This window comes from Gopherus flavomarginatus, chromosome 4, assembly GCF_025201925.1.
Source record: "Gopherus flavomarginatus isolate rGopFla2 chromosome 4, rGopFla2.mat.asm, whole genome shotgun sequence".
NCBI lineage: Eukaryota > Metazoa > Chordata > Testudines > Testudinidae > Gopherus > Gopherus flavomarginatus.
In genome coordinates this window covers 159,289,237-159,433,415 of record NC_066620.1, presented here as the reverse complement: position 1 = coordinate 159,433,415, position 144,179 = coordinate 159,289,237, and the positions used below count along the sequence as shown (strand labels likewise).

Here is a 144,179-nt window from a genome sequence, read left to right as displayed (position 1 = left end):
GTCTTAATATTTTCCCATTAACACTAAGGCCCATCATTTGTCTTATCCTGGGTTATACCATTCTTGGTACTTGGAGCTAGTCTCATCCAGTGAGGAGGCAGCCTCCCCTTGCCTGGCTGACTACTATGTTGTGATAGACTCATAGACTTTAAGGTCAGAAGGGACCATCATAAACTTCTAGTCCAGCAGTTCTCAACCTGTGGGTTGTGACCACAAAGTGCATTGGGATCCTGTTTTAATGGGGTTGCCAGGGCTGGCGTTAGACTTGCTGGGGCCCAGGGCCAAAGCCTGAGCCCCACCATCTGGGGCTGAAGCCAAAGTCTAAGGGGAAGAGCCCCTCCACCTGGGGCTGAAGTCCTTGAGCTTCAGCTTTGCCCCGCCACCACTGCCCCAGGTGGTGGGGCTTGGGCTTTGGCACTCTGCCCAGGGTGGCAGGGCTTACGCAGGCTCAGGCTTTGGTCCCCTCCTCCTGGGATCATGTAATAATTTTTGTTATCAGAAGGGGGTCACGGTGCAATGAAGTTTGAGAACCCTTGATCTAGTCTGACCTCCTGCACATTGCAGGCCACAGAACCTCACCCACCCACCTCTGTAATAGACCCCTAATCTCTGGCTGAGTTACTGAAGTCCTCAGATCATGATTTAAAGACTTCAGATTACAGAGAATTTCAGATGGAGCTGAATGTTGCAGCACAAATTATCAGCATGGTTTTATAGCTGCAGAAATACATAAATTCATAACCACAGTCTGTATATATATCTCATAATGACAATCAAGTTCAGAATATTACAAGTTCTTATAGAAGGCCTTACTAGACTTACTTTTATACACAATAACATTGCACAACCGGTTGATTCAATTACTTACTCTTGGGGGTTCAACCCCCCTGTTCTCCCCTGAGGGTGTCTGCCCCCTGATTGTAATAGAAGTTCATTCTGTTAAATGCAAAAGTACATTTTCTTCTATAAATGACTACTTGATAAGAAAAACACGAGCGTTTGAGATTTACAGACATTAAAAGGACTTTAGTGGAAATGAGAGTAATCTAATGAGTACTGGAGCAGGTAGAAATATCATAACATTTAACGTGTGTATACAAATGGTGCATTTAATAAGCTTGAATCCAAAGGGCAAATTTACTACTACTTGTATTACACCTGCCACTGTACATATGAAACATCAATATTTAAAAATTTATTCACTTGCGTATAGATCATTTAAAAAATTATTTAAATTGGCATTAGAATACTTTTATATTTAACCTTATAGACTGACCGACATTAAAAAGTCAGCATTTACCAACAACATTGCAGCATCTGAGATTCCACAGTTATTTTCCTTGTTTAAATACAGAGCACTACTGCATTATCTCAGATATTACAGTGAAATACCTATTGGCAAATGTTGACATCAATGGTACCCACTGTATTTGAATCAATGTGTTATATAATGATCCCTAGCCAAAAACATACTCTTAGAGATGACTAGGGAGTAAGATATTTATATCTGCAGATGAGTATATGAAAAATGAATACAACCTTAAAATATTTGAAATATCAGAAAATTTATTGCTAATGGCATATCCATGCGGCCATTCATTTTCTTCATGAGCAGCATTTGTGTTTAGTCAGACTATGGAAAATATATTAAGATGTGTGTATCTTTCATGGATTTTCTTTTATTTTTCTTGCATAAGAGTCAAGTGGAATCTTTCCTCCTTATAATGCAAAATTATTCAGCGAAATAACACCTCTTGCAGAAGTTTAGGAAGCTAGCATCTTTGCACTTTTGGCCTGTTCAGCAGAAGAATGAATATTCTTTCCCTGTAAAAAGCCAAAAGTAGTAAAAATTTAATTATAAACTTTGTTTCAAACCCGGTATTCCCAACCCCAAATGTTCAAAAATCATGAGTCAGGCTCACCAAAAATCATGAGAGTGGCTGTATCATCATGAGATTATGTAAAAAACAATAGATTTTGTGTTCTTTTTATTTACCTTCTGCTTTTTTTAGCCTTTAGGGTTCACTGGGCTCACATTTTGAAGCTTTTTCCACAGCCATGAGGACTAGAAACTTAACTTTTCATTAAGAATGAAGGCTGAAATCATCACATAGCCACGTGACTCCAGGAGCTGGGGCTTTAAGGAAAACAATAATTATCATGAGACTCATGACAAAATCATGAGAGTTGGCAACACAGCAAACCCCATAGAATGAATACTACAGATTAATTAATTAAACTGAAAAACTTGGCGTATGCAAGCTACTTTTGAATTTTCTAAATTCAAAAGTTACAACACAAGGTTGTGACTATAAGTGAAGTATATAAATGATTGTTTGGCTGCCCATACAGATACCTTATTTGGAATATTAGTAGCACACAGTAGCATGGTTTAGATGAGCAGCCATTCATAACACTGCAAATGTTATTTCTTATGTAGGGATTCTCATGTCTTCCTTAACAGTGAATAGACATTGTCTTATTGTTAAACTTTGTACTGTAGTAAATGTGGTTGTTTGAAATAATCAGACAAAACAATGCCTATTGTGAATGATGGTGCTTTATTTTTTTTATTACCCTCACAGTAACTTCAGAGCTGATGTATTTAAACTATTTTTTACAATTACCTTCCTAATGATAAAAACTCTTGTGTTGTATTTTACTCTAGGGCATTCTTGGCTCAGGCTTTGCATTAAAAGTACAAGAACAGCATCGTCAGAAACATTTTGAGAAAAGAAGGAATCCAGCTGCCAGTTTAATTCAGGTAAATATCAAAGCAGTGAGAAGATAAAAATAGATTTCTAAGTGCTTGTTAGGTAAATTTTACCTCCTGTATTATGCAAAGTTCTGTAGAAATATTGTTTAATTGCCACAAGTTGAACATTTTGTTAAAATGAACAGTGTTCAATAAACACCGTGTGTTTATATAATGTTATAGTCCACTTTTCAGTGCATGGTTCATGCATTGTTGAATTTCAGATTAATATCCATGCCAAAATGGCCATGCAAGGATGCAAATTATGTGCAGTCCGGCTTGACATTTGATTATATAAATGACTTGGAAAAACAGATTTGATCACTAAAGGACAGGATTAAGAGATAGCACAGCACTCTGGCCCAGATTCAATTACTTTTCACTACTAGAGAGTTCACAGTGCTCAGATGAGTAATACATTCCTTTAGAATTTAGAGTTTTTTGTCCAGAGAATTGCTTTCGATATCACCCAATCTAGGAGCTGGAAATATGGAACTGATTAGTTCAGTGTCTTGAAATGCTGAGCATCTTTTCACCTATTGTATTGAGGTGATGGTTCATATCAATGTTTTAAAAGAGATAAAAGTAAATGAAAATGTTTAGTATATTTGATCATTTAAACTGTAATTTTGTACAATGATTTTAACTTTCTATCATAGTGGATTGAAATGCTTGCTGATGACTCTCATACCACAGGTCTCTAGCTCTAAACGTACGAAAAAAGAAAGAACAAAATCAGTTTCCTACTGAACTTTATTGTATTTGATATACTGGACAGAAATGCAGATATCATCTTCCTTTACTTGTTTTGGAAATCAACTCTTTTAAATGTGTACCATATATTGTCTCTTTTCTTACTGGTGTGGTAAGTGAAAACAAAGAACTTGAGCAGTTCATATAACATTGTTTCACTAAGCTCAAGAAGATGACAAAGGTATCTTTGGAATGTTCAGCAGTTAATAAATTATTAATTGAGAGCATGAATAAGTACTTTGTCGCTCCTTTTGCACATACTGTAGGATGAGTGAAACTCTCCAAAATATATACACTCTGATTGCATTCTTTGATGAGATTACAAGTTTGGTAGATCAAGGTAACTGCATAGATGTATACTTAGACTCTCGTAAGGCATCTGACTTACTACCGCTGTGTCAGGGCCAGGTCATGGACGGACAGCCTAGTGGCTGGAGCCAGAGTCAGACATCAGGAACTGGAGTCAGGAGGGATCAATCTAAGGTTAGGAGCTGGGGTCAGCATCAGGAGTGGAGGCTAAGTCCGGAACCAGGTCAGAAGGAAGAGACAAAGCCAAGTCAGAAACCAGATATCAGAGACAGGAGGTAAAACCAAGATCAGGAACCAGAGATCAGAACCAGAAGGTGCGCGCCTACCCAGAAACCTGATATCAGAGCCAGAAGGAAAAGCCAAGGACAGGAATCAAGGAGCAGAAGCAGGATGAGGAAGCAGGGTCTGTAGCAGCAGCTGGCTGGGGTTCCACATCATTGCACAGACAAACTTACTGAATCCTCCCCAGAAGATGTTAATTAGTATGTCTAGACCAATCAGGAATCGGGAATCTCCTTCCAATCATACCCTCTGTGGGAGGATGTCCTGTGATGTGTGTGTGTCCGTGAGGCTCATGACCTGCTGAGTGTTTTCACTACCAGAGCTGTTAACGTGGTGGCAAGGAGGTGGTTGCTGTCCAGGGAGTTTGCAAGCCTAGGTTGTAGTCCTGCTGCTCTTAAAATCACCTTCCTGCTCAAGAGAAAATCTGTGGCATCACCTGCCAAGGCTTTTTTGGAGTTGCCTTTGTGGAAAGTCTCTATAAGGTTGGGATCTTGTACATGGTGGGCTGGTTCCCAGGACTGCTCCTTGGGGCCATACTCCTCCCAGTCCACAAGGAACTCTGCTTGATCCTGGAATCCAGTATGGTCTGGACTAGGTGTTCTTCATGGCACTGGACATGGATGGGTAGCAGAGGTGGTTGTATTCGGCCCAGAAATGGGCCATTCAGGGAATGGCTTCAAAAGAGAGATTGGAAAACAGGGTATATTTTGAGTGACCTCTAAAGACAGAGTTTAACAGTGGCAGAGCTAATTAGTTGGCAGATCTGAAATGGTCCAACGTATCTGTGATCTAGTTTATGGGGTGGTCTGGTGTGGAGATGTTTGATTGTGAGCCAAACCTTCTGGCTTACCTTGAATTCCAGGTCATGCTATCTCCAGTGATCCACATGTTGCTTGTAGGCACCTGCCATGAGGTCCACTCACCGCCTCCTCCTGACCACTATGGGGATTAGTTCCTTTCAGATGGTGCACTCTCCTCTGGCAGCCTGTCCACCTGTCTCTGCAATGCCAGGTGCTCCTTTGTGACTTGGCCCTCCAGTCAGGTCACTATGCATGTTTCTCCCTTCCAGTGTATCACAGTCTTTCGGGGCAAACTGTCCCAGGCAGTCCACTCTCCACTGCCTGGTCTGTGCCACTTCCCCAGTGGCTGATAGGGGAACCTGGGCTTCATAGTCATAACTTCAGATGCACTAAGAGTTTGGTTAGGGGATATTATGTCAATACAGACCTCCAGGGGCAGCATGTCCTATGGTGTGTGTGCGCTCTTGAGTTGACTTTTGTTTTTCCCGGTGGGAGCTCCACCCCAGCTTCTTCCCAAGGCCACGCTCGGCCTCTTCCCCCGAGGCCCTGCCCCACCCTGCCTCTTCCCTTGCTTGCTTTGCCCACTCCCCTAGTGCCTCCTGACCACTCCTCTCCGCCCCCCAGCACCCCCCATGCACCACTCACTCCTCTCTGCGCCAAAATGCCACCTGCCTGCTTCTCACTTCTCTCCACACCCAAGGCCCTCCTACCCACCACTTATTCCTCTCTGCCTCTTCCCCCGAGCACCTCCCACTTGCTTCTCTCTGCCTCCTTCCCCAAGGCTCCCCCCACAACTCCCCCATCCCATGTCACTCGCTTCTCTCTGCCCCCTCCGCTGAGACCCCCCTGCCCACCGCTCTCTCCTTTCTGCCCCCTCCTGCCTGAAGGGTGAGTGATGGGGGAGGGGTGGAGAAAAGTGAGCAGTGCGGGCCGTGGGGCAAGAGGCAGAGTGGGGCTGGAAGAGGCACAACATGGGTGGGGCACAGTCCATGGGTGCTGAGCACCCCCTGTTTTTTTTCCTGTGGGCGGTTGAGCCTCAGAGCACACACAAAGTCAGTGCCTATGTGTGTGGGTGCCTGTGACTCACAACCTGCCAAGTATTTCTGCTGCCAGAGCTGTTAGCTGGTGGCACAGAGAAAGTTGCTGCCCAGGGAGCCTGCAGGCTCAGGTTCTGGACCTGCTGCTCCTAACACAACAATATTCTAATTAAAAGATTAGCATTATATGATAACAATAAGGGACCCATTAAATGGATTAGGAACTGGCTAACTGACGGATCTCAAAAAGTAGTTGTCAGTGGAGAATAATGCTGAATGCAGATGTTTCTAGAGTGGTTCCACAGGGATCAGCACTAGGCCTGACACTATTCAACATTTTCATCAATGATCTAGACGTAAATATAAAATTACATCAGATAAGATTGGTGATGACACAAAGATTGGCAGAGTGGTAAATATCGATGAGGAAGGGGAAATCATGTAGCGTAGTCTGGACTTTTTTGGTAAAATGGGCCTATTCAAACAAAACGTGTTTTAATGCAGCCAAATGCAAATATTCGTTTATGAAGAATAAATGCAGGCCATACGTGTAGAATGGGGACTGTATCCTGGACAGCAGTGACTCTGAAAAGGACTTAGTGAACAAGTAACCCAGTGTGATGCTATGGCAGAAAGGGATAATGTGATCTTTGGATTTTACCTCTGTATACAGTAATGGTAAGAATGGTACTGGAATAATGCATCCAGTTCTGGTGTCCACATTTTAACAAAGATACTGATAAATTGCAGAGAGTGAGGAAAAGAGTCACAAAAATTATTCAAGCACTAGAGATAATGCTTTACAGTAAGAGACTCTATGTTTAGTTTATCAAAAAGAAGACTGAGATGTGACTTGATTGCAGCATATAAGTCAGGGGTGCTGGAATGGGGGAGGTTTCAGGGGTCCAGGGTCCTCCCACTTCTTATGAACCGTGACTTCTGGGACCTCCGTGCGAGAATTGCAGCCTTAATAATAAGGTATTCAAAAGATATTTATTTTTTCACACACTCAGTAGCAATAAAAAATGCACATTTGCAACTGAATAGCTGCAAAACCTGTTGTTACTTTCAAGAGCCCTGATTTTTCAAGTGTGATGGCATTGGAATTAGCGTAGAGCAATGCAGCATTCAGATCCTCCACTGTCATGTCCCTATGTAGTAATTTCCACATATGCAAAGCAAGTGCAAAATGCTACCAAATGAGAACGGTAGCATGTTATACCTATTTTGCATTCTCTTCACACAGACGTAAATCTCTAGAAGGGATGCAGAACAGTGGAGAATCAGGCTTAATATTTCTATTCTTTCACTCCAGTTGGTAGTAAATATGTCTAGGCAAAGGGCATTGAAAGGACCATATAGACCAGGGGTCGGCAACCTTTCAGAAGTGGTGTGCCGAGTTTTCATTTATTCACTCTAATTTAAGGTTCTGTGTGCCAGTAATACATTTTAACATTTTCAGAAGGTCTCTTTCTATAAGTCTATAATATATAACTAAACTATTGTTGTATATAAAGTAAATAAGGTTTTTTAAATGTTTAAGAAGCTTCATTTAAAATTAAATTAAAATGCAGAGGCCCCCGGACCAGTGTTCAGGACCTGGGCAGTGTGAGTGCCACTGAAAATCAGCTTGCGTGCTGCCTTCGGCACCTGTGCCATAGGTTGCCTACCCTTGATATAGACATAGATTCTAAGCTGGTGTAAATTGGTGTCTCTCCACTGATGTCGGTGGAGACTGGGTCCATATTAGTATGGCATGGCAGTATATATTGGAAATGATGGAACAATATACAGGAAACCTTTTAACCTAACTGGCTAGATCCTCAGCTGGTGTAAGTTGGTGAAGCCAATGTAGCTACAATTTAACTACATCACCTTACACCAGCTGAAGATCTCGCTCCCCATTTTTGTCCAATTATACATCTAAGAGTTGAAAATACTTTTGTTACTGTGTATTTGCTTTCCACCCTCCAAATTATTTGTTTCATAGCTTTAAATAGTCAAAAATGCTTGAACCAAGGAGAATATTCTACCTTTCCTCTAATTTTTTTCCAAACTATATTATGACTAGAGCTGAGTGAATATTTTTCAGTGAAAAGTCAAACAAAACTATTTGCACATTTGGATTGAATTGGGCAAATAGTTTCAGCAGAATGAAAAATGAAAAAAATTGGAAAAAGTCTCAATGGTTCATTTTGATGTTTTCAAAATAGAACATTTTGACTTAATTTTGAAACACGGTTTCATTTCTGAATGTTGCTAGGTTTGTTTAAAAAACATTTTAAAGGGTAAAAAACCACCCAAAATAAAACATTCCCCTCACCCTCCAAAAAATATCAGGTTGAATGAGTTTTTGTTTGTTTGTTTTTTGGCTTTTGGTTTTGGTGAGAAAAACTGAAACAACTACATGAATTTTTGAACCTGAAACAATTTTTTTTCTCATTTTTCAGTTTGGCCCCAAACCAAAAAAAATTTATTTGCTCAGCTCTAATTCTTATGCCCTTCTTACTTCAATCTGCAACTTTGTGTAAGTTTCTCCTATGGGATTTTTACAAATAAATCACTGCACTGCTTACTACGCACTTTCTATTTACTAGTTGTATTGTGATATTTACCCAGAGATTATTAGCCATATTTTACCATGTCCTGATTAGCAATTTTTGCTAGATTTTGTTGGTATTAATGTTTATTTAGACAGCCTAACAGGTAATGTTCTTGGTTTGAACAAAGTCCAGACTTTCCATAAACAATATGGTGGCATTTTCATTTCACATATTGTTGGTTCCTTTGTGCTTTTCTATTGTTTCCTCATACCAGGCTTCTTGGCGGTTTTATTCCACTGATTCCAGCCGAACAAACCTGGCAGCCACCTGGCGATATTATGAAAGTATTCTTCCACCCCTCAGGCATGTATCAGTGCTATGAATGATAAAAAAAGCCATGACTTGTATTGGTTTACTAATCTGCTTTTCAATTTTGTTTCATCCCCTGCTCCCTCTTGCCTTGTTTTTCTTTTTATCATATATCCTGCACGTAGTGTGTATGGCGTAGTTATGCGGCTGATGAGAAATCGGTTTCCATTGCTACCTGGAAGCCTCATTTGAAGGCCTTGCATACCTGCAGCCCTACAAAGTAGGTACAAATATGGCAGCTGGTGCTGTTCTTGATGTCTGTTCAAGCTTATAGAAAATTAGTATTTCTGTTTGGTTTGTCTTTCTCTCTCTCTCTCTCTCTCTCTAATTCCTTTCATTAAGGTCTCAACTAACAAATCTGGCAAGTATTTTAGAGACTCCAAACATAGTGGGGATAAATAGAATCCATTTCCATTTAGTTATGAAATATTACTATGCTAAAGTATTCTAAGCATTTTCTCACGAACTCTCATCTGTAAAGGTTAATATTTTACTAGTTTCTATGCACCGTGCCAGCTATGTTTGACTGTAATCAATATACACATTAATAATCATAGCCTCCATTTCCAAGTCACACTAATTCATCCTACTTACTATAGTAAAGACGTGTTAATATTTATAGGGATCATACCTATTGGTTTCCACAGAACATGCTTTCTTCATAACTCAGCGTATGGTGCTTACTGATTGAAGAACAAACAGCTACCCTGGATCTTGGAATTTGGGATTATGTACCAGCTCCGCAACTGGTGGAAATCAGGTTAGCTCCACTTAAGTCAATGGAGCTGTGCCACACCAGCTGCGGATTGGGTCCATCAAGTTTTTGAAACCAGAATCAGATATATTTGGAAGCTCATATAATCATTTATCCGCTGCAAACATTGCCTGTTTCTCTAATTACATTGCTTTATACATAAACTACATTTCTCTGAGTAGAAATTTAAATTTCAGTTTGTTATCCATATTAATCTTTGAAATCAGCATGTTTACTTCTCCAGTGGCAGATCCTCTGTAGGGGAGCACAGGCAATACAATTAATGTAGTGACTGCTCTTTATTCCCATAGGTAGTATTATTCTACATTGCACTATGAGGCCTTAGAAACATCTGTGCTTCCAAAGTGGCAAAGAACTTTATGACATTCCACCTCTTGGGAATGTAGCTTTTAGTTATAACTTCAGATACACTAAGAGTTTAGTTAGGGGATATTATGTCCTTGGATATACACACATGTAATCAATATAATAAAATCATATACTATACCTCTAATGTAAGAATCTGGCCAACAGAGAGTACACTGATGTCACAACTTGGATGAAAATTCTCAATGCTGTGGCAGAAATTCACCTTTTAAGAGGAATGGTCCAAGATTGTTCAGTAGTTCTGAAAAATTTAACACAAGGCAATATGCCACTGCCCCAAATGTGGGGCATATACTTTGGAATGGAGGGTACTAAGTACAGCTTGAAAGGAACACAGTGATAGCCTTGCATGAAAGGTGCAACAGATGCCCTAAGTATTATTGGTGTTGTTATTATGGCCAGTGCAAGAGACCATCTGTTCATCTCAAACTAGTGTGATGAACACCCACGCAACAGTAAAAAGAAGATTATGTGCCAGATAAATTTAGCCAAAAAGGGTTGGCTGACTACAGAAAGCTGATCTGTGAATTTCAAAGAGTTGTGAAGAACTGAGCCATAAGTGATGCATTACCACAAGTATTCATCCTGAATACTTCAAACTAAAAGTAGCTTTCAGATTAAAAGTTATCACCGATTTCACAAATATTGATTGTAATAAATATGAAATATTCTTTGAGACAAATAGATATTCAGGTATAGGGCAATTTTTGCATAGATGAATTAATATGAAGCTATATAAATAAGCTATATCCTATCTGAAATAGTCTTGAATACAATTATAGCCCAAGAAAAATAAAGCATAATAATCATGATTTTAAATAAATCCATTGCTGTAATCAGTCAAACATGTTTCATTACTGCAGATAACTTTATCAAATAAAAAGTCTACAGCTTTCTGTTATATACGTGTCACCAATGCATTTTGCCTAAGTAAGTGCTTTGCCAACTCAGTCTGCGGTGGTATGTATTAAGCACGTTATGCATGTATTAAGGTGACTGAGAAGTTTATTTTTCAGAAATATGGTAGTTCTGAATGTTGCTTGAATGTTTTGTGCTTGCACTATAACATGTGAATTTCACATTAATTTAATTAACACATCCATTTACAATTTAGCATTTATCTAACACCATCTATAACTGAGTATTAACAATTACTATCTGCATAACAAATTTGTTTTTTCTTCCCATACCCTGACACCTGAAGGAAAGAACAAGGGGAAACTTCTAACAGGTTTGTGGTTTCCCTATTTATTATATATTTTTAAATTTCCAAATTTTATAATGGGGTTTTGAATGTCTTTTATACAGTTGGTTCAAAATATGTTGGCTAAAGTTGTAATAGTCAAAAATCATTTCTGTAAACTTTTATTACTATTGTCTGAAATCTCATTTTTGTCCTACATTAGCAGCCTAATTTAGCAGAAATTTGCCTTCTTGTCTCTGTTTTTCCACGGGAAAATCTAGGGCACTACTAATCTTCATAGCCACAGGGCACACCCCTATTCTGAGGAAAGATCTCAGCTCCAGTTACTACAGAATAATGACTTAAGCATTTTCTCCAGTTCAGAGTCTGTGGGCCAGATTCTGCCATAAGATAGATGGGCACAACTCCCATTGATTTTGGTGGAGCTTGTAGCTTCGTCTTTGAATCTGGCCTTCTAATTTCAGGGAATCCATCATCATTCTAACACCAAGGAGGGATCTTCCCTGGCTCAGTTGTACGTCAGTCAGCAGACACAACCTGTAAATACTGGTCTTCCCCTTACTGACAGCACAGATCCAAAGAGCAGAGTCAGAAAAGAGCCAAGTGGCTGGAAGAGTAATTACACCAGTGGTTCTCAACCTACGGCCCAATCAGCACAGAGCTGCAGCCCATGTGATATCCTCAGGGCCATAGAGGTAGTTTTGGATGCAGCCCACATAACACATTGCGGGCCCCATATGCGGCCCACAATGGTAAATAAGTTGAGAACCACTGAACTACACCATCCCAAAAACTAGAAATAGGGTGTTCAGGATTCAATTCTCCAGTACAAAAGTGACCAAGGAAGGAATGGTGGAGCTTACCACCTGCATGACACCTAAAAACATTTTTTTTAAAGAAATAAAATATAGTCCAGAGCCAAACCAGCCCACAAGTGCAGCTGCACATGGGACATATTACAGTCCTGTAATACTTACGGGCTGTGGAGCCACATTTGAGGAGTTTGGACATCCCAACAGTCTAAAACATGAAAGTTAGGTGAACTTTGTTTACAAGGGCTTGGCATCTCTCTAGTAGCCCTGCAGCTTGCCACTTTTCTTTCTCGCTTTTGAAGCTACAGAATTCTGATTCTTCTCTTGATGTGCATGTAACTCCTATTAACATTACACACATACCTCTTGAGGTTACTAGATCCATTCTAAGATATCTATTACATCCACTTTATTTAGTCTGTCTTTCACACATAACCAGCCTGATATTGTCAAATTTGTGTCTTTTCATATATAAATATATTCCCTCATTGAGTCCGCTTACAATTTACTCTTTTTACACTGAACAGTATAACATGTCATCAGAACTTTACAAACACTATTCATACTTCCTTTTTATTTTAACAACACTGTTCAAAAACTGATTTCAGATTTTACAAAAAGATGTTAGTAGGTGTGGTTAGTCATTACTTATCCCCTTACATTGTTTTCTCAAAAATAATGATTTAGACAAAAGAGAAGGGAATTATTCCTACCTTGACAGGTGAGCATTTATACACACATTTCCCTTTACCATAAATAGAAGTTACACATGTAAATCCCTGAACATCAAGATGATAGTGTATCCTTTGATTTAGATAATGGTTCATATTTTTAAAGTAGTCTAGGGGATTTAACCATATATCTTCAATGACTTTTCATTGATTTAATACTAATGGAAGATGTGTGGCCATATCCCTTTGAAAATCTCAACCAATATTTTCTGTTATTGCTGTATATTGAGTAGGTATCAAAATGCACTTTTTTGCCTGGTATTAAAAGACTTTGCAACAGCTTACATATAATAGTATGTTAAAATTGAATTTTCCTAAAGAAAAAGAAATACAATTGAAAAGTTTTAAAAATTATCAATCATTTTTAATTTTTAACTGATATCTTTGACTTTAGTATAAATACTGCTGACCATTTAGTGCCTTTTTAAGTGAAGTTAAGTATTGTGTTGTCATCACTGGTTGTCAATAGTTCTTACAGTGTTGTATGGCTGTATGTTTACATCAGTTAAAATATATGTAATGAATGTAGTCTTTTGCATTAAATATGTAAATGCAGTGTTCTGCAATGCACTTTCTAGAGTTAACTATCCTCTAGTCTTTAACTTATTTTTTCTATGATGCTGAGTGACTTGCATGTGATGCTGTGTGAACTAAATAAATGATGTCTTTCTTTATATTAAAATGTGTTTGTATTTGCACTGCATTGGATTGCTTTGTGAACATGCTCTTTCTTCTTAATTCTGTTTTAATAAAACAAACAAGAAATGTTAATCTGTTTATCTGAAAATTATTTTAATTTCTTATTTATAAAAATAAATTTTGGACATATGATGACATTTTTCATTCATTAACTCCTGTTTGGACCTAGAACCTTTCAGTGTGTGGCTAAGTTGTCACTTTGTGTTTGGAGGATAGAACTGAGCCTTTGAGCTATACATGAATATTAATTTTGCCAAGGAAATGCCCAACAGTTTATATTTAGTATTTCTAAATATTATATAGAAGTGCTGTTTAGTTTTTTCTCTTTTATAAAATTAGACTATATATTTCTAGTATTTTCTGTAAAATAAATTATTCTGTAAATCAGTGTTAGAATTCTGCAAGCCATTTTCAATCTGAATTCCTATACATTGCATTCATATATATATTTAAAAATTTATTCATCATGAGTGAAATTCACCCATGCAGAGAACTAGCACAAGGTCAGTGCAGAACATTTCACATAAGCCCTATATTCAGACCTTACAGGAGCCTCAAGTTGTGCATAGGCCTTCTAATAATTCTCTCTGCAGGAAAGTAAATTTCACTCAAGTAGTGTAGGTTTTTATTATTCTTTTAAATAGAAGTACTAAATAGTGGGCCTGATCCTGCATCTATTACTCTAGCAATACTTTCCATTACAGTCCATGGGAGTTTTGCCTGCATAGGAGTTCAAAGAAAGACCTATTATTACTACTCATTTTGATTGGTTCTTTCAAATGCATTATATTTTGGAATCTCTATATACAATATTGTAATTTGTTTCTCATAGCAGATTTAAAATTAAATGATTACCTTGTTTATTATCTTTGCCTCCACCATTGTGAAAAAAGAATTGTCAGTGATCTGGAACCTGTCTTGGCTTAAATGGAAAACCTAACTCCTTTCCTAGTAGTGGAATGCTTAGTAATACAATCCTCTATTTCCCCTCACTCCTAGTAAGCTTTGTAGTAATAAACAGAAGCTCTTCAGGATGTACAGCTCTCGGAAACATAGGTATCCAGCATCCTATCTATTCACATGATATTTGAGAATGCCACTAACATCAGGTGCATGATCAGTTTACTTCCCCTTCTTAGTGCTTTACAATTTCTTACTTCTCCTAGGGTCCTTTCTTGATTTGTTTTAAGTGCTTGTAATTTTCCCTGTTGCTTGTTGCCTGCAGTGCTGTATTAATACAATGGCAATGAAGTGTTGTATATTATAGTATAGTGTGTCAGCACCTCAAAATTCATGCAATTGACAACTGCAGAGTGCAGCACACATTGGCTTTTCTAAGCCTGAGTACCCTCTTCCGCCTGAGACTTGAACTTTTGGAATGTTTGATCCTATAAAGAGCTAAAACAATTCTTCGATATTTGGGATAACTACATTTTCCTAAATCCAAGAGGATTACTGCAACAGTGGAGGCTGTGTTCCTATGTCAAATAAACGTTAAATAGTGGGGAATACTAAGGTATCACACACTAGGCTATTTCAATAACTTAAATTTACGGTTGCTATTGAGAAGAATTCCCTTGGAGACAGTGCCTGAATCAGTGCATTATCTACAGTGTAGGGGACTGCATGCTAAAACAATGGTTTGCTTCAACTGGACTCTGTTGACCTTTTTATCTCTTGCCAAACATGGTAATTTCTAGCTTATGAATCTCAGGGGAGAATCCTCTGCTCTATGCCAAAAACTTGCTGCATCTAATTTTTCTAAGTTTTTTTTAATGATTTCGAAAAGTCATTATAGTCTCAGACTGAAATTATAAAATGAGCAAAAATATAGTTTCTATTTGTCCAGAGACTAATTTGAAATAAATGCACTATTTTTCAACACCATTCACAAAAATCTTCAAATATATTCTTTTAAAATTCCATTACTGCATTGAAATCTAAACTAAAATTACTTCTTGGAATTCTTGCCTACGCTCATAGCAGGTACATGGTATAACATTACCATTCTTGAGTTCACACTTCTACCATGAGGCTGGTGGAGAAGTCTTACATCTTAAACTTCTAGGGCTGGGTTATCAAATATATGTGTGTGACTCAGGTTGGTTTCAAAAGGAGTTATGTGCACCCAGTTGGAGTAATCAGGCTCATAAAGTCATTTGGTCCATTAGAGAATATTGTTCACTACCCCTCCAGAGAAGCCACAGTGACCCCTAGTGTCTCGTCTCCCCCCCAGCAGTTCCTTCATAAGTGAAGGATAGAAAATAAAGAATTTGGGAAAAATTAAAGGGAGTACAGCCCTATGCAAGAGAACAATTCATGTGTATGTTGAGTAGCAGGGTCAGGCACTAAGTGGGTGAGATGTTATAACTAATGCCTTTGGAGTACAAAAATTAAAGAGAAGTAATTTTCTTTTTTCCAAAGGTTCCAGTTATAACTAATCCACTCTTAGGGCAGGTCTACATTACCCCTTAAGGGCTTGTCTTCACTATGGGGGTAAGTTGACCTAAATTACGCTATTCCAGCTACATGAATAACATAGCTGGAGTCGACTTCGCTTAGGTTGACTTAACCCGGTGTCTTCACTGTGCTGAGTCGATGGCAGACACTCTCATGTCGACTTACCTTAACCTTCTCAGGGAGCTGGAGTACCGGAGTTGACTGGAGAGCGCTCTGCTATCAATTTAGCGGGTCTTGACAAGGCTTGCTAAATCAACACCCTCTGCATTGATTGCAGCGGCGTCAATCTCCCCGTCGTGAAGAATGGCCCTGAGTCAATCTAACTTATGTCATGCAAAGGTGTGAAAAAGCCCTTTCCCCCGAGCAATGCAAGTTTTGCGCTGTCCACACCAGCACTATATCGGCTGGAGATGCTTTCCTGCCAACATAGCTTATGCTTCTCGCTGAGGTGCCGTCAGCATAGCACATCTTCACAGACACGATACCATGGTGAAGATGCATCAGTGCAGCTGCGCCGATGTAGTGCTGTACTGTAGACTTGCCCTCCAAGACTTTAAAGCTCCAGCACTGTAGCTATAGAAATATACAGAATTCTGCAACAGGCAGAAAAAGAACACAGTAGGTCCAGGAAGACATAAAAGATTGAACAGATAAAATATAAGCAACAAAGAACAGCGTCATCCCCCAAAAAAGAACAAAATTGCTATAGGGTAGGGGATAGTGGGGCTCATTCAGGTTCTGGACACTTGGGCCCTGATTCAGAAGACCATGCCTCTTCAGGAAAGCACTAAACCATTTGCTTCCCTGAATCAGTGCCTTAACGCTTTTGCCATCTGGGTCAGCATTCAGGTTACAAGAACCCTTGCATGGAGGCTAAGAGGACCCTCAAGCACTATTCCCAGAAAACTGACAGTCCACAGCAATGCGTGAGCACATGCCACAGTCTACCCCATACAGTTTCATGATGTCATGTTTGTCTCTACTGAACATCAACAGGATGGCTTTCACTCAAGGCACTACATCCATGACACCTTTTAAAAAAATGAGAGAAAAGAGATTTGTATTAGTACAAATGAGTTGATTTAGCAGCAGTAATATGTACTCTTCATCTAATTTTTTTTGCTTGCATTTACTGGGGTAATATAATATAGTCCTTATCGATCCTTGTTATGGCTACCTTATCAATTTTCCAAGCATTTAAATTAATGTAGGACAAAGTGACATGTCCATAAAGTTTTTGCTTCATAGGATTTCTCTAGAAAATAATCATTTGATTTTCTTGCTTGAGTAATAATTATTATTTTTTTTACCTCTGGGTACAGCAAATACAGTATGTGGGGAGCACATGTACAGAGATAGTACCTATAATAAGAAATACATTTGCATTATGTAATTCATGCACGCAAGTGTGAATACATTGTAGTCTGGCTATTAAACGACTGCCTCCTAGATTACATTCTCATGACAGTTTATAAACAAAAGTTACTGAGAGTTGAACGGAGCCTTGAACTGTAACTGTTACTGTAAAACAAACCTTAGAACTTGCTTTTCTTTCAGATTATAGGTTCTGAGGGTCTTTTGTATTCAATACACTACAGGATTTAGTGTTCCAGGTGTGATTAATATTTTGCAATGGAAAGAGATGACATTTCCAGTATCATCCCATGTTTGTTTCAAAAATTGCTTACTTTGGGCAGGGGGAGAAAGGGATTAGATTGAGAAATTTCAGAAACAAGTATTCTTTAAAGGGATATAACATGCCATATTTGTCTAATGAAGATCTTTCTACTGATGTTTTATAGCATTCTTGAAACTGACTTCATTATAAGCTGCTTAGCATGTGCTTTGCTTGCCGCCTACTGCCTCTCAGCCAGTCTCAGCTGTATGAGACATAGTACGATGCATGGACATAGATTGTCTGATTATCTGAAAATTTCATAACCTCAGAAGCTCATGTGATTCCATTTCATATAGTTACATATGAGAACCCTGTCTTTTCAGAATATAGTTTGTTAAGCAGGTAGACATTGAACAGTACATTTTAATATTTCTTTTTAGTTGCAAAATACATTTCTGTTCAAAACACTTCTTTTTAGTGTCTTACAGTAAAATACAGGGACCACGAGGGAAGACGAACAGGCTGCATCTCAGTGTAATGAACAACAAGCAGATAGTCTTTGCCATGACCCCCAAAAAGGTTTATTGCCACTGGAGCACCATGTCCCTTTTGCTAGAGTCAATAAATTCACACGAGGCTCTCCTATGAGTGGCCAGTCATGGATTCGCAGGGTCTGGTCTATGCCTCAGCCTTTAACTGGTTTCCTTAGGAATATCCCATTAGTGTGCTCGACTCCAAGGATCCCTACTGTTCCACAGGAACAGGCCAGTGGCCTCCACAACTCCAAAACTAGGCCTTCAAGCCCCACCACTCCCTGTCTCTCGATGGCTGCCTGCAGCAATCCAGCCAAGCCAGACTCCTGCAAGATACTTTCCCCCTGCTTCAGTGCACAGTGCTCTTCAGTAAATATCTGCAGCAGCACCAGGCAGACTTTTCAAAATAAAGTAACAATTTATTAGTGACCTGGAATACAGAGGCTGAAAGTATTTGGGTTATCCTAAGAGAGGCAGATTTAGGACAGGTTTCACACTGGGGGGAGACAAGGTTTTGCCATGCCCTATTTCCTCCTATCTCCTCTTCCCCCTTCCCTTTGTCTCTAAGTCCCCAGTGAGCTTCCCTGTGTGTGTGAACCCTGCTTTTCTTAACATAAACACCTGACACCTTTGTGTCTTTGTTCTTCAGACACAGCCATGCTGTGTTCACACGTTCAGCTACTTCTGCAGCTAGGAGTTAATCTTTGGTTGTTGAGATTTCCTTGCCTCAAGAGGCTCTTCCATTCATCTAGGTTGAGTCCAGCCCAGTTCCTAATGGCGCATTCCTAGTACCCCAGACAGCTACACGGCCCAAACACCTCATACCTCCTGCTCAATTCCAGGAAAAGCAATTTAACCCCTTTATATCCAGTAGGTAACAATAGAAAGACAGATGGGGACACACACGTTGTTCATAAAAAATATTACAGAAAATTCCCACATTTGTGATATAGTCACAATACAATTGTGTCTGTCAACCCTATCCCTTGCAAGAATAGGATCATTGTGCAGGAAAACTCTCCCCTTGTATAGATTATTGAACTTAATCACGTATATACAACACATCTTCATGCCTCCAAACTGCATACTCAGGTTCAAAGTGGATTACTCCTTTCCGTTTCCTATTTGTGTCCCATATGTAAAATAGTGACAATGAATAGTTCAAATTATAAATAAATAAAGATGGAAAAGTGTTACATGAAAAGAAGCCAGAGTGATCAAATCATGTATATTACATAGCACATACAAACATGAACAAAGCTGGATTGTACATTTTGTAAATTAGAAGTTCCCAAAATCTTACCCATGGGTAAGTAGAAGGGAAAAGTCACAAGTGCATGAAGAAAAACATTCTTCCTGTAGCTCTCCCAATGTACAGGCCACCTTAGATCAAGCGATCACAATCACTAGCATAGCCAGGCTATTGCAGCTGACTAGTCCTAAAGTACCATCTGCTAGTGGCTGTTCCAGCTGATCAGTTCCCAGCTCAAAGACAGGAAATTACTTTATTAAACATACAGTATAATATCACATTTTTGTGAATCAGCCATCACATCAATAACATTTCTGTGGGAAGGGTTGTTCATTTTGGTTTTTGTCTTGTCCAAATGAATGCTGTAACAAAGACTGTTAAATTTATGTGATCATTAATAATGTGTATGAAATGTTGGAAAATGTCATGTCTTGAAAACGCATGAACATAACAATAACATTAATCTTGCTTGTTTAAAAAACAAAAACTACATGGCATGCAGAAATAATAGAACAATTTGTCTTGTTTATCTGTAGAAATGATCAGAAATGCACTGAGCTGGGCTGTCTTACATGGAAATATATTTATAATCATCTAAAATTTAAGTCCTAACCTTAAATGTATGTCTATAAGGTTAAACCATTATTACTGGATTACATTTTCTTAGATTTACTATACACTCTCACTGCAGTCACTTTACACTATCAATGATAATGTCTCTACAGAATTATACTATTTTCAAATGAATGTTATCCCAATGAATGAATATATTCCATGAAACACTGGTTAAAAATCTACATTGTGCTATCTTTAGTTTAGTTGCTGGAAATAAATATATTTATATGTCTAGGCGTTACAAAGGAAATTGGAATGAATTAAATATAAAATAATATATTTTTCTCTCTTTCACAGCCAGAAGTTAAGTTTTAAAGAGCGGGTACGAATGGCTAGCCCAAGAGGGCAGAGTATTAAGAACAGGCAGGCATCAGTTGGAGATCGACGGTCACCAGGTACTGACGTTACTGCAGAGAGCAGCCCAACCAAAGTGCAAAAGAGCTGGAGCTTCAATGACCGAACTCGTTTCAGACCTTCACTGCGTCTGAAGAGTTCTCAGCCAAAACCAGTGGCTGATGGTAAGATATTTTTCATGTGTATTTTCCATTATACCTTTTCCCCATGTCCCCTTTACCACAAACCGTCCAGACTTCCAGGACCATCCATTCTCCACAGTTCTAGGAAACCGCGCAGATACTCAAATTTGGAGAGGGGGTACTGGAAAGCTGGCTTCCCAAATAGGTTAGAGTTCAAGCTGTAGTGATTTTTCTGTGGTGTACTGTTTGGTGGCAGTGCTAGTGGTGAGCTTTGTGTCTCTGAGCAGAGGAGGGAGATGTACTATTATATGCGTTACCTTTTCATTTTCTTATTTTTGTGGTTTTATCTTAGGCAAATTATGCATAGATCAACCTTAACAGATAATAAATAAACAAGATCTTGATTTTGTGTAAGGACATTTTGAAGTGTCAGAATTTCCCACAGAATGGAGATTCCAAGTTTCGTCCACATTGGCTCCTGTTTTAGGGAAGGTATAGGAAAGTCATAGGACCTGAGGTTCTCCTTCAACCAGCTAAGCACTTTCACAAAGATACTATTTTTTCACTAATATAACCCTCACTTCATCAAAGATCTTCTTCTATGATGACGCATCAATATGGACCGAGTGGCCCCTCTAGTCCAGGAGAACCAAGGATGCGGAGACCAGATGCGATGCTAGAGGACTAATATAGCAAGGGAGCCTAGTGACAGCCAAGAATAGGGAGAGCCAAGCAACTTGTAGTCTGTCAAAATTCAACTTGAAATATAATCAATTTCAAAAAGTGAGTTAAAAGTAGTTTTTGGTATTACAGTTGCCTGAGTGTTCCCTGGCAATTTTAAATTTCTATAATCACATTTTCCTATTTTATAAAGATTTGACTTCCCCCTGAAAGGCCCACATGCAAACAATAGGATAGGGGAATACAAGGGAAGCAGCAAAATTGACTGTACACAAACTGCAAAAAGGAAACCAATTGTCAAAAATAGAGACGTCGCTAATCTCTTTTCATGACACTAATCGTGTATGCATCGTCTAATAATTGTGGGTAATAAAAATGATCAGACAAAAGTGTGATTTAGCTATCTGCATCCCTTTAAGAGCACATACACAGAACTGAAATACACCATAGACCACAACTAAGAGCCTCCTACTCAACAGACCTCTTCAGGAAAAGCCTCAGTAAATAATCAAGGTTAGCAACATTCCCTGCATGGCTGAAAACAAAACAAGCAGACCATCTGACGATCAGCAGTCCAGAGACTAGAGTCCTTCTCTGAGAATCCTCAGATGTACAAATCCTGAGATTTTGAGTTTGGTGGTTGAGTACCCCTCCCTGGCTGATCTCAATGGCTATGATAGAACAATGGAACAGAAAGTGGTCAGTAAGATACAAACCAGAAAGCTCTTTATAGGTAAAAAAAATCAGTACCATGAACTGCATCTAGACTTAAACTGACAACCAATGCAGTTTGCTGAGCACAGTTGTAATATTCCTTTTAATTTTTACCACTCCTATCTTTCATTCTCTAGCCACATCACATTGAGGGATTAATTTCCTTTTTACCAGTTCCCCATGCTTATTGAACAAACTCTGCAAACATTGCCATATATTTTCCCCTAGACATACTGTAACTTATAGTCTTGAAGCCTCATCAAAATAAGTAGGAACTTCCCGTGCAGTTTTTGTTTTAGGGAAAAGATGCCATGAATTGTATCTGCAGGAATCTCTACTGATAAAAACTAAATATAGTTTATAATTCTTCACAATACACTTAAATACTTTCCAGTTCCTCAGAGTAACCACAGACTGTATGCATGTCAGCAATTTCCAGCTGCACATCCACCATTATGTACAACAGCCAATAGATATGTCCATTTCTCTTCTGCAGCAGAAGGAGCAACAGCTGTGACTCCAGCTTTTTGGTAAAGTTTCCACTGTAGGACTCAGTCCAGCAACCTCTGGGATCAGTGTCATCAAACTGATGTCCAGCTTGCTTACTACTTATAGGCAACACTTAGCAACCTCACACAGTACATTCTTCAGCCTCACTTTTATCCCTCAGATAAGCCCTACCAACCTTGGTGGGTTCAAAATTTTTCCTCCTTTGCTATGGATTCCACAGTTATTAAATGCTGTCTCCAAGTGAATGTTCAACAGACTGTGCATAAACTACATGTTTAGCTTAGAGCATTTTTTCTTCTTACTGAATGGAACGACAGCATTTTATTTGTTGTAGTAATTTATTCTTCCCTCCCAGGTGTCAGGTCACTACCTCTGTTTCCTTCCTTATGATGATCTTCCACTGGCTATTTGGCTGGGTGATTTTGGTACTTTGGCTCTCCAACCAAAGCAAAAACCCTCCCTTTCTGGGATAAAGAAACGTTCATATACAGAACACCACACATATTTGACCCTCCTTGAGCCATGCCTTTTGCCACCTATTAGTGTAGGACAGGGGTCCCTAACGTGGTGCCCGCGGGCACCATGGCGCCCGCTGGGGTGTCTAAATGCACCCACGTACTGGCCGGTGGACGAGCACCTGCTGAAATGCCACCGACAAGCTGCGTCATCCAGAGGCGTCACTGCTGAAATGCTGCCAATTTTCTGCGGATGGATGACACTGTTTGTTGATGGCATTTCGGCAGCAATGCCTATTGACGTTGCCACTTGGTGGAATTTTGGCAGATGCTCATCCACCGCCACGGTCCTCCGTGGCTTTTCATCTGGTGCCCGCCAGAGAAAAAAGGTTGAGGACCACTGGTGTAGGAGCTCAGTGGTCCATTTCTTGTATCAGGGTTCATCTCTTCTGATGCAAGGCAGATATCAATGATTGACTGACCTCCCCAAGGCTAAGGAATTTCTTCACCCTTCCAGAACCAAACAACTCAATAGTCCTTTCCTACCTTGCTCTTCCATCCTTAACTCAAGGGAGTGAAAAGGTCTTCCTCCCATGTTTTCTTGCAAGCTCTAGCCTGGCATCCCTAGCTAAAGGCAGGTGCTAACAACAGGCCTCCAGCCCACTGCAATGCTGCATTGCTTCAGGCCTTTCCTTCACTTACTTTCCCACACATTTGAATCTTCATCCCCTTAGTGCAGGATTCACTAACAGTCTCTAATTCTACTGAAAATCTTATCCCTCATAGGAATGAGAAGCTCTGTTCTCTCCTGCCCCATCAGGCCTTGATCAACTTACCCTTTCCTATGTGTCCTGTCTCTTCACAGAACCTTTCCCCAGACTCTCCGGGGCTGCTTCCCCAGCTCTCCTGGTGGAAAGCCCTACTCCAGGCCTTGCTGTGTCTTTGGTTTCTGAGGAACAGGATTTATTCCTAAATAGTCTAATAATCACCCTTTCGCCCATTCTGAGATGAAATTAGGAACAGGTATTCCACCATTTTATTCCACCATTTTTGAGACTTTGCAGGAGATATTTAGCATTCTCTGTAACCTAAAGACGTTGCGCAGTTTATTGAATAAAACATCAAAGTGTTCAACACTTGAGAAATTACAGACATATTTCATTTGATTAATTGAAAAGGCCTCCCCAAGGAAACAGTTGATTTCTGTTCTTATCTCTAAACTTAACGGCAGAAAGTTATAAACTCACATGAACTCTCTGCCCTTCCATTCCCCTGAGAGTACTTACATTGAATCCTCAGGGCGAGTAGATTATAAAAATCATGGAAAGAATGCAAATGTATGCTTCATCCCCCATATACTTAGTTATTACCATATAATTTATGTATTGTAAAAATAACAGCTTTTTCTTTCAATAACACACATCTTGCCCTCATCTAGAGTTCATTTGATCTGGGGCAGGTCCTTAGTTTAGTTGTTTTTAAGAGCTCATTAGTTAGCAATTACTGGTTAAGAATTAACCCGTTTGGTGTCTTTAGTCTCCTTACTGGATTTGTATGATCTAATACCTTGGGATAAAAAGCTGTAGTGCTGTTTGCAATATGTTAATTGATGTCAGTCAATAGGGTAATATTTCTGTGATTGTTTAAACCAATAACATATCTCCTCTAATTTTCATATAGTTTACACTGTAATTTATTAATGAGATCTTATAAAACATAATCCACCATTCTAATTTGAACTCTATGAGCCAGATCTTCTTCTGCTGTTAATCAGCATAGCTCCATTAGTTTTGATAGAGTTATTTCAATTTACATCAACTGATGGTCTGGCCCTGATTGTGCAAATTTTACTCATATAGATGAGTATTCAATGACTTCAAAGGAACTGTTTAGCAGTATGAATAAGGGTTGCACAATTGGGCTCTGAGAGGGAGAGAGAGAGAGAGAGAATGCAGTGTGGTGTGGTACAAAGGTTTTACCTAAATGAATTTCACATGACCTCACACTCATGAATGGTGAAACCATGAACTGAGTGCCGATTAAGCCATTATACCATATTGCACAGCATGTATTCTGCATATGCCAAATATATTGCTATTTTAGCAATGCTTTAGAGTTTTAAAAAATGTTTTTGTTACTGTCCTTCATAACCTTCTGTGTTTAAAGCCAAGTACCCTTATTACCATTACCCAGCAACTGAAGTCTCTGCTTTTTTAATAAAAAGGGAGAGGGAGCCAAGCCCAGGACGAAGTTGGCCCTAATGGGGTGAGTGCTTGCAGGGGTGAAGTCATTGCTACTGCTAACCCTGACCAAAACTGGGCATTTGGGCTGAAGACTCTCCAGTGGTGACCTCACCTCCAAGGACAAGGGGTTTGGAATTTCAGAGCTCACACCAACAGAGCGGTTTTGTGGGCAGAGTGCAACAAATGATGCAGTCAAAAATGCATGATATTTCCCCCATAGCTCTTCACTTTATCACATAGCCTGCACTTCCTTACATGGCTCTACCTTAACGTGTGCTGTTTACATAGGTATGGGGTATGTTTGTATGTATAGCTATATCGATACAAATCAGTTAGATATAGATTTTTTAAATTTTAGAATTTTAAAAGTTAAAAAGAATCAAAACAAAATAATCCATCTTTCTTATTCTCCTTTTATGGCAAGTTAATAACAGATCAGTTAGTGATTCACTATTATGATGTGATCAGCAATTTTAATGGTAGAATTATAGTGTATATAATTAACTGTTTTTAGAAAAAATTCTGATTCTCCTATCATCACTCAACGTGGAGAAACTCCTTTTTAATTAAGTATCGAGAGCCATTCCATGAAATATTGCCAGTATTTCTACAGGGCATTTTTTGGAAGTTTAATGACAACTAAAAGCTAACGGATAATTATTAGATAGGAATCTTTATGTAATGTTTATTATACATGCAGAATTTTAGATTTTAGGATCTTGCATGAATTATTTGATAGCCAATAAAAACAAGGCTTTTTATCTTAAAGAAATATTGTCTAAGCCCCTCCCCTCAAAGGGAGTTAGGCATTTATGAGGAGGTACCTCCCTCTACAAGGATTCACAGCTGTGAACTGTCAGCTGGAGTTAAGCACTGAAGCCAGGACAGTCCTTTCTCACAAAAACTGGCAATGGCCCTCTTTTACCCAATAGGCCAGTGGCTAGCACACTCAGCAAGGATATGGGAGACCTAGGTTCAAATTCCCACTCTGCATGATGTGGAGCACAGACTTCAACCCAGTTCTCCCAACTGTCAGATGAGTGCCCTAACCACTGGGCTAGGGGCTTTTCTGGGATGAGTCTCCCTCAGCCTCCTCTGTTGAAGGTTCCACTTTGTATAAAATACTGAAATGTTCATTGGAGTAGGGACTTGAAATCAGCTCTCACACATTCCAGGTAAGTGCCCTAACCACTAGATAATGGAGTCAAAAACTCTCTTTCCTGCTTGCGCTCTCTCTTCCTCAGTACGCCTGTGAATTAAGCCCCACAGGTGAGACAGGTGGGCAGTGTCCAATCTGAGGCCACCACTGGGGTTTAGGCATGAGCTGGGCATCAGGACTGAGGCTGCTTTGAGCACGTCCTCCAGCAGAAATGTTGGCACCTACGGGACTTGATCAGCAGAAACTAAGGCATCTAGGGAATTTAGGGTTACAGGGTTTGTCTGTAGGGTTAGGTGGCAACTGAGCAGAGAGTTTGATTTTCTAAACATTTGGATGTAGTTGCCTAAGGTGGCACCTAAATCCTTTTGTGGAGCTAGCCCTAAGAGTTAAGCATGTAAGGGGAAAATAATCTCATGCATATGTTTATGTATACAGACCACCTTAGAACGTACAAATGAATTCAGCAATATTGTAAAACTTTTGAAAGTAAAATTCACCATAGTGTCATATAACAATGAGAGAATCACAGAAAAAGTCGTTCTTCTAACACTGAAAAAAGAATGTTATTAGAATAAGGAAAACAGTTATGTTATTCCTGAAACATTATTTGTTTTTCTATCTGTCTAGCAGTGCAACTTTTGCCTAGAACCTTCCCCAGACCCAATACTGCTTCACGCCTGCTTCACGTTTGAGAAATAAAACAATAGCCACATCCTTGCACTCACACGCGTGCACACAGACGCACGTTTTAATTAAGTTTAAAATATTAAACCATATTTTTGCAATGTAATGTCTCTATTAAATATTTATTACCTCCATAATATATAGTCAAAAGCCTGGTTTAAACTGATAGGAAAGAGTTTCAATAATTTGTGTACATATTTGGAACACATACTATGTTGTACAGTTGTGTGTGTGTTTGTTTGATCTGAGTATACAATACCTAGAGTACTCTAACATAGTATCTAAGTGCAACATTGTGTAGTATTTGTCCTGATGCTTTCAGAAACAAGATCAGACTTTATTGTTCATATTATTTTAGAGGTTCAGAGCTAGGCAGGCTGAGTTTCTAGACTTTGATCAATACTGGAATATTGTTGCTAGCACCTGGCTGTTCCCAGGAAACAAATGAAAGGGAAAAGGATAAAAGCTTTTCATTTCTCTTAAACAGACAGATATGCTTTGGTTGTCACTAACATTGTTAGTATAGTGCTGTGAGGAAGATCAGAGCAGTGTCAGTTTTACTGTAGCCAAAGTACATTGCTAAACAACAGAAAACACATATGGCCTTTGGAAAATATAAATCAAAACCAAGGCATAACTTGTGCACCAAACCATATGACATACAGTTATGAACGCGTACATTTTTATTTGCACTTTCTGGGGTTTCACATCATAATTTTATCCCATATATCTATGCATAATCATAAATGTCAGTGAAATTCATAAATGTGAATGCATACATGCCCATAAAATTCCACTGGAAAGTTAATCAGAGCATAAACTTTTATTTCATCAGGAATGCAAATTGGAAAAAATTCCAAGTTCTTCTTAATGCATGCTTACCAAACTTTTTTGGACACAGCAGCAAAATGAGGACAGACATATGCATAGGATTACAATTTTGTTAAACTTTAACACAGGGAGGGGCTCCACCTGCTCATATATATATTCTCCTATACCAGGCATTTAATTGGTTCCAGTGTGGGGGTTCCTTACCAGGGAACCCATTAACAGGCTCAGGGTTACAGGACTTGTTACCATATAATCTGTAACTAGCATCAGGTTTATAGTGCTACTTAACATATAACTCATAACACAGGGTGGCTCTCCTCAGCTTACACTCCAAACTCAGCTCTCTCTGAGTCCTAGCACCCTCTTTCCCCTACCCCCGCAAGGGGGACAGAGGGTGCAGCATGGTGGGGCATCAGTCCACAAGGGCTACAATATTTGACCTCTGCCCATGAAGGCCACAAGGACTCACCATGTCACATGAGCCCAAGGCTCATCACCAAAATCCCTGGTCTTTTACCTCAGGGAACCATTCATTTTATTCTCTTAACTGCACTGGAAACCAGCCGCAAGTTCTGACAAATAAACACCACCACCCGAATACCTTAGTTAGGTACCAAGCGTGTTCCTACTCAAACCACTGTGGGTTGAAGGTGCTGTGAGGAAGGCAAAAAACTCCCTGGTCCTTTGCCAATTGGCCCATGGGGGAAGAAATCCCTTCCTGACACTGTAAATAGGTGATTGGTTAGACCTGCAGGATCTATCAGGCCAGGTTCCCATTCCTAGTTCAGGTGGGAAAGGTGGGCAGCTGGAACAGAGCTGAAAGAGGCTTCACAAGGGCCCTGCACTGGCTAAATCCTAGGAGCTGGGAATGCTGGCCAATCAGTACCCTTCTCCCCCAACTGGCAATGGCTGCCAGCTCCTCCCCTGGGAGTCTCTACCTATTGTCCATTGGCAAAAATCTCCCTCCCTTGCTACTGTGGCTGTTTCCCTTCACCAACAGCCCCATCAATTTCTCCCACCCCTTGATGTGGGTGGGTGGCATTTCCAAGTCTCTAAGTATTATAAAGAAATATGCACATTTCTTGTATATATCAAAAAAGGTTTGTAGCTTTTCCTCAGCAGCGTCATTGACATATTGTATTGAGCTCCTACCATACTGAGGGAAACTCATGCTAATGGAAATATTAGAAAGAAAGAAAGAAAGAAAGAAAGCAATTTATTAAGAAAAGTGCCTCTTTTTTGTGTTGGCTTAAATTTGCAAGAACTTTTTGTTGTGTATCTATAAATATATTTTGAAGATATTTGTGTCTGTGAACTGCCTGGAGAATTTCATAGATTGCATGAGTCTCATTCAACACCAGCTTTATGCAGATTTTTCTTTGCAATGTTCCAGTAAAGGAGCTCTTTCATTAATTAAGCTACACTTAGAACAAGAGCCAAGAATTTTATCATAGAGGCCACCATTTAGAAATGCACTTTATTTTAAACTGCAGAAGTCAGAATCTCCTCTTTCACTGGTTTTATACAGCTGTAATTTTATTGATTTCAACAGGGTTACTCCTGATTTACACCAGTGTAAGTGAGAAGAATCAGATTTTTAGTGAAAATACCACTAGAATAAAGGGAGACTCATTTAGTATGATATTTAGGGATAAGGCAGGAAATTCCAGAAATGGGGAAAGTTATTGGAAAGACTAAATCAGGAACAGAAATGTGAAACACCTGGAAAGTTCAGCATTAAGTACGGTTTTCAGTTATTATTTTAATTATTAGTAGCTTTGGTGAATTTAAAATAATATAGCAGGATAATTACATAGTTTATTAAAATTAATTAATAATTTTGGCAGGCATCCAAGCTTGCATTAGGGAGGGGATGGGGCATAAATATTTTATGCATAAAATAAGCAAATTTCTTCTACATCGTAAGACTAGCTAGTACAGAGAGCTCCCTCAGCTCCCACTATGGCAGGCAAAAGGCAATTCTTAAGTGGCTTAGAGGCAGAAGGCTTATGTGGGCCAACTGAAGTGGTATGTATTTCATCCTATATCTTTCTTCTGTTAAACACAGTTTTTACCTGAAGTGGAGTATTTGGTCATTCAGCTGTCCTCACACAGAATAAATGTGCTCTTTGGAAGAGGGAGCAAATCCTTTATTTTTCTGTTAAATGCTATGTACATTTACGGTGCTATATACATAATAACTAATAATTCATCATTATAATATGTGTCTTGTATCTATATTGTGGTTCTGCCATGGTTTCTATTACCCTGTTGCTTCTTCCTAAAACAGAGAACATGATGTGATATACTCAGATGCCACGCAGACCTGCATTATAAATGTATTGGTATTACAGTATCTATTTGGACTATAGAGAACAATCCTGCACTAGCAGGGAGATCGACTGATGATCTCATAGGTCTCAGGCTTTTTTCTCTTTCTCATTACTAAAATTCTGTTTTCCTCTCTGCTTTTAGGTTTAGACTAGACAGCAGAACTTGGTTCCCTTAATGTAGTTTTATTTCCCAATATAGACAGCATGAGAGGAAAGCTACCTAAATGTACAGGGGTATTGTCTTGAAATGCTTGTTATTTAGCTTGTAAATGTATCCTGTAGCTGACACCACTCTTGGAACAGACGATGTTTGTGATGAGAGAGGATGCCAATGTGATGTATCAGTAGAAGATCTCACGCCAGCACTTAAAACCATCATTAGAGCTATCAGGTGGGTGAAGAATACTCAGTGAAGAAATATTGGAGAGCTCTGTTATTGGCTATTGAAATTATTGTATGGCTATGTTTTTACATCACTAGTAAACATGCTAGTATAATTCTCTCCCCACTGCTATTCAGCAATATGCCTACTAGAGGCTGATATATTTCCACAGCTCTAAGTTATCCTCTTTTCAACATTTCAAAAACATATTCTACAATATGGGTTTTATTTGAATGGGAAGAGAAAGAGAAAAGTGAAGCTTGATTTACAATATATGTTCTGTAATTCAAAATACACTCAACATACAGATGTAGCTTTATTGAATGTATGTCACCAGGTCTGGAAAAGTTATAATATTTCTCACTTTGCAGTGCTGTAGCTGTGCTGGTCCCAGAATATGAGAGAGTCAAGGGAGGATGACATAATATATTTCGTTGGACCAACTTCTGTTGGTGAGAGAGACAAGGTTTCGAGTTAACAGAAAAGAAGAGCTCTGTGTAGCTGGAAAGCTTGTTTCTTCCACCAAGAGAAGTTGGTCCAGTAAAATATATTACCTGATCTACCTTGTGTCTCTAATATTTCTCACTGTCAAATTGACATTGTGTATTGAATTTGCTTACTCCCAAATCTTTCTGCAATAGCATATTTTTTATGGTATAAGTTTATTCTGGTGAGTTCAGAACAGTTATAGTCCTGCAGCTAAGCAGAGCCTTGTTGATGACAATTCATTGATCTAGTTATGACTCCAACAGTTTTAAACTAATCTCAAGTTCTGTCTCCTTTATCAAAGTGGCAAGCTGCACAAAATTACTTAAAGAGAAATATATTCATGTAATGGTGAGTTTGGGAAGAAAAAAAGAAAAGAAACTGACCTAAATACCAGTGGCCACATTTTGATATCATGCTCACACATTACTTCTCAGGTAGTCCCATTCATTTCAGTAACAGTATCATAATATAACCCATGTTAACTAAGTGTGGGCCTTTTGCCCCCTGGAGTAGCTGGACCATGTGTGAGATTTATAGTCTTCAAACTAATAGGCCTGTCCTTTCACTCAAGCTGTAGAGACTCACACATTTAGATCCAGAAATTCAGTCACTGCAGATTCCCCAGCTATGGGTACTGTTACAGTCGCACAGAACTTCATACTTCCTTTACCAAATCAATTTTTATAGACAAGCACTGCCACTGAAAGATGAATTATTGGGGGAAATGCTATCATGAACTGACTGCAGTGTTTCTGAACAATGCACAGAGCTTATAATTTGCTATGAAACATTCTTCATTCTTGAATGAGTGCTCCCACAGCTCTCATCTTGTGCATCTCCATGGCAGAATCTATCACTTTAGAGAAGAACATACCTCTGGCAGCAGGGGAGAGCCATTGCTGTGTTTCAAAAGGCTATCCTCAGAAAGACAAAGTCACACCTCAAGTTTGTGCCTAAACTGCTGTAAAATGACAAAAAAAAATAAATTTGTTTTAAAATCCTCTGGAAGTTTTGAAATGAGAGAGGTAGTGCTAGTGCGCTGCAGAGGCAGTGGCTACTGCATCTCTGGAGGCGGAAAGAACTAATATGTTCTTCAGTGAAAGGGCCTTAGCCAGCACCCATTGCTCACAGGTCTGACTGCTTCCAAGTAGCAAGGGAGACTGAAGACTCACACACTGGATCTGTTCAGTAACAGTTCAAGCAAATCGGGCTCTTCAAAGTCATATACTTGAACTTTTTGGCTATAAGGGACACCGCTTTCTCTGCCCCACCTCTCCCAAGCTCCTGTGCCAGGCCAGTTGAGGGAGGGAGTTACATGGGAAGACAGGGAAAGTTCTCCATAATGGTTGTATGTGTTTGAGGAGAAGTGTTCAGGCAATAGTGAATTAAGAAAAATGGTGCCATGTGGCTCAGTCAGGGCCAAAATGAAGGAAGCAGCGTCCTGATTCCCCAGAGGATCATGCTCTCACCACGGAGCTCCCAGTCAGCACGAAGCAGTTCATAATCCACACCAAGCACCGGCAGAGCAAGAGCAGTACACATATAACTAATATTTCAACCTGTGCATGGTATACTAGGCCCCTCTGTGGTGGCAGGATGGGTAGTATTATCAGAACCAGTCCTGGATCCCTGGACAGCAATTAGCCGTTAGTATCCTGCACTGAGAGACCTGCAGGCTCGACAGAAAGCACTGCAGTTTTTAACTGTGGCCATTAACTCACATTTACCAAGCATGTAAAAGTCAAAAGGAGAAACTAATAAAAAACTTTACCATATAGTACAACATATCTGACTGTTTCCTGACAGTGAGAGCAACTAGGCTGCATAATATTGTCCCAATGGAAATGGTGGGATTCCTCCATTTCCTAGGACTTATAAAATCAGCGCTAAGAAATATGCAGTAGAGAATAACTGTGCAGTATGGCAATGAAGTAAGCTAGCTGACCCAGGAGGTCTTTTCTATTTCTAACTGCTGTATGTTTTTATACATACATTTTCATTTGGTGTTAATATGAAATCCAAATAACGTAGCTAAACGTCATACAAAAAATAACAGAACATTTATAGGCATTTGATTAAGATACTTACAAACTGCAAACAAAACAGTACACAGACCCTGTTGATGTGAATACAGTAGCCATTCTCGAGTGTATTTCTCACCATTCGCTTTCATGCTGAAAAATATTTTTTTGTGGACAATATCTTGTTTGTTTGCCATTGATAAAAGGCCGATGTGATTTCTTAAATGGCCCAGTGTGGTGTTGACAGTCATTTGGTCCACGATCTATCCAGTAAGCTACATCATCAGTACTGAAATCAACCGACATACCAGGATCTTTTCTCCTATTATTTACAGCATGAGCAGGTTCAGTCTCTGACACATCCACACCTTCTAGAACAATGTCTGTTTTACCACCAGGAGTAGAATGATTAGTTACAGTCTCTGATTTCCTCGCATTATTTCGATGTGCGTTAGTAGGAGGCCCCCCTGGTTTAGATGGGGATAAGTAACAAAAAAAGAGAACAGAAAAACAGGGCAAGAGTGTGTACTGGAGTGTAAGGAAGTCTAACAAAGTTCTGATTTTTCCCAGGATGATTACAGTACTTCGATGCTTTTTTTGAAATATCAAATATCAGACTCCTTTTTTTTTGGTGCCCCCTGTTTTGCTGGTGCCCTAAGCATGTGCTTAGTCTGCCTATTGGGTAAATCAGCCCTGCTTGAACACTCTCCTTCCGTGGCTTACACTTCCTACATGATCTGCCTCCCTGCTATTAGTTCCTGACCTCTTCTGCAGGCAGAAAACCAGGAGGGGTTGCTGAGGTTGGGGATGGGAAAAAACAGCCATGGAACCAGCAGTGTAGAAGAGCACTGTGGTAGAGCCAGCTCCCTGGGCAAGCTTCATGGGGCTGCTGAATTGCTGGAAGTGGTGGGGCATGTTTTCACACTCAACAGTGAAGTTGTGGGAGTCTTGTTTAGTTAAGAGGAAAGCAATCTTCCTAGATTGTAATCTTCAAAGCAGGGACTATGTCATGATGCCTCTCAGACTAGGGATCCAGTCCTTATTGAGGCTTCTTGGTGCTATGGCAATATAAACATTTTTTTAAATAATGACGCGAGAGCATCAGGGTCACTAAAGGAACTGATAATGCATTTACTCAGCCCCAAACTCAGTAAAGGGCACAATGACTAGAGCCCTGCGTGGATACAAAATTTGTATCTGCATCCAATCTGCAAAAATGGTCTGTGGATATCTGCAGATTTGTAGGCTCTACTAATGACAAGCGTACTTGTACGTAACACTATAACTGGCAACATGAATGAGGAGGGAAATGCAACGTGCAGGGAAAGAAATACAAAACAAATGGGACGCAAAACCCTTGTACAAGACGAATCTTCATGTCCCTGTAATCCTAAGTTTTGCTGCTCTTGAAGTTATTGACATGAGGTGACTTTGCTAATATTGTTCTGTTTTGGCCTGATGTGCAGTCCTTGCTCATGGAAAACTTGTCTGAGCTTCAGGAGGAGTTTTGCCTCAGTAAAGATGCAGAGAAGGTCACACAGAGATTCTTGGGGTGTAAGTGACGCAGTTTGATACAAAAGTGTCTGAAATCATTTGGAGCTCAATTCGATACAAAATAATTTAGCTTCTGTTCTCTGCTGGATGATGAATTGGGCCATTATTTATGAATAATTCTTATGGTAAAGTTGCCTTACACCAGTTGTTTTATTAGATGAGGTTAGTATACAGGGTATCATTCATCACATTATATTTAAATTATAGAAAAATGACTCTGTTATACTTAATACAGTGACTCTGAGAAAAAATAATTAGCCTTTCAAATAGACAGGGGACTGCACTGGTTTGTTTGTTTTTGTTTGTTTTACTTTCTGCTTAGTCAGAATTTGTTGTGAATGGACTCCATATAGTTCTACTCAGTTTACATACAGTTAAGGTTTGTGGTGAGTCTTTTTTGCCCTCTTGTGGTACAAGCAGAAAACAAGCGCTAAGCTGCATTTAGTGTGCCATATACCTGTTGTGTGCTTTAAGAGCCTATTCTTCAAATACTTTAGCATATGAGTATCTTGACTTGTGGGAGTAGTGCTATTACATGCAAGTAAAGTCATCCAATGTGTGTTTGCAGGATCAGACCCTTAGTTTGTAGCATATGTGAACACACAAAAATAGTTTAACATTTAAAACTAACAAATACAAGGAAATTCAAAGTTTTTGGAGTTGTGACATAATTCTTTTATTTTGAAAAAAGTCCATAAAATTGCTATCGTTAACTATAATTGGTGTCTACATTTATTCAAATCTATTATATAAATAGTTATTTCAGGACTTTTTAAAAAAACAGATTGACTTATTTTTTAATTGACAGTTACTGAATCAATAGAATTTAACAACTCCAAATGAACCCCTCAGTTCCATCATTTAAATAATCGCTGCATTTTTATGTTTCATAGTGACTGACAGGTTTTAATAACTCCATTCTTTTTACTTCTTTATTATTTGTATAGCTCATATATCTCTTTCTCCTCCTCCCTCCTGTAGATATTTTACATGTATTCTTGGAATCCAGAAGAAAACTTCACACATCTGAGGCACAAGGGAATAAGGGCTAATCCAAAACCCATTGAAATTAGTGGTAAAATTCCCACTGACTTCAATGAGCTCTAGATCCAGGCCCTGACTACTAACATTTTTGAGAACAGGGCTCTACCGAAATCGACCCATTAAGAGCAGGTGCAATTACTATACAATCTCATGTCTGGAAAGAAATGGAAATAGACATCAAGGGTAGAATTTTTCAAATCAATGAGTGTTAGACTAATTCTGTTCCAACTGAAGTTAACGAAAAACCTTTAGGCTCAGAGGACTCCTGGTTCAGAGGAGGCAAGGAAAAAGACCCTTGTTACATCAGGAAACATAGATATATTAGAAGAGATTCTCCCCAAATAGCTAGAATCATCCTGAGTTCCAAAACAACATAGACCTTTGGTCAAGCTAGGAAAAATGTTAAAACAGCCTTGAATAACCAAAGCCCTGGTTTAAGCCAGTGAATTTAACAACTTACTGCTTCTAGACAAGGTGCTGATCTACACTTCAGATTTTTGTGTATGCTGATTAACCAGGCTTATGGCCCGATAATGAAAACTGACCTTCTGCCTCAATTTTCTTGTACATGCCACCCCGTAGTAGGAAATTCTATTATTTCCCCATATAACGTACTACTTCCCTGGCTCCATACTTCCTGTTAAGTCTCATATTGCACTTCAGGAGGAGTGTGCATGGCAATTATGTATGGCTACCAAAACAAAGAAAAAAGAAAAAAAAAGACAACCATATTTTTTCTAAATAAACCACCTTTGCAATGCAAGTTGTTTTGCAATAAGTTACATTAATTTTTTCTTCATAACCTGAACGAAGAACTGGATACACAGGGATTAGATGGTTTTAAGAATAGAACATGTTGGAGGCATTTGACAACTATGTGAAAAAATTCCATTTCCAACATTTTCCCTGCTTCAGGTGCCTCCGTGTTGGAAATGACAGTGAGATATACTAGCTTGTAGAATCAGTCACCCAATGGAAGTTTGTCCCTTGGCATATTTAAAGTTACCTGTCCACTGTGCACAAAGGAGATCAGTCCTGAACTGGCAGGGAGATGGAGTAGTTGTCCTAATAAGTCTCTTCTGTTTCTTGACTCTATGACCAAGATTATGCTTCATCCATTATACTAGTGACACTCCACCTTATATGAATTCACCATTTAACTTCATATTTACAATAACGCGACAAATCAAGAAACTAAGCCTTGTGGGAAAAGATCAATACTATTTAGAATAACAGGTTTATACATAATCAGTAGGGGTCCATTATAAATTTCAACTCTGACTGCATACTTTTTATAATAATGTGGTAAAGAAATAATACAAAGTACAATTTTCATGTAATTCCATTTAAAGTAATACTAATCTCTAGTTATCACAGAGTGATAACCATGGCTTTTATCTTCTTGTTGGCTATCTTACAGATGAATTATGTAGTATAATAAAAATTGAATTAGCTAATATTACAGCATGAAATATTAGGATTAGGGATGGTGTGATGGGATATACAAACCCCACACTGGTGAGTAAGGGGTTTGCCAGGCAGTCCTGCCCAGCCACACCTGCAGGGCCTGGACAAGCTGGAGGTAGGACTTTAAAAAGGGGAGAGCAGCAGTTCAGAGCAGGGCAGTAGAAGGGAGCAGACAGCTGCGCGGAGGGGAAAGCACTGCCCAGGAGCCCGTTTCCTGGGACCTGACAACACAGACCTGTGCAAACCCACATAGGAGAGGCAAGTGATTGAGCGAGCAGGTCATAGACTTGATTGGAGTAAATTATTTTGGGGAGCTAAAAGGGGCTGGGGATAGGAAGTTGTCCGAGGGGAACCTGGATTGGAGCCTAGTGAGAGAGCAGGCCCAGGATCCCCACCCACCCCAAGAGGACACTACAACACTAGAAATCTTCATCTAGATGACAGACCAGCTGGAAAAGGCATTGACTATTCAAGGGCCTGCCCTCTGACCCTCAAAAAATCTCTGGGCTAAAGGGGAGGACTGGAAACCATTGGGGCCAGGGCACTGAAGGATCGGACTGTGTATCAATGGGGAGACGCCCTGCTAAACCCTGCCTGACCACTAGGCAACACTGTTGGTGACTGTGCACATTCTGCAGATGGGCCAACAGTTTTGTGTTCCCTACCTGCTTACTTGCACTAGAGTGACAAAGAGTCCTGTGGCACCTTACAGACTAACATATTGGAGCATGAGCTTTTGTGGGTGAATACCCACTTCGTCAGATGCACTAGAGTGTAGATCTTACCAAGTTATGACAAGTGTCCTCCTTTTACTTCTCTTCAACACAAGGCCATATGGCCAAACTTTCAGACTCCCAAATATGCTGAGCTTCCACAACTCCCATTTAAGTCAGTGGAAGTTACAGGAGCTCACGTCACCTTTGAAAAATCTGATCACTTTTATTTAGGTGCCTAAAGATATATTTAAAATCTTTGGCCTGTATTTCTTCACATTTATGACTTAACACAAAGTTTCCTGTTCTTAAAAAATACCCGTTAAACATCTGATTGCCACACAAATTACAGAAAATTGTGCAAAATGCTCTTTATGTGAAATTTACGTTTCATCATTAATTATTTGCTGTTGAACGGCACCTTTGATTGCTTTGCAGTAAAATCCAACAGTCATATCCCACAATCCTTATTCAACCATTGATATCAATTGGGAAAATGTCATAATTGTACCTGAATGGAAACTGTGCCTCAGTCAGATCTCTGGACTGCAGTGTTTGGTCCCAAAGCAGCAAAACAAAGAATTAAAAATGAAGAATACTGGCCTGCATGAAGAGACACTGGTAATCAACAAATGAAAAATTAATGAGAAACAAATTGGATGCACAATTAAAGATACTTACAAAATGGGAAGTGTGGTACTGTACTTATAAGGAACACAAGAAAGTGAATACTTAAATTATTTATAATGGTTTTAGCATCCTCCCACTAAAATCACTGGGGACTTTGCAGCTGACTTCAGTGGGAGCAGAATCAAGGCCTTTAAACTGCATGCAAAATTTGTTGGTTTGATTCAAATTGTCATTCATACAGCCATCCGCAGCTATATATTTATCTATAGGTATTAGAGAGACAATGCGGGTGAGGTAATAGCTTTTATTCGATCAACTTGTGTTGGTGAGAGAGATGGGCATTCGAACCACACAGAGCTCTTCTCCACTGTGGCTCAAAAGCTTGTGTCTCAGACCAACAGATGTTGGTCCAGTAAAAGATATAACTTCACCCACCTTCTATCTCTAATATCCTGGGACCAACATGGCTACAACTACACTGCATATATGTCTAGGTATAGCTACCTAGATATAGATGGATATACATTATTATTTTCTCAGTAGAAAATCAAAGCACACCCTTTTATGTGCACAGGTTTGATTATATAAAGGAGAGTACAATTAGCATGGCAATTTTTATCATTTAAGTTATCTAGCACTTGCCTGAGTTAGATTAAAATTATACACATATAACTAGGAAGACATTTGCTAACAAAATGTGATGCTTTGAAAAGAACCAATCTAGCAACAAAACAAAACTTCTGAATTGTTGAGATTTAGCTATGAAAGTTCCCTCAGCATTAAGGTCCTGGTTCAAGAAGTTGATGACGTACAAGCTTAACTTTGAGGACCTAAGCAGACTCATTGACCTCAATGAGACTAATCACATGTTTAAGTACCTTGCTGAATTTGCATCTAACAGAAGAGAACACTTTGATGGGCACACATTTATAACTTTAAACAAGCTATTTAAAATCCGATGTAACAAGTCTTTAAGATGACAATTCTACACTTGCAAAATGTGGACTTCAGTGGAGTTGTGCTTGTAAGCGCCATGAATCACCTTGAATAAGGAGGGTGTCGCTGAGTATAACTCAGAAGTTCAGAAGAAAATATCATCAGCCTAGCTTAGGCTTTGTCTACACTATCAAGTTTTGTTGACAAAAAGTGATGTTGACACTCAAAAATCAGCATAATAAAAGTCAGAATATCATGTTCACAATCGCTCCCTCTGTTGGCAGAGTGCATCCACAGTTGGGGCACTGTCATTGACAGTGTGAGCAGTGAACTGTGGGTATTTATCCCACAGTCCAGCTCAACACTTTATGTTATTAGGTGTTGTGGGAAGGCGGAGTGGATTGCAGTGCATCTTGGGACCGGGCTCAGTGTCCCATGATGCATTGCTTTCTGTCTCAGCAGTCCATGGGGTTCTTTTGCAGCATTTTTCAACAGCCATTCTTTGCTGTGCACCCCGGTATCTTTGTGAGAAGGGATGGATCCTGCACTGCTCTCCTATGCTCTGTTAGTTGTCATGAAGACGTTGTGGATGGCAGTGCAGTTAATCGCAAAGTTCCTAACTGAAGATGCTCCCAGTTGTGTGACATGCTGTGTGATAAGGATAGGAGCAACTTTAGATTGCTTTTGGCATTCACAGAACAGCTGCATAGGATAGACCATCAGTCTTGGCTCAGGAAACAAGCATTGAATGGTGGGATCCTATCATCATGCAGGTGTGGGATAATGAGCAGTGGCTACAGAACTTTCGGATGTGGAAAGCCCCCTTCCTGGAACTGTGTGTGGAGCTCACCCCAGCACTGCGGGGCAAGGACACCACAATGAGAGCTGTCTTATCGATAGAGAAGCGTGTGGCAATCGCTGTGTGGGAGCTGACAATTCCAGTTGGTGGCAAATCAATTTGGAGTTGGGAAATCGACCTTTGGGGCTGTGTTAATGCTAGTGTGCAGAGCAATTAATTGCATCCTGCTACGAAGGACCATGACTCTGGAAAACATGCGTGAAATAGTGGATGGCTTTGCAGAAATGGATTTCCCTAACTGTGGAGGGGCGATGGATGGCACACATATTCCAATTTTGGCACCCAACCACCTTGCTATGAAGTACATCAATAGGAAAGGGATACTTCTCCATAGTATTGCAGGCACTTGTGGAAAGTGCATCACTGCAGGTGTTTCACTGACATCAACATGGGATGGTCTGGGAAGGTGCATGACGCATGCATCTTCAGGAACACTGGCCTGTATAGAGAGCTACAAGTGGCCACTTTCTTTCCAAACCAGAAGATTACAGTGATCCTAGGAGATCCGGTGTACCCCTTACAGGCAACCTTGCATGGGAAACCTGGACAGCAGTAAGGAGCGGTTCAACAACAGGCTGTGTAGGTACTGGATGACAGTGGAATGTGTCTTTGGCAGATTAAAGGAGCGCCTTTATGGCAGGTTAGACCTTAATGAGGATTATATTCCCATGGTGATAGTTGAATGTTGTACGTTGCATAATCTTTGTGAATTTAAGGGTGAAAGGTTTGCTCAGAGGTGGAGTGTGGAGGGAGACCGCTTGGCTGCTAATTTTGAGCAGCCAGATATGAGGGCTATAAGAGGAGCCCAGAGGGGGCCAGTTTGAATCAGGGAGGCTTTGAGGCAACACTTTGAAAATGAGAACCAGTAATGTCTAGCTCTGTGATTAGTGCTGCAATGTTATGTTACATGTAGTTTTCCTAGGAAGTAATGGTTATATTTGGAGCCTTACATTCCAGCAACCATATGAATAAACTGCCTGTGTATGTATTGGTAATGCCTGCTATCTCAATTTGTAGAAAACAAATAAAGATGAGTTACCACTCAAAAACTTTGCTTTTATTGTACAAAAAACAACACACCCGAACACCCAAGGATGCTTAGTGGGAAAGGAGGTACCAGGGAAGAGCAGACTTTCACAGCTGTGTGTAGGTCCAGCTATCATTATGAAAGTTGTCTGAGGGGGTGGAGTGAAGGAGAAACCGAGAAGTCCCAGAAAGTGGAAAGGACTGTGCGGGCAGAGTTTGAGGGGAGATGGGGACATGGAAAAGAGTTCTGAATGTACTGCAGGAGAGGGCGGGTACTGATTTACTCAGTCTGCAGCATTATTAAGGACTTCAACTTCTGCATTTGCTCCTCCATTACTTTAATCATCCACTCAGTAGCGTCCTTAACAAACTCCTGATTTTCTTTTCTGTTCTGCCTTTCGGTTTCCACCACTCCTTGTGTTCCCTTTTCTCTGCACTGGACGAGTGCAGTACCTCCCAGAATATGTCTTCTTTGCTCCATTTGGGTGCTTTCTTATCTGGCGCAGACGCTGGGCCAGCATGTGGGGGGCAGGGTGATCCTGATGGCCACATCTGCCGAAGCACAAGAAACAACGCACAGAAGCATGATTATTAAATGCTCCCGTGGGCCCTGCTGCTCTTCCAGGCAGTCAGGTGTGCAGTCCTTTCTTCTCCTGCTCCAAGCAGCAACTGACTACTGCTCTGCTCTGCAGCATCTTTTATATGGCCTTCCTGGGCCCTGATTGGCTGCTTCCTCTGCAGCTACTCTAGCATGCTTGGAGGACCTCTCCAATGCACCTTCCCTGGAATGGGTGTGGCAGAACCATGAAGCCTCCAGCAGGGGGCCTTTGGACCTAGTCCACCCCATCACTTGAGGGTACATCTACTATATGCTTGTGACTTCTGCCCTGCTCCCTATGTTGCTCGCCTATGTGACACTTTGATCCCTGCACGAATGATTCCAAATGACTCGGGAAAGTTCCCTGCAATGGGGGAAGGAACAAAGCTGCTCTGCCAAGGAACCTTCCGCAGAGGTTTCCTGAGTACCTCCAGGAAGCTTTCCTGAAGATCTCTCTGGAGGATTCCTGTGAGATCTTGGTGTGCATCAACACCCTGTTCCACCATACTGATAAGCTGCACAGGGAAATGTCCAGCTCACGGAAACACAGCCAGACTTCTACATTTCTATACCCTGAACCCACCTCTGCACTACGCAAACCACAGCCACTTACCAAGGTGTCTCCTCTCCTGCTTTTTGCTTGCCGGAGAGCAACTGCTGAGACTGGCTAGTCACCTTTGGAGTGGTGAACAGTTTCTGGATGCCTACCTCACTGGGAGACCCCATTGGGAGCTCCACAACATTGTCTAACTCCACCTCTTCATCACTGACTTTGTCCTTCGGATTAGGTCCTCTTTCCACCACCTCCAGATCCACCGAAGTATCCATGGGGCTCTTGGCAGTGGAAGTGGGGTCACCATCAAGGATAGCATTCAGCTCCTTATAGAACCGGTAGGTCTTAGGTGCAGCACCGGAGTGACGGTTTGCCTCCCTCAACTTTTGGTACACCTGCCTCAGCTCTTTTATCTTCACTCTGCACTGCAGCGTGTCCCAATCACAGCCCTTTTCTCACAAGCCTCGAGAAATGTGCCTGTAGGTATCCCAATTCCCGTGGCTCAAGTGCAGCTGGGACTGCACAGCCTCCTCTACCCATATACTGAGCAGATCTAGCAGCTCTCCAGTGGTCTAAGCCGGAGAGGTGCTGCGATTATCTGCCATGGTCACCTGGGAAGATGCAGTGAGATCTCTCCATACCGAGCAAACAGGAAATGGAATTTCAAAAATTTTGGGGGCTTCTAAGGGGGAAGGTAAGATGGTTATTTACCTGACTGCAGGGCAGTGGAGTTCAAACTGCTGACCAGAGTGATCATGATGGGCATTGTGGGACACCTCTGGGAGGCCAATTAAAGCGATAAAATCAAGTGTGGTGTCTACACTGGCACTTTGTTGTCGAAAATTTAGAGGAAAAAGACTTACATCTCTCTTTGGGGTGATTGTATCTTGTCACCAAAACAGGGCATTTTTGCCACCAAAAGTCACATCGCAGTGTGTGTGCATTCACTGTTTTTTTGACAAAAGCTGCCTTTTGTTGACAAAACTTTATAGTGGAGACAAGGCCTTAGTTTAAGTTAGCTGATGTAACACTAAGCTGTCAGAATTATGAAGATAGACAGAGCTAACATTTGAATCAGTATTGATGATTTTATTGTTTTAGAAAAATGTATAAGGATTAATCAGGAAAAATGTTTCTTCCACAGAATCATGAAATTTCATGTTGCAAAAAGAAAGTTTAAAGAGACATTACGTCCATATGATGTAAAAGATGTAATTGAACAGTATTCAGCTGGTCACCTTGATATGTTGTGCAGAATAAAAAGCCTTCAGTCCCGGTAAGGAAAGAATAATCCTTCATCGTTGAAGAGCCTTCCTGTGTAAAAATACCTTGAGCTGTTTTGTCATTTAGCGCCAGAAGAAATGTGTGTCTTTTACTTTAACAAAAAAATTTTTTTTGGCCCAAGTTTTCACCTGTGCTGTAGCTTGGTCTTCCTTTTTGTGAATGCAGTTAGGCCTGCAATTAAATTGTGGGTGGAAAAAATGTGGATGTAAATTGGGCCCAGAAAATTGAAAACCTTAGCCCCCCCTTTTTTTAAAGTGCACTCATAAGTTGACGGAATATTTAATACAGTGACCTGTTGAAAAGTGTTTTCCTATCCCTTATATTCTCATTGAAGTTAATAGAAGCTGTGGGCCATTAGCACCACAATGTCCCGGATCCTATATTTTAATATTCTCGACTCCATACGGTAATAAACAGACAAATCCATGATTCATATAGAGCCATCTTTATATTTGCATTTGGGAAACGCTTCCCGGATTTAGAAGCCCAAGCCCTCTGTTTGTGCCCAGCCTTTCCAATGCAGAGTTTTGCAGTTCCCTCCACCTCTGGTTGCTATATACTGGCCACTATGAAATGACATCTGAAGAACACTCAGAGGTGCAGGGTTCAATACTGCTCACTAGTTCTCAGAGACATTGATTCCAGGGTCGCCCAGAGGATTCAGGGGGCCTGGGGCAAAGCAATTTCAGGGACCTCTTCCATAAAAAAAAGTTGCAATACTAGAGAACACTATAGTCTTGTGGGGCCCCTGTGGGGCCCGGGGCCTGGGGAAAATTGCCCCACTTTCCCCCCCCCCCCCAGGTGGCCCTGATTGATTCAAAGCCTAGAGCCCTATTTGCTGAACATTTTTTTAAACCTTCTCTTAAGCAACTTTCCCCTGCTTCACATCACTCACTGGTTTCAGGGCCACTCAGAGAATTCAGGGGGTCTGGGGTTGGAAGGACCCTCTGCCGCGGGTCTTCGGGGCACTTAGGCGGCTGGGGGTCCTTCCGCCCCAGGACCCACTGCTGAAGTGCCCCGAAGACCCACAGCGGAAGGTCCTTCTACCCTGGGACCCGCCGCCAAAGACTTGGAGCAGAAGAAGCTCCAGGGGCCCGGTCCCCGCGAGAGGTTTCCAGAGGCCCCAAAAAACTCTCATGGGGGGCCCCTGCCCAGGGCCTGGGGCAAATTGCCCCACTTGCCGCCCCCGCCCCCCCAGGCGGCCCTGACTGGTTTAGAATAAGAGCACGCATTACAGTAAATCTCTCCATACCATTCCCAACTTATTTTTTTTAAATTCTATGTTGTGCTGGTTTAATACAGATACAACTAAGCATGAGATATATGTATTGGGCTCCATGCTTTAAACACTTTTGGTCATATTTGACCAATGGGACTACTAATGGTAGTAAGCAATGTAGCCAGTAGTAAATGTTTGGAGGATTGAGCCAATAACTCGAGACTAAACTATCACTCACAAATATGTATCTATTATCATTTATTTATATGTGTAACAAATCTCACAAGTAACAGTAAATATATCTCCATTGCCATTTAGCTTCACATTTTGCTCTCCCCAGATGCTTTAAACATCATTCCATGCTCTTTTATAGTATTTTTTTGAACTTAAATTACTATTATTTTAACAAAAATAAATCCATCCTTTTTCTTAGGCATTTTTCAGAAACTGTTAAATAGTTGTAATTGTAATTTTCAACAGATGTGAACAGTGGATACTTCCACAATTTCACCATTTTCAGGAATCATTATAGTCTCCAATTTCTTTCACAGCGTTGACCAGATTCTTGGAAAAGGACAAATCACAACAGATAAGAAAAGTCGAGAAAAGAATACTGCAGAGAATGAGACAACTGATGACTTTAGTATGTTAGGGCGTGTAGTCAAGGTGGAGAAGCAGGTAGAGTGACTGTATGAGACCATGATTTTGTTTTACTGCTTATAACTTTCTGTAATTAATAATGAATGTTTTCAATTTACAACAATTTGGTAAAATAACTTTATCTGGTGTCTGCACTATTTTAAATGTTGAAGTAAAACACACAAATTTTATTATGTTAAATGTGCTTTGTGTACAGAAATAGCAAAACATACACTACTGAAATCTGCAGCCTTTAATAGCTAAAACATTAACTTGATCATGAAGCATCTATAAATACATCGCTTTTAATAGCTTTCTTTTTTTGATGAGTAGCTACAGAGAAACACACATTTCCCTTATATGTGGATTGTTCCTATTATCTGTTACATTTTCTCTTTGCTTAAATTCTAGAGAGGCTGTAGGGAGGCAAATATTTTTAAATAATATTTTGTACTTACTTTAACCTTTTTTTTTCCCAATCTGCAGGTGCAATCCATAGAGTCAAAACTGGACAGCCTGTTAGATATATATCAACAGGTCTTAAGGAAAGGATCTGCATCAGCGCTCACTTTGGCTTCATTTCAAATGCCATCTTTTGAATGTGACCAGACCTCTGATTATCAAAGTCCTGTAGACAGCAAAGATTTATCTAGTTCTGCACAAACTAGTGGATGTGTATCCAGATCAGCTAGTGCCAACATGACTCGTGGCCTACAGCTTATACTGACACCAAATGAATTTAGCACTCAGGCTTACTATGCTTTTAGTCCAACTATGCATAGTCAAGCAACACAGGTGCCAAATGATGAACCTGCAACAGTAATAACTAATAACACATCAAACCAAATAAACCAGGCAACTAAGCCAACAACACCAACAATGTTACAAATACCACCTTTCTCCTCAGTCAAGGATGCCAACTGGCCTGAGCCTCTTCATATTATTCCTGCAACCACACAGGAAAATATTTCTGATGTCACCGCTTGCCTTGTTGCTTTAAAGGATAATGGACAAGTTGCACAGTCCAAAGTGACAAAGGATCTTTCCTGGAGAAAAAACCTTGATACAGAAGGGGAACCCTTGGTCTCAGTTAAACCAGTAGTGCAAATGGATTTAGGAAAATCTTTATCTGTACAAAACCTTATACAATCATCTGAAGAACTGAATGTACAGATTGCTGGGAGTGACTCCAGTGGCTCAAGAGGGAGCCAGGAAGTGTACTCCAAATGGAGGGAGTCAAAATTATTTATAACAGATGAAGAGTTGGAAGCAGAGACAAAAACAGAGGCTTTTGAAAGCATCTCTCGCTCATTAGTGGAAACAGCTCTTTCTACTGACTCTCTAAGGACTGGAATATCAAGATCATCTCAAAGCATTTGCAAGCCAGGGGACAGTACAGATGCACTCAGCTTGCCTCATGTCAAACTTAAATAACAATTTATGAGTTTTCTTCATTGGCTGAGTAATTCCTTTAGTCATACATATCATAGCATGAACTCTTTTTAAAGTCTTTTTAATAAGATAAAATTGCAAGAATCAGGAAGAATCTGAAAGGCAGTTGTATGAGCCCATATCTTCTAGTTGCATGAAAATGCATGCTTAAGTGACAGCTAAAATTCAGATTTATACCTAATGTACATCACTTTTATGTAGTACCGTAGGTGTAAATAATGAGTAATCTACAAAGTTAATACTGCAGACTGTCAGAAAGCAAAGATCTGAGCATTTAGAAATAGGGTTGTTTCTACAATACAGAAGTAAAAATCGTAAGATTTAAAGCACTTTGCTTCTGGATTAATTAAAAATATATATGTCCTGAATTAGACAATAGTTTATGTTTACAAGAAAAATATTATCTACAGCTGCTAGCAAGGTACCAAGGAAACTAGTAATATGGGACTAGAAATGGCTGCTAGTTGCAAGATACACACATTAACTCATCATTAATCAGTTATTTTAACACTCTCAGCTTTAGAATGTTAATTTCTGTAATATTTTTGGTGATTTAGTGCTGTGGCAAAGTACTTTGCACACCACTTTCAGGTTGTTCTTTATGATAAGAACCTTCTTTTGCTATGAAATGTACAAATTCAAAGAATAAGGGCTGGCCTTAGAGATGGATAATCTGGACTACTGCACCAAAAATTCAGGGGCAGCTTTCCTTCCCCCAAACTTGCTGATATCACTGCCCTTCCTGTGGATCTGAAGCATTCTGGAAGCAGAATCAACAGGAGAGGAGAGGGCGCTGCCTTTATTATAGAAGTAATTCTTTCTGCCCTGAAGGTGGCACTATGCTTCACAATTGCACCCTGATACTCCATGATACTGTGTCAGAAGTCTGTGAAGGAAGTGAAAATGGTAATGTGGGATATTGAAAGCAGAGGGTAAAACAAAGGGGATAAGGGAAGAGAGAGAGACTACAGAAGGGGTGAAGAGGAAAAAAGAGAATATGATAAGCAAAGGAGAATATGAATTTGGAGAAGAAAAAAGGGATGGGGGGGAAATGGAAAATACCAGCAGGGAGGCAGGGACAGTGAAAAAGATCTTTAAAATTCCAGCCTGTTGGTCCCAGACAGCTAGCGTTTCTTCCAAAAAGCCATGTCAGGAATTAGGAAATGGCAGAGATAATAGAGAAAAACAACTGAATTGCCCAAATTGAAGAAGACTGATTTTTTAAAAACAGGGTGAGGAGGAGAGAGGGAAGGGGGTCACATTCTTATTAGCTCTTTAATGCCATTTTACAAAGGTGCCAAGAAAGGACCCTCAGACTCCTTCCCCATACCACCTCCCACCAAGTTTGGGGATTCAAAACCTGCAGCATATTGAGCGTTCTCCCCGAGACCTCCTCTTGCTCTCATAGCCTTTCTACATCTCACTTCTGCAGAGGTGCAGTAGCAGAACTAGTGCCTACCTATGGGTCCTTACCAGGGCTTTGCCATGGAACCCTGTGGGAGCCTCCACCCTTCCCCACTGAAAAAGATTTCTATTTGTTGCCTCTCCACAAATTACGGCCTACATGTACCACTGACTCATGGACAGCCTGTTCTGGGCCTGGCCACCTCTAGCAACAAGAACTCCAAATGTGTGAGAGTGCCAGTTCCAGCTCTCTCAGAACACTGTTTGATCAAAGCCCAGCCCTGCTGAGGATTTATTATACATCAGAAATGTCACAGCAGTCTTAATCATGGCTAAATGCTGTAGATTGTATTGTGAAGGACTTGAACTGTTTACTATGAATCCATTGTAATTTGTGCCTCCATATTTCTTTTACAGAAATATTCCTGGATGTTACATAACCTTATTATGTGAAAGTACATATATACTGTAGAGTGTATATATTGTGTCAGTGATGCAGGATCTATGGATGATAAGCTGCGTTCTATGGCTTGTGCCAGAACAAAGCTCAGGTGGTAAATTCTGAAAGATGTCTTGAAGCACAATTAGCTATCACTGATTTGCCATCGCATTCAGCCTCTACTACATTCTTTATGTGCTGCCTGATCATATTAAAGCCTAATTGCGAAGATATTTTTGTGATGATAAATAGGTTTTTCAACATCTGAGAACATTTAAATATTGACTTATTTGAATGTCTGCAGTTTGTCCAGCCAAATCTGTAAATTTAAAGTATTGTACAATATCTAAAAATGATACAATTTTTAGGATTTTCTTTTATTTTTTCCTAATGTTTTATGGTGCCTTTCTTGCATTTATATAAAATCTCATAATGTTCTAGATGTAAGTCTGTACTTAGGTCTGATGTAGAGGCAAGAGCTTGAGCCCAGGAAAGCTAACAGATGTGTCAATATTTAGACTCGCCTCCCCTTTTTCATTAAATATGAACACAACGGCATCCTAAATTGAGGCCTGATCTTGCAACTGCATCTGCTTGAGCAGACCTTTGCATCCACATTGAGCCTTAATGTGAAATCAGAGAGTTTCCACATGGGCACAGGCTCTGCCTGCACAGATGCAGTTGCAGAATCAGGATTTTGGTTTTTACTGATAATGTATGTCGCTGAACTTGGTATTTTTGGCTTAAATGACATGCCTGAGTTCTCCTAATTTTAAATTAATTTATTTAATACAATTCTGTGCACATAAATGAATTCTATAAATTATATATGAAAATGTAAATGTCTTTACAAAGATCAGATAAATCAGGAAGACCCTTATCTTTTTTTAAGTTGACATTACTGGTTTTTTTTTTCTTTTATTGTCACCATTACATCCTTATTTTTGTAGTTACAGTTCTTATCATATAGGAATTTTCTTAACATTTTACTGATGGAAAACTGCAAGAATAATTAATGAATCTGTGGAGATCTGGAGAGGGTTTACTATGTGTTTTGATTTTTACAGAGTGTGCTGTTCTGTCCTTTCCTCACCAGGAGTTTCCTGTGTCCACATTATATCTTTAATTACACTAGAAGGACCAAGCCTGCTCCCACCGAAATCAATATCAATAATTTGTTGATGTCAGTGGGAACAGCATTTGGCCTTAAGGGTCTTGTCCTGAACTACTTACTAAGTCAAAGCTCCCATTTTAGTCAATAGGAGTTTTACATGAGTAGGCAATAAGGACCAAATTCTGCCCTAATATGCACTCCATTGGAGGCTTGTGCAGGGTGTCAAACGGGACAGAATCTGGCCTTCATTAAGGGTTTCAGGACTGGGCCTTACACAAAAAAACTGTTTTCTGATCAGCATGTTTGTTGTACCTGATTGAAGAAAGAACTTAAAAGTATAGTTTTTGGTGATTATTTGTTTTACAAACTCTGTATACTCCTGACTTATGTGATCTATACTTTTTATTTCAGTATGGATATAGTGTTTTAGCCTAGGGTTCAAGATTGCACGGATCATACACTTTTATTCACATGCCCACAGCTGTTACATGTGTTTTTGAAATAATCCTACTTAAATGACTGCTCTCATTACAGTCTGCTGATAGGTAATTCACCTACTCTTCTGTGATAAGTCAAGTCATACTGAATTATTGCTGTATTGAGGAACACCTGATGTACAGTACTATTTATGGGTCTGGGCCTGCAGTTCTTACTCAAGCAAAAATCCCATGGACTTCAGCACGAGCTCTGCCTGAGTCAGGGGTCCAGATTCAAACCCTTATTTTGTTGGGCATCTGTATAAAATGAAAATGATAATATTCCAGTTATTTCCTGAGGAAACTAATGCTTAGCTGAATTAACCCATACGTCACATTGACTATATAAAAAGTAACGCACAAAGTAGTATAAAAAGGGATGAAGAAAAGGGAAATTTTTAAAAAGCACAGAGAAAAGTAGGTCAGTAAGAAAACAGAACAAAGCAGAAAAAGAAAATGTAAGAGCAAAGGAATGAAAAAAGTGATTAAAACATCTGAGGACAAATTCATCCCTGGGTGGCTCCACTGACTTCAAAGAACAGCATAGGTGGGTCATATTCAGCCTTCTTTGGTGTAATCAGGCTCAACTCCATTGATCTCAATGGGATTACGCACACCTACACCAGGAGTGAACTTGTCCCACTGGGACAATTTTTGTCCTGACTCATACCTTGTGCAATCCCATAGAGTTCAGTAGGATTGAAGGAGGTGTAAGTCCAGAGAGAATTTGGCCGTCGTATTTCTGCTTCACATTTTTTTCAAGCATGTTAATCAATTTAGTTCAAATGAATTGCAACATCAAACAAATTGCTATAATTATCCAAAAAGGTGAATCAGTTTTTAAATCTAAACCAACTCCTGGAATGTCAAAGGAAGCATACGAGGTGTTGCCATTAACTCAGATACATATGGGACACTTCCATAGGCACCAAACATCATCTGCTATTGAATGTGTTCTGAGACATTTCTGCTAGCCAATATGGGAGGGAGCAGTGTTAAAATATCAGTTTTGTAATGGTTATGGAAAGTACACTTCCACTGATGCTGCAATGGCTTTAGCCATTACATTATAATACAATGTTAATTGTAACTTCATGACAAAGGTAAATCCATATTGTTGTTAATAAACATGGTTAAAAAGTAGCTACTATGTATACTTGAAGTTTTTTTGTTTGTTGGTTGATTTTTTTTGTTTTGTTTTTGATTAAAGATTAATATTGGTGTTGCATGTCAATACAGCTCAGGCAGGATTGAGCAGAATTGTGCACCTGAAAAATTCCCATGATGTGCTAATTTTTTTCTTTAACATTTTATATGGCTTAAATTCAGCTTACCAAGGTATCACAAAACAAGTTTATTTGTACAAAAAGTCCATACAACATAGGCCAGTGTAACGCCTTCTGATGATTTCTAATGATGCTTAATCCAAACCTGCTTTACCTTCACAAAATACAAACCCGCTATGAAAGTGAATTTGGAAGCTATTAAGAGCAGTGCTAAGGAATTTCAAACATCAGTTGCTGCACTCAGTTTTAATTTTGACCAGTGATTAAACAGGGATTTTTGAGGAGGGGGGAAAACATAGTTCTTATACACCTGTGTGAAACTACATGCCATAGGAGCAGGATTTTTAGGAGGAAGCCACCAGCAGGACTGCATCTAGTGCTGTGCTATCAATTCATATGGCCTGGTTCAGGACTTCTGCCCACAGAAACCTAGATGGGTGGATCCCTGCTCCCATGTGAAACCCTACTGAAGTTAATTTTCAGACTTGGTGACTAAGGGTATGTCTACACTACAAAATTAGGTTGATTTTATAGAAGTCAACTTTTTAGAAATCGATTTTATACAGTCAATTGTGTGTGTCCCCACTAAGCACATTAAGTTGGCGGAGTACATCCACAGTACTGAGGCTAGCATCAACTTTCGGAGCATTGCACTGTGGGTAGCTATCCCACAGTTCCCGCAGTCTCCACCACCCACTGGAATTCTGGGTTGAGCTCCCAATGCCTAATGGGACAAAAATATTCTTGTGGGTGGTTTTGGGTACATGTCATCAGGCCCCTCTCCCTCTCTCCATGAAAGCAACGGTAAACAATCATTTCTCGTCTTTTTTCCTGGGTTACCTGTGCAGATGACATACCACGGCAAGCATGGAGCCCACTTAGCTCACTATCACTGTATGTCTCCTGGGTGCTGCTGGCAGACGCGGTACTGCAGTGCTACACAGCAGCATCCCCTGGCCTTGCGGACGGCAGAGGGTGCAATACGACTGCTAGCCGTCATTGTCATCCTGTGGGTGCTCCTGGCCGGCCTCAGTGAGGTTAGTCGTGGGCACCTGGACAAAAATGAGTGACTCCAGGTCATTCTCTTCTTTAAGTTTCATCTAATGGAGATTCAGTGCTGCCTGGAATATCATGCCAGCTGGAGACTTCTGCCTCAGGCTGTTCTCCCAGTCAGCAGCACCACGCGGTCGCACCTACCCCAGCCTACCCCTTGCTCCCATGGCTCCTGAAGCCTGGACAGTAGTAAGAAGCAGTTCAGCTATAGGCTGAGCAAGTGCATAATGGTGATAGACTGTGCCTTTGGATGTTTAAAAGCTCGCTGGTGCAGTTTACTGACTCAGTTAGACCTCAGCGAAACCAATATTCCCATTGTTATTACTGCTTGCTGTGTGCTCCACAATATCTGTGAGAGTAACAGGGAGATGTTTATGGTGAGGTGGGAGGTTGAGGCAAATTGCCTGGCTGTTGATTACACGCAGCCAGACATCAGGGTGGTTAGAAGAGCACAGCAGGGCATGCTGTGCATCAGAGAAGCTTTGAAACCCAGTTTCATGACTGGCCAGGCTACAGTGTGAAAGTTCTGTTTGTATCTCCTTGATGAAAACCTGCCTCCTTGGTTCACTCTACTTCTCTGTAAGCCAAACACCCTCCCCTCCCCGCTTTGATCTCCACTTGCAGAGGCAATAAAGTTGTTGTTTCAAATTCATGCATTCTTTATTAATTCATCACACAAATGGGGGGATAACTGTCAAGGTAGCCCAAGAGGGGAGGGGAAGGAGGGAAGCACAGAGGTGAGGTAGTTGTAGGGGAACCCTCTAGAATGGAATGCAGTCCATCATAGAAGCAGCATGTCTGGGGCTCTGACCCAGAGCGGCCATTTGCCTCTCTGGTTCTTTGGTAGACTTGCCTGAGCTCCTTAAGTTTCACGCAGCACTGCTGTGGGTCCCTGTTATAGCCTCTGTTCTTCATGCCCTTGGAGATTTTTTCAAATGTTTGGGCATTTTGTCTTTTGGAACGGAGTTCTGATAGCATGGATTCCTCTCCCCATAAAGCGATCAGATCTAGTACCTCCCATTCGGTCCATGCTGGAGCTCTTTTACAATTCTGGGACTGCATGGTCACCTGTGCTGATCAGCTCACCATGCTGGCCAAACAGGAAATGAAATTCAAAAGTTCATGGGGTTTTTCCTGTCTACCTGGCCACTGCATCTGAGTTGAGAGTGCTGTCCAGAATGGTCACAATGGAACACTCTGGGATAGCTCCCGGAGGCCAATACCATCGAATTGCATCCACACTACCCCAAATTCGACCCAGCAAGGTCGATTTCAGCACTAATCCCCTTATTGGGGAGGAGTAAAGAAATCAATTTTAAGAGCCCTTTAAGTTGACAAAAATGGCTTCGTCGTGTGGACGGATGCACGGTTAAATCAATCTAACACTGCTAAATTCGACCTAAACTCATAGTGTAGACCAGGGCAAAGTATATCAATATATGGGGCCTGATTCTCCCCTGTGTTGCATCTTGCATAATCATTAACATCTGTGCAAAGGGAGGAGAAAACATCATCATTCTGATTTGGTAGCCTTTTATACCCACCTTGCACAGATATCAATGACTACACAAGGTGCAAGGGAGGGGAGAATCGAGCTGCAGATATTTTACTATTTCTCTTTGCATAATTGTTTCATAATTTCTTGAAGAGTATTAATTTAAATTAATATCCTCCTTTATTTTATGAAATGATTTAGTGATTTTTACTGTAACACGGGGACTACAAAACTTGAAGTAAATTCCTTTATGATAAGTGTAAAAATATAAGAGCCAAGTTGCCTCCCCTGAATACCTTTCATTCATACTCCTAAATCATGAACTTTTAGAAGAACAGTATCTTTTACCATAGGCTCTCCCCTTAGGATTAGATTCTGTCTCAATCTTATGTGAGTACACAGGGGGAAGGGGGAATGTGCAAGGAGATATACACAGTTTGTAGAGCCAGGCAAGTGGTGGCCCAAAGGAGGTTGGGAGGGGGCAGAAGAAGACACCATAAATTGCTTCCCTCATGCTGCACTTGCTGTAGATCAAGTTGGCTATACAAAGATAGTAACCTGCACCCATAAATAGCTGCATAGGTGTTTCCCCCTGCATGCCAGGGAGCTGAGAATGCCCTTTGGGGCAGTGCTACTCCATTCTGCCTCTAGTGCAGGGCTGTGTCTACAAGGCACATTTAAACCCTCAGATACTTAGCAGATTTGCACTGTTGATTGAAAGGTTTGTAATACTGTGTCTGTTTTAGTACACCTCTACCTCGATATAACGCTGGCCTTGGGAGCCAAAAAATCTTACCGCGTGTAGACGGGTTCCGCCAGGGCTCGACCCTCCCTGAGGGGGAGGGGAGGCACACCGGCCTCACTGTCGTCCCCAGGGCCGCTCCTCGGGTCCGCGGTCCTGCCCTGGGGAGGTCTGTCCCTGCGGTTACAATCAGCTCTGGCCCTTTGGGGCAGGGCAAAGCAGTGGCAAAGTCAAAAGGGGCCCAGCCCTTGGTTCGGGCGGGGCACCAAACACAGTTACAATAAGCTCTGGCCCTTTGGGGCAGGGCAGAGCAGTGGCAAAGTCAAAAGGGGCCCAGCCCTTGGTTCAGGCGGGGAACCAAACACAGTTACAATCAGCTCTGGCCCTTTGAGGCAGGGCAGAGCAGTGGCAAAGTCAAAAGGGGCCCAGCCCTTGGTTCGGGCCCCAACACAGTTACAATCAGCTCTGGACCCTAGGTCGGGGAGATGGGGAGTCTGCCACCCGGATACGGGTGGCAGGGGGAACGCAGGCCCTCCCACTCCTCTGCGTTCCAGCCCGGGGCCCTGATAGTGGCTGTCACCGCTACCAGTGGTCGTGGGGGGGGGTCCTGACCGAAACACACTGACATTGGCAAAGTTAGCTCTGCAGCCTGACTGGAGTCAGGTGCCCCCAGGCTACTTCCTACCTCCCCCTCTACTCCTACCTGGTCCGGGGCCTCCGTTCCGGGGACGTCCAGAACCATCGGTTCCTCCCAGTCTGGGCTGGGCAGCAGGTCCAGTAATGTTTCTGGGAATGCGGGCCAAACCTGGTCTGGGGGCTCCTCGGGGCCGTAGTAGGGGCAAGGCAGCTCTGGCAGCTCCTCGTCATAGCGACCGCGGGGACGCTCTGGCAGCTCCTGGTCTCGACCTCTGGCTTGGGCAGTCTCCCAGTTATGGGCGTCAGCGGACACGTCTGCTCCTGCCGGTGGCAGACCTGCAACTGAAGGCTGGGGCCCGGCTTTTATTCTTCTGGGTCGCCTCCTGACCCTCTGAGGGGCGGGACTTCTGCCCAGCGGCCCCGCCCCCGTGGATGACTGATGGGACTCAACCCTTCCGGAGGGGGAGGGGAGCCACATGCCTTGCTACACCGTGTTATTGCTTAAACCGTGTTATATTAAACTTGCTTTGATCCACTGGAGTGCGCAGCCCCCCCACCTCCCGGAGCACTGCTTTACCATGTTATATCCAAATTTGTGTTATATCGGGTGGCGTTATATCGAGGTAATGGCATACAGTGGGCCAAATCAAAATCTTCATTACATTAATGTGAAAGTATCAGGGTTATAATTTAAGATTAAGACAATCCTCCAAAATTCTTATTAAAACAAATAGTCTGACTAAAAATTCAGTAGCCTGACAAAATTAATCGGTTCTACCTCCATCCCCAAGTCTATTCAGTTCTCTGTTCCCTTCAGTGATCCTTTTCTGGTCTCCTCTCCCACAGTCTATCAGTTCTTCACTCCCCATTCCCGCATCCCTGCGCTGCTCATCGAAGAACTTTGGTAGCAGTATCAATCCTGCCCGCGCATGCATTACTCCCCGCCTGCCAGGATGCTAGCCAGTATGCACAGGCAATTCTTCCTCAGCTCCTTCTCTACTGCAGAGTCAGCTACTAGAACTCCAGAATATAGGTACTTCTGTTGGAATTCTACATCAAAAAATTAAAAATTCTGCAACAAAAAATAAAAAATTCTGCATAAAATATTTTAAAATTCTGTGAAATTGTGTGTATTTTGTCAAAATAACACAATATAATCATACCAGTTTCAATTATTTTTGGTAATTTATTTCAAAATACCTCTCAGAAAGTATGTCTGTAACAATACAAACATCAAAAAAAGATTCAGGAACTGTTTTTTTGACAAATAGATTCCTTACTAGGCATAATGATACAGAACTGTGAGTAATAATTCATTTAAACTACAATGCAGAACCATATTTCCCGCACCCCCACAGAAGCAGTGCAAAGGCTTGGGGGAGTCAAGGGTAACGGAGGAGCTGAGGGAGAGGAAAGTAAATTGCTGAGAAGGAGCCTTGGTATGGACTTGGAAGGATGATGGGAATGGGTGGGAAAAGTATGGAACAGGTTTTTTTGGTGGGGCAGGAAGGGATTGTTAGGGAGCTGCCCCCATGCAGACCCTGCCTGACCCCTAACCTCTCCCATGCAGTCAGACACATCAGCCCCTGTCCACATGTGTCTCTGTGCCCCCACCCAGCCAATCCCCTGCCCCTATTTCTCCCTGTACCGCCTCCCCATGCATCTGTGCCCCACACAGACACTCTCCCACCTCTGTCTCCCTGTACACCCCACTCTTCCATCCCTATGTGTCTCTGCACCTCCTTCTTCCCTGTGGCCCCATGTCTCCACTCCCATTCAGCACCTGCCCCAGTCTGTCCTCCCCCACTAGCCCTTATGAGCCCGTCTGGCCCCCCTAGCACCCTATGCTGTCTGTCTCCTCATAGCCCCTGTCTCCTGACTTGGCCACAGGCGCTGTGAAGAAGGCAGTCTTTCTCTTCCTTAGCAGCAGCTTTGTTCTATCACCACAGCACCCTCTGGTGGGAAAAAGTAGAACTGCAGAAGTCATTTTCTGCTGAGAGCTGCAGCTGTTCTTGCGCCACAGTACCCTCTGATGGGCAAAAGGAGGAATGGCAGCATTTTGGCAGAAGCTTTTTTCTGCGCAAAAAAATAGAAATCTGCAAGGGTTATTAATTATGTACGCAGTATTCTCCCAGGAGTATATAGGGGAGGAGGGTGGGCCATGGCACCCGTAGGGGGATACATATCAAAGAGCCATTGTTACTGCACAGAGCAGCTTCTGAGAGTGACAGAGCAGAGAAAGCAAGAAGAAGAGGGGATGGGAACTAGAGAATCTGCCCCTTATGTGGCGTGTATAGAGAGAACTCTGGGGAGCATCTGGGAGACGAAGAAACAGGGTGACAGAGAGGCTCTGGAGGAGTAGCTAGTGCGTGTTTGATACATTTGAAGCCTTTCTCTCCCCACAGCCATCTCCAGTTTAAAGAAGGAGATTCTCTGTGGTTCTTTCCTCCTAGAGCATCCCAGCTGCTGTGAAGACTACTTTACATCTTCCCAGGCCTCCTGTCTGTAGTGATGGTTGTTTGTTTCTTAGCTACTCTACTCCTCTCTTGTTTTTTTGGGTGGTGCAACAAGAGTATTTCTGCCATTCTACCTTCTCCCCAGCCCTGACAGGAAAATAGATTCAGTGCTTGAAGGTGCTGTTGATCATAGCCTTCCCCAGGTGCAACAGAATGCCATTTATATAATTCTTCCCAGTTTCCCTGCTGCCCACAGGAATCTGAAAATCAGTAGTGAAAAACAATCCAAACTGACTGGTTTTCACTATTGACACTGGTGGAAGTTCCAAGTTTGGCAGCAGAGATGAGTGAATCTGTCTGAGGATTTAGGAAGACAGCACTGCATAGACTTAGTCTTGTTTGCATTTGGAAAGCTAACCGCAAACATTCAAGCTAAAAACATATGTAAGCCTCACTTAACGTTGTAGTTATGTTCCTGAAAAATGCAACTTTAAGTGAAACGATGTTAAATGAATCCAATTTCCTCATAAGAATGAATGTAAATGGAGGGGGCTAGGTTCCAGGGAAAAAATGTTTTGCCATACAGTACAGAACTATAGTGGGGAGGTGCCCCCACCTTACCGACACAGGCACAGACCACTGGCACTGGAGACAATGAGGCAGGCAAGGAGACTAGGAGAAGCACATTGCTGGTTTGCAGCCTTCAGGAAGCAGGAGAGGGAAGGGGAGTCTGCGCGCTGAGTCCCACTCCTCCCTGCTGAACGCCACAAGCCAGCTGATTGCCAAGGGCAGGAGGCAGGGGGAAGAGGGGGAAGGCGCTGATCCACAGGGTTTGCTGGCGGGCGGGAGGTGCTGGGGGGGGCGTAGGGGAGCTGATAGGGGGGCTGCCAGCTGTGGACAAAGCAGGCAGCCAAACAACGTTATAGCGAAGCATTGCACAACTTTAAATGGAGCCTGTTCTGTAATTGAGCAGGGATGTAAGATCTAAACAATGTTAAGCAAGAGGACATTAAGTGGGGACTTTCTGTACTTTTTTTCTTAATGAAAGCTTTTGTTCAGCAGAAAGCAACGGCACTCACTTGGGAAATATTTGCCCTGGACATATGTGAGACTGGATTTTGTCAACCCTGATGAGCCTAGTGCCATGAGTAAGAAGCACCGAATGAATCAGACCCTAAAGGTAGGTTCAAGCAAAATACATTATTTATTTATTTGTATTACTGTAGTGCCCAGGAGCCTGAGTATGGAACAGGATCTCACTGAGGCATTAGGATAAAAATATTTATTTAAACTGTTCCCTAATGTCCCCGCTTCTCTGCTGTGCCAAACAGAAGCTCAAATCTGACCCAAAGTTAGTAGTTATGACAGTACAGGGTTTTGGGCATAGGAATGGAGCTGCTGTGCCAAACAGAAGCTCAAATCTGACCCAAAGTTAGTAGTTATGACAGTACAGGGTTTTGGGCATAGGAATGGAGCTGGTTGGGAATTGGGCTGAGGCCACCCAATTCATTTCCAATAACAGGTGCACCACTATACTAGCAGCACCTGGCAGCATGCACAGACCCACACATTAAATGAACATGCAGTGTAAGTATCTTGCTTAGTGGCTGACTGCATAACATGTTCTATGGGGATGTGACACAAACAGTGGCTGTTGCAGAGATGGGACTCCTGTTAATTAACTCTTGACATGACATAGGGCTTCATGTGTTGTGACTGCACAGAACAGATCGATATCACATCCAGCAGCAGAGACTGGGTGGTGCAGACCCAACTCCTCAAATGCGATGAGCGTGTGGGGTGAGCAGCAGGGGCTCGGCTGCCAGTCGCACCTGCCCATGGCCCTACTGGGGACACTGTCTCACTCTCATTAGCCCGCGGCAATGACTGGGGCCAGCGTCACCCCCCTCCCCCCCAAGCAGGCTGCTCGGACGCTCCGGGCACCCTGCCTGGGGGTGGGGCAAACCCCGCAGGAAGGATGCGCAGAGGCGTAGCCACCCCTAAGCTCCGCGCCTCGCAGCCGAGCCCCAGGGCGTGGCCCCCCCCCCGCGGGAATGTCCGTCGTTTTCTGAGGCGAATGGACAATCACTCAGAGGCCCAGGCTAGCCAGCCAATCATTTCGTAGAGGCGAGGTGCTGTGGCCAATCAGAGCGCTTCCCGGCCTAACGCTATTGGGCGGGGTTCTGCACCTGCGTGGCGACGGTTGGAGAGCACGCGTTAGGGAGCGCGAGCCTGACGGGCGGGCGGCGTTACCATGTCGGACTGGGAAGCGGACAGCGACGAGGAGTTCCGCGCCGGGAACCGGCCGCCAGCGCCTCCATTGCTCGAGTGGCAGCCGGCGATAGCCCCCGTCCAGGGCCGGAGGAGCCCAGCGCCCCCGGCGGGCGGCAGAGGGCGAAGCGGAGGCCCCGGGCCCTGCGCTGAGGACCAGGAGAAGACGTCGGCCCGGCGAGGCAGGAGAATGCTGGAGGGTTCGCGGCCTTTCCCCGCACCCCGGGATCCCTGGCTGTCGGGCCCCCTGGAATATCGGCCCCGCGGCCCCCGCAGGGATCGAGGCTTGGGGGTGCCGCTCTGCTTCCACCTGGACAACGCCTTGATCGGGACCATCATCGGTAACTACCGGGCGCTGCCTGGGTGCCTGCCTCTGGCTCTGCTGGGCCCGAGTTGTTCCGCGCGGAGGGGGGGCTATGAGGCGTGCCAGGGTGGTGGGTGACCGGTCTCGTTTGAGTTCTGCGTCGGGGGGGGGGAACAGAGGCAAAGTCAGGGAGCGTGTGAGGGTCTTGTGGGCCCCCTCCCCCCGATTTCTGCATCCCATTTAGCATAGAGGTTTTCAAATTGTGGGGTGTGCCCCTACCCCAAGGGCATGGAGGAACATTGTGGGGGGGCAAGTGGTGCCGGCAGGCGGCTCGGGGCAGGAGTTGCCCCCCTCCCCTCCTGATTCACCTCCCTGAGAGGTGCTGTGCAGAACTGGCTCGGTGTTCCTCTGCGCTCTCACAGTTAGAGATCCTCTGTGCTAAATACAAGATAAAAATCTTGGAAGAGGGAGGCACCTGACCCTGCTTATCCACTCAAGTGTTGCCCTTGGTTGGAGCAGGGGCAGGCAAACACTCCATATGCCCTCCATATATCCAGCCCTGCCAAACGTGCTCAAGGCGCTTAGCTGGCTGCTGAGGTGTTGATGGGGCCTGGCTGGGGTACCTGCTTGGCCTCTTAGATCTCTAGTTGGCCCTTGTCCCTGCTGAGGCAGAGGATCATGCACATTCATCAGTGTCCCTCTCCCTGACGAATGCACAGTAGCCTGGAGAGACCAGGTTGTGTGCACGGCGGCTGCTTGCCTGATTTTCTATTTGATCACCTTGAGGGGACAATTGCTTGCCTGCCTGGCAGGGGTGAAAGTAACTTAGAAGTCTTATTGGTATGAGGGCTTGGTCAGAAGGGGTGGGCTGGGGGTCTGCCTCCCCCAGCCAACCCTTCAGTGGCTCCAGTGGCGATTTAAAGGGCCCCCAGCTCCAGTCGCTGCCAAATTAAATTGCTGGGCCCCAAGGCAGCTGCCCCTTTTGCACACACTCCCCCTTGGTGGCCAGGGGGGCGGGGCCAGTGGTGTTAATGGGCTGTGTATGGGCCTGGTCCTGCAGCCACTTCTTACTGGTATCTCATACTGGCCCACTTTCACTTCTGCGGCATGGGAGGGGTTCACCACAAAAGGCTCACTCAGGTTCTGTTGGCCAGCCCCAGTGGATGTGTGAGTGTGCCTTTTACCTAGAAGAGGGGATGTGGGGACAAAAGTCTTGCTGGCCAGGGAAGGAACCTGAAGTATCTTTCTAGTACCATGATTTCTCAGTGAGTCTTCCCCCCCCGCCCCCCCACACACACTTTCTTTTGTCTTGGTTTTGAATGATCACAAATAATCCATCTATTTTTTTCCTGCTTTTTCAAGCCACGATTTCTTGTTAAATGCTCCTTTTTGAAGAAAGCAAAGGCTTTCTTATTTGACTGTGTAAATAATGATAAAGTAATGATCAACAGTAGTTTATTTCCAACTCTTGGCACAAGTTGGTCTGGTCAGGATTTGTATAATATCTACAGTGCATTTTGTAACAGGTCGGGCTGGAACTAAAATAAGAGAACTTGAGGATTCTTCAGGTTCTAAAATACAGGTAAAGTGCACTACATTTTGTCAAGAGCTTATTGCTCAGTACTCTCTCCAGGACTTGCTACTTCTGCTTCTAAATAGTCTAGTGAGTGCTCCACTGGTACAAGAGATTCTCTCCTTTCATCTGTCATTTCTTTATCTTGAGGTTGCATGTGATGCCTTTACATTTCTTCTTGACCCTATATACATGGGGATTAACTAAACAGAACTAGGATGTGAACATACAGTTTACTTGGGGTGTAAGACAAAAGTTTGGTGATGTAGGGTTTTCTTTTAAAACAAAAAAAAAAATCCAAAAAGCGGTAAGAACATACAATTTTTTCCTTTTTTTTAAAAATGTAACACAAGGGCTCAGAGCCACAAAGATACTTAGGTGCCAGCCTAAGGCCCAGTTTAAAGCACCTAAATGCTAGATTTGGCTCCACTACAGTCCACAGAACTTCTGCCAAATCCTGTAGATGCCTTAACTCACTTGGCACTTAAGTTTTCAGTGTAAAATTTCCCTAGGTGCCTGTGTTTTCATGCTCAGGGCATGCATACTGCTGCCTCCTTCTAGATATCTGGATGCCTGTCTCCCACTGAAGCCCCAGAGTGATTCAGATAGGCATTCAGCCTAAGCTGAGTGCAGGGCCATATCCAGTAAGCATGCTCAGAGGCTGCCTACTGGATCAGATTCCATTCAAAATCTGTTGGGGAGAGGGAATAGAAGGTAGTGGTGCCCACCTTATAACTTTTATTCCGGTGGTTAGAGCAGTTGGCTGGAAAGTGGACGGCAAAGGTTTAGTTCTTCCGTCTCTGCTAAAGGTGGAGAAAGGAGTTGAACAGGGGTCTGCGACCTCTCAGGGAAGCTCAAACCACTGAGCCTTGGGATATGCTAATGTGAGGCTTACTGGAGCTGTTTCTCTATGGATAAATAACAAAAGTGCTTGGAGCAAGGGGACTGGACTCTAGGTCTTCCACTTTCCAAATGTGTGCTCCAACCACCAGACTACAGAGTCATTCCATTTTTCTCTCCCTCACCCAATGGCTGTTCCACTGTGGATAAAAAGTTAAATAGACATTGAACCAGAGAGTAAGAATGACTCTGTTGGCTGGTAGTTAGGGCACCAACCTGGGAAGTGGAAGACTCTGGATACAGTCACTCATTATCCTGTTTTTGTGTATGGCGCAAGGCAGGCACCTATGCTTGATCTACATACTTCAGTATAATTATGTCACTCGGTTGTGAAAAATCCACATCCCTGAGCAATGTAGTTGTACCGGTCTTAATCCCCTTGCCCCCTGTAGACAGAACAGTGTTGGCGGGAGAGCTTCTCCCACTCACATGCCTACTGTCTTTTGTGGAAATGGCATTATTAAGCCAGAGGGAGAGTTCTCTGAGAGAGTTTGAGTGTAGGTACATGCACAAGTAGGTCAATGTAAGCTGTCTGCATTGATTTAACAGTGTAGCGTAACAGCGTAGACCAGGTTATAGGTATACCTGCAGCTGAGGCTGCAGGGCAGTTATACCGACCTAACCCCGATGTAGACATATCCTTAAATCAGTGGTTCCCAAACTTTAACATCCTGTGAACCCCTTTCACTAAAATGTCAAGTCTCATGAACCCCCTCCTAAAAATGAGTATTTCCAAGAATTTTCTTCTTTACCTGAGTATAAATTATAAAAGCAGTGATCTTGGAAATATAAAATATGTTTTTATGACATGCTTATTACATACTATTTATCATTACAGTATTTGTATTACATTATGAAAATGGCAACACTCTTCCAAAATCTTACTTTCGTAGCTTGTATCACTTTGAATAAGCATAAGACAAGGCTCCTGTGTTTCATCAAGGAGTATCAGATGTGAAACAGCATGAAGGTATTTAAGAAGCCAACTCAAATTCTTCTTCCTACATGAGCATTCAGGTCTTGAGCAGTCCAGACAAACAACGCACATTACAACAAAGATTAAACTTGTTTTTCATAATATACTAGCTGCCTGTTTAATTTTAAACAGCAAAAAATATCCACCTCCCTTTCCTTTTTCATTTATAGGGAGTCTTGAAGTTTAAATCTCAGTGTGATAGATATGCTTGCTTTGATCTGCTTGGCTCTTGGAAGTCCAGGGACTCCGGGCTGCTGGCCTGGTGCTGCCCAGGGTTCCTAGGGACAGCTCTGTCCACCATTAGGGAATTTTTTTCCCGAGAACCCTGTGTAACAATTCACGAACCCCAGCTTGGGAACCACTGCCTTAAGCGTATACATGCTCTTAGGTGTTTAGCTCTCCCTATTCATTGTATAGGGAAGCTGATGCACTTAACTGTGGCTTTGTGGATTGCAGTGTTCTTGTGACTTTTCTAGATGATCAAAAATTAGACATTAAGATGTCTAAGTCCTTCTGGATAGCACACCGTAGGGCCTATGTTAGGCAGAGAAATGATGAGACTGCATAAAGAAAAAATCAAGGAGTGGGATACCTGTGTATATTCTAGTATATTAAATTTGTACTATATAAAAATTTAATTAGGCTTTCTACATTTAGATTATAAGAGGAACGTATGAAGCTGAAGTAAAGATTTTTGGCAGTAATGATACACAGAACAAAGCCAAAATATTGATCGATGATCTTGTTAAGAGGTATGGCCAATATTACCCCAGAGACTGGACTGAGAAAGGTAAGAAATTTACTGTGGGGGAATTGTTGGGTCTTTGACTCGTGTTCTCTTACAACATTTGACTTGTACTTAACATTTTGACATGTACAATATGCCTCTGTATATATGCTGTACCACAGAGAGAGAACTTTGTCAAAAAACAGTTAAAATTGCTTCAGGAGAGTACCACATACAAATCCTTAAACAAAGAAATAGAAGATACGTTTACCACTTGCACTGACAGACTTAGTGTCCCTCTTTAAAGACATCCCATATGCCTCCAAATGTGTCAAAACAATATACATCCTATTACTCACTGTATTGAACTACAGCTCTGATTCAACATACCCTATAATTTGCCTGTTCACTGATGCTTAACAGAAATGTATTTTTCCCATGAAGAGAGTAAGAGATCTGTTAAGTTTCCACATAATAAAGTGTGGAATGTAATGGGTATTACTGTATATGTTGTAGGGATCCATAAGCAATGGCTACATTTTCTGTTCTAACATTTTGCTTATGTTGTCTGTTATTATTTGTTTGGTCTATTTATATTGAAAGCCCTTTGGGACAAGGACCATGTATGTCTTCAGACCTGGACTAAGGCACTAAAAGGGAAGAAAGGAATTAAACTCAGAACTGAGAGTTAGGTTCCACATTTCCAAGAGAGGAGAAATGGAGCATGGAGTGTACCACTGTGGTAGGAGGGGCGGCTGTGAGATGCCTAGCATGGTGGTCTAGCAGGTATCTTTGAGGAAGGAACAAAGCTGCAGCCAAGAATACTCAATAGTGGATATCTTAATATATTTTTCTGAACGTATCATAGCTAAGGGGGAACTGAAAGCTGTTGTTTAGATGCACAAACAGACCAGAGCAGCATGAGAGTGAGGCACACCACTACCTTTCCTCCTATGCTGTCCTAGTTTATCATTGGGACTCACTCCATGACTGTCATCGTATGTAGTATGTATTGCCTTTGTGCCATGGTTAAATCTGCTTTCTGGGAGATCCTAATTTAATGAATCTCTTTTAAATGTACTGTACTATCTGTGCATTTGGTGTGTATGTTTTAACCGTTACATTATCATCTTGTGCTGTAGAAATATCCCTTCTCTCCTTACAGTTGTTGAAAACTTTCTGCTTGATCTTTGGGGCTCTGAGAATTTACCTCTCATTTTCCCCCAGTTTACACCCAGTCCCTGAAGAACCCATATCACAGCAAGCCTTCCTTCTAGTTGAGAGAGCTGATTGGAGTTCTCTTTGGAACCTGTCATTACTACTCCTAAGTAGCCAGAAATTGCTGAAAGCGCTCTTTATTCTCTCCTTTTCCCAACAACGCATCCACACAGTTTTTTGTAGATCTTTCTGGTCTATAATAAGATTGGATCGGAAGATCAAACCAGGCCTCTAACGATAAGCCCCAAGAAAGAAATTTCTGTTTAAACATAACATCTCTTCAGAATTCAAATGGAAAAGGTTTTGTTTGTTAAAAATAAAGCAAAGCTACTGTTTCCCAACAGGTTCCCTTCAACACAAGGATTTTGGCACTAGTTATTCCACTGAAAGTCTTCGTGATCTTGTCAAGTCTGGAAATGTCCCACAGAAATCAGTGATTAACTGGGCATCTCTTCGAGAAAATAAAGCTAAATATGAAGCTATGAAGTGGGCAGGTTAGTATACAGGCTTTGAAAAAGTGTGGTGTGCTAGTCTTGAATATAAAGTCTTGATAGCCTGTTGCAGATTTTTAAAATGCAGAATAGAACATTTTTAGATCAAAGTCTGTCTGTGTTGAAATGAATGTGTATTTTTCATTGTCTGAATTATTACTTCCAAGTAGACTCTTACTTTTTTTAGATTCAATTAAATATGACTGCTTAGGCATTGTAATTTTCTAAAGTATAACTGTCTGCATCATATGATCTCTGTTAGAAAAATAATTCCAGTTAGCTTAGACTGAAAATTTGGTGATGTGGATTATTTAGCAAATACTTAAAAAATATTGGGTTTTATCTCTTCTTCAGCTTTAGTTGTTTATATGCTTCTGACAAGGAATCTTCACACTGCTTATAGTAATTTTTTTACTAGGGAATGATGTGACGATTCACAATGTTGTGTTGGTTTGGGGCTCTTCCTCCTTAAATCCTGATCATAATTTTGGTAGGCTTCTACCAGTAACGGTTTCTGTTTTAACCTATATGTTGTAATTCTGAATAAGCACATCTCACACCAATTTGGAAAATTTTTAATTTTTAATAGCTTGCTTTTTTTCCTAATTGTTTAAGATTTGCCTCCAATTGAGAGAAACTTTTACAAAGAATCACAAAAGACTGCTTCCATGCCACAAGAAGAAGTGGCGAAGTGGCGGTAAGATTTTTGTATAAGTAACTGCTTGTTCTGGAATGGTAAATTCTTTTATTGTAACATGGGAGTTGTTTAAAATTTTCTTTATATTAACAGTTTTGTAGATTTTTATTTGGGCTGGAGTCAGGGTGGATTGATTTTTTTTTTAAATCAAAGCAATTTAAATCACTGATTTTCATCATGATTTAAATCAGCAGGCAAGAATCTTTGATTTAAATATCAGTTTTCATTATATTTTTGCATAGTTTGTGTGCATCAGTTACACCTCTACCCTGATATAACATGGTCCTTGGGAGACAAAATCTCAGTGCGTTATAGGTGAGATTGCGTTATATCAAACTTGCTTTACCCCCCCCCCCCCGGTTCCCTGACTGCCCCCTCCAGAGACCCCTGTCCCTAATCACCCCCTGGACCCCACCCTCTCCCCAGGAGCGGTGCCAGAGTTTCTGGCGCCCTAGGCAGAATTTGGAGGGCTGTGTTTTGTGCGCTCCCCACGGGGCACGCGGGAGCTTCCTGTTCCGCTCCCATCGTGCCGCCGAAGAAGGACCCTACGCCGAAATGCTGCAGGCGGCAGTCATTGAGCTGCTCAATTGCCTGCCGCTGTTTTCCGCAGCACATTGGCAGAAGGTCCTTCTTTGGCAGGGCGACAGGAGCGGAACCGGAAGCTCCCATGCAGCCCGTGGGGAGCGCACAAAATGCCCCCCCCCCCGAATCCTGATGCCCTAGGCAACCACCTAGAGTCATCTAATGGAAGTGCCGGCCTTGCCTCGACCCAACCCCCCTGTTTCCTGACTGCTTCAACCCCTATCCACCCTGCCCACCCCTTGACAGGCACTCACTGGCAGCAGTGGGAAGCAGAGCAGCCCGGCCCTAGTCTGCTCCACTCCAACAGCTCCCAGCGCCATGGTGCTTTGCTTCCTGCTGTCGGTGAGTGCGGGGAGGTTGGGGTAAGGATTCCTTCCCCCCCACCACACTCACATGCCGCAGGAAGCGGAGCAATGTGACCCAAGCCCATTGCGCTTTCCTTGTCCCGGCCCCAGCTGTGTTGCTGGGGAAAGGTCCTGCACTCACCTGCGGCAGGAAGCGGAGCGCCACGGCTGGGCGCTGGTGGAGTGGAGCTGGCTGCGGCTGGGCTGCTCCGCTTCCTGCCGCTGCCAGTGAGTGCGAGGAGGTTGGGGAAAGGACGTCCTCTGCACTCACCAGCAGTGGAAAGCGAAGCGATGTGGCCCCAGCCCGCTCCACTCTGCCAGCTCCCAGCCACAGCGCTCTGCTTCCCACCACAGGTGAGTGCGGGGAGGTTGGGGAAAGGACGCCTCCTGTACTCACCTGTGGTGGGAAGCAGAGCGCTGTGGCTGGGAGGTGGTGGAGTGGAGCGGGCTGGGGCTGGGCTGCTCTGCTTCCACCGCTCCTGGTGAGTGTGGGGGGCTCCCTTCCCCCAAGTCCCCTCCCCTGAGTGACACTGCTGGGGCTGGGGTGAGGGAAGCAGAGCTGGCTGCTTCTGGCCCCCCACTAATCCCGTGGGCCACTCTGGTACTGCAGGCCCCCCAAAAGTGCTCTCCCACAGCTCCTGCCCCCCAGACCCTGGTGCAGGGAGTCCCTGACTGCCCCCGAGACCCTCTGCCCCTTATTGAACCCCTCGGCCCCAGCCTGGCCCGGCACCCTTAACATGCTGCTCAGAGCAGCATGTCAGAGCTTTACTGCCTTGTATGCGAACCCACCTTATATCGGATCACATTATATTGAGGTAGAGGTGTATTTTCATGAAGAAAGATTGGTTCTCATTGTTTGGTAACCATTAAATTATATTTTTGCTAAGTTTCGTGCAGCTTTTTGCTAACCATGATGAAACAGTATATCCGTATGCACTTAAGCAATTATATAGCTTATCTTATATTTATTCAGATTCTTGATTTTTACACTTATGTTGGACAATGATAAATGATGCAGTTTTTATTTACTGGATTAATTTTTTGCTTGTGATTGTGTCAAACTCTATTTGGCTGGAAATTATTATTCATTTAAAATGCACAAAAACAAATTTTTTTTATTCAATAAAACTACCTTAAATGTACTGGATACGTGAGAAAAAAGTTCATCAAGACGCTTTGCATTTAAACTCATTAATTAAGCCAAAGTATTATCTGTAGTTAGTGAATTGAACTAATTGTCTCTGATCACCAGGTCCTTCAGAATTTTTAAGGTTAGCAGATCTCATTCTCTCACACATAGCTTTTATTTGTAGATTGGAAGACAAAAACAAACTTCCCTGTTTTTCAACTCCCAGTTGGGTTCTTTACTTAGCTCATTGAACTGAACTGGACTGAAATTAAGAAATCTGTCTCCCATGCAGAAGAAGTTACTACTATCAAAAGCTGGTTTAGCACTTCAGCAAGCTCTGGAGGCAAGTGCTTAGCAAGTGCCTTCCACCAGTCATGGGTTTGATTTTTTTTAAAACTTGGCAGCAAATGAACTGCTTAAAATTTTTTGTTTAGTTTAAATTATTTTAATACATCGTAACAAATTTAGGCCTTAACATAGGTTGTCAATTACAATTTTAATTTTAAATAGATTTTTAATTTAAAAAAACCCTTATTTAATTTAAATTTTAAAAATATTTAATTTTTTCAGATTAAATCATTGATTTTTATTGAACATGGGTTGAGCATTATGCAAGCAGACATTGCTTTCTCAAGATGGTAGCAAATGGTGGCCATAATCTCTGTAAAAGGCAAATGGCCACAGTCTTTTTTTCTTTTCTTCTTTAATGTCAGAATCTCTCCTTTTGTATTACAAAAAGATGGTATTGGAGGTGTAGTTGGTGCACAAAACCCTTCAGTGTGTCTGCCTACTGGAACTGAGCATATTGTGAGATTGGAGTTTAATTCCTTCAAGCTATAATCTTCTGAACATTGTGTCCATCTTAAATGCCTCCTGAACTCCCCATTTTTTTTCATCGAAGCCTTACTCAAACATCTTCTAAGTAGTTAGAACTTTGATTCACTGCCATCCTACCCTGTCCTTGCCAGTAGATCCTGTTAAGTCCCAACCTGGTTAATCACTAAGTTCCAGTCACTTTGAATCAAGTACACAGAACATCCTACTTTTCAATCACCTCATGTTGACGCTAGTATTCTCTATCTAGTAGCGGTAATAGATTTTACCACCCTGCTTGCTGCTCTGGCTGCTATAATTTTTCCATGTGTGCTGCCCCAGCAGCTTTATCAGTGTCTCTAACATACGTCTAACATGTGTGTCTCTGTTGGGAAATATAACCTGTAATCTAAACTGGGATTCTAGTTATTGTCTTTTGGAGGTATGTGCGCATGCTTCTACTTGCCAATTTTCCATGCTGTATGGAACTTTTCATAGGATCAGAAAAGAGAATGTATGGGACAACAGCTATGGGCGAGTAAAAATATTGTGTAGTATTTCCTCTTCGCCCTTCCCATCTTCTGTATGCTTATCCATAATTAATATTTCTGTAATTTTGTTCATTACCTTTTTAAATAAGTATAACTGAGGGAAAGGGGGAGATTGAAAAGTCTTTTCTCTTCCTCCTCCCTGGCTGAAGCAAAGATATTGGTTGAATGGAATCTTGTATTTAGGCTGGGAAGAGAAGAAAAAACTAAGACAAACCATTGCTACATATTTCTTTAAAAAATAGTCCCTTTAAATATCTCAGTGCTTGAGTGTGCTGTAAAGCATGTTGAAGTAGGTTGCAGATCCTTAGAAACTGTAGACCTTTCTGTTTGTTAATATGGCATAGGTGGTTCTATTATTCTTTTGTTTTACTCTAACCTTGTGACCTTTGTGGTTGTTTTGTTCATATGGAGTGCTATGGACCCACACTGTCACAATCCCTATTCAGGTGAAGGCCTAGATAGGATGCCATTTAAAACTAGTCAGTGGACTTTTGGATTGCAATAGGACATGAAAATTCTCAGCAAATGTATAGTTAATTCAAGTAGAGTGCAGTCAAGGTCAGATGTATGACCAGGGTGCATAGTCATATCCATTTAGAGTATCTAAAAGTGAAAGTGAGAACTGAAGGATGTGGAAAGGTGTTTCCACATCCTTCAGTTCTCACTTTCACTTTTAGATACTCTAAATGGATATGACTTTGTGAACATAAGAGTGGTCATGGCTCTCTCTTTCCCACGAAATCTGTACTCATTTCTTACAGACTGCACGGTTTTTCTTAATTTCTAGAAAATTTTTTTGTTTCGATTTTAAAATTATTTGATTTTTCAAGCTACTACATTAATATTTTTAAATTTTATACAGAAAAGAAAATAATAATATCATTTGCCATGACTTGAAAGAAGGTGAGAAGCGCCATGTTCCCAATCCTGTTTGTAAATTTGAAGATGCATTTCAATATTATCCTGATGTTATGGCAAATATCAGAAAAGTTGGCTTTGAGAATCCTACGCCAATTCAGGTACTGTGTGGTATCAGTTCTGGCAAGTTTCATATTTTAAAGAGAAATTTGCAGTCCATATGTTTAGCACTTATATTGCTTTGTTTCAGTCACAGGCTTGGCCAATCATACTTCAAGGAATTGATCTCATTGGTATAGCACAGACTGGTACTGGGAAAACATTAGCTTATTTAATGCCTGGATTCATTCATTTGGATTCACAACCAATGTAAGGGCTTGATGGAGTGAAAGTTTTTGAGTTTTGTATTGCCTTGCTAAGTTTTTGTTTTGTTTGTTTAACTCTAAATTTGCATTAAAACAAAACTTGAGAAACAGTTAATTTTAGAACTACTGATTGCACTCTACTAGTTTAAGAAACTGGTAGCCCTGATCTGTCTGAATAACACAACGTGGCAGTATATTGAGAAACTCTAGAGCAATATTACATTAAAACATTTTAATATCTAATGTGGGTGTACTCAATATCGTGTTTTTCTGTAGCCTAATAGAACTACTGTATAAAGCATTTTTTAAAAATTTGTTTAATTCTTTCTTAAAGCCCAAGAGATCAGCGTGGTGGGCCAGGTATGTTGGTCCTCGCTCCCACTCGAGAACTAGCTCTTCAGGTGGAGGCAGAGTGCTCAAAGTATACATACAAAGGAATTAAAAGGTAATCTTTATTCTGCCAGCATTTGTGTCTTTAATATTAAGAAGCTGGTGAGAAGTCTTGTATTACAGCAAGTCCTGTCACTAAAATGCTAAAGCATTATAACAAATACAAAAAAATTGAATTATTCTGTAGCCTTCAATATATCTAGTATTCTATTAGTTCTGTCAATAGAAGGCAGCATACGTGTTGTCCACCTTGTTTGGGCCATAGATTGCCTTCTATGATGAGATAACTGTTCCTGTGGGAAAAGGGGCGGATGTGATATACCTTGACTTAAGCAAAGCTTTTGATACATTCTTTAACTTGCTGGCAAGAATACTGTGGGAGAAGGATAGATTGAATGAATGGACTATAAGGCAGATAGAAAGCTGGCTCGATCATCAGGCTCAACGGGTAGTGATCAACAGCTTGATGTCTAGTTGGCAGCCGGTATCAAGTGGAGTGCCCCAGGGATCGGTCCTGGGACTGGTTTTGTTCAACATCTTCATTAATGATCTGGATGATGGGATGGATTGCACCCTCAGCAAGTCCACAAATGACACTAAGCTGGGGGAAGATGTGGATATGCTGGAGGGCAAGGATAGGATCCAGCGTGACCTAGACAAATTGGAGGATTGGGCCAAAAGAAATCTAATCAAGTGCAGAGTCCTGCACTTAGGACAGAAGAATCCTGTGCACTGTTACAGGTTGGGGATCAACTGGCTAAGCGGCAGTTCTGCAGAAAAGGACCTAGGGATTACAGTGGACGAGAAGCAGAATATGAGTCACAGTGTGCCCTTGTTGCCAAGAAAGCCAGCGGCATATTGGGCTACATTAGTAGGAGCATTGCCAGCAGATTGAAGAAAGTGATTATTCCCCTTTATTTGGCACTGGTGAGGCCACATCTGGAGAATTGCATCCAGTTTTGGGCCCCCTACTACAGAAAGAATGTGGACCAATTGGAGAGAGTCCAACAGAGGGCAATGAAAATGATTAGGGGAATGGGGCACATACCTTATGTGGAGGAGCTGAGGGAACTGGGCTTCATTAGTCTGTAGAAAAGAAGAGTGAGTGTGGGGGGATTGATAGCAGCCTTCAACTACCTGAACAGGGGTTCCAAAGAGAATGGAGCTGGGCTGTTCTCAGTGGTGGCAGATGACAGGACAAGGAGCTATGGTCTCAAATCGCAGTGCGGAAGGTCTAGGTTGGGCATTAAGAAATCCTATTACACTAGGAGGAGGAGGATGCACTGGAATGAGTTACCTAGGGAGGTGGTGGAATCTCCGTCTTTAGAGGTTTTTAAGGCCTGGCTTGACACAGCCCTGGCTGGGATGATTTAATTGGTGTTGGTCCTGCTTTGAACAGGGGGTTGGACTAGATGACCTCCTGAGGTCTCTTCCAACCCTAATCTTCTATGATTCTGTGTCTGCCATATTCTTCATTATGAAGTCACTAAATAGGATTACTTGTCTTTTCCTCTGGGTTCCCTTTCAGTACTTGGTCAATAGTTGAGCTTTCCATTGACTGAACCTCTTTCTCCTGTGTATTCTAAAGGCAAGATATTTTGTTGGTGGTGTAAAGTCTAAAGAGGTCCTTAATTTGTACCTTTTTATATTTACAGCTTTTCCTTCTGGCTTGGGTCTTTGAGGCCATTTTTCCATCTTTCTTACTTTTCTGCCTTTATCCAGACTGTGGCTTCAGATTGATCTCTGTTATTCTCTCTTGACCGCCTTTGTACCTCTTAGTAGTTCTAAATTGACATCCAGTCTGCACCACCTGTTCCTCCAGAGGTGAAACAAAATTATAATTATTTCATTTATTCTTCACGAAATTCTCTTTTTAAAATAGGATACTGTGCATGTTCCACATTCTGTCAGTAGTTTGTCTTCATTGCAGTTTACTTCAGAATTTCTTCTCACATGTTGAAATGTGTGAATGCTAAGGTGCTGTGGTACCTGAATAATTCCAATTCCCTTGTTCACTGCTAGATTAATTTTTTAAACATTATGTATTTCCTTCTCTGATAATGCTTCTATGTGCTGTAATAGGTGGTCACGTAACTTGTGCTCAGACCTAAAATCCCTTTTCATACCTACTCCGTGGTCTTTTGTCATTAGATTGGCATCCCGCTACCTGTTTGTAACTTTAGATAGCTTCTCTGTCTGCCTGTCTGGATGTGAGTTGAGAAACTAAAGCAGCACATTCAGTGACAAATTGTTTGGGATGTGGTTTAATGTAGTCAACTTCTCAGTGACAATTTTATTGTTAAAATATGTGTCCTGCTTAGTGTATCTGAACTTAAACACATTAGTTGTGGCAGATAATGTAAAATAACGTTCATATAAAGTAGAAAATTTAAATAAATCATTTGTGCTTTATCTCTTCTGTGACTATAATCTTTCCTTTTGATAGCTTAATACAAAACATACTCTTTAAATATTATGGGGCGATGTGATGGTATTGTTTTCAATTTTGAAAGATTGATTTTTAATTGAACTATACTCCTCAACTTCTGGAAAACTTTTATTTTTTTAGTATTTGCATATATGGTGGTGGGGATCGAAAAGGACAGATCAAGATGATTACCAAAGGTGTGGATATTGTTATTGCTACTCCTGGTAGACTGAATGACCTTCAAATGAACAACTTCATAAATCTGAAGAGCATAACATACTTGGCAAGTAGTCAGCATTAAAAAGTAATACACTTATTGGGGTGGAGGTGGATTAATCTGAACCAAATCTTTGTTTGTTTTTTAATGAATTAAATAATGTTAATTGAAATGAGATTTTTAAGGCTAAAATCTGGAAATCTTAGTACTGTTAACTGCGTATCTCTACTGAAGACACTGAACACCACCCTGAGAAAACTAGACTCCTGGTACATGTAATCAGTTTTCTTAAAATGGAAAATAGCTTGTGGCCCATGTTTCTAAAGGTCACTTGAAAAAAAAACTTTAGATAGCTATTGTGATGCTAATAGTATCATGTACTGAAAACCTTAAGTCTTTCTGGTCATTTTTTTACAAATAGTGAGCTAACAGTCTGACTTCAGGACATAAAAAAGTTAAGTAAGAAATGTGTTAGATTACTTAAGTGCATAATGTCCTTATTACCCTTTATTTTGGTTCACTCATCTTTTTAATACTATAGGTCAGTGGTTCTCAACCTATTTACTGCTATGGGCTGCATATGCAACTCTCTGTTATGTGGGCCGCATCCACACAATACATATACTACCTGTATGGCCCTGAAGATGTCACATGGGCCACAGCTGTGTGCTGATTGGGCCGCAGGTTGATAACCACTGCTATAGGTATTCTGTTCTCTCATGTTTACAAATTGTCAGTGACCTTTTAACCCGTAAGACACTGGTTAATCACTAGGGATAACAGTTTAAACTGTCCCTTTCCCAGGTGAAACCTATGAAATACTTTAATGAATAAACTAGGACTGTTAAGAAGATCCAGTCCTGAGCAGCTGGTAAAGTATCATAGCATGCCTCCCTTGATGCCAGTACCTGCCTATATTCCAGGTTTAGAAATAATAGTGGACTTGCAGACTCCAACTATGGAATGATGGTAATAGACAGCAAAGAGAGAGATGAGCATCACCAGGATTTTGACCAACTGAGAGAGAGAATAGTAGTGGAACTAGAGAGTAGCCTTATTTGATTGCAAAATAGGAATGAAGGCGCCTGCTTAGGGGAAGAGAAGTCGTCCTGGAGAAGTGTTTTCTTTACTACAGAAAGAAAAGAAAAAAAATTGCTAGTTTTTAGTGCACTAACAGCTAAATATTGTATTTAGCCTCGTGCACTTTCACTGTCCTTAGAAAATAAATGATATGGTGCTGGCTAGAAATAGAACACAAGTCTATAATTGCTGAAAATAATTTGATAATTATGTTGCATGTTAATCAAAAGGCCTTAACCATCATCTTTCTGAATCACATACAAAAGGAGAAAATGGTTCTCATTGAACTTCAGTCCAGACACTTAGGTGTAAAGTTCCACTTTTCCAGTAGATGGGAGACATGCACAGAGGACTGAATTCTGAAAGTGGTCAACTATTTTAGGTACTTGTAGACTGACTTTTTTTTCCCCAGAAGTGTTGCACACCCTCTACTCCAGTCCATAAGTATCTAAAATTGGACCCAAAACTGAGATCATGCTTTAAAAATTGAACTTGTGTATTTGTCCCCTCCTCTTTCCCCCTTCCTCCCCCCCGCAATATGTAAGAGGCTCTCTGCTTCCCAGAGCTCAGTTGTGTCTTCAGCAGGCAGAGAACACAATACCTTTGCTGGAGAGAAGATCAGAGAGAATTGAACTTCAGATTCCCATCATTCTTTTGTATGTAGCTACGCACACAGTTTCCATATAAGATGCCGAAGAACTTGTGAATCTTCTTTCAAATACACTGGACTGTCTACTTCCTGGCCCTGCTGCAGATCTCTGCTTTGTGCTCATCCTCTCTAGCACAGTAAAGGAACCTGAGATAGGAAATGGTAAGAAGAAAACAGAAAACTCTCTCCATAAAACACACAGCGCTGTCCACTTCAGCATAGTGCACAAGATGGATCAGCACCTCCAGATGGATCAGATGTGCGCAAAATGAATTAACACCACCCTCTCTGCACAGCCACATCTACTTTTGGTTGCTCTACAGCCTAGATCCAGCTCAATTCTTCTTTAGTAATCCAGCCGTCCCAATTAGCCTTCCGCGTTCTTCATGTCTTTAATGGAAACGAGCAATTTTGTCACCTATGGCTTCTGTACTGGTCAGATGCATGTCCTCAGTTGAAGCCACCATTCAGCTCTCCCCTCTCTGTTATAAAACAATTGTATGCTGTTATCTGGAATTCTGCATTCACTTTTGATTATGCCATATCAGAAACTGTATAGCAGAAATAGAAGGTAATTTAGAGACGTATGATGAGAATGATTAGGAACATCAAAGAAACCTGTAGAGAGGAGACAGAAGAGGACACAAATGTATACAGATTAGTTAGTTACCTTCACTATTCCGTTCAAGTGCTCCTATTACCCTCTCTCAGAATACAAGAACAAAGAAACATACAATAAAACAGAAGAGAGACAAATTTAAAACTGATAAAAGTTGAGACTTCTCACACAGTTCCCAACTGGCCTGTGAAACTCTGTACCACAAGGTATAACTTCGACAAAGATCTTTTAGTATTCAAAAAAGGAGTGGACATTTATATGGAGAGAAAGAATGTCCAGAAGGTGGTATAGTGAATATTAATGTTTTGAAAGTGATATTAAATCTTATGCTTAAGGCAATAAACAGATATTCAACTGTTGGGGGTTTGGAAGAAACATTAACAGGAGGTTGGTTATCCTATCTGGGAGATGGGATACTGAACTTAGACAGACCACATGTCTGATCCAGTTTGGCTATTCATATGTTCTCTCCCCTCCTTCCAGCTACAGTAATAGTTCATTTCCTAGCCAAGGAAGTACCTTCTGTCCTATTAGGAAGGACACTGCCATACAAATAGCTAGCTGCTCTCTGTAACCCACAATAGAGATTCTAGCCTTTACGCTCCATTGGAATATGTATAATTAGTGAAGAACAACCTTAATTAAGTCTTTTGGACATGAAGGGTTAGTCAGAAGATTGAATTCCCCTCCTCAATCTCTCAGATGAGAGGTTATGATGGTCAAACTTATATTTCAGGGAATTCCAATGGCACTTCATTTTGATGAGTCGCAACTAGACTAGAACGTCCAAAAAGGAGAAAACAGGGATGAAGATAATCAAGGGAATGGCCAGAAAATCTCTGATCCTCCAGTATAAGAGAAGAGAGAACTTGGCCTTTTAAAAAGTAAATAAATAAATAAATTACCCCTAACTAAGCCTATAACTCAAACCTGAAAATTAAAGGAGGAAAGTCCAGTGGACCTGGTTCTTGTTGGCTTAGTGTTTTTACATTTGTATAGGATTCTGAAATTCTCACAGATGTGCTTACATTTCAGAAATGGAATGGATCATGAGTGAGGCTCAGATTTCAAAACCATTCCAATTAATTGAAAATCTTGTGCCCTCTTTCCAAACTAATTCCAATTCCCATAGTAGGGGGTGTATCCCTAAAGGACCCATTATTTCAGTGCAACACTTAAAAAAAAAATAATCAGATCTCTGTTTCCAGAGCAGATTAGATTGTTAAAGGCCAGGAGATTATAAAATATTTCCAAGTCTTTAAAAGTCAAAGATGTCCAGTTACCACTTAAGATACTGCTCTGTGTAGGATCATCAGTTTCGCTTGTGTGTGGCAGAAGATTGCTGGGGCTCAAATGATGGTCAGCTAGCCATATGTCCCAGGTGTAAAGACTCTCTGCTTTTCTGTGAGGAATCACACCTAACCTCAACCTCAGAGAGCCATTCTTTCACTGTGATTAGGATATTACTTTGGAGCCTTGACTCTTTGCAGGTGACATTGTTTGACCATTACGAGTTCTGATTCAGAGACTTAGACCTCAAAAACTAGTAATTTTTCAAGAGTACTGGGAAGGATCAAGTGATGGTCAGGTGCACTTTATCTAGTGGTTAAGAGAAGGCTGAGCTCAGAACTGGCAGGCCCCTTGAAAATGTTGTGATGAAATGTCTTTCTGCTCATAGCGAAGAACAAAATTAATATTTCTGGACTGATGTAGAAAACCTCTAATGAGTAAAATAAGAAATCTCACTTTAAAGTTTCTGAAGGAAACCCTCTTGATTAAAATGGTTGCATGGTTGGTTTTTTTTTCTGTTTTCTGTTACATAATCAAAACTTCTATTTGAATTTATATGCCAAACAAATCAGGGGGAGGAGGGAGGAAGGGGGGGAGAGATATAGGCCAGTGAAAACTATTCAAAATCCTGGGGTTCTCTGGCTTTTGTTCTTGAAGGTATGGTTAAAAGCATTTTTCTCAGAGAATTTTCCTGTCTAGAAATGTGCAAAGTTTGCCTTTCCATCAAGGAGTGGCACCAGAAACAATTTAGATGGTGAAAACTCAAAAAGAAGTGAATAGTTTTTGGAGTGGAAATGAATAGATTCTAAAATGGGTTTTTAGGGTGGAGTGTGAGAAATACCTCTTAAGGAAAGTCTGCTGTGTAGTGTCTTGCTGAAAACTTAAAGAATCATGGGAACTAACCTTGTTTTGCACAGGTTTTAGATGAGGCTGATAGGATGTTGGATATGGGATTTGAACCTCAAATAATGAAGATCTTACTAGATGTACGCCCTGACAGACAAACAATCATGACTAGGTATGTAAATGTTTTCAGTAGCTTAGAATTAAGGTTGGTGTCATTGTAAACTTGTATAGTTATACTTAATTTTAATGGTTCACGTTAGCACTTTTTTTTAATATAAACTCCTAAATAATTACTATGCTCATATTTATGGGACAGTGGATACCTGCTATAATCATTTTGATTTATCCTCTTGATGTCAAATTGGTTACTTATGAAACTAAATTCAACAAGAGAAATTTCAGATACTCTTGAATACTGACTAGTTGGATAACATCTTAGACTTCAGACACAGTCTGATAGATTGAAAAACTCCCATAGGCCCCTCTGGCTAACTTAATCAGTGATAAATCTTGGACTGAAGAATTTATGAGGGTATTTAAAGAGAGCCTGCATATTTGGATTTTTTAACTAATTAATTATGTGCTATGTCTCTAGGTAGGCTTGGAGAGGCATTCAGTACACTAGTAACTTGAAATTTTAATTTTTTTATTGTTTGTTTTTGCAAGTTTGTGATGCACATGACCACTGCAGATTGCCAGCTGCTGCTAAGTGTGGATATATGAGTATGCACTCTGCTTTTATCAGCCTCCCCTACCCCTTAGCTATCCCAATGGTCTTTTGTGGTAAGTCTCATTCTTCTCCAGTATTTGACTTCAGAAAGAAAAATATTTTATCATGTAGGGCACTGATGCAGAATCTTCGCAACACAGAGGACTTCATGGTAACCTAACAAGATTCCAAAAGCTGTAAATAATTTTACATAGGATTTAATCAGTAAAAAAGAAGTATAAGAGTAAGTTGCACAGCATCTCTGAATGTATTCTTTGGAGGCTTCAGGGGAAGGCATATCAATGGGAAGTCTGGCACTGCTTTGGAACCAAATTCTTGATGTCTGACTTAGAAGTGGTTGTGCACATAATGATATGGAGACTTGCCCATTGTTCAAGGTGTGGCATTTTGATTTATTCCAGTGCATAGATCTTTTTCATAAACAGCTACTTCAGAGAAGATCTTTTGTATAACTAAATAAGTCCCGTGGAGAGCATTTATAGAAATTCATTGTTTCCTTCATGACATTTGGGCTGAAGCTTAGTAAATCAGTCAGTTCTAACTGAATTTGACATCTCTTTGGGGCTCAAGTGAAAAATGGATCTGCAAATAACTTAGAACTCCTGTTTTACCTTGAAAGTCTCTTAGCTGAAGCTCAAACTTACCTTGAAGATTTTTGATTCTTGCACTCTAAATAGAACTGTCACTCACATTTTGAGAACTGTGGTATTGAGTGAGATGAAATAAATGGGTGGAAGCTGTTAACATAACCGTGTCACTGTCCAACACTAAATAGTGGGGTTTGGTACTAAGCAGACTGAGGTCTCTGTATACCATGGCGCAATCACCATTAAAAATCTTTTCAACCTTTTATTAAAGATGCAGAAAAGAAGGAAAAACAGTTAACATAATTGAAATGTAAAACATTAAGGCTTTTATTTTAACATCCCATTTTCCCTTTAGCTGGAGAGAGTTTTAGAAGGGAAAACAGCTCCTTGTTGGATAGTCTCTTGGATGGTGGTAACTGTACTTTTGGGGAAAAGAAGTTAACTGAGATGAGCTAGAGCTGCCATTGCTGTTAAAGTCCATTCTCATTTCATTTCACATGGTGGTTGGGATTCAGCTGGATTTGGTAGAGATGATGGTGATATCTGAGTCCTCTCTCTGGCCTGGTCTGGTCAGGACGTCTCTCAGTATCAGGGTGATGAAAGCCTAGGTCCCATGAGTTGGTACGGGTGGCAGCCATGATGGTAACTGTTCTGAGGCCCATTGCTGCTGAAATCTCAGATCACCTTAGTTAGCAAGAAGAGCTTTCTATTTTCTGCTTATGCCCTTGGTCTGCTCTTGCTATGTTGCCTAACGCCAGAGAGATCACAAATTTAGCAATGACATGGATGTTTCCTACATTGCACAACACATATCTACTGGGTCTCATCTAGTTTCAGTTATATCCAATTTGCTTGGATATTTGAGCTAAGATGAGTTGAGAGTAAACTAAATGTTATTTAAACTGTTAATGTTACATGCTGGAGTGACTACCTGGTGAGAGAAATGAAGGTAGCTTACACTTGTGTTGAAGCATTTCTTTTCACCTAGAGTATCTCCTATCTGAAGAAAACCTTTTGATTATCAAAGTTTTTCTTTGCAGTCATGTGGAAGAAACTATTCTTAAGTAAAAGTTTAAATTAATTTCAGAGGGCCACAGAAAACTTTGGATTGCATACTCAGAAGTTGTGCACTACAGCCTTAGGGTATAAAGCAGGGGTGGGCAAACTTTTTGGCCTGAGGGCCACATCTGGGAATAGAAGTTGTATGACGGGCCATACTCACAAAATTGGGGTTGGGGTGTGGGAGGCGGTGAGGGCTCAGATTAGGGGTGCAGGATCCAGGGTGGGGCCAGAAATGATTTCAGGATATGGGAGAGGGCTCTGGACTGGGGTGGAGAGTGGCGCAGTGAGGGCTCTGGCTGGGGGTGCAGGATCTGGGGTGGGGCTGGAGATGAGGAGTTTGGGGTGTAGGAGGGTGCTCCGGGGTGGGACCGAGGGTTCAGAGGGAGGGAGGGGGATCAGTGCTGGGGCAGGGGGGTTGGGTGCAGGTAGGAGTGCAGGCTCCAGGCGGTGTTTACCTCAACCAGCTCCCGGAAGCAACGGCATGTCCCTTCTCTTGGTCCTACACAAAGGCACAACCAGGTGGCTTTGCACGCTGCCCCGTCTGCAGGCACTGCCCCTGTACCTCGCATTGGCTGCAGTTCCCAGTCAGTGTGAGCTGCTGGGGCAGCGCTTGAAGCGGGGGCAGCGTGCAGAGCAGAGCCCCCTGCTGTCCCTATGTGTAGGAGCCAGAGAGGGGCCATGCCACTGCTTCTGGGAGCCATGTGGAGTGGCCCCCAACCCCGCTCCCCAGTGGGAGCTCAAGAGCCGGATTAAAATGGCTGGCAGGCCAAATCCCGCCTGCAAGCTGTAGTTGTCCCACCTCTGGTATAAAGTATTAAGTGTCATTGAAGAAACTGGATTTACCTATAGACAAACTCCCCTTTCCAGCAGTTTTCAGCTGACTGTGATATCCTTAAGAGAGTGCATACTAGGACATCACATTGAGTAGGAACTGAAAATCTGCAGCAAATATGTATTTAGTACTTTTGTGTTCTGCGGTTTTATCAATAGGTAATGAATGGAATGTCCTCTTAACCTTATTATTGAGACAATTCTAGAATTCTGGTATTAAGTGCTGAATGAACTTCTTAAGATGATCCAAGAATCCAGTTTCTGCATAAAAAATTTAGTACTTTCTGCACAATGTTAAATACTTGTACTATGCTTTTTCTTTATACCTGAAAGTTGGTTCACAGTAGATCAAATGTGAAAATAACTTAAACAACCCACATCCCTTGATATTTAGGTGAACACACAACTCCCATTGTAGTTTAACTGTTCCATGCTGCCAGTATTTCACTAAGTTCTTATTGTCCCCTTCTGTCTCACTTCCATACTTTGTGTGCTGTCATCAGTTTCCATTTGCTCACAGGAAGGCCTGCCGCTGCAGTAAACCATGACACCAGGAGAAATCTTGCAACCATTTTGACATCACTGAATATATTTAAAATCTGGGTATAGTTGAGTTATTACACAAACAATTCAAAGCTGTGAACTGGTATTTTATGATAACTATAGTTAAGTAGTAATCACAATCTACACAAGATAAATAAATAGCTTCATGACTCAGAGGTTGAGTTGAGTGCTGATATTTGACCCATCTGTCATCCGATATTTAACCTTGAAAAGCTGTGCATCTTAGCAATGTACTTGCTTATACATTATCTGCTGTTTAAATAGCATGTAAGCATCTGCACCCTATGCTTCCTCATGCTCTGGACTGAGAGTTTAACTTCCTCTGGCTAGTGATGGAGTGTCTCAGTGTATACCTGACTAGCTTACTGTCTTTCTTTGTTTTATTCCTTGGTGGTTCATTCTGCTTTGGGACCTTCAATCTAGTTCTCAATGTCTTGAGGAAACCACCTTTTGAACACATTGATAGCTGTCATTTTCTCCGTTTAACCTTTAAAACTTCATCTCTCATAGCCATCGCTTTGGCCAGGAGGGTAGAGGAATTGGGAGCATTTATGGCTAATCTACCATACACAATAATCTACTGAGACAAAATGACTCTGTCCCCATCCTCACTTCCTGCCTAATCTCATTGGACTTCCACATCAACAAAGACATTCAGTAAACCTTTTTTAACTCCAAGCCTTATGCTTCAAGGGAAGAAGCCAGCCTCCATACTCTAGAGGTGAGAAGAGTGATTTGCCTTCTATCTCAACAGGACTAAACCCTTTTAATCGTCCCCCAGACTCTGTCTCTTTCACAGAGAGGATGAAGGGGGCCCCTATTTCCCTATTAAAGTGGGTATCGGTATGCATCTTAGCTTGTTATAAAGCTTCTAAGTTGCACCCTCTGCCTAGGAGGATGGCCCATTCCACCAGAGCACAGTTCCTCTCTGTAGACCTACTTAATGTACCCATTGCAGACATTTGCAAAGCTACCGCATTGTCATTTGTGCACACTTTTTCCCAGCACTATGCTAGCGTTCATGTTTCTAGAGCAGATACAGCCCTTGGTGAGGCTGTTTTCTAAACTGTACAGACTTTCTCCTCAGCATCCTCCTCCATTACCAAGGCACTGCTTGGGAATCACCTGAAGTGGAGCATCCACAGAGACAATAACTTGGAGGAGGAGAGATTATTTACTTCTACAGTAACTAGAGTTCTTCTAGATGTTTTGTCCCTATGGGTGCTCCACTACTTGCGCTCTCCTTTTCCTCTTTTTGGAGTTCTTGCTGCTGGAATTCATGACTGAGAATGAATTGGAGCAGTGGCAAATCTGCATTTCCCTGTCTTGAGCACAAGGATGAGTAGAGTGAGAGTGCATGGACTGCTGACAGAAATCTGATTGAAAGCACAAGGTCATGCACAAAGTGGAGCACCCCAGGGACAGAATTTCTCATATTCCAGTTACTGTACATGTTAGTATCCTCTTCATATAGACTGGAATATGGTTTTAGAGTGAAATTTTATTGCTTTTCTTGAAGCTGTGAGCAAAGATTCAAATCGTGTGTGCAAGAGAGTTTTGGAGCAAGGGTATTAACTATACTTCATTACAATGAACTATACTTCATTACAACTTTAGCATGTTTATAAAACATGCTTTCTGTTTTCCCACCTGCATTCTAAAAACTGTACTTGAAAATATTGAATGTTTTAAAATGACTTCCCAGATGTAAAGAGGTAAATGAATGCTGATTGCATAGTACATCATACATTTCCTAATCGGATGCAGGATTATCAGGGACATAGTTCAAAATATATCAGAGTGAATTATTTTGTGTCTCAAGTGTCAGTATAAATCCTATTTTATATATTAACATGAATATCGATGTATGAACCTTTCAGTCTCTAACCACCAATCCCCTGCTTCTGTGAATTCTGGCCATTGCATGCCACACCATAACTAGCCACAGGAAGATAACCCTATTGTAGGAGAATCCTCTGAGGTAGAGAAAGCGTGACTGCTTCTGTGTTACCCCACTTTCTGTGGCTATCTAAGGTTTGTGAAAGGGAGAATGGAGACATGGCTGGGATTTTTCTTTGCCTCAGAGATCTCTAGATACTTTAGTAACATTTTAAGGCTGTTAACAGCTTGTGTACTTTTGTGAGACAAGCAAGTGTGGTGTTCTTCTACTGAAGAACATACCTGCAGTTCATAGATGGACTGACAGGCCAGAAGGAAACACTGTCATCATCTAGTCTGACCTTATGTATAACACTGGCCATAAACCTTTCCCAAAATAATTCCTAAAGCATGCCTTTTAGAGAGAGATTAAATCTTAATTTAAAAATTGTCAGTAATTAAGAATCCACCATGAACTTTGGTAAATTGATCCAATGATTAATTACTCTCGCCATTAAAAATGTACATCTTATTTCCAGTCTGAATTTGTCTAGCTTCAGCTTCCAGCCATTGGATCATGTTAGATTGAAGAGACCAATATTAAGTATTTGTTCCCTGTGTAGACTGTAGTCAAGTCTCCCCTTAATCTTCTCTTTGTTAATCTTAAATTGATTAAGAGCCTTGATTTTGGTCACCCCATCTCAAAAAATATATTTTAGAATTGTAAAGATGCAGAGAAGGGCAACAAAAATGATTAGGGGTATGGAACAGCTTCCATATGGGGAGAGAGTAAAAAGACTGGAACTTTTCACTTTGGAAAAAAGACAACAGAGGGGATCTGATAGAGTTCTATAAAATCGTGAATGGCTTGGAGAAAGTGAATAAGAATGTTTACTGCTTCGTGTAAGACAAGAATCAGGGGTCACCCAATGAAATTAATAAGCAGCAGGTTTAAAACAAACGAAAGGAAGTACTTCTTCACACAATGCCCAGTCAGCTTGTGGAACTCATTGTCAGAGGATGTTGTGAAGGCCAAAAGTATAATGCGGTTCAAAGAATTAGATAAGTTCATGGAGGATAGGTCCATCAGTGGCTGTTAGCCAAGATAGTGCATGGGGTTGCATCCATGACTATGTCCCTAGTGTCTGCTGGAAGCTGGGAGTGGATGACTGGATGGATCACTTGATGATTACCTGTTCTTTTCATTCCTTCTGAAGCACCTGGCATTGTCCAGTGTCGGAAGACAGGATACTAGGCTAGATGGACCATTGGTCTGACCCAGTATGGCCATTTGTATATTCTTAGTCTGTCGCTATAAAGTATGTTTCATAATTCTTTAATCATTCTTGTTGCTCTTTTAACCCTCTCCAATTTGTCAATATCCTTTTTGAATTGTGGGTATCAGAACTGGACACACAGTTCCAGCAGGGGTCGCACCAGCACCAAACATCGAGGTAAAATAACCTCTCCACTCCTATTTGAGATTCCATTCTTTATGCATCCCAGTATTGCATTAGCCCTTTAGTCACATCGTTGGACTGTGAGCTCATGTTCAGCTGATTATCCACCATGAACTCCAGGTTTTTTTGGAATTACTGATTCCAGGATAAAGTTCCCCATCCTGTAAGTACGGCCTACATTCTTTGTTCCTGGATGTATACATTTGCATTTAGCCATCTTAAAACATTAATTTGTTTGCTTGATCCTAGCTTTCGAAGTGATCCAGATTGCTTTTTATCAGTGACCTGCCTTATTCATTATTTACCACTCCCCCAGTTTGCGTCATCTGTAAGTGTTACCAATGATGATTTTGTTTTCTTGCCAGTCATTGACAAAAAAGTTAAATAGCATAGGAGCAAGCATGGGATCTCCTGTGGGACTCCACCAGAAACACACCTGGTTTCCCTTTCATAATTACATTTTGAGACCTGTCAGCCAACTTTTAATGCATTTCCTGTGTGCAGTGTTAATTTTGTCTGTCTTGTTTTTAAGCAAAATGTCATACCAAGTCAAATGTCTTACAGAATCTTAAGTATATTACATCAACAATATTACCTTTATCAAACTTGTAATCTCAAAAAAAAAATCAGGTTAGCTTGACAGGATCTATATTCCATAAACCCATGTTGATTGGCAGTAATTTATTATATTATCCTCCTTTTATTTTTTCTAATTGAGTCCTGTATCAGACACTCCATTATTTTATCTGAGGTCATTATCGGGCTGACAGGCCTACAATTACCTGAGTCTTTCCATTTACCTTTTCAAAAGTGGCACAACATCTCTTCCAGTCTTCTGGAAATTCCCTAGTGCCCAAGATTTATTGAAAATAAATGTTTTTCTTCGAGTGATGGTCCCTGTTGTATTCAGCTATGGATTACGTATGCATACCCTACATCTGGAGCCAAAGAATTTGAAAGTAGCATCCGTTGGTCTGCACGTGCGCCTTGCTCCCCTCATTGCTTCAACAAAGGGGATAAAGGACAAGATGGTCTGACAACCTCTCCAATTCCTTCTCATGACTGCATGGTTCAGGTGGGAACCTTTAGTGTCCACAGCTTTGGCTTCATTCTACAGAACAAGAATCATCTAATTGTGAAGAGTTGAATAGTTTTTAAAAGTTTTACTGTTTAGCATTAGATTAGTCTCCTAGGGGAACAAACCCAAGCCCCTCCAATGCCTCATTTGGGTACTGGACTGTGCCCAAGACTCCAAGCTTCTGACTCCGTGCTTCCTGCCTGCGATCCTTTTTGGTCAGCGACAACCACCAGCCCCATGGCTGGAGATGTTTGGGGAGCAGGAGGCCAAACACACATTTCATCCTCCATCTCCAGTGGAGGTAGTTATGTCTCAACCCCTTCCATAGTTGACGACTTCTGTCAATTTCAAGACCTCATGAAGTGAGTAGCTGACACTACTCAGATTCCACTCAGAGGTCAAGGATTCACAGCATAAACTGTTGGATCTCCTGCAGTCAGTAACAACTCCAGGATAGTCTTACCCATTATTGAGGCATTACACTATCTTAGCCAATTCCAGTCACAAACACCTGCTACTGTTCCACCAACATGTAAATTGTTCCCCCTAAAGACTCTGGGTTCTTTTGAGATAAATGAGCGGGTAAGCAACACTAGTTTTTTATCATATGGGGTAGAATTGGATGAAAGACTGGACCTTTGTGGACAGAAGCAAAGCCTGAACTATCAGGATCATGGCCAAATATAATTTTACAAACTATTGTAGATTTAACTGCCTTTATTGAACATATGCCACAGGAACATAGGGAGTAATTCTAGTCCATCTCCTCAGAGGGCCAATTATTGGCCAGGACTGCTCTTCACATATCCTTGGATGCTGCAGATGCTGCTGCCAGGTACACTTCTGCGGCTGTAGCTACGCTAAGGGCATCGTGGTTCAACTGTCAGGGTTTCCAAGGGAAGTACAGAATACTATTGAAAATCTCCGCTCTGATGGTTGGAAGCTTTTCTCGGAGACTACCGACAAGTCCTTGTACACGCTGAAGGACTCTAGGGCTCCTTTGAGATCCCTGGGCATATACATGCTTACAATAAGAGAAGATTTAGTAGGTCACCAACTTCCCAGAGATTGCATCTTTCTAAATTCTCTGAATTCCATAGATCCACCAAAACCCCTAGAAAAAGACCTACATTCCTGAGACAGAGAGAGAGGGCCACTCATTTGCTCTCCATGACCACTCAGTCATCTTCAAAGCAACAGTGGTGATGGGTTGGTCAAGGGTTCATATCCTCCCACACCTCTGGTTTTACAGCTGTCCATTTGCTCACCTCCCCACCTTCGAAGACCCTCTTTCCCATCCGAAACTTGATTTGGCGTGGGATCCCTACAGACAAGTGGGTCATAGAGGCTATACCATCATTTTATATCACACTCTCCCTTCCAGCCCCCTTCTCTGTCCCTCTTAACGGACCCCTCTCTTAAGCTTTTGAGATAAGTGAATATTCTTTTAGATTAGGAATGATAGAACTGATTCCATCTTCTCACAAGGGCAAAGGGTTTTACTCAAGATATTTCCTTGTGCCAAAGAAGGGCAGTGTGTGGAGACTGATCTTGGATCTAAGACAAGTTTGTAAAGGCTCAAGCTTACAATGATGACCTGGCAGCTATAATTCCTTCACTGGAGGAAGGGGATTGGTTTTCAGGCCTCAACCTACAAGATTCCTATTTCTATATAAAGATACACCCATCCTGTAGGAATTACCTAATGTCATTATAGGCCAGGATCATTTCCAATACCAAGTGCTTCCCTGCGGCCTTTCTTTAACCCTAAGGGTGGTCTCAAAGGTTCTTACATGCAACAAGAAGCAATCCTAGTCTTTGTGTGCCTTTGCAACTAACTACTCAAGGAACATTCCTATGAAGCAGTGCTGTCTTCCACTCACACAGCCTTTGATCTGTACTAGGAGTTGGATCTTCTGGAAAAGGTACAATAATCCATGTTAATTCCCTATACGGAAGATACAGTTTATAGGGGCATCCTGATAACCAGGGCCTACCTTACCTTAGACAGATTCTTAACTCTGTCAAGTCTGGCACATGCAATTCAGGAGAGCTCTTGGACCACAATTAGGAACTGTCTTCAGCTCTAGAGATCCATGACAGCTTGCACCTTTGCAACTGATCTCACAAGGCTGTCTCCTCTGCATCCAGGGTTGGTTCAGAATGATCTGTTCTTGAAGTGATGGTCCCATGTGTATTCCACACCTGGGCACACATGCGCTTAGTTGAAAAGTTTTCTCCAAGCAGCATCCATTGACCTGTACATGCTCAGTATGTCTCCTTGTGCTCCCTACCGAGGGCATATGGGGTGGTTCAGCTTGATGTCACTCCAGTTCCCTCTTACCATCTCATGGCCTGAGTCAAAACCCCTATTCCACCTTCACTCTTCTTTCGATTAGAGAGTTGTTGTATAATTGTGTAAATAAATTGTTTTTCATAGTTTTAGTATAGACCCTCCCCAGTTTGGGGGGGACATCCCCTCGCTATCCAAGGACTATACCTAGGATCCCAGGCATCAAGAATGGTCTCCTGCCCTCATTCCTTTTTTATCAGCATCGACCATCAATGGGGCCTCTACTGTCTGGGCAAGGCGCACATCTTGGTGAAGTGCGGCATCTGAAGTCTTTCCTGCCCAGAACAAGAGAGGCCCATGAGCTCCAACTCCACAAGTTCCTGAGGAAGAGGCACTAAGGCCCTGGATGCACTCTGATCCTGGCCAGGAGGACCCCCCCACACACTGTATAGCAGCCTCTACTGACCAGTAGTGCTCCTCTGAGCATGAGCTATGGGGCAGAGCTGCCTGCGCCAGAGGCCCGCTACGAGAATAAGAAACACTCGTAGGAATAAGAGCAGATCCCTGCATCGGACTGCTCCATATAGACACATACCCAACCTGTCATGGCTCAGAGAGGGAAAGATGTCACTTGTGGATCCAGCGGAACTACCATCAAAGGCCCCCCGGCTGGAGGGTAAGGCAAAGAAGAAGCGAGATCCATCCCTGCCACCTGGTGACCTGGTACTGGGGACGTGTAGAGCGTTCCTCTACAACTATAGCTCTGGATGCTCTGTTGCTTCCGTCTGACCAATATGCAGACCAGTTGGCTCTGACTACTGATTCAGGTACCTCTGGAGTCTGTGGGCACCCCAAGGACTCAAGGACCTACAGAGACATTCCTGACACCAGAGAATATGTTTCTGCCATATCTACAGTCTCTGCTCCTCTCAGGCCTGTCTATTCTCCAGGACATCCCCACACCTGAGGATGAGCTGCTGCTCCTGTTGCAGCAGAGGCCCCTTCCTCATTCATTGGATTGGGACCCACTGTTTCTGACAGAGCTGTCATCCGACTCACAGGAGTCCCAGTACAGACAGAGAGCATCTCTGCCACTGCACAGGAGTCCAGAGAGGCAGCCAAGGCACCCTTATCCACATATCTGTAACATTTAGAAATTCCAAGAATGTTTTAGTTCTGGCAGCACGAGCCCTCCAGCATATGTTACTCCAATTGAAGTCCCTCATGATCACACTGTTTTTTTTTCCTGCACATTGTAGATAAGCATGTAAGGAAGTGTTCACCTTCCCTAGTGTGATTTTTTTTTTTTTTTTTGGTGGTCTGTAGCGGACACCAGCTAGTACCCCATCTTGTGTTTTGTCTGTTAGGACATTGATCCAGAAGCCTTCAAGATGACTTTCTTCCGAGTTATCAGTGACTCGGAAATAGGTAATGCCATTTTTGACAGAGTGTCACTCCTCCTCCCCTTTTGCTCATTCAGTCCTTCCTAAATAAGTTATAACCATTGATTTTAATATTTCAGTTGTATAAATCATCTCACCAGGTTTCAGTAATACCAGCTGAATTGAATTTATGCTCAAATGAGCAATTCCAGTTTTTCTTGTTAAGATTAGTACATATGCATGACAGCTATTGTGGGTATAAGACCTTGCTGAAATATATTGGGAGTGTGGGATGGATGAGAGGATCGTATTGGAGACCTCTTACACTTCTAAAAATGTATTTTTTTTCTTCCCTCCCACCAGTGCTACTTGGCCAGATGGTGTTCGCCGCCTTGCAAAATCGTATTTGAAAGATCCTATGATCGTATATGTCGGCACTCTTGATTTAGCGGTAGGCTGATTTTTTTTTTTAAGTTACGTAATTTTTTGTAGTTGCACATAACTTTGAATGTTTTGGAGCATTCAGATAACACTTCATTTAGTTAAAAGCATAACCTAGTCTGGTCTTTCACAACATGCTCCAAGTAGGCAGAAATCAGTGGTATTTTAAAAGCTTCAGTAAAAGCCCAGAATGCATCTTAGAACTGTAAATGAAAAAGAACTTTGTGATAAGAATATGAGACATGCCAAAGAGCATTTAGTCTCAGCTTTTGTAATGGACAAATGATGAAATAAAATTTATGAAGTCTCTCTAAAGCATTAATTTGGTTAATAGTAATGTATTTCTCCACCCATAAACAGACAACTTCAGTAGTAAATATTTCATCAAAATCTACCTAGTGGCCAACGGCTCATGTATAATATTATGTAGCCACACATTGCTATGAAAGTGCCCTTTTTGATTATGCTATATCATTTTCATCCAGAATTGAATTTTTTATGTTTAAAAAAAATTCTAGCTCTTGGTTACAAAAATGACCTTTAAAATGTGAAAACAATGTAAACATGATGCTCGAAATATGCAGACAACCTGTCATAGCTCTCAGAGGTGTAAAGTTTCCCCCTTATCTCTGTTTTTGTATTGACTTTGAAACCTAACACATTTAAAAGTCAACTGCATGAGTGCTTATTTTAGCAGCGACATCAAACTGAAGTATTTAGACATATTTGAATGTAGTGTCAGATACTGGGTTGGGGTGAAATGCATTCAAAGTTTGATTTGGGAGAACATGGAAGAAATGTATATGCCATCTCCCTAAATGTGAAGTCACCTCTACCCTTGCCAAAAAGCAAGAGGGAAAGATGTGCTATTTCCCTAATATCAAAAGCCTCAACTGGATGCCAAAAAAATCGTTTTTCACCGATGCCAAAAAGATTAATTACCCCTTATATAGTTGCTATATCTTCCAAAAGCTTCTACAATGCATTTTTAATTTTTGGACTGACTGGTTATAGATTGAAATAACATTGTATTGAAATGTTATAGCAGCTAATGGTTTGGGTTTTTTTACGCTTGTTTTATAACTTCACTATAACTAATGAGAAATTTGAAAGCATTTTACTCACAATTTTATATGGCTTGGATGTTCTGAAATTTATCAAACTTGCAAATAGTGCGTGTGCTGTTTCACCCCTGCTTCGGCCTGCATGCATTAGTGCCATAAGGAAATGAGTATTTCTCTTTTCACAACCAGATTTTTTATTCTAACATTGAGCTTTACCTTCTGTAGATCAGACTCCAGGCAGGACCTGGATATTTTGTCCATCAGAACAAGACTTGGTTCAGTTCTTTATGTGATTTCACTAGTTCCCTCCTGCTTCCAGGCAGTTTTTTCAGTCCTTTTCCTTCTACAATGCAAAAAAGCTGTCTTCCTCAATGGTCTGCCAACTTTGTTTTGATGAGTGATGCCCCCTTTTATCTTTTAGAGGTTCAACAATGGCAACTCAATGTCTGATCTCCATGTAGCAGATTTTGCTCTCTAGTTACCATGTAAATATCATAATAGCACAGTCATAGGGTAAAAGGAAAAAAAAAATTTGTCAATAAACCGTTATAATAAAGTAAAAATTTTGTCTTACCACCTGCCTACCTTCTGGTTTGTTCGCCTTTCCCCGTCCTCTGTCATTATTGTTTGTTGGTTTGTTTGTTTGTTAGTGTAATTAGTATTAGTCATGCCTATTGGCCCCCAAACAAGATTAGGACTTGCATGTGCTAGTCACTGTGCAAATACATATTAAGAAAAGTCCCTGCTTCAAAGAGCTAACAATCCAAAGAGCTAATACAGAGAAAGGGAGAGAGTATTATCACTGCCAGTTTACAAGCAGAGAACTGAGTCACAGTTGACTATAGTTTATAAGTGACTATAAACCTGTGGGCTAATCCACTAGCCTGATGAGATCATGCTCCAAACAACTTCACTATTTTAGTTCCTCTACTCAGTACTTTTCTTAACTTAGAAAAAGACTTTTAAAACAAAAGCTCCTCAGGGTATTCACTCAGGCCTGGGCTACACGGGGGAGGGAGGCGGGGGTTGGCGATCAGCGTAAAATACACAACTTCAGCTACGAGAAACTCCACCAGAGAGGTCCTTTGGGGCTATCTGCCTGTCCCAAGTCAGGATAAAGGAGGAGGGTTGGGCGTGGGGCTAGCAACTCCATCCTGTAAAAAATCAACCTACTACAGAAACGCCAACAATAGAGACAACAGAGACTTTTACCCTGGAAAAAGAAGGGTCTTCAACTTGAAGATGCATGACACTGGGTGGTAAAAGCCGTGAGGAAGCCACTAAGCCGATTACCCTTCTTGCAATCAGGAGGATTACCATAGGCACATGGAACGTGAGGACCATGTACGAGTGAGGAAAGATGGCGCAGGTTGCAGCAGAGATGAGGAGACATACACTACGTAAGCAGCCAATTAACATCACCAGACAGGCACTGCGGTGGAATCCCCAAGGCAAGCGGAAAAGAGGCCTTCCAAGAAACACCTGGCGACGTGACCTTCAGGCTGATAGCAAAAAAAATGGGCTATACTTGGAACCAGCTAGAGCGAATGGCCCAGGATAGAGGACTCTGGAGATCTGTGGTTGGCGGCCCATACCCCGATTGGGGTGACGGGCATGAGTGAGTGAGTGAGTGAGTCAGCTACGAGAATAGCATAGCAGAAGTTGATGTATCTTAAGTCAACTTACCTCGTGTCCTCACAGTGCGGGGTCGACTGCTGCCGCTCCCCCGTTGACTCCACTTCCATCTCTCACCATGGTGGAGTACAGGAGTCGATGGCAGAACAATCGGGGATTGATTTATCATGTCTAAACTAAAAGCCACAAATCGATCCCCGATCGATCCCTACTCGCCGATTTGGTGCATAATGTAGATGTATCCTTAGTCCTTCTCTAGGGATTCGCAACTCTTTGCAGATGTCTCCTATTCTGGGCCTTCTTTTTGATAAATGCAGAGATATCCCTCCAGGGTCCTTCCTTTAACCCTGTGTTGTTATACCAATTATACTAGACCAGTAAAAACAAGCAGGATCTTATTAAAGGGGATAAGACATTTGTCACATTTATTGTCAATACCATAATAAAATAAAAGATAACCGCAAACAATGTTGTTTGGCTACTTATTCCTATGATTACTTATATTATATATGTATCCATTCACAGAATCATTCATACAGGTTCTATATAGATATTATAGTTACCAGCCTGAAGTTGCTTGTGACAGAATACTGGCTAGGTACCCTATACACAAGAGTGGAGCCGAGTCCGGGTCAGGTGCACCTGATGCTCCTGGAGGCTGGCAGCAGAACCATAGACTCAAAGTCCTCAGTCTTTAGAGTCCAGTTTTATAGGGATTTTTCCCTATGTTAGTTCATGGGAGTTGTTTCATTCTGCTGTTGCTTGATCAATCAGCAGGTGGCTGGCTCCATTCTGTCAGATGTTTGTTAGGTGCTTGGGGTGGATTCCAGTTTGCTCTCCGGGGGTCATCTGGTTGATTCCACTTGACACCTTCTTCGGCCGACACTGAATTTTTCAGGCTGGTAACTCCCTAACCATTCATTCATCATTTAAACTAGGCACTCATTCACATACACTTTTTATCTTTAGATAAAAATGAATTTACAGAGGTGGGGGTCTCTATTTGTAGTAATTATACAGTTTTGCCTGAGGCATAGGGTCAATTGACCGCTTGCCCGCTGAGTCAATTACCCAATTTAGCAGCTTACAGAGTCAATTGACAGCTCCCCCGCTGAGTCAATTGACCAATTTAGCACTACAAAGTTTCACTTAGAGAACAGGCGCTTAGAGTCTATTGACATTTAACAAGTTTTATACAAAGTATCTCTTTGGCTTCACACAGACACAGCTATTTCTAACAATAAATCATTACAAATTTACTTCTAACATAAACCTTAAGTTCCAAAGTAGTAATTAACAATAAATCAATAAATCATTTCTCACATAAACCATGTTTAATATAAACCTTTAAATATCCCTACAGTGTCTCTCCTGTCTGGTCTTTTGCTGAAGGAGCAGGAATTCTCTATATGAAATTTCCTGTAGGGTACATGACTAGGGTGAAACAAGTGACGTGCAACTACAGCTCCTAGTTTTACAGGGCTCATGACTTTAACAGGGGCAGTAGGATGCATGCATGTTCCCAGAGGTCCAGTACCCTATTACATTGATTTGCTCAAGGTCATACAGGAAGTATGTGGTAGAAATGGGAACTGAACATAGGTCTGAGTCCAAATCCAGTGTTTTAATCACAGGATTCTTTCCTCTTTGCCATGTCTTTTTTTTTTTTCCAGACCATAGTATCTTTGGGTAGGGAATGTGCCTTTCCACCTGTATAGCAACTAGCACAATTTGAGTGCAACCAGAAACTACTAATAATTACAAAGGTAATGTGGCAATCACCACTTTTCATAGTGGTAATTGCCACATTACCTTTGTACAGGGGGGAGGGATAGCTCAGTGTTTTGAGCATTGACCTGCTAAACCAAGGGTTGTGAGTTCAAATCCTTGAGGGGGCCATTTAGGGAACCGAGGTCTGAAAAGAAAAAACAAAAAACTGGGGATTTGTCCTGCTTTGGGCAGGGGGTTGGACTAGATGATCTCCTGAGGTCCCTTCCAACCCTGATATTCTATGACAGGACGTTCCTTCCCAAAAACAGCAGACTGGAATCTGTACTCTCAATGTTACCAAACTTCTATTGCATCTTTACAGGCCTCAGATATTCATATCCTTTGCAAGAGCCTTTCTTGCTTGGAAAGTTAGCCTCCTGGACAATGTTCCCATATGGAGAAAGGACTTTAATGTCAGTACTACGAAAGAGATCATTTAGCGACTGTCTTTGTGTTTGGCTTCCCTCTTAGACTCTAAATTTTGTGTCGAGCTATGGCTTATAAGGCAGTGGCCTGAAGACATGTTTGCCTAGCAGCATGGACTACAGATGCCCAGATCAGCCATTTTATCTCAACCTCCATATTTGCTGGAGGAAAGTTATGTTTTGTTTTTTTTGTTTTGTTTTTGAGTTAGTGAGTAGGTCTCTTCCCTCTCCTCTTCAGTCAAATGACACAAGTCATCCTTTTGGAAATACTTTTTCCCCCCCCAAGATTCATCAGATGAGACAATTAGTCAAAAGGATGTTGAAACAATACAGAAGTAGATCTAGAGCAAACTCCTCCAGACTGCCTCTCACTAACAAGACATAAGCATGTGCCTGCCCTCTGAAGCTTACAGTTAACTTGCTTCTTCCCAGTTCTGCTTAGAGAAGAATAGCAAACTTATCTTTCTAGAGTTTGACATAATCACCATAGACTATTTAAGAGTCTCTCCTGGTGTCATTTATTGACAAAATCAAATATATCAGTTTTGAAGTCGGTGGCCTGAGGTATTGTAATGTGAGAATTAATTAACTGGACTGAAGTAATTTTGTTCAGATTTTGTTTTTACTTACCATCATTTTTTCATATTTCACAGGCAGTAAATACAGTAGAGCAGAAAGTTATTATTATCCCAGAAGAAGAAAAGAGAGCTTTTACACGCTACTTCATTGATACTCTGAAGCCTAAGGATAAAGTCCTCATATTTGTGGGAAAGAAACTTACGTATGTAATTGTTTAACCAATATTACATTCGTCTAGTTTGCTGTAAACTCATTATTTAGAAATTAATCAGTTATTCTCAGATCAAAATTACTATGACACTCAATTACTTTCAACCACATTGTAGTGTTAATATTGACTTACTGTATTTCACCAGCACTATACATGACCATTGTATTTTACGCAAGTTCTCTGGTATCATAAAACAAATATGCATTGGAATGTGTCTGCACTGTGTTTACTTAAAATGGGCTTTAAGATTTTCTATACTCTTCACCAGCAGTTCCCTTTGGACCACACTTGCACTTGCCCCTTTGTGACACTGTACGTGGAACGTACATGTAGCACTGTAAGCTCTGACTGACCTCAGTTCTTTCTCTACTGTCTTTGGTCTGGGATGGAATCCGCTAGCAGAGCCCGCTTTTCCTAAGGTTCATCTTTGAGTGATTGCTCATGTCCATTCAACTTAGGTGTGCATGCTCGCCACATGCACCAGTGCCAGAAGCTTTCCTGGACTCACTCAAAATCCTATCTTCTTTTGTTAATAAACTTAAATCAACCGAGTGCTGTTTGAATTGAAGTGATTGTTAACTCAAGTTAAAGCACTGAGCTGTGTAGTTTGTCTCTCTACAGGACCGAACAAACCTTATTTTTCTGAATGGTCCAGGAACATAAAAATGGCCATACTGGGTCAGACGAAAGGTCGTCAAGCCCAGTATTCTGTCCTCTGAGAGTGGCCAGTGGCAGGTGCCTCAGAGGGAATGAACAGACACACAATCCCAGGTTCTGGCAAACAGAGGCTAGAAACACCATCCCTGCCCATCCTGGCCAATAGCCATTGATGGACCTATCTTTCATGAACCTATCTAGCTCCCTTTTCAACCTCATTATAGTATTGCCTTTCACAACACCCTCTGGCAAGGAGTTCCAGAGGTTGACAGTGCATTGCATGAAGAAATACTTTCTTGTTTGTTTTAAACCTGCTACCTATTAATTTCTTTGGTGGCCCCTCGTTCTTGTATTATGAGGAGGAGTAAATAACACTTCCTTATTTACTTTCTCTATATCACTCATGATTTTGTAGACCTCAATCATATCCCCCCTTAGTCGCCTCTTTTCCAAGCTGAAAAGTCCTAGTCTTATTAATCTCTCCTCATACGGAAGCCATTCTATACCCCTAATCATTTTTGTTGCCCTTTTCTGAACCTTTTCCAATTCCAGTATATCCTTTTTTTGAGATGGGGCAACCACATCTGCATGCAGTATTCAAGGTGTGGGCATCCCATGGATTTATATAGAGGCACTATGATATTTTCTGTCTTAAATTATCTGTCCCTTTCTTGATAATTCCCAGTGTTTGCTTTTTTGACTGCTGCTGCACATTGAGTGGATGATTTCAGAGAACTATCCACAATAACTTCAAGATCTTTCTTGAGTGGTAACAGCTAATTTAGACCCCATCATCATATATGTATAGTTAGGATTGTTTTCCAATGGGCATTACTTTGTATTTATCAACATTAAATTTAATCTGCCATTTTGTTGCCCAGTCACCCAGTTTTGTGAGATCCTTTTGTAGGTCTTCACAGTCTTCCTGGGACTTAACTATCTTAACTAGTTTTGTATCAGAGGGGTAGCCGTGTTAGTCTGGATCTCTTAGTCTTAGCTGCTTGAGTAGTTTTGTATCATCTGCAAATTTTGCCACCTCACTGTTTACCCCTTTTTCCAGATCGTTTATGAATATGTTAAATAGGATTGGGCCTAGTACAGATCCCTGTATTTACCTCTCTCCATTCTGAAAACTGACCATTTATTCCTACCCTTTGCTTCCTATCTCTTAACCAGTTACCAGTCCATGAGAGAACCTTCCCTCTTATCCCATGACGGCTTATTTTGCTTAAGAGCCTTTAGTGAGGGACCTTGTCAAAGGCGTTCTGAAAATCCAAATACACTATATCCACTGGATCTCCTTTGTCCATATGCTTGTTGACCCCCTCAAAGAATTCTAGTAGATTGGTGAGGCATAATTTCCCTTTACAAACCATGTTGACTATTTTCCAACAAATTATGTTCATCTATGTGTACTATAGTTTCAACCAGTTTGCCTGGTACTGAAGTGAGCCTTACTGGCCTGTAGTTACCAGGATCACCTCTGGAGCCCTTTTTAAAAATCTGCATCACATTAGCTATCCTCCAGTCATTTGGTACAGAAGCTGATTTAAATGATAGTAGTCCTGCAATTTCACATTTGAGTTCCTTCAGAACTCTTGAGTGAATACCAGCAGGTCCTGGAGACTTTTATTGCTGTTTAGTTTACCAATTTTGTTCCAAAACCTCCTGTTATGACACCTCACTTTGGGACAGTTCCTCAGATCTGTCGCCCAAAAAGAATGGCTCAGTTTTGGGAATTTCCCTCACATCCTTAACAGTGAAGATCAATGCAAAGAATTCATGTAGTTTCTCCACAATAGCCTGATCGTCTTTGAGTGCTCCTCTAGCATCTTGATCGTCCAGTGACCCCTCTGGTTACTTAGCAGACTTTCTGCTTCTGGTGTATTTAAAACAAATTTTGCTATCACTTTTGGAGTCTTTGGCTAGCTGTTCCTCAAATTCTTTTTTGGTCTTTCTAATTATATTTTCATACCTCATTTGCCAGAGTTTATGCTCTTTTCTATTTTCCTTATTAGGATTTATCTTCCACTTTTTAAAGGATGCCTTTTTGCCTCTCACTGCTTCTTTTACTTTGTTATTTAACCGTGGAGGCTCTTTTTTGGATCTCTTGCTATGTTTTTTTACATTTGGGTATACGTTTAAGTTGAGCCTCTATTATGGTGTCTTTAAAGTTTCCGTGCAGTTTGCTGGGATTTTACTTTTGGTACTGTACCTTTTTAATTTCTGTTTCACTAACCTCCTCATTTTTGTGTCGTTCCTCTTTCTGAAACTAAATGCTACAGTGTTGCGACCCTGTGGAGTTTTCCCCACCCCAAGGATGTTAACTTTAATTATATTATGGTCACTTTTACCAAGGAAAGTGTTGGACATAGCAAAGCACATGGTTTTGGGAAAATTCAGCACTAGAGAGTGTTGGGCTCATTTTCCCAATCATAACCAAGGCTGGTAGAGACCGGAGTGTGGCTGTGGTATAACAAGTGGGCTGCTGGAGTCAGAGCTATGGAACCAGGGTGGTTTATAACATAGATACTCATTGCATGCCTGTTTGGTGTGTGGGAGCGTCCAGATAAGGGAGGTATAGCTGTGGAGCATTTTAAGGCACTTATATTTTCAGGGCAAGTGATGACACAACTCCTCACTGGACAAGGGTTACACCCTAGAACATGACAATGTATGACAACTACCTGTTGTAGCATGTAACACCCAAGACTACTATAACAAAATTAATGAAAAATGTTTCTCTTCATGTTATATGCATTGACAGCATTTTCTAGATGCTGTGAAAATGACTATGGTCAGTTTCCTATTAGGCTAAATCCTTTACAGAATAATAGGGGAGAGGAATATTTTCAGGCATTAGAATATGTGGTTGTTAAACTACTAATTGACTGGACTCTGCCGGGCAAAATAGTTGAAATTACTTCTAAATTTTTTAATTAAAATAGATCTCAAATTGATATACCTCCTAAGACAGTGGTCCCCAACCTTTTCGTCTGACAGGCGCCAGATGAAGGACCGTGGTGGCGGTGGAGCACCTGCCAAAATGCCGCCGAATTTCTGCAGCATTTCGGTGGCGATGCCTCTCGATGACGTCGCTTTTCGGCGGCAAGTGACGTCTTTGAGAGGCATCGCTGCAGAATTGCGGTGGCATTTCGCGGATGCTCCACCGCCGACCAGGACGCAGGCGCATTTAGATGCCCCCGTGGGCACTATGGCACCAGCGGGCATCGCATTGGAGACCTCTGTCCTAAAATAATAATACCTTAAATTATTTCCAATACTTTTAGTCTGTTCAGATATTTTTGTGTCTTTTTGTATGTTATCACAATTTTGCTTACATATTACTAAAGTATCGCTTTTAAATGTGTTAAAAATCTGATTTCCTTTTAGGATACTCTGCTAATGTAGTCATATTTACTATTATAAGACTATATACTTTCTCTCTTGACTGATGTATACTAGAATCAATATTGAACGTAGACATGACAAACCTTTTTATTCAACTATAACAGTATGAGATATTTACTGGGGGACTACTATATGAAGATGCTGTGTCCTAACTGAATATCATAACTAAGGCTAAGAGTGTCACAGATTCTGTGACTTCCAGAGACATCCATGACATTTTCTACCATAGCCCGAGGCATTGGGGCTGGAGCTGTCAGCAAGCAGGGGAAGCTTTCTCTGCTGCTGGGGGCAGAGACCCCTGTAGTTCTAGGCCGCCTCTGCGGCAGAGCTCAGGCTCTCATTTTCCTGCACTCTCAGTCTTCAGTAAGCCCCCCCCCCCCCCAAGCCTGCAATCTGTCCGTGACTTTTACTGAAAATAACTATGACAAAATCTTAACCTTAGTCATAACTAGTTTTCTTGGGGCAGTTTTACCTTGTTCAGAAGCTGTTCAGTTCTCCACACCAGAAGTGCAGTTTCTTATCTTGAAACAAAGCTAGAGGTGTGAGTCACTTTTTAAAAGACTATGAATTTTCTTTAAATTGGGTTTAGCACAATCTTTATTGTAAAACAATACATAATGTAGAATGTTGACTGAAGGAAGTAAAAATGGGGCATGAGCTTTCCTCAATATATGTTCATTTAGAAGTAGAAAACGTTTCAGTTGCACACATTCTTTGTTCTAATTAACTGATAGGGGAAGTATCCTGAGTAAAAGATGCAGTATCATTTAGTTAGATCTCTTCATTAGTAAGTAGCATTTTAGAGCTGAAACCACTTTATTGAAAGCAAGTTCTGTTGTAAGAGGAAGTCTATGGTTTTTGTTTACTCTCTGAATAAATGTGTGCGGCGGTGCATATAGCACTTTCAGTTCATAATAAATGACCTGTAATAAGGCTAAAAGTATTGTTTTTCCTGAATTATGTGGGAAGCTATTTTGGGGTGAGAAATATTCTCTGACCAGGGCTTTCTATTTGGGTAAAAGCCTCATTCCCTGATTAAAAGTTAGTAAAATCTATCCAATTGATGTATGTGATATGAGTGTACATAAAAGATTTTTCAGTAATAGAAGACTTTCCTAACGTACGTGCCATTGAAGTAGAGCTACACTCCTGGACTGGTAGGGAAAACACCCTGGACAGTGAGTTCTCATGAGGATGTTCACTTGGAATTGAGTAATTGGAAATATGAAACTGTTTTATCCTCATGAGGAATATCCCAATAATTATCCTTCAAATACAGGGAATAAAGGTACCTTCTGTTAAACATATTCTAAATACTTTGAAACATTTCCATTATTTAACAAGATATTAATCTGAAGCTGAAAGTAGCAAAAAACCTTCACAATACGTGTTCATGAACTACATTGTAGAAAGAATATTAGTTTACACTCTGGCCCAAAGAAGCATTTTCTACCATTAAAGGATCAGGGAACCCATTAAATCATCTGCATGTGTGCCAAAAGTGAGAGAAATTTTGAAATGGTATCTGCTTGTTTTTAGTATGCCCTTGAGCTACTAAAGGTGTGAAGTAGGCTCCATTATTTTTTTTCTTTTCACACGTTCTTTAAAGGTGATCACAAGGAAGGATAGTCTTGTCGGTAAGCCATTGAATTGGAGTTCTGTTGTAGTTCTGCAGTGTAGTATTCAGAGAGTCCCTCAATCCTTGTGCCTCAGTTCTTCCCCTGTAAAATAGATAAGTTCTTTTCTGTCTTCCAAGGGTATTGTAAGGATAAATCTATAAATACATGTGAGGTTTTCAAATGCTACTGTGATAGGGACTATACGAGTATTTACCGTCACTCTAGTTTGTCTCCCAAGCTGCCCCTCAAAACTTAGGCAACAACTCTGATCTGAATATCAATTCTGATATTGACATTTGAAAAAGTTCACCAAATATATATTTGCGTAGGTGTGCTCACTTCCAGTACTGTCACAATAAGTCTCTTCTTAACTAGAGCAGACTAAGATAGTTATGAACATAAGCATTCCTATTTGCTAGTGGTTCATTCCTCGTGCATTTTAAAGTACTCAAAGGTACCTCTATCTAATTTTAGAGCTGATGACTTATCAAGTGATTTTAGTCTTCAAGGAATTCCAGTTCAGTCCCTTCATGGCAACAGAGAACAGTGTGATCGAGAACAAGCTTTGGATGACTTTAAGAAAGGCAAGTATTGCCCTTGAATGCTATTCAGTTGAGCCTGGCAGTTTCAGAATATACTATATAAAACTTAATATCCACACCAGTAGCATAGTGGTTTTTGTAACACAGAGCAGTTAAAAGTAAAATTTACTTCAATGTTAAATGTGTGGGAGTAAGACTCAGAATATTTTTAATAGTATTTGGTACATTAATACAAGTGCTAGAAAAACATGTATGGAAGAGGAGATAAGTTGTTGCTTTATCCGTTAAAAATTGAAATGGCCATGAGTGAAAATGAGATGACAGGTTAAAGTACTGCTGACTTCTCTCTTATATTTTGGAATTTAAAAAAAAACAAAAACAGTATTTTGTTAGAATGAAGGCTATCTGAGTATGAAATGTTTGTTGGGTGGTGGTTTTCGTGTAGTAAAACCCACCTGGTCCATGATTGTGTCCTGCTAAGGAGAATGGCATTAAGATGAAGGCTAGTCCAGTTGTTGGGATGCTCACTTAAGACTTGGAAGATCTGAGTTCAGTTTGCTGATCAACTAGATTTCTTGTGGGATGGGCAAGTCTTTCTGTGCCTCAGTTCCTCATTTGTAAAATGGTAGTAATAGAAATTATTTTCATCAGTTGGTGCTGCAAGGCTAAATACACTGGATTGTGTGCTCTGATACTAGGATAATGGGGGGCATATAAGCATTGAAGGTGGATAGATAAGCAAGATAAAAGACCAATGTATATTTTCCATACATGCTTATTGCAGGAAGAGTGAGAATACTAATAGCTACAGATTTAGCATCCCGTGGGCTTGATGTACAGGATATTACTCATGTTTTCAACTTTGATTTTCCTCGGAACATTGAAGAGTACGTTCATAGAGTAGGTCGTACTGGACGAGCAGGGTAAGTGGCTTTTCTATGTATGAACTAAATTATCTTTCATCTTTTAAAAATGACATTAAAGCTTGCTGCTTAGAATTACTCACATTTTTATTTAATGTACATTTTTAATACATGGTTTCTAAGATGTTTGAGCAATAGATAATATAAATCTTATTGCTGATGCAATGTGAGATCAACATAAATGATGCTTCCAGAGTATGATGTGTATACCAAGATACATTTCAAATACTAATGTTCCATTTCTGGCATTGTGTATTTTGAAATCAATTAGCACATCAGGGTTCTGATGTGAGGTTGGTAATTATTTGGGTTATAAACAAAAAATGAAAATGGGTTTAAACCTGAGTAGAGTCATATTTTTAAGATGTTATAGATTAATATTTCCTTGTCTTAAATCTATTCTACAGTGTAAACTACTGTAAAAAATTCTCTGTCAGCTCCCTAGGAATTCCCTCAACAAGCACATTTTGCATGTCAAGAGTTGCACCTTACTACAGTCATACAGCTTGTTGGCTTCAAAGAAAGGTTTGAATGCCAGATTAACTCCAGAAATTTAACAAAAAAAATAAGATGAAAAAACATACTTTCTATATAGCCTTCTGTCAGCATTTGGTGATGTATGGTATTTGTTATATAAAGACTGCAGCTAGTTTCTGATTTCTTCTTAGCCTTGAGCCATAAAAAGTGTGCCAATAATGCCTATAAAACAAGTGCCATTTAAATTATTAGTCTGTATACAGGAAGTGATTAAGTTCATAGGGAAACACTCTCTCCATTAAAGATATAATTATGATTTTGAAGTAAGTTTAAAATTAAGATGCCAGTTGTTCTTACTGCAAATGATACTCCTTAGGGATTTCTGCACGTCTGCGGATGTGCGGCATTCCTCTGTCTTGCTTAAAAAAAAATTTTTTTTGCCCAAGTTCGGCAGTTCTGCTTTTTCCCACCTGAGGCCGCTGCATTCATGCTGGCTGTTCTAGTGCCACAGCGGCCTCTGGTGGGGAAAAAGGCGGAACTGCAGCACTTAAGCAAAATGTATTTTATGCAGGAAAATACAAAATTCTATGCCCAGTGCTGCAGAATTCCCTCAAGAGTAGAAGCTCATCACAGCCCCCTGCCTGCGGAGCCAGGTTAGGACAGAGTGGAGTACACATTGCTGCTGGGGGGGTCACAGACTGGGGTTAACAATGGCTAGTCAGGGGGACAGACTGGAACATGGGCTCAGGAGCTAGTGGGGTGACAGTGTTGAGCATGGGGATGAGGAAGGGGGGCTGCAGAGACCCATGGGGATAAGGGGTGTGGGGAAAGGGGCAGATGTGGTTGACTGAATGGGAGAGGCTTGAGGTCAGCCAGGATCTGCATGGGGGAGGCTTCCCAACACCCTAACAATCCCACACATATCCCAAAAAAAACTTCCTACCCACACCCAACACCCTCCAAGTTCACTCCTAGGCTCCTCCTTGCTCCCTCAACTCCTCTGTTACCTCTGACTCCCCCAAACTTTTGCACTCCTTTTGACAGGTGCAGGAAATACAGTTCTGTATTGTAATTTAAATGAATTATACAAAGTTCTGTATTAATATGCCTAGTAAGGAATCTATTTGTCAAAAAAAAAATTACCAGAATCTTTTTTTTTGCTCTGTACTGTTACAGACATACTTGCTGACAGATATTTTGAAATAAATTACCAAGATAATTGAAACAGGCATGAATATATTGTTATTTTGACAAAATGTGCAGAATTTTGCAGAATTTTCAAATATTTTGCTGCAGAATTTTTAATTTTTTGGTGTGGAATTCCACCAGAAGTAAAATGAAAGATCACAGAGTAAATATTTGTCCCCATAGGAAACTGGGAGATGGAATTTGAAATATAATTGGTATTTCTGAACTTCTTGCTGGTAGTTGTAGCCATTTTGCTCCAGTTTCACGACTGTCACTGGCAGTACAGTGGGGCTCTAAACCTGTTCCCATTCTACCTTAATCAAATAATAATGATGGCAAGAATATTGTAACTTTACATTTATATAGTATTAGTCATCCCAAAAGAAATCATGACCTCTGTGGGGTCGTGACCTTCGTTATGGCAGTCAGTTTGGGGGAACAATTGAACAGGTGCTGCATACAGCCAATCCAAGGACCCTAAAGAAGCTTAAAAGTCTAGAAGATGGACAAATGATTCCATTATATAAAATGAACTCAACAGTTCTCATTTTCCCTACATAACCTCGTTTTCACATGTATTGCGTCCCCAGACAGCATGGGGGATGCCATTTAAAAATGGCATCCTCTCTGCAGTGTTACCTCATGCACACTGTACATGCAAGGTCACATCACACAGAGGATGTTATTTAGCTCTGCAAAATGGCACTCTCCACACAGTGTGACCTCACACACATACGGAGTGTGTGAGGTCACACTATGGAGGATGCCATTTTGCAGAGCTAAAAACATCCTCTGTGCAGCGTGACCTTGCATGTGTGGGGTCACACTGTGCGGGGGCACCATTTTGCAAAACATCAACCTCTGCATACTTGGGATTGCTGCAACCCCATGTGCTGATGGAGTTACTCCACTTGGGATTGTGATCCAGTTTGGGAACTTCTGATTTAACAAAAAGGAACAGCTGCTGCTAATGAAGATGCTTTACTGAGGTGACATAAGACAGGCACAGTTTGCCTAAGAAGGCTGTACTGAGCCTCTCATGGGTCGGAGCTTTGTTGATAGGCATTTTCCTAATGCTTCTATATTAGTATGTTTCTTGGATTTTATTCTAGGGAGTTCATTTTAATGTATTGTGCAGATTTGTTCTTATAAAATAAATATATATTCCATATCTGTATCTCTTTATATATGGAAATTGCACTGCTTTTAAACTATTGATGTATATGGTTACAGTATTTCAATGTCAGAAAAAGCACTTTACCATGTAAACGTTATCCTTTTTAAAGTAGTATTGGGCAGAATGAGAACTGACTGTAAAGACTTTCATATTGATTTTAATACTTCAAATTTCATAAATGTCATTCTCTAGCAATAAGAGGAAGTAAAGAAGTTTTAAAGTAGTCAACGTGTCTTGCAGCACGGTCCAGTGGATGAGGCATGGACTAGGAACCATGGGACCAGATTTCTGATTTCAGTTCTGACATTCAGTTGCTCTTTAACATAGAGCAAGTCACTTAACCTTTGTGCCTCCATTTTCCCATTTGTAAAATGGTGATGATCTACCTGGTTAATTAGAGTGCTGTTAGATCTACAGATGAAACACATAAGTGATTAGTAGTAAGTGTGTTTAGGGAACATTTAATGCAGCACTAATGTTGTAACCCGTAAAGGTATGGTCTTGCAAATTGTTTCTTATGGACAAGACATAAGAATATAAAATGTCTGATAACTCATTTGTGCCTAATGTGGATGAGACTTAGGAGTGAACTCTTCAAATGTATATATGTTTCTGCTCTGTACAGCCAAATTCAAGGAATCTGAAGATTCCTTTAAAAGTCTAGAAGCAGGACAGAAGATTCAGCAGCACATTGCCAAAACTGATTGCATAGCTGCAGACGACTACTTTTTTTTTTTTTTAATGTACCAATTCACTGCAGTTGCTGCAGAGGAGTAACTATAAAGCTAGAAAACATTTTCTAGGATATACAGGTGAAGCAGAGAGAAGTCCAGTCTCTTCCTAGCCCAGGCAGCGTGACAGTAAATGTCTGCTTGGAAAGCTTGTGCACAAATTCCATTCAGTGAAGAAAAAACATACAGGAGACACACAGACAATGGGCCAAATTCTGAAAACCAGTGGCCAGCAGCACGAGAAGGCACCAATCACTTGTGGTGCCTTGGAGCTATTGTAAATTGCTCAGAGAAGTTGTCTGGTCTCTTCTTTGGCTTCAGGCCAGTAGAGAAGGTACTCCATCAAGTAATAGCGCTGACAGGAGCAGGATGGAGGCTGGGTTGTAGTACCCCATTTATGGATTTATTACCATGTTTCACCCCTAGGATTGTCACTGAACGCATTTTCCCCAAGAGATTATTCCTGCCTCTGACTGGAATAATTCGTTGGGAGAAGGGAAGAGATCCTTTCAGGCTAGACAGAATACAAACATGCAGGCTGCTCTTGCAATGTGTGAATTCACCTAACCACTTGTGAGTCCATTTTGTGCTTTTCTGAGTTTGGCTTAATGTGCTCAATGTTTAGTTTTCTAGAAGACTTCAGATTAGTGTGTGTTAGTATTGTACTAAATATTAACCTTTTTCAAAGTGGTCCAGAATAGTTTATAGACATACCATATTCAGAAATGAATTGTCAAATGAGTTTTCTACATGAATGAATTAAGTACCAGGCCTAAAGATGTTAATGGGACAGCAATAAATCAGTTTGTATAATAAAAGCAACACCATCAAGGAGTCTAGCCTTTCTACCAGTTCTGTTAATGAAAACTTAATTTACAAATTGCAAAGTTATTTCTGAAATCTCAATACTTTGCGCTTCTGACTTTCTCCTCTCCTTGAACAAGTTTAGCTTTTTATGCCTTTTTATTCTAGTTAGCTGAAGTTTTACACTCTGTTTCTAAGCAGACATCTAGTCTCCTTCAAAATGGACTGGCATCAGATTTTTTATTTTTTTTGGCTTGGCTTTAGTTTGCTGTAGGAACAGGTGTATCCTCTGAAGTTAATTCTGTTACTGTTTCAAGAATATACTGGTAGGAAGTGTCCAACAATGTAGTTTTCTCTTCTCTTGAAGAGTAAGAATGTATTTTTCTCTTAGACGCACAGGGGAGGCTGTAACGCTTGTCACTAGGAATGACTGGAAGATTGCGTCTGAGCTGATCAGCATTCTTGAAAGAGCAAATCAAGTAAGAATATTTACCTTAGCAGGGCAATGTCTACATAGCTCTCAATTGTTTAAATATGAGTAGATCTCATTTGAAATGGTATTTTAGCATAGAGGAGAAGCTTACTGAGAAGCCCGTTCTTAACTGTATAATTTGTAGTTTCACTGGGAAAATTGGGAGCTTGGGCCCTCCAGCCTTCAAAAAAAAAAAAACTTCAGAGATTGGATATTCTGGCAGTGGTACTTTACCTCAGTTGTAAAAAGAGAAGCCAAAAGACAGAGGCTGTTGCCATTCAGTATGGCAGAGTCTGCCTAACTTCAATTAAGCCCTTCAGCTGAGCAGTGAAAAAGGACTATACAAGGGAGTGGACTGGGTTTTCCAAAAAGGATTTGTTACATGATTGTCCATATGTTATCCACTCTTGGTATGCATGTGCCCTGTCTTTTGGCCAGCAGCATCCACTAGGGCTCTGCATACCTGAGTGTCCTTCTGTTCAGTTCACCGGCTTAAAGAGTGAAGTGGGCTCAGCTGTCTCTAATTTCCTTCTTATTACTTGTGGCTCTGAGACGAAACCTTGGCAGTGTCCAGGCCTTAATGTGCTTGTGTAAACTGTTTTCCTTGTAGGTACTTGTAAATATGTGTGCAAGGATTAGGATTATGGTGAGGAATATTAGATATAATTATTTTTCTTCTTCAAGGGAAAATATTTTCTCTTAATACAGGGAATTACTCATAACTGAATTAAGTCTCCTGACTTTAAAACCTGCCCCTCCTCCCCCATGCTGCTTAATGATGGCCACACAAGATGTTTATTTTGTCTCAGAGAAAGGACATAGATTTGATAAGGTTTTCCATCTGTAGTCCTCTTCAAAAAGGACCAGAAGTTGAGAGAGGTTCCCCTCAAACTTCCTTTTAGACTGCTCTGTAGCCTGCCTTAGATCTGTGCAAGCAAAGAAACTTCCCTGTCCCCCCATCCCCAAAAAGCTTACCCTAGGTCCAGAAGTGCTCTAGTAAAACTTTAGATCAGCAGCTAATTCCTGAGTCCCATCCTCCAAGAGAATCCTGGCTGTGGACTCTGGTAGGATTGTTTAGATCCCTAAGTAAACTTTGGATGGGATAGAAAGGATCATCATTTCTCTGAGAAGCATAAAGGTATTTCACCTGCTACAGACCTGAGTAAAGTGGTTGAAATTGTCTTACTACTCCCAGTCTAAGGGGGCTTCGTTGCCTGCTTCAGGCACTGCTGGATCCCCAAGGGAGCAGTGCTGGACCCTTTGCACCATCTTTGGGTGGAACAGAGAGTGCAGTATTGATGATTCATCAGCAGAGTACACTCTGGCGCTATAATCCCCTTTTCCACTTCTCAAGGCAATATTTTTTTAACTGAGATCATTTGCAGTAGTGGGAGACCACCATCAAGTATCAGCTGAACCAGACTCACTGTTGCTGTCCTTGGTCCTGAATGTCTCCTCTAGAGTGCCAGCTACTACTGCTGCTGTGGATCTGAGTACCTCTTCAACACAGGTTGAGCCACATCTAGGGGTGGATTCTAAGATACCCCAACAGAGTAACCCCTCTTTTGGATGAGGACTGCTTTGTCTCTTTATCTGATTCAAAACAAAATAAAGAAGAATCTCCTGATTATTCCCTGAATTCATATTCATATGACCCTTAAGACTCAGATTTGAGAGCCTCTGTCAAGATCTAGGTGTTACAGAGACAGGCAGTCGTTTATGGTGGCATCCACCTTGTCTCTGGGCCTTTTCCTCTATAACAGACTGCTGGCCCTACTGGAATGCTGGGTTCACAACAACTGGGACAACCTGCATCTGCATCCACTCCAGAATTAGGACCGTTTCTCCTGTACCGTGTTAAGGTATTGTTTCTCAAACTGCACTGCAACACACTGAGCACCTACCAGAGATATCAAAAGAAAAGCATCCTTCCATGGGCGCTCAGTCCATCTGTGGCTGTTGCTACTTCATCACCAGGTGAGGCAATGGTTCCTTCAGCTCCCTCTCAACCAGTTATAAAAGTTTCAGGACTTGGTCCACCATATAGAAAATTGAATAGAAACTTCTGTGGAGGTGGTACTGGAGAGCTCCTGCAAGCTCTTAGATATACTCCATGCATAGTTGCCAGGTTTTACTTATCAATGAAGCCTTGTTGGAACTGGCAGAGGACATCTGGATCATTCAAGCATCAGTTGCACTGACATCTAAGAAAGCGGATAAACTGTATTAGATACTCTCAGAGGGAGGATGGTACCCATAATTCCTTGTGTACTAGATTCACTTTCTTGTCATGGTGGCCAATGAGAGAAATAGAAAGTAGCAACCAAAAATTACACCAAAAGGCAGGAGGACAAAGTGTCTCTAATTACTGATCAATTAGCCAGCAATTAAAAATTGCCATTACCCTTTGTTAGTAATATATAATTACTTGAACTGGTGCAGGGTCTTAGACTTTGCTAATAACGTTCTTCAGGAGAGCAAGAAAAAGTGCAAGTCAGAAATTTTCTGAAGGGCAATTGGTAGCCCTAACATCTTTCCAGGCCACTCTAGGTGCCTCCAATACAACAGCTAGATACATAGCAACTTCTGTCACCATAAGGATAGCATCCTAGTTATGGTCTTTGATATTGCATGGTTGGGAAGGTGAAGACAGCAATTAAAGATCTCCCTTTCAAAGGCTCTGCACTCTTCTTCACAAAGGCAGCTGGTGCTTTGCATTTTAGAATCCCAGCCCAGGCTCCAGTTGCTAGGCATATACGCCACCAGCTGCTAGAGGAAACAAGGAAGACAGCAATCTTATACCACACAAAGATCATGGCTGAGCTTCTTTTTCAGGCAAAGATGCTTGGAATCTCAGAAGAAGAGACATTTTCCAGAAAAGGAGACCTTCAGCCTCTATGTATGCTGAATCCGATCTTTGTCCTGGATATAAAGAACATTACAGTTCAGCCACAATCTTGGACAGAGCATCACCTGATTAAGGGCCTGGTCAGAGACTTTTCAGCATCCAGGCAATAAGAAAGACAAATGATCCTGATTCGACCACAAAGTCTTGTGGACTCCAAATTGTAAAGCAGTTGACCCTAAACTTTTCATGGTCATGCCCCGCATTGCCCCTATTATCACACTTCTCAGGGGCCAGGAGCAGGACCACAGCACCCAATGGGGGTGTGCAGACGGGAGTACGGGGGACGAGGCTGAGGCTGCAGCTGGGGTGGGTCTAGGACTGAGAACTGAACCGTGACGGGAGGGGCAGGACTGAGGCCAAGAATGGACCTGCAGCTGGGAGGTGGAAACGGGCCAGGGCTGCGGTCAAGGGGCCAAGGCTGGTGCTGGGAGTGGAGTCGGAGTCACAGCTGGAGTTGGAGCAGAGTTGGCGGTGTAGAACAGGGCTGGGTGGTGCTCTCACCCCACCCCTCATGGGAGCTGGCCTGAGCCTCTCCATGCCCCCCCCCCAAAAATTTCCTCCATTTCCCCCCTAGGGGGCACGCCCCACATTTTGGGGACCTATGTTACAAAGTTTGGTGAGGGGCAACAGCATCCCACTCATGGGAGGAGGAACTGAGGATTTGATGAATCATTACTAAGGCTAAAATTAGTCACATCAGTCATGGATTCCGTGACTTGGACCTCTGTGACATCTTCTTCGGCATCAATTCTCAGGGGCTGAAGCTGGGACTGCACCCCTGCTCTGCAACTGGGGCTAGAACCAGGGCCTTGTGGCAAGGGCTGTGCCCCCCACCATGGCAGGGGGCTCTGCCTGTCAGTCTTTCCACCCCTCTATGGGACTCCAGCTGTCATTCCTCCCCCCTACCTAGTCCTGCCCTCCCCCCCCATTTATTTTTAGTAAAGTCATGGACAGGCCACAGGCTCCCATAAATTTTTGTTTATTGCCCGTGACCTGTCCATGACTTTTACTAAAAATAACTATGACAATATCTTAGTCTTAATTATTACTATTCTGTGCTGGTCTTGGCCATTGACACACTGGCCCACACAGATGTTCCTGGGTTTTCAGACACCCTGTACTGGATGAAGAGAGAGAGGCAGAAACTTGAGCACCAATGGTGGAAAACAAAGGCTGATTCCAACAGGACGAAACATAAATTCTTAAAGCTTATGTTGAGGCTATATTACAGCCCCAAAACCTTCATATCAGCCTCCACTGAGACTGCCAAACACTACCCCAAGGTGGTAAATCACTTCATCAGTCCTAAATGCCTACAATCTGCATGAGAGCTGAGCAACAATTGTTGCAAAGAATGGTCATCTGAATTTCCAGAAAAGGTCTCTTACATTTAGGAAGCCATCTCAAACCGCATGGATCCACTCTGTCTGCACCCACCAACGAACATCCCAGCTACATTCCCAGAGTTCATTACACTCACTCTTCAAGAAGTTTTAGGTACCCTAGAGAATTCTCAATCCAAGATTTGTGAATCCCAACCTGCTACCCTTGAGTCAGGGGTACCAATCCTGTCTAAAAGTGCTGACACCTCATTCAGAGATACTCTTCTTTCAAACACTCAATAATCAAACCGACACTGAAGAAACCCACCCTGGATACTTCAGTTCTTGCCAACTATTGCCAAGTGTCAAACCTCCCATTCATGAGCAAGCTCATAGAGAAGCTGGCAAAAGGCCAACTACAAGCTCATTGAACTGAAGCTAACGTTCTTCTTCGAGTGATTGCTCACATCCATTCCAGTTAGGTGTGCGCGCCGCGCGTGCACGTTCGTCGGAAACTTTTTACCCTAGCAACTCCAGTGGGCCGGCAGGTCGCCCCCTGGAGTGGCGCCGCCATGGCGCCCAATATATATCCCTGCCGGCCCACCCGCTCCTCAGTTCCTTCTTACCGCCGTGTCGGTCGTTGGAACTGTGGAGCGCGGCATAGCTGTCCTCCACGTCCCTAGCTCTCCTTGTTTTTCTATCGTTATCTCTATTGTAGTTGTTAATTAGACTGTTAGTTAGATAGTAGTAGTTAAGTGTTAAGTAGTTGTAAATAGTTTTTCGCCGGGGGCTTAGCCCTTCCCGGCACCCGGCACCGGGCTCATGCCTGGTTCGCCGGGCTTCAAGCAGTGTGCGGCCTGCAAGAAGCCTATGCCCACGAGCGACCCCCACGACGCGTGCCTGAAGTGCCTGGGGGAATCGCATAGATCCGACAAGTGCCGCATCTGCAAGGCTTTTAAGCCAAGGACTAAGAAGGAGAGGGATCAAAGGCTCCGGACTCTCCTCCTGGAAGCGGCACTTGACCCGGCGGCTTCGCAGGCCGTGATGTCGGCGCCGGCACCGGATCGCACCGGCACCGAGAAGACTCCCCGGCACCGACCTTCTCCGGCACCGGGGACAGAGCCTAGGCCGTCGAAGTCCACTACTCCGGCCAGGCACACCCGAGTGGAGCGCCCGGCCTCAGTATCGGCCGCGGCCCCGCCGGCACCGTCGACTCCGGGCCCGGCGGGTCCGTCGAGTCCGGTGCCGCCAAGCTCCCCCATGACATCTGGGGTTGAGATAGTGGTGCCATCTACACCAGAGGCCTTCGCCTCGGCACGGGACCTCATAGCCCTGACCGAGCCCACGCAGCTACCACCCCCGGTACCTCCGGTGCGGGTTGTGTCCAGAGGCAAGCCTATGATGTCGGCACCGTCCCGGGACTCTCGTTCTCGCTCCAGGTCCCGACGTCAGGGTCGCTCCAGATCCCGCCGCCGCTCGCAGTCCCGGCACCGCTCCCCTCAGCGGTACCGGTCGCACTCGCGGCGCCGGTCGACACCGAGACGATCGCGGTCGGACTCCAGCCGCCGTTACCGGCACCGCGAGTCCAGGAGCCGATCCAGACGTTCGCCGCACCGGTCGACCTCCCGGCGCCGAGCTGGTGGCAGGTCCCGGTCCCGGTCGACCTCCCGGTACCGAACCGGTGGCAGGTCCCGATCCCGGCACCGAAGCGGCGCCCGGTACCGATCCAGATCCCGGCACCGTGGCAGAACTCGGTCCCGCTCCCGGCACCGTTACGACTCCCGGCACCGGTCCCCGGCACCGAGACGATCGCCCGTGCCGGCCCGCGCGGACCATTACCATCCAGGGTCCGCTCCGCCATGGCCCTCGAGGCAGCCGTCCGTGTCTTCGCTGGCGGACAGTGGGTACGCGCTGGGCACCGACCGGCAGGCGGCGCTGTTCAGCGAGCCTCCACAGCAGGACGCAGCCCCACAGCAATGGGGTTTCTGGACACCCTGGGCGTATCATCAGGCCCAGGGCCCCCAACAGCTCCCTGCTAGGCCGCCGACTGCAGAGCGCAGGGCACCTGAGGCCTCGTTGTCTCGCCCCCCTCCCTCCCCGGATGGGGAGGAAGGATCCAAGCAACAGGACTCCACTTTGGCTCCTGAGGCAGAGGCGAGGGCCGAGGGAGACCCCCCTTCAGACACCCTCTTGCCGGGGGTCTCCTCATCTTCTTCCCCTGATGAAGCGGTGGCTGGGACCTCCTCCAACAGCCCCCCCCCGCTGGACCTCAGGGCGCACCAGGACCTCCTACGGCGAGTAGCCCAAAACCTGAGTCTACAAGCCGAGGAGGTCTCGGAGGTAGAGGACCCTATTGTCACCATCCTCTCCGCAGACGCTCCCACCAGGGTCGCCCTGCCGTTCATACGGACCATCCAGGCCAACGCCACCACCATCTGGCAGTCCCCGGCCTCCATTCCTCCCACTGCGAAGGGCGTCGAGAGGAAGTACATGGCTCCTTCTAAGGGCTACGAGTACCTCCACGTACACCCGACTCCGTGTTCCCTGGTGGTCCAATCTGTCAATGATAAGGAGCGTCATGGCCAGGAGGCTCCAGCCCCCAAATCCAGGGAGGCTAGGCGGATGGACCTCCTCGGCCGTAAGGTGTACTCGGCGGGGGCGCTGCAACTCAGGGTCTCCAACCAACAGGCCCTGTTAAGTAGATACGCCTTTAACTCCTGGGTGGCAGCAGACAAATTCAAGGAGCTGTTGCCACAAGACGCTCGTCAGGAGTTTGCGGCCATCTTAGAGGAAGGCAAGAGGGTCGCACGCACGTCCTTGCAAGCCTCTCTGGACGCTGCGGATTCGGCTGCCCGTACCCTCGCGTCGGGTGTAACAATGCGTCGCCTCTCCTGGCTGCAGGTTTCCGGCCTTCCGCCGGAGCTCCAGCACACAATACAGGACCTTCCTTTTGAAGGCCAAGGGCTGTTTTCGGATAAGACAGACCCTAGACTAAAGAATCTAAAAGACAACCGCGTCATCATGAGGTCACTGGGGATGCACACTCCAGTGACGCAGCGCAGACCCTTCCGGCCGCAGCAACAGCAACAACAGCGCAGGCCGTATCTCCAGTTCCGCCAGCGGCAGGACCTTAACAGGCGCCGCGGCAGGAACGGAAGGCGCAGGCATTCGGGGAACCAAGGGGGCCAAAACCAAGGCTCCTCTAAGCCCCCGCCTGGTCCCAAGCCTTCATTTTGAAGGTGCGCCCGAGGGCGCAGTAACAGTTTCCCCATTGGATCCTGTCCCCCCGTTTTCCAACCGCCTTTCTTTTTTCCTCCCGGCGTGGTCCCTAATAACATCAGACCGCTGGGTTTTACGCACGGTGCAGTCGGGATACCGCCTGCAGTTTGTTTCATTTCCTCCTCCCCGCCCCCCTTCCTCGTCCCTCTTCAGGGACCCCTCTCACGAGCAATTCCTTCGGCAGGAGGTGCAGACGCTCCTCCGCAAAGGGGCTATAGAGGCGGTGCCGGAGAACGAGCAAGGCAAGGGGTTTTATTCCCGCTACTTTCTGATCCCCAAGGCCAAGGGAGGCCTCAGGCCCATCCTCGACCTGCGAGAGCTCAACAAGTACCTGGTGAAGTTGAAGTTCCGCATGGTTTCCTTGGGGACCATTATCCCATCCCTGGATCCGGGAGACTGGTACGCCGCCCTCGACATGCAGGACGCGTATTTCCACATTGCTATCTGGCCACCCCACAGACGTTTCCTTCGCTTCCTTGTGGGGTCTCTGCATTACCAATTTGCAGTCCTCCCATTTGGCTTGTCCACGGCCCCGAGAGTGTTTACGAAATGCATGGCAGTTGTTGTGGCGCAGCTTCGGCGCAGTCGTATCCACGTGTTCCCGTATCTAGACGATTGGTTGATTCGGGGCACGTCGGAACAACAAGTCTGCAACCATGTCCGTGTGATCACCGGCATGTTCGCCACTCTGGGCCTCTTGGTGAACACAGACAAGTCCACCCTGGCCCCCACACAAAGGGTGGAATTCATCGGGGCCGTCCTGGACGCCACTGTGGGCAGGGCCTTGCTGCCATTGCAGCGGTTCCAGGCCTTGTCGGCAATCGTGCAACGACTACAGACAGCCCCCCTGACGTCAGTGAGGACGTGTCTAACCCTGTTAGGCCACATGGCGGCCTGTACTTTCGTGACCAATTACGCTCGGCTCCGCATGAGGCCACTCCAGTTGTGGCTCATCAGTCATTACAGGCCGACAAGACAGCCACTAGATATGTTAATCACGATCCCCCAGAGGGTCTTAGATTCTCTCGGCTGGTGGCTGGACCAGTCAGTGTTGTGTGCGGGTCTCCCCTTCCACCCATCTCAGCCCTCGGTGTCCCTAACAACAGATGCCTCAGATCTCGGCTGGGGGGCCCACGCAGGGACCCTGAGGACGCAGGGCCTGTGGTCCCAGGAGGAGGTGGGGCTACACATCAACATGCGGGAGTTGAGAGCGGTCCGTCTTGCTTGTCAAACGTTCTGTCATCAGCTCCAGGGTCGTTGTGTCGCGGTGTTCACCGACAACACGACGACCATGTATTATATCAACAAGCAGGGCGGCACCAGGTCCTCCTCCCTGTGCCACGAGGCGATACGACTCTGGGACTTTTGTGTAGCCCACTCCATTCACCTCATGGCTTCCTTCCTCCCCGGAGTACGGAACACGCTGGCGGATCGATTGAGCAGATCCTTCCTGTCACACGAGTGGTCCCTTCGCCCGGACGTCGCCCTCTCCATCTTCCGGAGGTGGGGTTATCCCCGGGTGGACCTCTTCGCGGCCAAGGGGAACAGGAAGTGCCAAGCGTTCTGCTCCTTTCAGGGCAGGGAACCCGGGTCGATAGCGGATGCCTTCCTCATCCAGTGGTCGACCCACCTGTACTATGCATTTCCCCCATTCCCGTTGGTCCACAGGGTCCTTCTGAAGGTGCGCAGGGACAGGGCTCATGTGATCATGGTAGCCCCGGCGTGGCCCAGACAGCACTGGTACCCCATGCTGCTGGACCTGGCCATAGCCGACCCAGTTCCCCTGCCCCTTCATCCGGACCTGATTACCCAGGAGCACGGGACCCTCTGTCACCCGGACCTGCAGTCGCTGCACCTAGCGGCGTGGCTCCTGCGTGGCTGACTGGCTCTGAGCTGCGCTGTTCCACGCCGGTGAGGGAGGTGCTCTTGGGCAGCAGAAAGCCGTCCACAAGGGCGACGTATTTGGCCAAATGGAAGCGTTTCTCCTGTTGGTGCGTGGAGAGAAATCTCCGCCCTATGGAAGTTTCAGTAGCCAACATCTTAGACTACATTTGGTCCCTCAAAGGGCAAGGTCTGGCCATATCGTCGTTACGAGTCCACCTAGCGGCTATCTCCACCTTTCACCCGGGTGCGGATGGTCACTCTGTTTTTTCCCACCCGACGGTGTCTAGATTCCTTAAGGGGCTGGAACGTTTATACCCTAACGTCCGTCCCCCTGCTCCAACCTGGGATCTTAACCTGGTGTTGTCTCGACTCATGGGGCCCCCCTTTGAGCCGTTAGCTACTTGCTCCCTGCTTTATCTCTCTTGGAAGACGGCCTTTCTAGTAGCTATCACCTCAGCTAGACGGGTGTCGGAACTCCGGGCTCTTGTGGTAGACCCCCCATATACGGTCTTCCACAAGGACAAGGTGCAGCTGAGACCACACCCTGCTTTTCTCCCCAAGGTGGTCTCAGCCTTCCACGTCAACCAAGAGATATTCCTCCCGGTTTTTTTCCCGAAACCTCACTCCTCAGGCAGGGAGCAGCAGCTCCACTCGCTTGATGTCCGTAGGGCTCTCGCGTTCTACGTGGAGAGGACCAAGCCCTTCCGCAAATCCCCCCAGCTTTTCGTGGCAGTAGCGGACCGCATGAAAGGGCTTCCTATCTCCTCCCAGAGGTTATCCTCTTGGGTAACGTCCTGCATCAGGACCTGCTATGACTTGGCCCACGTCCCTACGGGCCGTGTGACTGCGCATTCTACCAGGGCGCAGGCGTCGTCGCTGGCTTTCCTCGCCCGTGTGCCCATCCAGGAAATCTGTCGGGCAGCGACCTGGTCATCGGTCCACACCTTTGCTTCCCACTACGCCCTGGTCCAGCAGTCTAGAGAGGATGCGGCCTTCGGATCTGCTGTGCTCCATGCCGCGACTTCTCGCTCCGACCCCACCGCCTAGGTATGGCTTGGGATTCACCTAACTGGAATGGATGTGAGCAATCACTCGAAGAAGAAAAGACGGTTACTCACCTTTGTAACTGTTGTTCTTCGAGATGTGTTGCTCACATCCATTCCACACCCGCCCTCCTTCCCCACTGTCGGAGTCGCCGGCAAGAAGGAACTGAGGAGCGGGTGGGCCGGCAGGGATATATATTGGGCGCCATGGCGGCGCCACTCCAGGGGGCGACCTGCCGGCCCACTGGAGTTGCTAGGGTAAAAAGTTTCCGACGAACGTGCACGCGCGGCGCGCACACCTAACTGGAATGGATGTGAGCAACACATCTCGAAGAACAACAGTTACAAAGGTGAGTAACCGTCTTTTCTAGACATATCTGTGTGGATTACGGCCCGGACATCAAACTCAAACTTATTGGCACCAATGGATGATCTGCTGTCAGTAGGCAGACATGCATTCTCATCCTGGACCTCTCCACAGCATTTGACACTATTGATCATGAAATACTGCTGTCTCACCTGAGAGTCATGGCAGGAGTTCAGGATAATGCACTAAAATTGTTTGAGTTCTTCCTGGAGGGACACACCCAAAAAGTAGTGATGCTTCTCCACCACTAAACCCTCACTTATGGGGTTCCACAAGGATCAATTCTCTCCTGTCCTTTTCATCATCTACATTTTTCTACTAAGTAAACTGGTCAGACATCGACTTAAGTGCCAGCAATATGCAGATGCAACACTGCTCTACTTACCTTTCACAACATGAACATACCATTACAACCAAGATGGCTCAATGCTTGGATGAAAAATACCTGGATGAAGCTGAACCTGAGTAGAACAGAGATGGTGCTGGTGGACAGGGGAAAGTATTTTGAGGAGTTTGCAGTATAGTGCAGTCTCTCTTTGGTTGAAGGTTCACATTCAGAATTGGACAAGTCAGTCTATAAGTCAGTGGTCACGAACCGGTCGATGGCGATCGACTGGTTGATCCTAGAGGATCTCCCAGTTGAGCGCGGGCTCTGGCAGCACAACGGGGCTGCCACTAAGACAGCCTTGCTGCCTGCCCCGGCCACATGCCACTCCCAGAAATGGACAGCAAGCCCTGGGGGCAGAGCAACAGGGATCTCCCTCTGCGCACTGCTTCTGCCTGCAAGCACTGTCCCCGCAGCTCCCATTGGCTGGGAATGGGGAGTTGTGGCCAGTGGGAGCTGCGAGGACAGTGCTTGCAGAGAGGGGCAGCGCATTGAGCCACATGCCACCCACCCTCCCCATCCTCGGGCTGCTGGGGCACGTTGGTCCCTTCTGGGAGCAGCATGGGGCCGGGGTAGTCAAGGAGCCTGCCTTAGTGGAAGACACACTGCACTGCGAACTGGGAGCCGCTAGAGGTAAGTGCTGCCTGGCGGAAGGCTGTACCCCAACCCGAGACCCCTCCTGAAGCTAGCATCCCAAACCCCCTCCTGCACTGCAAGCCACAGCCCTGACCCGCCCCCCCGCCCCCGAGCCAGCACCACCACCCCCTCCTGCACCGCAACACTCTGCCCCAGTCCAGACCCCCTCCTGCACCCAAACTCCCTCCCGGAGCTTGCACCCCAACCCCCTGCCCCAGGCTCAGCCCAGAGCCCTCTCCCACACTGCAAACCCCTCAGTCCCAGCCCACACCCCCTCCACCCCATGAAAGTGAGTGAGAGTGATGGAGAGTGAGTGAGAGAGAGAGGAAGGAATGGAGTGAGTGGGGTGGGACTTTGGGGAAGGGGCAGGGTAGATCCTTGTGTGCTCTTAAATTCAAAAAGTGATCTTGGGCATAAAAATTTTGGAGTCCACTGATCGAAGTATTCTTGGATTCATTGCTGATGCTGAGCTCTCATACCCAACAGCCGTGAGTAATGCTTTCTACCATCTCCAGAACAGGAAATGTCATCTGTTCTGCTCATTTCAGAGGATCGAAAGGAGCTCCTTGTCAGATACCTTCCTACTCCCATGGTCAGGGACTCTGATGTACACTTTCCCACCAGTGCTGTTGCTGCACAAAGTCCTCACGAAGATCAAGCAGGATAAAGCCAAAGTAATCCTGATAGCTCCACCTTGGTCTCACCAACACTGTTTTGGCATGCTGATGGTTACCTGTCATATCAGCCTTTCACCCTCTGTTCCAGGGCAGGTCGGTCTTTGCTCATTACATGACAGGCTGTGTTCTTAAAAGGTCTGGAGCAGCTCTACCTCCAACTCCAGGATCCAGTCCCTCCGTGGGACCTGAATCTGGTGATCACACAGCTCATGAAAGCCCCCTTCGAGCCCTCGTTCTGCTCTCCTGGAAGGCATCATTCCTGGTGGTGAAAGCCTCTGCCCGAAGGGTTTCCAAGATTAGAGCACTTACAATGGACCACCTTATATCGTGGTCTTCAAGGACAATGTCCAGCTGCGGCTGCATCTGGCTTTCCTACCCGAAGTGGTTTAGCAATTTCACGAGCCAGGACTTATTCTTGCCAGTCTTCTTCCCAAAGCCTAATAAATCTGAGGAGGAAGTAGGTTGCACTCCCTGGATGTCAGGAGAGCGCTAGCCTTCTACATCGAGAGAGCCAAGCCATTTTGCAAGTCAACGCATTTTGTCACGGTAGCAGATAGGATGAAAGGTAGTCCAGTGTCCTCCCAGAGAATCTGGTCTTGGATCATCGCCTGCATTTGATTTTGCTATGATCAGGAAAAAGTGCCTCCACCAGCAATTGTCACCACCCACTCAACTAGAGCACAAGCCTTGTCAGCTGCTTTCCTGGCCCAGGTGCCAATACCAGATATCTCCAGGGCTGCCACCTGGTTGTCCATTCACACATTCACATCTCACTGTGTGCTTACCCAGCAAGGCCGAGACAATGCTCACTTCAGTAGAGCAGTATTACAAGCCGCATGTCTGTGAACTCAGAGCCGACCTCCAGGGATACTGCTTGTGAGTCATCTAGAATGGAATAAACATGAGCAAGTCCTTGAAGGAAAAAAGTTACCTACCTTTCATAACTATTGTTCTTCAAGATGTGTTGCTCATGTCCATTCCATTAGCCGCTCTCCTACCCCTCTGTTGGAGTTGCTAGCAAGAAAGAACTGAGAGGGCATAGGGCCAGCAGCGCTTGATATATCAAGGCATGAATGCGGCACTCCAGAGGGAACCATAGCCATCCCTATGGATATCACTAAGGCAAAAGTCTCCAACAGCTGTGCACGTAGGCATGCACACACCTAGAATGGAATGGACATCAGCAACACATCTCAAAGAACAGTTATGAAAGGTAGGTTACAATTTTATCTGATGCTGTTTCTGGCAGGGCAGTACTGTAATGTTTCTTTAAGTAGACTCCAAGCACCTGTCTGACTTCAGTTCACTGTTTTGAGCCACCAAGAATGGAATATATATGGAGTGAGTACTCAAAGAAGAAAGTCACCTTATAGAAATTTGAGTTCTTTGAGATGTAGTAGTATATATATTTCACCACCTGCCCTCCTTCCCCTCTACAGTGGTGTCTTCCGTATCTTAAAACAAAAACAAAAAAACCCTTTAAAAACAATGTCCATTTGAAAAGGAAAAATCAACCATTTCATATTCTGAAGATATTGAAATGGGACACTCTGAGATTATTAGAACTTTTTCCTTTTTTCTCCCAAATAAAATTTTAGTGAAATTGACACTATTTTACAAAGCATTTTAGTTTGTAAACAAAAGTTTAGACTTGCCTTTTTCTGACAGAAAGCTATTCCATCAAAGATGTGAACTATTTTCATTCATGAAGGGCGAAATGTATTGTGGATAGGAAAGCTAAGATTTCCTCTATCCTGCAATTGCATTAGAATGAGGTTGATCATCTTCACTAAACAAAAATACTAAACTGTGGTGTTTCTTTTTTAAGAACTTGAATTCTTAGTCTTTTCATAACCAAAGTTCAGTGAACTCTAACCTGGTGGTCTGGTACTTGGGTGAAAAATCCTAAGAGAATGCCAATCACCTTTAAAAACAACATTTTAAGAACTAAACATGTATAGATAAGGAATTTAACTAACCAAATTGCAGGTGTAAAATTTGGGTGCAGAAATGGAGTAAACAGCATAAAATTCAAGTAGATTATTTAGGGCCAGATTTTAATCTACTTGAATTTTGTCTTTTTCCCATAACTTTTTCTCAGGAGTTTAACTCCGAGGCAGAAATCTTTGAAAGACATCATAGGATTTTTTTAGCTGAAGATCCTGTATTGGTTCATCTACATACACTGGAAATCCAACGACATAGCACCAAAGAATTTATCACTCAAGCTACAAAGATTTTTCCTAATTTTTAGATAAAAAGCCATAAGAGTCCTAGAATAATAGAAAACATTCTGGATAAATACTTATTTGTTGTTTCATTGGCAAATGACTGCAAAGCTTAGAGAATCACTTAGAATAAACTGTCTCCATAACATAACTTTCTAATTATCAGGCAGTTCCTGAAGAGCTTATTTCAATGGCAGAAAGATTCAAGCAATTTCAGATGACAAAAGAAATCAAAAAGGATTTAGGAAGACCTCGTGGAAAGTCCCAGAAAGGTTTTTAATTGCCTGGGAGATACTTAAACAAAGTGAGTAAATTCTTGTAGTAATAGTGATATAGATTTGAATTTAGGGCCAGATTTTTCAAGTATGTGTACTTTTGTGCATGCTTGTCTTGGATACACCAATTAGGTGTGTGAATTTTTTTGAAAATCTGGTTCTCCTTACATTTAACAATGTGTTGCTATGTTTAGTTGTCACTCAATTATTTAATTCACACTTAAGGCGGAAAAAGTGTGTGTCAAGGTTAGTAATTGCAATTACATCATTTTTAAAAACTAAAAATGCCGAAGAAAATTAAGAATCTGTGTTTAATTTGACAAACTGCAGAATTTTTTAATATACAAGAATTTAAAAATAAATGTCTCCCTTATATTTTCAGGGAATCAGAGTGGTGCATACTCTCTTACGTGCCTGATATTACCACCATTTATGTCAGTGGAGTGCCAGGAAAATGTTACATCTCTGGTTTGGGACAGATAAGGATAAAGATTCATTGTTGGAAAATGAAGCATATTCTTACAGTAATAGCTGGATAAATCTCTGAACAAATATTTCATCAAGTCTGTCACACTGAGTGGATGGAAACCCAACCAAATGATAAAACAGTACACAAATTTTGTGAGGCCCCAATCTTTTTTTTCTAATAAGATTATATGTTTTCTATTTTGATTCTTCTGGGCCTCTTATTTTATTTTACATTAAGCTTATATACATATATACAAAACTCCTGTTGACTTCAGTAGGGCTAAGATTTCACCTTTCCTATTTATTCTGATGTTTTTGACCTTTTTTAAGAGAATAAAGGAATCTAGTTTTGTACAGCACTGAAGTTTTCAAATGCTGTAAGATTTTTGCATTTGCTAAATAAAAAACTTGAAAATATAATAGCTTTTCCACTGGCTGTACCTTTCCTATGTGCTCTTGTTTCATAGTCTCTCGTCAAGAAAGAAGAATCAAGTTAAGTTCTGTCTGAGCAGATATAATAAAGTCTGTTGTTGCTGCTGCTTGTACTCTGACATCCAAAAATTAAAGTGCAACTATAGTCCTTATCACTTAAAAGCAGGATCAGTAAAGAGTATAATTATCCTTAAGCACATTTCTGTTTTGGAATATTCAATACTCAAGTATCCAACGAAATTCCTCAACATGAGCAAAGTAACGGATGAAAGAAAATCAGAACTGATTTTGTTTTTTTGCAAGCTATTATGCAGTGTTGCCTCTTCGGGATAAATATAGACGTGAGTTATGGTTGTTGTCTGTAAATACATATGGAGGATACTCAGCAGTGTTTATACTGGTGCAACTCCATTGACTTCAGAACTGCACCAGTATAACTAGGAGTATAATATGGCCATTTGTCCGTAAATTTGTTTGCCTATCATTGTTTAGCGTCAAATCTGTGTTTTGTTTTTACTACTGAATCACTGCTGCTGCCTTCGAAGCATAGCGCTTGTCTATAGTGTGTGGCACTGTGCACTACAAGGGCCGTAATTTGTAAAGTACACTGTTTGCGCACTATTGATCCATGTAGACCCTGTTAGTGCACACTGAAAGTTCCCAAGCACTTTAGTGTAGAACTGTATTATGTTATTGTGCATGAGGAGGCTTTTAGTATATGACAGCAGGGACTATGCAGACTAGCTAATGTGTAACATGGAACTGCACTTGAGAAATTAAACTCCCATAGTATGCAGTGCTGCACTGTGTAGAAAAGTGTATAGAAGTGAGAGCAGGAAAGTATGGATTATAGCTAATTCTCCTTCCCCACCCCACCCCGTTGAAAGTAGCCTGGCGCCAGTCAGACTTAAAATTGTGAAAAACTTGTCCTGTTGTTCCTTCTCCTCTACCACTAAGTAGCATAATTTAATTTAAATGTGCAAGTCTCATTTATTGACCACAATTACTTTACTACCACTTTTCATAGCACCAGAAATTCCCAAGGAATATAATTTCAAATGTTGATTCTGTATTAGATATGCTGATTTATAAAATGTAAATGAAATTTTTGAAAAACATCATAGAATATTAATTCTGCAGTTCAAATATTGGAAATCTATTGTTTATTTCATATTTAATTTCCTTTGAAAGGAAATCACTGCTTGCCTTATCAATTAATTGTCTACTAAAAAGGTTATGTGTAGGAATAAAAAAGTGTGGAAGCTTTGCATTGTTGAGGCAATTCAGAAAGAAATTCAAAAATTTTTGAAAACAGCTCTCAAGGTCTGTGAACAGCCATTGTTTGTCATCTGGCCAAAGGACACATGCTTGGAAAAAGGCAGTTTTGGCATGGTAGGAACAGAATTTGTCCAGCCCCCGTCTGTTTCCATCTTTTGTTTTAAGCTGATCCAGAAGATGCTTCAGAAGTTTCAGACAGCTTTTCCTGTTGAACAATAAAATGTTATTACTGGGAAATGCCTTATGTATGCCAAATAAGTGTTCCTGGAAGTATTTTGCTTTCATGAGGCATTTGATGCAGACCCCAACAAGTGGGATAAAGAATTTTGCCAATAATATTTTCCTATAAAGTATGAAAATCCATTGCATTTGTATAGGCCAGATTAATCCCAGGATTGCATTAGTTTTTCCACAGGGCTCCCCAGATTGAAAGACTGTGCCCAAGGGAAGTTTTAGTGGTGCATTATAATAGGAACTTCCTTCCACTGGGAGCCATCATAACCCAGAAACTGAGTAGTGTTGGCCAGTCATATGCTTCATTTAGTGCACTCCCCACAGCAGTTACCACCAGTGGGCAGTTTTGGAGACTGCTGCAAATTAAAACTGCCCTTTTCTGACAAACTGAGGGATATATCACTGCCTTCCCTTGGACAGAAGGAGCCAATGGGTATGGAAAGATGCAATTTACGTGTGCTTGCACCAACAGCAGTGAATCTGGCCCAATTCATAAAACAATTTTTTTAAATTACTGTTGTAGCCAAAAATAAAATAATTCTCCTAATAATTTGATGTCTTATGTGTCAAATCTAGAGAACTGACAAACACGAGAGAGACTGAAGGAGTCATACACCTACTTGGTGACTGTTTTTCTCTCTCTTCCTATGCTTAGAATTGTTAATGAAATTCAGAAGGGTTCATGATTTGTAAAACTACAGAATGCAAAATGGGTTATCTGTCAAAATCAATTCCTTAAATTATACTGTTTAAAACACCAAATGATTCTTCATGTATTTCCCCTTCCTCCCCCTCCTCCAAAAAAACACACTTATTAATGAATTGCCTCAAGTAGCTAACTTATTTAGTGCCCAGTATCTAGTATAAATCGGGGTCCCCAACACAGCATCTGTGTGTGCCCGCCTACTGGCCGCCGGGCAAGCAGCCGCCGAAATTCTTCTGAGTAGTGGCAATGTCAAGGAGCGGCATTTTGGCGATAACATCTCTTGAGGGTACGTCTACACTATGGGATTATTCCGATTTTACATAAACTGGTTTTGTAAAACAGATTGTATAAAGTTGAGTGCACGCCGCCACACTAAGCACATTAATTTGGCGGTGTGCATCCATGGTCCAAGGCCAGTGTCAATTTCCGGAGCGTTGCACTGTGAGTAGCTATTCTGTAGTTATCCCATAGTTCCTGCAGTCTCCCCCGCCCCTTGGAATTCTGGGTTGAGATCCCAGTGCCTGATGGGGCAAAAATCATTGTCGCAGGTGGTTCTGGGTAAATGTCGTCACTCATTCCTTCCTCCGGGAAAACAATGGCAGACAATCATTTCGTGCCCTTTTTTCCCTGGATTGCCCTGGCAGACGCCATAGCACAGCAACCATGGAGCCCGTTCAGCCTTTTTTTTACTGTCACCATATGTGTACTGGATGCCGCTATCTAACAAACTGGGGCTAACTTTTTTTTAATCAGACTTAGGAAGTGTGGGGGGGGGATTGTTTGTTTTGTTTTTTTTGACAGATTTCATCTGTTTGCTTTGTAATGCGAAAATAGGATGTAAACCTGTGATGTAGTATGCCCCCATCTTCCTTAAACTTCAGTGGAAGCCAGACATACCCAGCAGTGCACAGGATTGTATTTATTTGTCTACAACAGAAGGGGGGTGTGACTATTAAGTGATATGCATGAAGTGTTTTTCAAATATGAAGGCTTCATACAGGCTCCCTATTATTCCTTAGTATGGGTTCTTGTTCTCTCACACCACAGATTAAATTATAAATTTAGAAAGAATTAAAACACTTGCTAGACTGATATAGTGGCTAAAAGAGACTTCAAAAAAGACATACAAAAAGACATACTAACCTACAACACTTAACTCCCTTAGATTCACAACATGTTTTTGTGTTGCCATGGTTCTTTATCATAGCCTTTTCAATGTGTGAGAAAGAGAGTCGCCAGGTGTCTTCTAAAGATGTATTAAAAGAATACAAACATTTAGTAACACTTTTACCCACTTATAATGTGAGTCTTACACAGTTTATGTAGCTAAAGAAAAGTCATCCTGAAGTGAACTTATTTGGAAATGTCTGCAACTTTTTTTTGACTTTAAAAATATCTATTTAATAATCTAAACCACAAAATGCTAAAATCCCCTAATTGTATGTTTTTTGCATGATTTTCCCTAAAAGACAGTGTTATGGTTGTCTGGATATTTTAACTGTATTTCCATACCTAAATGTTTGGATTTCTTTGAAGTGTAAACTTAACTCTTAATTTCCCGGGTTTATAATTTGTGATTTTGGGATAATTACAATACCCCAAGAAGCTTTCCATCTTTGAAAGTACATATCAAGTAATTTTAATCTTAAAACAATTTTTTGTTTTGGGATAAGCTAATTGCGGTGTTTGACATAACTTATTTTTAAGACTTTTTTTCCACTGTCTGTTGATTCTGACATGATCTTGTTTTAGGAGTACGCCTCTGTTTACTCTTGCAATAGTACCCTGTTTTCCAATCACGGCAAGGCATTCAGTTTGAGTAAATTAGCACCCATGAAGAATTATATAAATTATTTTTATAGCACCAACATAGGGCTATATGCTTCCCACACCACTTCAGATCAGCTTTCTACCCCACCAAGCACATTGTCACTGTTTACATTTAATTTTCCTATTACAGGAGATCAACAAGACAAGGCAATACTATCAAATAGCATTAGGTAAAATCTGTGCTGAGATTTTAATAAAACAAACAAACAAACAAAAACTTTAGCAAAGCCTTTCTCTGCATAACACTTTCTTTTGCTGAAATATAATAGAAAAAAAATGTCAGTTTCCCCCTAGATGTACTCTACTGCCACAGATCATGATTGTGACAGCCAAGTTAAATAAAAATAATGGTAATGGTGCACTTATGAAGACCTGAACTTGATGGGGAAATCTAGTAAATTTCCCATACAATGTAAAACATTGAGGTTTTAGATGTAGTTTTGTGTAGACTAAATCATTCAGCTTCACATACAGAAACACATTTTGATGTTCTATTTGTGCAGAAGCATACTTTCCTTCATTCGCAATAGGTTTCTATTATATAACAGAAAAAGGTGGTAAAAATACCTCTATATGGCCATGGTTGGAAAGTAGTACAATGTTCTAATATGGGAGGGTCTATCTGAAATTACTTCAGCATCAGACACTTTGATGTAAGAGCTTCAGGGTAGGAATGGTCTTTGTACAGAGCCTCCACAATATGAAGAATAGGACAAGTTTAATAATTCAAAGATAAGGTTTTCTTAAATGATGGCCCTGATCCAGATGTAGCCACGGACAAGACAGACAGAAGAATAACGTTGGCACCTTAAAGACTAAGATTTATTTGGGCATAAGCTTTTGTGAGTAAAAAACCCTTCTTCAGACGCCTGGAGTGAAAATTGCGGATACAGGCATAAATATATTTTGGCACATGAAGTGAAGGAAGTCACCTTACAAGGGGAGAACCAGTGTAGAAGGCCAATTCAGTCAGGGAGTGTGTGGTCCATTCCCAATAATTGGTGAGGCAGTGTCAATACCAAGAGAGGAGAAATTGCTTTTGTGGTGAGCCAGGCACTCCCAGTCCCTATTTAAGCCCAAATTAATGGTGTTAAGTTTGCAAATTAATTGAGCTCTGCAGTTTCTCTTTGAAGTCTGTGTTTTGTTTTAAATCTGTTATTGAAGGTCCAGGGAGATTGAAGTGTTCTCCTACTGGCTTTTGTATGTTACCATTCCTGATGTCTGATTTGTATCCATTTATCCTTTTACGTATTGGTTTACAACATTGGTTCGTGCATCTGAAGAAATGTTTGTTAGTTTTTACCCACAAAAGCTTATGCCCAAATAAATCTGTTAGTGTTTAAGGTACCACTGGACTCCTCATTGTTTTTGTGGATACAGACTAACATGGCTACCTCTCTGATAAGAGAAGAATACTGCATGCCCTGCTGACTAACAAAAACAAAAAGTAATATTACAGCAGTTGGGTAATTACTAGCTGAGCAGAAGATCCCTCTCACATTTAAAAATAAATAAATAAATAAAAAACAATACCTTTTAGCGCTCTTCCATCCTTGGCATGTTTGGGTACTAGGTATATTGGCTTCCATTTATATTCTTGTTTGACTTTGCTTCCTAGCCATTCTTCAATTTTTAGGCCCTCCTGTGTACTGGCAGGCCAGCTCTGACTTCGAACTTCCAAAGCCAAGATTATATCCACTGATATCTCCATTGGAGGATTCCCAATGCGAAGTGTTATTGCAGGGCTTCCAGCCTTTTTTTTATCCACAGTGACTTTCATTTCTGTTCCTATCAAAAAAGTAATGAATTTTCTTTAATAACCTTAACTTTTTAATATTGGAAGAAACCATTTTTGAATGTTTTTGTTTGTTTAACTAGAATTTTCAGCTATATCATGTCATATACAAAGCTTCAGTCACTGACTATTAGAGAATATATGAAGAGACTAAGTATTTTTAAATCAGTTTGTATAATGCAAACAGTTCATTTTTTATTTAAGGTATGTGCGGAAAATTGACCAAGTAAACAAAGGAAAATGCATGAAACTACTTAGAACTTCATGAGGGGCAAATAATTGCAGGTTGCCCCATCGAGAACAAATAAACAAGCCATTTTTATAAGTAGCTTATGTAAAATCGTAACATCAGATTTCAGTATTTGACTAGCTGCATTAATATGCTACAATGAAATGAAAAGAAAGTGCCTTTCCAGGTAACATAACTGAAATTAAGGTGCTTTGGAGAGACCTTGTGTCATAAACAGATAGTTAAGGGTTACTGTCTCTTTTACCTGTAAAGGGTTAACAAGCTCAGTGAACCTGGCTGATACCTGACCAAAGGACCAATCGGGGGACAAGATACTTTCAAATCTTGGTGGAGGGAAGTCTTCGTGCCTTTTGGGTTGTTCTTTGTTCTCTCTTGGAGTTAAGAGGGGCCAGACATGCAACCAGGTTTCTCCAATCTTTCTGAAACAGTCTATCATGTTCCAAATAAAGTACTAGATAGAAGGCGGATTAGTCTTTGTTTGTTTTCTTTATTTGCAAATGTGTATTCTGCTGGAAGGATTTTTTTCCTCTGTTTGCTGTACTTGTATCTTAGGCTAGGGGGCAGGGATTCCCTCTAGTCTATATAAGCTGAAGACCCTGTAAACATTTTCCATCTTGGTTTTACAGAGTGTTTTTTTTACTTTTTCTTTCTTTAATTAAAAGCTTTCTTTTTTAAGAACCTGATTGATTTTTTTCCTTGTGTAAAACTCAAGGGGATTGGGTCTGAACTCACCAAGGAGTGGTGGGGGGAGAGAAAAGAGGGGAAAGGTTAATTCCTCTCTGTTTTAGGATCCAACGAGTTTGGATCAGTGTATCTATCTCTCAGAGTAACCCAGGGAGGGGAAGTCTGGGAGGGAGGAAAGGAGGGGAAATGGTTTATTTCCCTTTGTTTTAAGACCCAAGGGGTTTGGGTCTTGGGTCCCCCAGGGAAGATTTTGGGGAGACAGGGAGTGTACCAGACACTGGAATTTCTGGTTGGTGGCAGCGCTATCAGATCTAAGCTAGGAATTAAGCTTAGAAGGCTACATGCAGGTTCCCACTTTCTGGACGCTAAAGTTCAAAGTGGGAATAATAGCTTGACACCTTGTATTTGCATTGAGAACTGATTCTAAAAGTAGAATGTTCTTGTCTTGTTTAGGAATATTTTTATGCATTAGACCCATAGAACCCAATGTATTTTTTTATTTCATATTGTAAATGTTAGTTGAAAATTGTGGCCACAATTTTCAACACACATAGCTGTCAGCTAAAGGGGATTATATATTCTCACTTAGAGTATATTGTTAGTGTTAAAAATGACAATTTATTTCCAAAATAAATAAAACATTTTAATGAATGAAGGCCATATTCTCCCCTAATCTCTGTATAACCCCTATCCTTCTGACATCAGTGGGCATTCCATTATGTATAACGCTTACTTTACTTTATATCTTGGTCTACAGACCATAATTCAACCTCTTCTCTATCTGAGTATTCCCTGATTATAGCACCATATTCTTGAGCAAAAAATACACTGAAAAGCAAGACATGGAATTTTTCACAAGATCCACATCCATTGAACTGGTCTATTATGGACAAGGTTATTTGAACAGTTTAATGCCGATGTAAAAGAACCTCAGATATTAAAAACCATATCAGTCATTTCAGTGCTACAACAAGCAGTCTCTTGAGTTATTTTAGAAACTTAGATTGAATGTTTCTAGCATCTTGCTGGAAGAAAATACTACTTTGTTTTAAGAGGGGCGGGATAAGTTTAGAAACTACGGAAAACTTACTTCCAGTAAATGTAAGAACACTTGGTATAAAGCAGAAGAAATTGAGTCAGTATGTGGCATAAGGATTTTTTCAAATACTTCTACAAACTTGTTTAAGCCATCTGTCGTTTTCCTAATGTGACTGGCCTGACTGAAACCTGGCCTTAGACCGTACCCTGAATGTCCTTTGTTTCAATGTGCAAATACAGCTTGTTCCATAAGAATGGACCCTGTATGTTTGTGGTTGCTCTTCTCTTATTGCTCTTGCAACAAGAAGCACAGATATGAATAGTTTTTTCTAGCATTTTGTGCACACGTCTATGAAGGCACTGCTAACAAGAACATAAGTTGTATGTACAACACTACTTCCAGTGATTTATATGTATAGACATTAATGTGAACAGTAACACCTGTGTTGGAAAATATTGTCCACTGAATACTTACTTGTCATGCTCTTTACAATTTCTTTAATAATGTTCCTCAGGGCAAAAAGCATCTTACAGGCTGCTAATGTCCCATCTTCCTGTAAAAATTTGTCCAGCTCGTTTCCTTGAGGATTTCTTTTAAGTCTCACATAATAAAAGGCACCAGAGTCATCACATTGTTCCAGTTTAACTCTAGGAGCTGGCATCGTAAACATGACATCGAACTCATTTGGTGCAGAAATCTGTGAATCACAGAAATACTTACTGTGTTTTGTTATTACAGGTAAGGTTTTAACCTGCATTTCCATTATAAATGCCTCTATGCAGTGGTGAGCTGGAGCCGGTTCGCAGGAACCAGGAACCGGTTGTTGAATTTAGAAGCCCTTTTAGAACCGGTTGTTCCGGGACAACTGGTTCTATACAGGCTTTATTTAACAAAAGCTCTGGCAGCTGTCCATTCTGCCTCAGCCCCAGTTCACTTCCCCCTCCTCCCCTGAACACTCTACCCCCCTTCTCCTCCTCCTCCCCCTCACCTGCTTCCCACGAATCAGATGTTTGCGGGAAGCCTGAAACACGCAGCAGGCACGCAGGTAAGCTGGGGGGAGGGGAGGTATAGCCGGCCCAGCAGCTCCCTCCGGCCTGGCTCCTGGTCCTGGCCCAGTGGCTCCCTCCAGCCTGGCACCCCCGGCCCCAACCGAGCACCCCCAGCTCCGGCCCGGCGACTGCCTCCAGCTCGACTACTGGTCCCGGCCAAGCGGCTCTAGGCAGTGCGGTAAGGGGGCAGGGAGCAGGGAGGGGTTGTTGGAAGAGGGCAGAGGAGTTTGGGGGGTTGTGGGGGGGTGAATGGGGGTGAGGCAGTTAGAGGGCAGGGAACGGGGATTGAATGAGGGCAAGGGTCCTGGGGGGGGCCATCAGGAAGGAGCAGGGGTTGGATGGGGCGGTGTGTCATAAACAGATAGCTAAGGGTTAATGTCTCTTTCACCTGAAAAAAAAAGTAACCTGAAACACCTGACCAGAGCACCAATCAGGAAACCAGACTTTTTTCAACTCTGGGTGGAGGGAAGTTTGTGTCTGAGTTCTTTGTCTTCTGCCTGAATCTCTCTCAGCTAGAGAAGATTTTTCTATTTCCTGCTTTCTAATCTTCTGTTTCCAGGTTGTGAGTACAAAAATGGTTTGTTGTTTTGTATTTACATGTCTATAGTTGCTGGAGTGCTTTAAATTGTATTCTTTTTGAATAAGGCTGTTTATTCATATTTCTTTTAAGCAATTGACCCTGTATTTGTCACCTTAATACAGAGAGACCATTTGTATGTATTTTTCTTTCTTTTTTATATAAAGCTCTCTTTTAAGACCTGTTGGAGTTTTTTCTTTAGTGAGGAACTTCAGGGAATTGAGTCTGCAGCTCACCAGGGAATTGGTGGGAGGAAGAAGTCAGGGGAGACCTGTGTGTGTTAGATGTACTAGCCTGACTTTGCATTCCCTCTGGGTGAAGAGGGAAGTGCTTTTGTTTCCAGGACTGGAATTAGAGAGGGTGGACTCCCTCTGCTTAGATTCACGGAGGTTGCTTCTGTGTATCTCTCCAGGAACACCTGGAGGGGGGGGAAGGGAAAAGGTTTATTTCCCTTTGTTGTGAGACTCAAGGGATTTGGGTCTTGGGGTCCCCAGGGAAGGTTTTGGGGGGGACCAGAGTGCCCCAAAACACTCTAATTTTTTGGGTGGTGGCAGCAGTACCAGGTCCAAGCTGGTAACTAAGCTTGGAGGTTTTCATGCTAACCCCCATATTTTGGACGCTAAGGTCCAAATTTGGGACTAGGTTATTGACATGGTGTGCAGCGTCGTGAGAAAGATAGAATCCACAAGCCAGTAGGAATATTATATTTTTCTTTTCTCTGCTAGGGGCTTTTTAGCAGAGAGAAACAGTTTGGTTTTAAAAAGGAACCAGAGAGAATTTTTTTTTTCTCTGCTCTCTCTGGCAGTTGTGGCTTGCATATTAAGCAAGAAACCATTAAGCTGTGACAAACAGGTCTTTTGTCGGACAATAGCACTCCCATTAGGAGTCATATACCAGCACTATATACATGCAAATAAAGTTTTTCTGGTTTACTTTACATTAAAAAAATTAGCTAGGAAGAAAGGGAAAAAGGCACTGTTGCTAGGCAGACCCCAGGAGGCAACAGAGCCTGCAGTTCAGAAGATAAACACTGGAGGGCACCCCAACACAAGAAAACAGGAACCATGCCTACCAAGACAAAAATGGAGGCCGAAGAACAAATTAAAGAAGCTGAACAGAGGCAAGAACTGGAAAAAAGACTACAAGAGATGGAGCTAAGAGAAAGAGAAAGAGAGGCAGCCTACAAAAGAGAGCAAGCAGCCAAAGATGCAGACCACCAAAAACAGCTGGAACTCCAGAGGGAAGCCCACCGACAGGCCATGGAATTAGAAAAGGCTAAGCAAAACACAGCCAACCCTAATAACCCTGCACCAATAATTGTTCCACAGCACAGGAAATTTCCCACCTACAAGGCAGGTGATGACACCGAGGCCTTCTTGGAAAATTTTGAAAGAGCCTGTCTTGGGTACCGCATCCCTGAAGACCAGTACATGGTAGAATTGAGGCCACAGCTCAGTGGACCTTTAGCAGAGGTGGCAGCTGAAATGCCTAAGGAAAACATGAACGACTATAAACTTTTTCAAACCAAGGCCAGATACAGAATGGGGATCACCCCGGATCATGCCCATCGGCATTTCAGAACCCAAAAGTGGAAACCAGATGTGTCATTTCCCAAACATGCCTACTACGTTGGGAAAAATTATGAGGCCTGGATATCAGGACACAATGTTAAAACCTTGGAAGAACTGCACCTCCTCATACAAATGGAGCAGTTCTTGGATGGTGTTCCTAAGGACATAACACGGTACATACAAAATGAAAAACCCAAAAATCTCGCTGAGGCGGGGAAGATTGGAGCCAGATGGATGGAAGTGGCAGAAAGCAAGAAAGCTACTGTCAAGGGGAATGAATACCCCAGGGGGCACACCGACCATAAACCCTACAACCGAGGGCAGCCAAAAACCCCACCTACAACCCAAGTGAAGCCACAGACACAGTATTCTTCCACCTCACCAGTCTCCAGTAACTCACCTCGGCCCAGTGACCCATCAGATGGAAGATGCTTTAAGTGTAATGAACTGGGACATATCAAGGCCAACTGTCCAAAGAACATCATCCGAGTGCAATTCATTACACGGTGGGGGGCAGTCAGGGGAAGGGATAGTTGAGGACAGAGAGAAGGGGGGATTGGATGGGGCGGGGGTCCAGGGGGGGCCATCAGGAATGAGAGGAGGGGTTGGATGGGGCGGCAGGGGGAAGTCGGGACAGGGAAGGGGGTTGGATGGGGCAGGAGTCCTGGGGGGGCGTCCACGACCCCCTCGTGGGGTGAGGAGGAGGGAACCTGTAGTTAATATTTTGGCAGCTCATCACTGTCTCTATGGACTTTATTCTCCCCTCCACTTCCATGTGCAGAGATGAGGGGAATAAATGTATGGTAATTTGCAGTAAATTAAGACCAGGAAACTCTCAACAGGAGAAAGACAATACAACCCAGTCAGGCAGCTACTCTTATCAACTCTTACTGGAAGTTTTATTTTTGGATGTTAAAAGATTAAAAGTGATTTAATCATCCTGTTAAAGAATGGGGTAAACTACACATTTCATAAAGTGAAAGTAGAACAACTTTCATAACATGGATATAGAAGTCCCAAGTGCAGCAAGACAGACCCACATTACACTGCTCAATTCTCCCTCTGCTGACAGGTCTGACTCTTATTGAAGTTAGTAGTAATTGTTCCTCACCTAAGTACTTACAAACTGTAATCAAGTCACCCCTATACCTGTGCTTTAAGGTAAATAGATTCGAGGAGCTCAATCTCTGAGGCATGTTTTTCTAATTCTTTAATCGTTCCAGTGGGCGACGGGATGGATCACTTGGTGATTATCTGTTCTGTTCATTCCTTCTGGGGAACCTGGCATTGGCCACTGTAGGAAGACAGGAGACTGGGCTAGACAGACCTTTGGTCTGATCTAGTATAGCCATTCTCATATTATCTGACCTCCATGTAATCTGTTTATCTCATGGTCCTCTGCAATCGCACTCCATCCCAAGACAAGTGAGACTCCATACCCTGGATATTGTAAGAAGATGCTTTTTATTTAGATGGGACTAAACCATTTGGATACATGCACAGGCTGTTTGTGGTGTGTGCTGGAAAAATTAAGGGATAACTAGTGTCAGATAATACTGTGTTAAGATTTGTTATCCCCCAGCCATGAGGGATCCACCTCCACATGTTAAGAGTTTACTCTACCTGTCCCCACCACTCCCGGCTTTCTCATATAAAGACTATCCACAATGATCAATACCCCTGTCATCTGCAGCCTGGATAATTGTAACTGACGGTATCTACACTTTAACATCAGAACAATGTAAAGGCTTCAGCTAGTGCAAACCTAAGCTATCCACTGTCTGTGTGTTTTAGGTCTCTATGAGTAAATCAAGCCTGTGCTCCAGTTTCTCCACTTGCTCCCAGTCTAAATCGACTAATGGAGCTGGTCTCAACTACATTATCTTAATCTACATAAACCATCAGGACAACTATGTTCCTCTAGTGTAGAACAATGCAGAGCACAACCTGTATGAGATCTGGAGCTGTCTCTTAATCAACAGGAACTAATTCAACAAACTTCCTGAGGAAATTAGAGTAAGCCAGTTTGAATATCTTTTGTAACAGCTGGAAAATTTTATTAAGGAGGAAAGCCTCCCCCTCTCTATAACGAAATTGTTTTTACAACATCAACCTCCCTCCCAACTAGTCCCCACTATCCCTGTAACCCCAAAGGAAGACACAACAGATTTCATGAAACCTGCTAGGAACCTGGGGGTACTCAAATCTATGGTTATGGTCACCAATACAAACTGTAGAGCTAGAAGGAATGTAATTAGCCATTATGGGAAAGAGTGCAGCGAAACTGTCCCTGTAAGATAATGTGCTTTGCCTCAAAGCCACAAAGAGCTTGAGCCACTATAGTTTCAGAAGCTGCTGCAGCAGAGGCAAGGGCTGTGCCGTGCTGAGACAATTTGGAGACAATTTTAAATAAGAATCAGGGACAGAAAAGGACCCGGGAGAGTGTCTGAAAAGCAGTTCCAGGGAGGGAGGCTGGAGGTGGCAGAAGATAATGAGTCACATCAGAGCTGGAAGTGCCACAATCATGGTAGGTCCTACATTAACAGTGTCCGATGGAGATGAAGTGCTTAAGCCCCTGCCCGCTTCTCCTCACCTTGACATGCTCGTAGTAGCTACCGGTGCCCAGGCTATCCATTGAGCTGAAAGTGCTCTCCCGGGCTCTGATCGCTGACACCAACGTGCGGATGAGCTGGTTCACACGCTCCGCGGCCTCCGACGTGTCCTGCCGGCCCAGGCTCAGTGTCTTCAGCACATCCCTGAGCCGCGGGGCTCCCACTCCAGCTGACCTGACACCGCCGCTGCTGTGCGCCCCCGTGCAGCAGCAGGACGCTACAGCGGGCGGCCCGGTGGAGGGAGGCTCTTTTGTTTTCGGGACAGCTCCCGTCTCCCTGCGGGCAGAGTCCTTCCTAGCGGGGACCGCCTTCCTACTGGGGCCAGCATTACTCGCTCCCTCCCCGCTACGGACAGAGCCCAGCTCGCTGCGAGCAGGTCCCTTCTCTGGGCGGGATCTGGCAGATGTGGCGCCCCGCGGGTCAGTGGGAGAGGGGGCGGCTCGGGGGTTAACGGCTCTGGCAGGCTCACCGGGAGGCCGAGCGTCCCCTCTCCCTGCCCCAGCTCTCCCGCCGCCCCGGGCAGGGGCCTTGGCGCTATGGCTCCGCGGGGGCTCCGGAGCGCTGCTCTGACTCGGCGCCTTTCTCGCCCCTCTGGCTCTCCTCGCTGCGGCGCACTGGTCCCCCATGGCTCAGCTCTCACCGCCTCCCTGGCTCAGGGCACTGAGGCGCCAAGCGCGAGACCAGGCTCAGGCAACTTCCTTTCCGGGACCAGGGCGCGCAGCTGGAGAAACGAAACTCAGGGAGGAGCATGACCCCGTTCCCGCCGCGGGGCGCTGGGGCCTGCGGCACCGGCCGGGCTTTCCTGGGCGCAGTAGCAGCGAGGCGAGGGGTTGTGAGGGGAGTTTTGTAAGCGCCGGCCAGTCCCAAGCCCTCGGTCCCCGACCTCCAGCCTAGAGCCCCCTCCTGCGCCCCAACCCCCAGCCCAGAGCCCCCTCCTGCACCCCAAACCCCCTGCCCAGAGCCCCCTCCTGCGCCCCAACCCCCAGCCCAGAGCCCCCTCCTGCACCCCCTGCCCAGAGCCCCCTCCTGCACCCCAAACCCCCTGCCCAGAGCCCCCTCCTGCGCCCCAACCCCCAGCCCTGAGCCCCCTCCTGCACCCCCTGCCCAGAGCCCCCTCCTGCACCCCAAACCCCCCGCCCAGAGCCCCCTCCTGCACCCCCTGCCCAGAGCCCCCTCCTGCACCCCAAACCCCCTGCCCGGAGCCCCCTCCTGCGCCCCAACCCCCAGCCCAGAGCCCCCTCCTGAACCCCCTGCCCAGAGCCCCCTCCTGCGCCCCAAACCCCCAGCCCAGAGCCCCCTCCTGCACCCCCTGCCCAGAGCCCCCTCCTGCATCCCAAACCCCCAGCCCAGAGCCCCCTCCTGCACGCCAAACCCCCAGCCCAGAGCCAATACCCCCTCCTACACCTCAACCTCCTGCCCCAGCCTGGAGCCCCCTCCCATTCCGAACCCCTCGGTCCCCGACCTCCAGCCCAGAGCTCCCTCCTGCAACCCCTGCCCAGACCCCCCTCCTGCACCCCAAACCCCCAGCCCAGAGCCCCCTCCTGCACCCCCTGCCCGGAGCCCCCTCCTGCACCCCAAACCCCCAGCCCAGAGCCGATATCCTCTTCTACACCTCAACCTCCTGCCCCAGCCTGGAGCCCCCTCCCATTCCGAACCCCTCAGTCTGCAGCCTCCAGCCCAGAGCCCCCTCCTGCACCCCCTGCCCGGAGCCCCCTCCTGCGCCCCAACCCCCCAGCCCAGAGCCGATATCCCCTCCTACACCTCAACCTCCTGCCCCAGCCTGGAGCCCTCGCCCACTCCGCACCCCTCGGTCCCCAACCCCAACCTCCAGCCCAGAGCCCCCTCCTGCACCCCAAACCCCCAGCCCAGAGCCCCCTCCTGCACCCCAAACCCCCAGCCCAGAGCCAATACCCCCTCCTACACCTCAACCCCCTGCCCCAGCCTGGAGCCCCCTCCCATTCCGAACCCCTCGGTCCCCGACCTCAAGCTCAGAGCACCCTCCTGCACCCCCTGCCCAGAGCTCCCTCCTGCACCCCAAACCTCCAGCCCAGAGCCGATATCCCCTTCTACACCTCAACCTCCTGCCCCAGCCTGGAGCCCCCTCCCATTCCGAACCCCTCGGTCCCCGACCTCAAGCTCAGAGCACCCTCCTGCACCCCCTGCCCAGAGCTCCCTCCTGCACCCCAAACCCCCAGCCCAGAGCCGATATCCTCTTCTACACCTCAACCTCCTGCCCCAGCCTGGAGCCCCCTCCCATTCCGAACCCCTCAGTCTGCAGCCTCCAGCCCAGAGCCCCCTCCTGCACCCCAAATTCTGCATCCCCACCCCGGAGCCCCCATCCCCAGCCAAAACCCAACTCCCTGCCCCAGCCCAGTGAAACTGAGTGAATGAGCAAGGGTTGGGGAGAGTGAGCAATGGAGGGAGGGAGGATGGAGTGAACTGAAGTAGGGGCTCAGTGAAGGGGCGGGGCAAGGGTGTTGTGTTTTCTACAAATAGAAAGTTGGCAACCCTAGAGCCCCCGATCCCCTCTGCCCTGGAGGGCAAGTGGTGTAACGTTAAAAACTGCGGCTCGTCAGCATTGGCTATGGGATGGACAGAGCCTGTGCAGTGGGGATACTGACTGCACAGGAGGGTCAAACAGGTGGAGCCAGGAGAGGGGCAAATCAGAGAGGAGCCTGTTCCACTCTGGGGTTGAGGCACTCTCAAAGAGGGGCAGAGGGGACCCCCCCCCGGGCTAGGACAGGGGTAAACAGTGGCAGATTACTGTTTTGTGGGGCCGTAGGCCAGAGCAAGTGGGGGTCCCTCTCCCCCCTGCTTCCACTGTCAGTCCCCCTGCACTCCTGCCAGAGAGCGGGGTCTTGCAGGAGCACCGGGCAGAGCAGAGGTGCCCATTTTTCCAGGGCCCTCCAGTTGGCTGGGGCCCTTGGGCACAGTCCCATTGGCCCAATGGCTAATCTGCTACTGGGTAACAGTCACCTCATACAGCGTGACCCACATGCACTGACTGCCAAAATAGGGTGTTGGGGGGCAGAAGGGCTTTTCTTCTCCACCCATTTCCCAGGGCTGTGTTGTTAGAGGCACAGTGCATCCAAGTGTCTAGACAAAACCCCTCTTCCCTGTGGGTTGTGCTGAGCTGCTAAAGGAGACTTAATTCAGAAATGTTTTTAGTGTTTAAAAGAATCCCTTATCACTTTATACTTCTGTATAAAGATTAGCTGCTGTTCTCCTTGGACTGGACTGCATTTTTCTTGCCATCCATGGTAAATGGAGTTTCATGCTTTTACATTATTTACTTTTTTTAATGTTATTTTTATTACTCTTGGTATGTCATCATTTACCTTTGTTATCATTGTGCAGAGGGATGCCATTGTGCTATTTAATTGGTTTTTTAAAAAATAACAAATCTCATTGAAAACATTAATAGTTGCAACCATCTTCAGCAATCACATCTCAGAAGTGTTCCTAGTAGAGCACTTCCTGTTTGTATGGCAGCATTAGTTTTTAATTTTAAATTTTTGTTGTTTTTTTTTATTTTTTTAATACACACATTTATTTAGTCTTTAGTCTTTTGTATCTTTAAGGCTGACTGATTTCCTGGGTTGGTGTCAAAACTTCTTCAGTTTCCTTTGCTCCTTTGCAATGGGGATTGCCTTTGTCAACAGTTAACTTGCCTCTCTATCCAGCACCCTAGTGTTTTTTCACGTCACCACTTGTGTGTAGAACTTGGTTACCAAATATTCATCACAAGCCAGATTTTTAAAGGATGAAAGCACCTAGATGCTTTTGAAAATGCCTTAGTTGCCTAGATACCTTTATAAATCTGCCCCAAAGGGCACTATACTATTTTGTATGAAATCCTTCTCAAAGTCAAATGTCTCCTGTAATAGTTACTAAATATAACTATATAATCCCGAGATAGAGTGACAACCACAAGTATTCAAATATCATGTTTTACACCCAAAAGTAATTAAATATAAATAAATAAATCAATACAAACATTTGGGGTTCTTCTAATTTGCTTTTTTGTTCTTGAGCCTTTAGAATGCACTAGTTTCATAAATTTTACTGTTACCTCTGTCAAAGACTCCATATACATAAAATGATTGATTATACATTCCTATAACATTCAATACTGTTTTCGACTTCCAGTAATATGTGATTCCCCTCTCCCCGTGTCACCGAAAACTTATTAAAAATCCTTGTTTCTGTAAGAAATTCCCCAGCCTGCAAACTCTGAAATGCATGCTTTGCTTTTCTATTACCTCATTTGTTGCATACATAAATGTTGATTTTTTTATTGAATTGTTTATACTTCTAATTGCATATATTAATTTTATAGTCTTTTATGTGTAAGCAGAGTCAGGATGAGCGCTACCCTGACATCTGGTGGTGAATTGTAGGGAGTGTGGAAAGAATTTCAAGAATTTCAAAGAGTGTGGAAAGAGATTTCGAATATTTGGATTGGCATCCACCCCCCACTTAGCATAAGCCCACAGCAGACTGGGATGGTTATTTTAACAGCTCTGGGATCCCCAATTTCTTTGTTATTGGGGCAGGAAGAAAAAAAAAGTTTGTCACCCTGATTGTGTGAATGGGGAGCTGTGGGACTGCTTTGTGACAGAGATGACTCAACCTCAGTTGGGTGGTACTTGCTAAACATGGGTCATGGGTTCCAAAACCCCATGAATGGAGAGAGGTTGGGGACTGGTGTGTGTATCTGATGGTATGGGCCTCTTTTGTGGGCCTGGAACACCAATTGCCCATCCTTCTCTCTCCAATGTTAAAGAGTAGAGCTAATTTTGATTCCATTAGGAGTCTATCTAGAGACTGCTGAGCTGAATTCATGTTGGGCCAATGGTGCACCAGGGCTTCCTCTACTAAGAGCTGAGCTGAGATCACTGAGTGCTGTGTTAACCAGTGGGGGAGCCTGAAGACCTATTGCTAAGTGACTGGCAGAGTGGAGCAGTTTGCAGCGTGTTGGAGCAGCTCATGGAACAGTGAATGGAGTGAAGTGGTTTGCAGGGACAGCTGGAGGAGTGGCACAGCTGGTGTGGTGGTGGTGAAGGCTGCAGCAGAACTCCACAGAGAGGCAGAGCAGTTGGCCCTGGCCCACGTAAGGTGCCCCTTAACATCCTGTGTGGACTTCCCCCCCCATTTCCACCCAGGCTAGGGGGGTAAAACTCTGTAGATAAACTCTTGAATTCTGGGATGGCACTGACCAGAGACTTTTGGGTTGTTGGACTTTGGGGTAATTGGACTTAAAGCCCTAAGGGGAAAAAGACATTGCCAAATGTACTTGGAGGCAGAGGTGTAGCGAGCGCCCTCAGTACCCTCCGACCGGACGGGGCCCCGCAAGGAAGGGGCCCCCTAAAAGT

The 144,179-nt window shown here is 42.8% G+C and overlaps 3 protein-coding genes across 3 annotated transcripts in view; 2 read left to right on the top strand and 1 right to left on the bottom strand.

Moving 5' to 3' along the window:
* Positions 1–47,887, top strand: part of KCNQ5 (potassium voltage-gated channel subfamily Q member 5) — a 508,649-nt gene extending 460,762 nt beyond the window's left edge. The window contains exons 7-14 of the mRNA XM_050951093.1: positions 2,669–2,764; positions 8,974–9,068; positions 14,435–14,491; positions 20,211–20,431; positions 30,282–30,390; positions 43,416–43,547; positions 45,326–45,452; positions 45,900–47,887. Coding sequence (XP_050807050.1) covers positions 2,669–2,764; positions 8,974–9,068; positions 14,435–14,491; positions 20,211–20,431; positions 30,282–30,390; positions 43,416–43,547; positions 45,326–45,452; positions 45,900–46,847 — 1,785 coding nt within the window. The 3' untranslated portion in view covers positions 46,848–47,887. The remainder of the gene's footprint in view (positions 1–2,668; positions 2,765–8,973; positions 9,069–14,434; positions 14,492–20,210; positions 20,432–30,281; positions 30,391–43,415; positions 43,548–45,325; positions 45,453–45,899) is intronic.
* Positions 47,888–60,220: 12,333 nt separating this feature from the next.
* On the top strand, positions 60,221–120,547 carry DDX43 (DEAD-box helicase 43). The gene is made up of 21 exons (XM_050950749.1): positions 60,221–60,578; positions 62,068–62,123; positions 64,648–64,780; positions 66,280–66,429; positions 67,042–67,123; positions 71,405–71,561; positions 71,651–71,769; positions 72,100–72,210; positions 74,725–74,866; positions 79,356–79,456; positions 86,646–86,711; positions 89,290–89,296; positions 90,965–90,969; positions 91,513–91,600; positions 97,138–97,265; positions 103,436–103,549; positions 104,292–104,426; positions 109,195–109,282; positions 111,039–111,137; position 111,718; positions 120,402–120,547. The coding sequence occupies exons 1-21, from the start codon at positions 60,221–60,223 to the stop codon at positions 120,545–120,547; spliced, it is 2,286 nt and encodes a 761-aa protein (XP_050806706.1).
* Positions 120,548–124,259: 3,712 nt separating this feature from the next.
* On the bottom strand, positions 124,260–140,677 carry CGAS (cyclic GMP-AMP synthase). The gene is made up of 6 exons (XM_050950798.1): positions 140,630–140,677; positions 138,786–139,687; positions 133,470–133,692; positions 130,761–131,015; positions 128,541–128,643; positions 124,260–126,662 (listed from the first exon to the last, which is right to left on the bottom strand). The coding sequence occupies exons 2-6, from the start codon at positions 139,428–139,430 to the stop codon at positions 126,308–126,310; spliced, it is 1,581 nt and encodes a 526-aa protein (XP_050806755.1). The 5' UTR covers positions 139,431–139,687; positions 140,630–140,677; the 3' UTR covers positions 124,260–126,307.
* Between the last annotated feature and the right edge of the window lie 3,502 nt (positions 140,678–144,179).

Coding starts and splice junctions, on each gene's coding strand:
- DDX43 (XM_050950749.1), top strand. CDS start 60,221: ATGTCGGACTGGGAAGCGGACAGCGACGAGGAGTTCCGCGCCGGGAAC. Junction 91,601..97,137: donor TCGGCACTCTTGATTTAGCG/GTAGGCTGATTT, acceptor CATATTTCACAG/GCAGTAAATACAGTAGAGCA. Junction 104,427..109,194: donor GGTCGTACTGGACGAGCAGG/GTAAGTGGCTTT, acceptor TTTTTCTCTTAG/ACGCACAGGGGAGGCTGTAA.
- CGAS (XM_050950798.1), bottom strand. CDS start 139,430: ATGGGGGACCAGTGCGCCGCAGCGAGGAGAGCCAGAGGGGCGAGAAAG. Junction 133,693..138,785: donor GCTACTACGAGCATGTCAAG/GTGAGGAGAAGC, acceptor TGTGATTCACAG/ATTTCTGCACCAAATGAGTT. Junction 126,663..128,540: donor AAGGGAGTTAAGTGTTGTAG/GTTAGTATGTCT, acceptor ATTGTTCAACAG/GAAAAGCTGTCTGAAACTTC.